The following is a 140,348-nucleotide window of genomic DNA, read 5'->3' on the forward strand; positions in this document are numbered from 1 at the left end:
TACAGAGAACACTTATGTTTTGCCAAACGGCAGGAATAATAAAGGAGGCGAGACCATCCTCATTTGCTGCCCTTCTGGCAAATTTCTGAATGAAAGCGATTCTTCCCTCGGGAGAGCAGCTAAGGAGCTCGGGGACACTTCCGTTCAAATGAGAGTAACCTCGGTGCTCAGGCGGCTCTGGGTCTGAACAACCCTGCTCCCGGGAAGGCACCCCCCGGTCCCCTCTGGGAGACACACCTGTGCCCACGAGGCCCTGCGCACTCGCTCTCACCTGCACCTGGCTTCGGAGCAGCTGGTCCACGCGGAACAGGTAGGAGTCATTGCTGTTGTTGTTGTACGTCTCCATGAAGAAGGCGAGGGTGGAGTTCACGTTCTTCGGGCTCGTGGACTCCTGGAAGCCGCTCCACTGTTGCAATTGACCCAGCCTGGCCACCAGGGCCAGGGCCGCCAGCAGCAGCAGAGGGTTCCCCCAGGGTCCAGCTCCCATCTCTGTGGCCTCGGAAGCCTCCTCTCCACCGGGCCTTCCAGGTAGAAAGGTGCCAGCCTCGTCCACTCACCCTCTCTCCCCACAGCCGTCACCCACGCAGGCTTCCCCAGGAGATGCCCGCCTGCCATAAAACAGAGACTGAGGCCCCAACCCCTTCCTTCGGGGCCTGCCCATGACTTGACCGGAGGACCCGCCGGGGAAGTCTTCCCGCGCGGCTGCCCAACCCGCCGTCAGCTCGTTCACCTTTCTTGCCCCTTGGGTCCTTCAGTGATTGAGGCAAGCGTGATTTCTAAACACCCACCAAGGCGGGCAAGACCCTCTCGTTACCTTCACACTCAGTGAGGACAAAAGCCCACAGAGCAGACCCCACAGGCAAGAAGAGCTGGTGTATCAGACAGGGAAGGGCCATTGGTGAGACTCGGGGAAGGCCATGGAGAAGGTAGTGTTTGAACTGGGATGCAAGGAATCAGGGACACAGAACAGGATACATTCCACATTACCTACAGTGGGTTCCAGCCGTCTAGCCCGGCCATCCACTACTCCGTGCTTCCTCTAGACACTGGATCTCTGCCACCCACTCACCACAGAGTTCGGCCTGCTGGATCCCACTGTGCCTGCACCCCAGCACTAGCTCTTACCATCTTGGTGTGACCCCAGCGGAGCTTTGTGAGGTAATCCCAGCCTTTCTGTGAGGGAGGAATGAGCTGTGGGCCTTATTCAGAAATTAACCCTGCAGACCCCTGAAGGTTAGGTGTTGCCCGTGTAGGGAAGGGAAATGTCCTCTCCCCTCTTTGGGTCTCTGGCTGAGCCTAAGAATTAAACTGACAGAAGGCAGATGAACAGGAGACAAGTATACAAACTTTACTGGCTTTGACATGTATGTGGGAGACTTCACAAGAGAATGAAGACCCAGAGAAGTGACCAGAACGGGGAGATTTCATGTTTTGTAGATAGGGACACAATAAATCTGTGAAGTTGCCAAGACAAAGGGGTTGGGCTCGGGGTGCCCAGTGGTGAAAGGGTAACAAGTTAGTTTAAGCAGCCTCCTTGGCCCTGCCTTCCCGTCTCTGGTTACCAGGACATCCTCTATCTTCATGTGCAGAGAGGGGACCTATCACTTGGGACATTGATCTCCTGTTTCAGGGAGGAAGGGCCAGTGGGAGGTCAGAGTGACCTTCCTGCTTCTGCCATTTTTTCAGACTCCCCCAGCTTAAGACAGTCCATAAGCCAAGGTGCCATATTTGGGGGTAACATGTCCTGAACCCCATCACCTGCACCCAGAAGCCTGTAAGAGCTCCCTATTTTTTTTTTTTAAAGTGCTTCTATAGCACCTTGTATTTTTTTTTTTTTAATTTATTTATGGCTGTGTTGGGTCTTCGTTTCTGTGCGAGGGCTTTCTCCAGTTGCGGCAAGCGGGGGCCACTCTTCATCGCGGTGCGCGGGCCTCTCACTATCGCGGCCTCTCTTGTTGCGGAGCACAGGCTCCAGTCGTGCAGGCTCAGTAGTTGTGGCTCACGGGCCTAGTTGCTCCGCGGCATGTGGGATCTTCCCAGACCAGGGCTCGAACCCGTGTCCCCTGCATTGGCAGGCAGATTCTCAACCACTGCGCCACCAGGAAAGCCCAAGCTCCCTATTTTTAAAACACTCATTAAGGTGGGATCCTGAATGGGGTTTTGCTCCAGAAAAAGAACATTAGTAGGACAATTGATGAAATGTGGATAAAGTCTGTAGATTAATAGCATAATACTGCTGATACAAATAATCAATAACCAATCTGTAATAGGAAGAGAAAAGAGTTTTATTTGAGCCAAACTGAGGACTATAGCCTGGGACTCAGCCTCTCAGATAACTCTGAAGAACTGCTTCGGAGAAGCATGGTCTTCAGCACAGTTTTGTATCTTGTCAGAACAAAGAACATCAACAAGTCAGGGATACATTCCTTCAAGGTTTCAAAATAAAAAAAAAAAAACAAAACTGGATCAGAATGCATACAGAGAGTCAGTACAGCCTTGGCACCTGGGAAGGGAGTCTTATCATCAAAGGAGTCCCAGCATTGACGTCCCAGGGAGGAAGGCATTTATCTCTATCTTCAGACATTCTTTACTTCTGGATAGCGTGCCTTTTTCTTTAATGATTAAAGCAGATATGCAATGTATGTTTGATGGACCACAAACAGGCTGTTTTAATTAGCAGAAAATTCAAGTCAACTCACATATAAGCCAGAATGACTACCTCTTACCTCAATATGTGAACATTTCTTCCATTAGTAAGAATGTTAACTCCCTGGTTTCCACCGTTGTCCTGGAGTTATGCAGGATGTTAGCATGAGGGGAAGTGGGGTACACGGTATATGAGTACACTATGCTATTCTTGTAATCTTTCTTGTAAGTCTGAAATTATTTCAAAATAAAGGTTAAAGTGTTCAAAAATAAATAAATAGGATCTTGGACTTTGAGAAGCAGCACGATATGGCAGGGGAGGCACAGGCCTTGCAATCTGGCTCTCCTGGGTTTTTGCTGGGTTCTGGGAGAGCTGGTTCGTCTCCCCAGCCTCAGTTTCCTCATCTGTAAGATGAGAACGGGGAAAACAACTAATCTTGGATTGGGGTGGAGACAATCAACGTAGGCGAGAAATCTGTTTCTCAAGCCAGGCAAGAACACCCTCCGTGTTATTCTGTTGTGACTCTGAACCCACACGCCGAAGCCCGTGGCCTGCCGGACCCCAAGTGTCCTGGAATCCAGACCACCCTCTGGCATGAAAGTCCTGCTAGGACCTGCCACGGTGTCCTCCTTGACCCCACGGCCTTGCAGGGCTTGTCCAGCTGGGGGAGGTGGCAGCTTTGGAATACCTGAGCCCGGGCGGCCGGAGTGCCATTATGAAACATATACGGAAGGAGTGAGAGGGATGTGCGGGATGCTTGGGCCTGGACCAGCTCAGCCCGCCCTGAACGTCTGGGTGGACAGCCACCCTGGACATGCCATCAGACTGTGGACCTGAGGAGGGGAAGGTGACGTCCGTGAGCTGTGTTAGAAAACCCGTGAACGCGGGGCAACACACACACCAAATAGATCTGCTTAAGAAATGTGGGCCTTGGCGACACCCATAAATTAAGAGAAAATGGGACTCCAGTGATTTCCATGGAATGAGAGGAAAATATAGACCCTGGCTATGTCCATAGAATAAAACTAAAAGAAGCCTTGTCGTGTCACTCCTGGAGTTCTTGGGCTCATGGCAGTGTCACTCCAATCCACGCCTCCATCTTCACATGGCTTCCCCTGCCTCCCTTGGTCTCAAATCTGTCTCATCTTTCTCCTATAAGAACATCAGTCTTGGGGCTTCCCTGGTGGCACAGTGGTTAAGAATCCGCCTGCCAATGCAGGGGACACGGGTTCGAGCCCTGGTCCGGGAAGATCCCACCTGCCACGGAGCAACCAAGCCCATGCGCCACAACTACTGAGCCTGCGTTCTAGAACCCGTGAGCCACAACGACTGAGCCTGCCTGCCACAACTACTGAAGCCCACGTGCCTGGAGCCTGTGCTCTGCAATAAGAGAAGCCACTGCAATGAGAAGCTCACGCACCGCAACGAAGAGTAACCCCCGCTCGCCACAACTAGAGAAAGCCCGCGCAGCAACGAAGACCCAATGCAGCCATAAATAAATAAATAAATTTCTAAGAAAAATAAAAAGAACATTGGTCTTATATAATCTCATCTTAACATCCTTCACTTCATTAGATCTGTAAAGACTCTGTATCCAAGTCAGTTCCCATTCACAGGTACTAGGGGTCAGGACATGGCCGTATATTTGGGGGGTAACACAGTTCTACCCACTGAAGCGCCTATGGTATAAGAAGAAAATTGACAGCACAGGGTCGTGTGTATTCGTTTCTGTGCCTACTATAACACAGCACCACCAAATTGATGCATTAAAACTATAGAAATGTATTCTCTTGCAGTTCTGGAGGCCAGAAGTCTGAAGTCATTTTCACTGGACCAGAATCAAGGTGCCGGCGGGGCCTGTCCTCCCCCAGAGGTTCCAGGGAAGAATCTGTTCCCTGGCTCCTCCAGCTTCTGGGGGCTGCCAACGTCCTTGGCTCGTGGCCTCATCACGCCAATCCCTGCCCCTGTGGTCACGTGGCCTCCCTGCTCCTCTCTGCCTCCCCCTTATGAGGATAGAGGGGCGACACTCAGAGCCAGACTGGAGAATCCAGGATGTCCGCCCACCTCAAGATCTGGAACTTCAACACTTCTGCAAAGTCCTACTTTACCATTTAAGATTATGTTCACAGGTTCCTGGGGTTAGGATGTGAATATCTTGCGGAGGGACGTTATTTAGCCTATCACACTATGACTAGGGGAAAATCGGAGGCTGATTATATCCATGGAACAAGGGGAGGACAGGGGCCCTGGTCACGCCCCAGGAAAGGGAGAAGGGGAATGAACACATCCGAGGAAACAGGAGGAAATGGGAGGAAATAGGAGGCCCCATCAGTTCCATACCTAAGGGAAAAGTAGGAGTCCCGGTCATGCCTGTGGAATGAGGAAAAAGCAGGGCTACGGTTCTCCCCAGGAGTAAGGATGCCGCAGGGCATGATCATGGACTAAGGGGAAAATGGCATCCTGGTCCCGTCCACGGAAAGGGAAGAAGAGGGGCCGGATGACATCCACGGGGCAAGATGAATCAGGCAGCAGGGCTCCATCCATGAATCAGAGGGAAAATACAGAGGACGGATTGTTTCCATAGTTGAGGGGGAAACTGGGGCCTTGGTCATGTCCACGGTAGAAGGGGAAACAGGGGCTTGGTTAAGATCATGGGATAAGGGAAAATAGCTGGAACACGCTGCGGGGGAAGGCAACAACTTAACGTCCATAAAATAAGGGGAAACTGTGGGCCTGTCACGTCCATGAAATATGGTGGGAATAGGGGCCTCTGTCCACAAATTAAGAGAAAAATATTGAGACTGATAAAATGCATAGAAAGGGAGAGTATGAGGCCTGATTGCTTCGTGGAGTCATGGGACAGTGGAGCCCTTGGTGTCCAGCAGTGAGAAGAAAAGAGAAGACGCGGCTATGTCCGGGAAATAAGGGGGAACCCACGGCCTGGGCAAGTCCATGAAGTCAGAGGAAGGGGCCTGATCACATCCATTAACAGGGCAAACAGGGAACCTGGGCATACCCATGGGATTAGGGAAAGGAGGGTCTCTGGACGTTTCTACGGGAAAGGGGAAAATCGGTATAAAGGAAAAGCTCAGCTTTCCACCTGTGTAGGAAAAACCCATTTCTCCCCGACTGTGTCTTTGTTTCCCATGAATCTCCTTTACTACTCCCACTAAACACACCTTCTGACACTTCTGGTTCCCAAATAGGTGGGTGTTTTCCCCACAACAAGCAACTCCCTGTGACACTGGCTGGACGTCCTACAATTCAACTCCATTCCGACACCATCTACCTGGAGACGGCATCAGACCCCACAGGGTAAGGGTTCAGGCCTGCAAGATGCCCCCCTCCCCACACTTCTAGGACAACCTCAAGTCCAGTTCGTCACCTGTGCTTCTGACCGACCGGCTGGAGATCGGAGGTCACCATGACCCCCTCCTCGGGTGTGATTAATTTGCTAGTGAGGCTTACAGAACTCAGGGAACCATTTACTTAGGTTTACCAGTTTATTATAAAAGGATATAAGGATAAAGGATACAGACAACCATCCAGATGCAAGAGACACGTAGGGCAGGTGTGTGCAGAGGGGCACGGAGCTTCCACGCCCCGCCCAGGCGCCACTCTCCCAGCACCTCCATGTGTGCACCAACCCCGATAGTCTCTGTATCCCATACTTTCGGGATTTTACGGCAGCTTCGTCAGGTAGGCATGATCGAACTCCATTTTCAGCCCTTCTCCCTTCTCAAAAGAAAGCAGAGGTAGGGCTAAAAATCCCAAGCTTCCAACCATGGCCTGGTCTTTCTGGTGACCAGCTTCCATCCAGAAGCCACCCAGAGTCACGTCATTAGAACAGAAGACACCCCCGTCACCCAGGAAGTTACGGGGTTCAAGGAGCCCTGTGCCAGGAACCAGGGGCAGACACCAGTATGTATATTTTCTATTATCTCACAATAGGGAACTTGGTTATGTCCATGAAATAACTAACAGGGAACTAGAGGCCCTGGCTCCGTATCTGGCCCAATCATGTCCACAGAACAAGGGGAAAATAGAGGACGTATTTATTTCCATGGAATAATAGGAAAATATGTTGCTTAGTTACAGCCAAGGGGTAAGAGGAAAATAGGGAGCCTGACTATTTCCATGGAATAAGGGTACACTTGTTGGTTATGTTCATGAAAAGTGAAAAATGGGAACCCCGTTCTTGTCAATAGAAGAAGGGCAAAATATGGCCTGGTTATAGCATGGAACCACAGCAAATATGGGGCCTGTGTATGTCCATGGAACAAGGGGTGGGAAGGAGGGAATGCACAGGGGCATGAGGAAACTTTGGGGGGTAGATGTGTTCATTTTTATGGATTGTACAGATGATCTCATGGGAGATTCGTATGTCAAAGCTCATCAAAGTGTGAGTTTAAATATGTGAGTTCATTGTATGTCAATTATACCTCAAAAGAGCAGTTTGGATGGATGGATGAATGGATGGATGGATGGATGGATGAATGGATGGATGGATGTATGGATGGATGGATGAGTGAGTGGGTGGGCAGGTGGATGGATGGATGGATGGATGAAGGGTGTGCAGGAATAAGCACAGGGCTTGCTGTGGAACAGACACTCAGACTGGAGTCCCCCTCCTGCCACCACCCCTTTTCCTGACTGGTACCCGGGCCACTGAGAGGGAAAGGGCTGCCCCTGCAGAGCCTTGCGGGGGCAAGGATGAGAAGAGTGAAGTCTGCACCTTGGCCCCTTCCACCTGCCTGGACCCAGGCTACCTTCTCGTCTGCTGCCACGCCACCCAGAGGAAGACAATAGTTGGTTCTTAAGAAAGAGGAAGCATCTTTCCCAAGAGTCCAACAAACCTGACCTCCTGACTCACAGGCTGAACCTGGTAGCAGAGCCATGGCTGCACCAGTCACGGTGGCAAGAGGATGGGATTTATCTCAGATGAGCCCTTGGCTGGCTGTGTGTGGGTCAGGTAGCAGGGATCCAAGGGGGGCCCCTCTGTGAGCTGCACAACTTCCTCATTTTGCTGTTGCCAACCAGGCTTGGGATTTCTTTATCAGCTGCTCCCAAGGGAAGATAAGCAGGAAATGAAACTGCCTTCGCACTCAGCAGAAGGGCTCTGCTTGTGAGGCTGGGGTCTGGAGACAGGAGTTTCCTGGCTGTGGCTTTTAACCCACTCCCTGGTCCTACCTTGGTCATTGCTGTGTCCCCCACCCCTGCTGCCCTCGTCCCATGAAGTTCTCAGGGCCGGCACAGACCACCCTGGTCAAAACCTCTGCTCGTCGTGTTACGCTCTGACTGGACATCTGAAGTGGGGTGCCATTGCTCCCCAAAGTTGGGGGGGGGACCTGGAGGTCATGTAGCAGGTGGGAACCCATGCCCTAGGGTGCCCGGCACGCTCCAAGACAGGTTGCCAGGTAGAGCATCCCCTGCCCAGCCAGGCTGGGTCCAGACATCCGGGCTGGTCAGTGGTCAGTCTGGTCTCACTGTGTGGCCTGGGCTGCTGTGAAGGGGGGCGCTGCCCAGCAGGGGCCGAGGTGGGGCAGCCTTGCCACTGTGGCTTGGCCATTGCTTTACCTCCTGAGTCTGTTTCCGGGCCTGTCAAATCGGTGTCATAGGAAGCTGACTGTGAAAGTTAAATGATAAAAGGTACAGAAGTGCCAGCATGGTGCCTGGGGCAGGGCTTCAGCTGTTTTAATAAGAAGGAGGAGGTGAGGTAGTTGGACTGGCCCTGGGCTTCTGGCCATTCCCTCCCTCCATCCCTCTGCCACTGCCGGCCTGGGCCTGGGACACGGGTCACAGTGTCACGCTCTCTTAGGGACCTGCATCTGTTCCCGAGCCTCTTCTCCTCTATCTGGGGGAACAAATGAGCCCTTGCAAACAGCAGGCTGGCTTCCTCTGGGTTCTTCTCTCCACCGTCTTTTTGTTTTGTTTTGTTCGTGTTTGTGTCTGATAAGCTCCTCCTTGTCGCCTAAATAGTCCTGATCTGGCCTGGCTGCTGACCTGGATGTAACCCAGGCAGGAAGCCAATCTATTTGAGGCTCACCCTGCCACCAGAAGCCCTTCAAAGAGAGCCCAGCAGGGAGCAGCCCCGGGATGGAGGGGTGGCTGTCCCGCACGCTCCCGGGGGAGGCTGCAGGGGACACTGCCAGCCGCCAGCGGCAGCCCTGATCCCTGGGCTGCAGCAGAAGGATGTGGCTGACCCCGGCTGGAGAGGCCTGCTGGCCCCAGGGAGCAGGCCAGCAGCAGAGAGCCAGCAGTGACGAGGCGGAGCTCCAGATGGCTTGGAGCTGGCACCACCTCAAAAGGCCCAGCGGACGTTTGCTTTTTCCAGACTAGGACACCTGAGAAACCATGGGACTCAGAAGGTCAGAGAGGTCACAGGGGCTGGCATTCTGTCTCCATGGGGCTTCCACCTGGGGACCGAGGGTGGCGGGTTTGTCATACGCTGTTGTCCTTTGTCACATTGCTTTTCTGCAGACGGTGTCCATAATCCTGCAATGTTGGTTTACCAATTCCTAAGCAGGCAACTCCACTTAAACAGCCATCAGGCCCCATCCTGAAAGCAAAGAAAAGGCACCCAGGCCCTGCAGGCCACTGGCTACTTCCCTGCTGTCTTTCTGGTTTTCTATGAACAAACTACTGTCCTCCTGAGGCAGTGAGCAGCAAAAGCTGAAGAGGACCCAGACTTTGTTGTAACCTTCAGTTCTTTAAGTCCTTTGCCCATGTTTTCTATTTGATTGCTGGTCTTCCATTGATTTGTAGAATTTCTTTACCCTTAATAATAATTATCTGAGGGCAAATGTGCTGCAAATATCTTTTTCTGGGTTGTGGTTTTGTCTTTCTGTCGGAGTCATGCAAAGTTGGTGAAAATAAATCTTTAATCTTAAGGGAGTGAATGTATCGATTTTTTCTCTTACGGTTTGCAGTTTTGATGTCTATTTAGGAAATCAAGGTCATAAAGCTTCTTTCCTGTATTTTCACTTAAAACTTTTTAAAGTTTTAAAGTTTAGCATTTCACATTTATGTCCATAACCATCAAGATTTTTTTGCACGGTGTGTTTGCTAATGTTTGTTTAAAATTTTTGAGTTCATGTTCCTAAGTGAGACTGGCCCCAAATTGTCCTTTCTCACACTGACCTTTTCTGGTCTGGGTTTCAAGGTTATACCGTCTTCAGACAAAGAGCTGGGGAGTGTGTCTGTCAGGGTCCCAGCAGTAAATAGGATACACTAGCAATAGGGGGGCTTATTTATGGGGTGATCTACAATGCTGCAAGGGCAAGGGAGCCCAGGGCATAAGGCCATCATTTGCTACGGAATGAGGGGAGCCTCAGCTGGCCACCTGGTCGGGGGATGTCCCTTACCTTCTGCCCTCCACCACAGGCTGGGTACCTTTTTGGCCAGACACAACAGGAAGTCAGAGGTCAGGGCCCCATTGATGGAGTCCGTACAGGTCAGCACCACAGGACAGACAGCACCTCACAGATGGGTGGTGAGTGGGGCTGGGGGCAATGTGATCTGACACAGGGAGATTTCTCTGTCTTAATTCTCAGGAAGAGTTGCTAGATTTTTACTTTATCCATTTCTTTTAGGGAGTGGGAAAGAGAGATTCCCTGATCTGACTTCATTTCATTGTCTTTACCAGATACCCTCCTATTGTAGTTGATTTTCATCATTCGAGGTAGTTCCGTTCTGTAAAGTCAGCACAAACCCTAAATTAACAAAGACCGAACCATCGCCATCCCAGAGTAACATAGGTTTGCTTCCCGTGAGTGTCTGGTCACCCATCAGTATGTCACCATCTTGTATATGAAATATATCGTTTTATTTGACATCTCGTTGACTCATTAACAGGGACTCACAGCCAACAGCCCTGTAACTCGTGCCTGAACGAAGCTTATCCAACAGACGTGTTTCCTCTGGAGGGCATGGCCCACCTTCTCCCCTGAGGACGCTAGATAGCACTTCAGCACCATGCTCAGGGGCCGGTTTAAATAGCGAAATCGCCAACAGAAAGTACAAAATGTGAAAAACGTGGCACTAAATAGACTACGAGAAGGACAGTCATTTACAACATGAGACCAGCGTGTGGACTCGTCCTCGTGTGCATCGAGCACGCCAATATCTCCTGCTCTGCACACGTCTGCAAATGACCGCAGAAGTGCCCTGGGTGTTGATTTTGGCTACAAATAAATGTTAGGGAACTGGCACAGTTGCAGGCACAGAATCCGTGGGCAACAAGCATCACCAGTGTTACCCGATCCCGTCACCAGTACAGAGGGGTGGAGTGTGAAGAGGGGCCGGCACCACACCCTAGAAAAGCTGAGTCCACGTGACCGCTGCTGGGAAAACCCTTCTTGCACTCTGGGACGGCCCTGAGTGTTTTGGTAATAGCCAAATGTGACAAAACCCAAATATGCCACAATGGGGAACGGATATGTTAAATTCAGTGCAGTGAACTATTACCCATGAACAATCAATTACAAAGACTTTTAGCAATGTAGAAAATGCTTCTTTCCTAAACAAAATACAAATATACACCCTAATAATTCCTGCATATTTGTAGGTTTAAAAGATATTTAAAATATTTATTTTATTTTATTTTATTTATTTTTTTAACTCTTTTATATTAGAGTATAGTTGATTAATAATGTCGTGATAGTTTCAGGTGTACAGCAAAGTGACTTAGTTATATATTTTCCCATTTAGGTTGTTACATAATATCAAACAGAGGTCCCTGTGCTATACGGTAGGTCCTTGTTGGTCATCCATTTTAAATATAGCAGTGTAAAAGATAAAGATTTGATAGGAAAACATATTTGTGAAAAAGAAAGTCTCAAGTAGGTAGAAATATGGGTGAAAATTTTTTTCCTAAAATTTCATTTAATGTGGCATTAAATAATAATGTGAAAGGAGGGACTTCCCTGGTGGTCCAGTGGTTAAGACTCTGCACACCCAATGCAGGGGTCACGGGTTCGATCCCTGGTCAGGGAACTAAGACTCAGTGCAGCCAAATAAATAAATATTAAAATAAACAAATTCCATTAAAAAATAATGTGAAAGGATATCAGAACAGTCCAGGAAATAAACTGTTTTTTCCCTTTAAGCCATTGTGCCTGTAGCTCAGAATCATAACTTTGAAAAGAATTATATTAAGCTGAGAGAGGAGAGGTCTTTGAACATATCATATGAATAAAAGTTGTGTCATCTTTGTTTTTATGCCTATTTGCCATATTTAAAAGCATCAAGCTAATTTCGAAACACGTTTTAGAGTTTCATATAGATTAATTAGAAGAATAACATTAACAACAATACTATTTTTTCATGAGTATTTATTATAACTTAAGATTTTCTATGTTTCCTATAACAGATATTGTGTATTAAATTAATTTTACCTTTTCTAATTCTTTGTTCTAAATTTTATAAAATAATTCCTTAAGGAAATGTTAAATAATATTAACAAAGCCACCTTTGGGAATATTTCTAGAAATTTTGACATGGTGTGAAATGTCTCAAACATACACATATCCAAATGTTGTTTTGAAAAGTAAAAACAATTGTAATAAAAAAACACAGATCCAATGATTCCTCTGAAGCTCCCCATTCAATTGCTCTTGCGTTTTGCAAGTCCTTGAGGAAAATGAAAAGAACCACTGGAAATAAAGTAATTAAATTCTATCCTTAATGCTGCAAAAAGTACAGAAGCCCAACCTCATCAACAAGAATGGAGAACATTCGTTGTCCTGAATTCGTTACTTTGATGCTTTTGGATGAAGGGCCTTCTGGAATGGCTTCCTTTTTCCATCTTTCTAAAGGGGAGCAGGGGATGGGGCCTGGCTTTGACTGGCTGCCTCTGAGCCACTCATGCTGCAGATGGAAGCAAGGCCGAGATGTCCTTGGAGGAGACAGCTGAAGACGGGGTAGAGCCTGTCAGGGCTCCAGGGCCCTTAGAGGCAAGGGCGGCTCCCAGCTTGGGGGCTCCCGCTTCCCAGCTTTGTCAGCACAACCAGAGTGGACCAGGTTGGGGGCTGGCTCCCTGGAACCTAACTGTGGAGGTTTTAACATGTCTGCAAAGCCTTTGAGACCCTCCCCTTGAACACGGATGAGTGATTTCCTTCCGGGAAACGGAAGTGATGCCTGGAAACTTTGGAGACTAGGTTAAAGGTGATGGGGCTGCTGCCTGGGTCCCAGCCCCCAGCACCTTTGGCTCTTTGGCCACCACGTGAGTCCAGAGAGAGACTGCGAGGGGCCACATGAGTCCTCCCACCCCCGGCACCAGGTGAGTGGGAAGAGTCAACCCCAGCTCCAGCTACACCCTCACTGAGAGACCCCGAGTGAGACGCCAGGCATCCCAGGCAGCGCCTCGACCACGGGGGATGACAGTGACAAATGGCTGTTGTGGTTTTATACCACGTTGGAAGTGGGAACCAGAGCCCTGCGTCTGCAGTGACCCACAGGTGAGAAGCTGGGCTGACGAACTTGCAATGAGCACGGGGGCTGGAACGCACCTACTGGTCCTCAGCACACACTCTCCCTGTCCAGACTGGTGTCCTCCCAGAAGCAGACCTCGAGACAAGGATTCTAGTGAGAGCAGTTTGTGGGGAGGTGACACCACTAGGCAGCGCCAGTAGGGGTGTGGGGACAGGGCGGGGAAGGAAGCCAATGCAGGGCACCAAACAAGCTACCTTCTCCTTTTGGCAACAGGGGCTCATTCCCACTGAGCGCCTCGGGGGAGGGTGTAGAACATTCCTCAGCTGTCCCACCAGAGGGGTATTTATCCTCCAACTTCTAACAGTCACTGATTGAGGGCTGCTCCCAGGAGGCAAAGGGGCGTGAATTCCCCTGTTCATGAGGTTAATTACCTCCCCCTTGCCTCCCGCAGCATCCAATCAGAGCAGGCTGGAAGGCCAGAGAGAACCGTCAGGAGAATTGCAGGTGCTGGCGGGTGGGAGCTGCAGGCACAGGAAGATTAAGTGCTAGTCACCGTCAGAAGTTTCCTACTGACTTTGGAACAGAGGGTGACACTAGGTGAGCCGTACCTGGCAGCTGCCGCCTGGCCGCTGAGCAGTCAGAGGCACCCTGATGCAGGCCGCAAGGGCGCCCGCTGCCCCCGCAGCTGCTGGCTCCACACGGGACCCCCACGCTGCAGCCCCTCTGCGAGCACATGCAGACACCACACCTAGATTCCCACGTGGGTCACGTCCTGACCCGCCTTTCCTAGAGCTGCAGCTGTCACAGGACCTGTGTCTGCCTTTGCAGACCACCTCTCAGGGGGTGGGTGGACATGACATTCCATCTACTCCTGTGTGTCCGTCACCTGACCTGCTCACAGGGATAGGCCTGCAGCTTCTGCCTGGTTCCGTCTCGTTCGGGGTGAAGCTCCTCTTTTCCAGCTCCATCTTCTCAGAAGCTCTGAAGCCGTCTTCCTCTTTTCTTCAAAGTGTGCAGAGCTGCCGAAAGGCAAGGTATGCACAGGCCAGTGTTGTCCACTAGAACTCTGTGCAGTGATAAAATGGCAGCCACTAGCTACATGTGGCTGTTCAGCAGTTGAAATGTGGCCTGACTGAGGGGTGAAATTTACATTTCATTTCATATCATCTGATCTAAATTTAAGTGGCCACCATCCTGGCTGGCACAGGTGCGGGCCACGGCTCCTTCGGATCTACTCCAGGGCCTCGCCGCCTCCTTGGTCCACTACAGCTCCTCCCTCCTGCTTTGAGGATCCCGCCTCCGTCCATCTGGTCAGTGCTCATTCTGAGACGTCTGTCCCTCTGCCCTGCTACCTCCCCTCACCCAACCGCCGGGAGAAGAAAACACGCACTTGACACAACAATGAAGGTTTGAAGTTTTTTCCCACAGGGGTGTGGTCTGGGGGGAAGGCTGGGAGTGCCCGTGAGAAAGAAGAGACTGAGCGAAATACCCAGAAACATCAAAACTGTCCAGATGTCCCCCTGCCACCCATCACGGCAAGTTCTGGTTTAGAGGAGGCAGTCCATCCTGCCTCCTTCTCCGCTGACTACAGATTTGAGAATCTAGAATTGCATGCTTCAGAATAGTGGTGTTCCTTCTTAAACGTACACTTCCTAGACTCCAGCTCCACGAGATGCCAATACAAAGAGCGAGGGGCTTAGGGGTCAGTATTTCTTGAACATCCTTTGGGAACTGCTTTAATCAACACACTCACGCCGCACTGGGAGTTTTCGAGTTGGACCCTCCACCAAATCCCCACAGACTGCTCTGCTTCTCGACTGCTCGTGTCCACTTTTTGCAGTTTTTCTCTTTACTCCTGCATTTACTTCCTCTAATTTCCTGCTTCCTTCTTCACCAATACTGCTCCAGATTAGCTTTTTGAAGTTAGAATAATGCATGTAGTAAAATAAACTCTGCCTGAGGATCTGAGGCTTCCTTCCGTCTCTAGAGTGGCTGCACTTCAGGGACTCTGTGACATACGCTTTAGTGGCCTTTCTTATTAGGAGTTTGGCCCTTCTTGCCTTGCTCTCCCAGTTCAGGCTTCATTTGCTTAGATGTATTTTGTGTGCCAGTGCCCACAGTGTATTTATTAATAGTTTGAAACTGTCTCAAGTTCTCATTTGGCAGCGATTTTCATATTTGCTTCACCACCTCTGCTTTAGCATTGCCAAATGTAAATGGTCTAGACTCTGCATTAAAAAATAACTCCCTCTGACCTTCCAGGACAGGCCTGGAAATCGTTGGCACAGGGTAGCATCTATCTACGGATACTTCTCCTAGGAGATTATAAATTCCTGACAGGCAGAACTGTGTCCCAGGAGACCCACTCCACACTATGGCCAGCATTATGTAAAGAATAAGAGAGCTCAATGGCTCACATCCATTGAAAAGAATTCAGTCAATAAAAACAGAGGATTATGCACATATCCCGTATATGCAAGTCTTCTTTAACCAAGGAAGAGGACCGACAGAAAGCTACAATATGCGGAGACTGAAAAACAACTCTGAATTTTTAAAAAAAATAAATTTATTTATTTATTTATTTTTGGCTGCGTTGGGTCTTCTTTGCTGCACGCAAGCTTTCTCTAGTTGCGTCTAGTGGGGGCTACTCTTCCTTGTGGTGCACGGGCTTCTTGTTGCGGTGGCTTCTCTTGTTGCGGAGCATGGGCTCTAGGCGCGCGGGCTCCAGTAGTTGTGGCTCGCGGGCTCTAGAGCGCAGGCTCAGTAGTTGTGGTCCACAGGCTTAGTTGCTCCACAGCATGTGGGATCTTCCCAGACCAGGGCTTAGTACCCGTGTCCCCTGCATTGGCTGGCAGATTCTTAACCACTGCACCACCAGAGAAGCCCCAACTCTGAATTTATATTGGGGCAAACGTTTCCTTCTTAAATGCCTTGCTCTGAAGATAAACGTGGTTCCGCCTGCTGCTGGAGCTGGAGGGTGGGTGGGCGGAGCATCGCAAGATTATTTCAGCTGCGTCCCTGGCCGCCTTACATCACGCTCGCGGAATTCGCGGGCAGTGAAGCTTTCCAGCCTGCCACCCGCCGTGTCCTCATCCACCCCGTTGTCCCCGCGTCCCTGTCCATCCCCTGGCCACGGTCGTGCTGGGCAGAGACTCCTGATCCAACGTGATGCTTGAGTTTGAGGCGGTCTTCTCTGGAAGCCACGGGCTCTTTTCCGTTCCCCACATCCTTAAAAGATTAACGTTCCCCTTCGCAGAGGGCCCTACAGAGGGTCAGGACCCCCACCTCCAGGCCCTCGACGCCCGCGGGCTCTGCGGCCTTCTGGGTATGGTAGTGGACGCCTCGCTCGCTCCCGCCGCCGGAGTGAGGCCTGGACTACAACTCCCGACAGGCTGCACGGCGCGCCTCCGCGCCCCGCCGCTGCGAGAGGACGTCCCGGGCGCGGCCTGGACTGCAACTCCCGACAGGCTGCGCGCCCCGCTGCTGCGAGAGGACCGGGAGGCGCGGGAGGCGCGTCCGACCCGGAGAGGAGGTTGTGGCGGCGGTCGCGGCTGGCGACATGGACAACGCGGGGAAGGAGCGAGAGGCGGTGCAACTGATGGCGGAGGCCGAGAAGCGAGTCAAGGCCTCCCACTCCTTTCTCCGAGGGCTCTTTGGGTGAGCGCCGGACCGCGCGTGCCCTGAGCGGGGGTCTCCGTCCCTGGCCGGCGGGCCCCCACTTCCCTCGGGGGCCCCCAGAACGCCCCAGGGACCCCCCACGCTCCAGGGACCTCCTAGGACCCCCGGAGTCCCCCACCTGCCCTCCAGGGATCTCCTGGAACCCCCGGAGCGCTCCCCACGCACCCCCTGGAACCCCACGGCGCTCCAGGGGCCCCCATGCGCCCTCCAGGGATCCCCTAGGACCCTCGGAGGCTCCCCCCACCCCGCGCGGGTGCGGGGTCCCACCGGCCGCGCGGGTGTGCGTGACCCTCCCCGCGGCGGCCACACCGGTTTGTTATTTCGCCACGAGTGAACCGACGTAGCTCGGGAGACCCGTGTGGGCGTGAGGCGCCGGGGAGCGGCGGGTTCCGGACCCCCAGCCCTAGCGCCTGGCCCGCGGTCTGTCGGGGGCGTCGGGCTGGCGGTGGGGCCGCGGCAGCCGCATTCCACCACCCGGTGCCCGTGCGCCTTGCGCCAAGTACAGGTTTAATAAATATCCGTGGGAGGAATGAGTACGTTTTCTCAAACTGGTGTCTTTCCTTCACTGGAGATTGATGTGATACGCAGGGCCTCCTGTTGGATTAGGGATAACGCAACTCCTCTAAGTCTGCGTCATTTGGGAATCCCGTTCATTTCCTATAATTCTTCTGTGCTCTCCTAGGGAAGGTCTTAAATTCGGACTTCCCAAAAAGCAGAGCCTGCATTGACAGTCCTTGGAAGAATTCTGGGCGGTTGAATATGTGAATGATTCAGCTGTTTAGGATGAGAGAGGCAGAAAGTTCGTGGTGGTTTACTCTTTTTCCTTTTGGAAGTGAAAGGTCCTCGGCCAACACCCAGAGCATGTTTTTATTCTGAGAAGGACCGGGGGTCCGTATTTAACTGTTGCATTATTAGACGCAGTTTTATTTCTGTACAAAATCCGTTTGGAATCTGCTAGTCTTGCCACCTTCGGTCTTTTGGTAATACTTTACCGTTGTTGATAATCTCCAGGAAATGCTCATATGCAGGTTTCATGCAGTGCACGTAGTGTAGGGTGCAAAGATGCAGAAAGGTAAGGGTTCCTGTCCTCAAAAATCTCTCGGGGCACTTATCCCAGCTGGTTTCTAAATTTCTCACGTGATGTGTGGTCTGCATTGTAGCAGTGAATTATAAATTTGTTCCCCTTTAAAAGTTATGGCAATACATAAGGAGCACTGCCTAATACTTGATGCTAACACCAAACAACAGCTCCTTTCTCTGGTTGTTCACAAAACAATTACAGTTTATTTATATAAAATGTAATGTCATAGCACCTCAAGCTGGGAGGTGATCGTAATGGCACAGCGTTTCAAGTCCAGATGTGCTTCCCTGGAAGAGAATCTGTAATTGGCAGAGGAAAAAGGCCGGAGAGCACTTGATGCTTCTCAAGGGCGTGCTCCTTTCTGTGAAGAGGTGTTGCGTTATTGTTTTCGTGAAAGCAGGCCAGGTCTTGAATCAGTAATCCTTAAGGGATTTTAAAAAGGCCTTTTGCCTTTCTTCTCCTTGGCTGTTGATCACCTGTTTCATTGGTAGGCTGTATAGGAAGACTTCATCCTCACCATTCACACTCAGTTTGCTTGAAAGTCATTGCATCCTAGGTCTGACGTGGATCCAGTAGGTCAGTTTATTATCCTCGCTTTGGGACCTCGGGCAAGTTCCTTAGCCCCTCTGTGCCTCAGTTTCCTCGGCTATGAAATGAGGGTAAGAGAAGTATATCTCATAGTGAGTGAGGGTTTTTTGAGTATATGCTTGTAAAACATTTAGAGTCATTGAAGATGGGGATTATGAAATATTAATTAGTATCTTCATCAAAATTTTCAGGCCCAGTTATTTATCAAGGAAGCAGCCAGACAGATCAAAGCAGGATTTCGGAGCCAAAGACCTTTTGGACTGTATCATTGGTCTTTTAATGAAATAAAGTATTTGAAAGAGCTTTGCACCATGTAACGGTTACTTATACTATGGAAGACTGTGTTTTTAGTAATACTTGGCTCCAGGAAAACTTGGGGAAGAGGGTACTCAGAGCTCTGTGAGGTTTAATAGCGTTACATAATTCTTTGAAGCCAAAAACCAGGCCTAGTTTCTCTCTCAGTGACAGTGGGAAGACAGATTCTGTATCAGTTTCAGTCGTTCAGAATCTGATGTTATATCTAGCATCACTTGCACCTGTCATCACCCTTCTAAGCCGGGATATATGTTACTCCACCCTGCCCCCACTCCCTTAGCCAGAGAATTTTCCCATCTACTTGTTTTCCTTTATTTAAACCACAGTGTAATCTATCTTCATGTCAGGCTCCTTAATTAACAAAACATACCTGCATGAGTATCACCAGTATCATCGAGCCCATCTGTTTAAGGGCTGACAGTGCTTTAAAGGGGGCAGGTGATGCTGTTTGGGGCTGTGGCAGCCATTACAAGGTGCTCAGTGTACTTTACTGCAGATGTGTCACACCATGGACTCATTATCCCAGCTGCAGGTTAAAACCTGTTAGAAGTGGGTCCCCTTCACTCAGTGTTGATCCACCACCCACGCTGGTTTTGTGGCAATGCTGTATTCTCACTATTCTGTAGCTCTTCCTTTTTTGTTGCTTTCAGTAAAATTAGATGAAAATATGCATTGTGTATTCCCGAGAAAAAGTCAGTCATGCATTCTTCTGTGTGTAAGGCACAAGTCTAGGCTTGTCTGCAAGATGTCAGTGTTCCTTCCCCGCGTCCCCCTGCAGGAAGGGAGCTGCTGAGGGATGCAGCCATCACAAGAAGCCACTGTCGTGGTGGTCTGTCTTTCTGTTTGACTGCCAGTTAAACAGTGATGTGTTTTTGTAGTTGTGGAATGAAATTAAAACTTCTTCTTTTGCTGACTGAGCTTAGTATAGCAAAATTACCACTGAAAGAGTTGTGTTTTGGTTTCATTTGTTTCCAGAGATGAGCTATTGAACTTTGTAGTTAATTTCAAATTTTAATTTAGCATCTTAACTACTGGTATGATGGTTAGCTGACCTGGGTCTGACAGCAAGATGGCTTTGCATTTCTCTTGTTATAGGAGACCACACTGGGTACACTGCCCAGCGCACATGGAGAGAGTGGCTTAAGGCTGACCGTGGGAAGATGTTCTGGATGGTTAATGCTTCCTTCTCGGGCTCTTGAATGTTCCCCAGTCTCAAAGCTTATAAGGAGCTGTAAATCTGGCAGTGTTGAAGTAGATTTAATGAAAGGCCCTGTAGAGTTATCTTGAAATAACTATAAGTTTATAATTTCTTAGCTAGTTGTGAAAATTGGGAATATTTCTTAAGCATTATAGGCCATTATCAGTATTCTTCACTCAGTTTTATTTTGGCAAAGATTGTGTTTACATTTTGCCAAAATACGGTGGGGGCATGTGAAGGTATTTATAAAGCATTTAGGTCTGCCTCAGTTACAGTAGATATTCAAATGCAGATTAAACTTTTAAAAAAAACATTAAGCTCAGATTTACTCAGAGACAGGTAGTATAGTATAAGAAATATATATGTATATTTACTCTTTATTTCCTATGTAATAAGAAATAGAGGACTTCCCTGGTGGCACAGTGGTGAAGAATCCTCCTGCCAATGCAGGGGACGCGGGTTCGAGCCCTGGTCCGGGAAGATCCCACACGCCGCGGAGCAACTAAGCCCATGTGCCACAACTACTGAGCCTGTGCTGTGCTCTAGGGCCCTCGAGCCACAACTACTGAGCCCTCACGCCACAACTACTGAAGCCCGCGCACCTAGAGCCCGTGCTCTGCAACAAGAGAAGCCACCACAATGAGAAGCCCACACACGCAACGAAGAGTAGCCCCCGCTCGCCGCAACTAGAGAAAGCCTGTGCGCAGCAACGACGACCCAATACAGCCCAAAAAAAAGAAAAAAAATAGAATAACCTATATATTGAATAATTATATATTATATAAGGTATATTATGTATGAGCCATAATAATATATACTATTATATGTAAGAAGACCAAATATAGATTCTAGTTTACTAGCTTGGGGATCCTGGCCAGGTAAATCATATTCAGAGCTTCTGTTTTTTCGGCTTTTGAATGGGCAGAGGGAAAGAATTTACTTGTCAGAGTTGTAAGGATTGAATGAGGTATCAGAATGCTTATTAAGCTGCACAGAGCTATATTACTGTTACTTATAATCATTTGGTTTCCTAATTTGAGTGTCAATGTCAAGTTACAGTTTGCATATCAAGTGATAAACTCTCACAAGATTGGCCTTTTTCTGTCTGCATTTTTGCAGTGTTCACCATATATTCTCTCATTCTTGTGAGCCCTGCGAGGTGCAGAGTCCTTTACAAGAAGTAGGGAGGACTGTGGTGGCCTGTGGCTCTAGGATGTAAGGTCCTGGGGCGTCTGCCTTAGTTGGTGGCTCTGGCCCAGCGCTTGCCGCAGCACGTGGCTATGGCAGGCGCGCGTGGACTATGGTGAATGCGGATACAGATGTTGATTTGTTTTCTTGTACTCTTTTGTGTAGTTTAAAGAGCAAAGGTAACAAAGAGCGGGGGAGTTCACGTCACTTTCTTCTGTTTTCTTGAATATGTGTTTGTAGTAAATCCATATATGGTAGGAAAATGCAAGGAGTACAGAAGGGTTTCAGTTGAAAAGTAAAATTTTCCCTGAGTCCTCACTCTCCTAAATCTTACTCAGCAGAGGTAACCATTTAACTTTCTTTTTGATTCTTTTGATGGTTATTGCCATAAGTCTAAGTACTTTTAGAATACTTCTACTACCAGATTTATTAATTTTAGATAATATTTGTCAATCCTGCCACATAGCTTATGTGGCAGTGCATTTTCTCCTTCACCTCTTGTTTTTAGTTAATTCTCAATCTCCAAATATTATCTTTTATATGTAAGTAACATTTAAATTTATAATTCTGCTTTAAAAATTTTTCAGGTATTTCCCTATTTCTGTGAGTTACAGAGTGGCCGTGAGTATCATGTCCAAACTGGGATATTTTTGAGTTGCCAAGAAAACGCGTATAACCTAGGAGTGTCCCCGCAACCAGGACGGAGGATCATCCTAGTTAAAGGCGACTCCGTAATCTATTTTTATGCTTTCACTTTACATTCATTTGATTAGATGATAAAATGGGTAAAACTTCCATACCTTAAGAATTTTCAGTTAGTGATGCTTGTGAGTGCACAGTAAGGAGACTTTGAAAGTAGAATCTCAGAGTGTTAATCACGTCTGTATTTGAATAGAGCTTATCGTAAGTAATGGTAATTTAATTAAAATGTAACAAAGTAATAGATCAGTTCTTTCTTGGGTTAAAATATGTTTTTCACAGTAAGGAAGTATCTTCCAATTCGGTTTTAATGGGTGTTTTCATTAGGGGTTGAATGAGGGCCTTTTCAATAACTGTCAGGTAAGCGTGACTTTTTTTCTTAGTTATTAGTATATTAACTAATGGATAGCCTCATACTGAACTCTGCTTGCATCCCTTAAATAACCCCTCTGGGTTATAATGTATTATTTTTACTATGGGATTTTGTTTTTAGATATTTTATTTCAAATTCTTTTATTTACAATTCTTTTGTGTATAGTCTTAGATTGAAGTATTGATGTCACAGGCACTCATGTCACAGGTACTCTCATAAAAATAATTTGTAAGTTTTTCTTTTTTCCCATGCTCTGGTCTTTGGATTTTTAAATAGAATCCTCTTACAGTGAAATCATCTTGGGCTTTTTGGTGGGTATTTCTTTGATAACTTTCTCTTTTTTCCCTCTGGAATTTATAATGTTTAAACTTTCTATCTCTGCTGAGCTCAGTTTTGGTAAATTGTATTTTACAAGGAAATTATTCATTTCATCCAAGTTTTAAAATTTATTTGCAGAGTTGTGCAAAGTAGTCTTTTATGACTTTTAAAATGTTATTGCAGCAGTTATTTCCCTCTTTTTACTTCTTACTTATGTGTTAGTGCGTGTCCCCTTTTTGTCTTGATTCTTTTTCTTTAAACAACTGATATTTTGACTTACGAGTTTTACTAGTTTCCTGTTTTCTACCTTATTAATTTCTCTCTTGCCTTTATTACTTTCTTTTGTTTTTTTCCCATGGCTTTTTTGGGGGGTGAGGGGTGGTATTTAATTCATTATTTCTATTTTATTTATGTGGATCCAAATATTCATGGATGAATTTTCCTTTAAAACTGTATTACTGTTTTAATTGCATCCCATAGATACTGATATATAGTGTTTTTATTTTAATTTGTTTCATCTTTGACCCGGGAGTTCTTTGAGGGTTTTGTTCCAGGTAGAAGGACCTTTTTTGTATATTATTAATTTCTAGCTTCATTTCATTATGATTAGAGAACGTACTGAGGTTTTCTTTGCCACCTAATGTGTGATTGGTGTTCATGACTGGTCCATGTGCCCTTAAGAAGAAGTGGGTTTTCTCTTTTCAGAGTGTATGACTTGCTAGAGATCCCTGAGATCTGGTTACTGATTATGTTGTCTAGGTCTTTCATATCTATATTTTTTGTCCACTTGACCTGTTTTGGACTAAAAGGGGTATATTAATATCTCCTTTTATGAGTGTATTTCTGTCTTCTTGGATCTATTATAATTTTTTTTCTTTTTTTATTGTAAAATACACATAACATTTACCATCTTAACCATTTTTAAGTGTAGAGTTCAGTAGTATTAAAGTACATTCATATTGTTGTGCAGCCATCACCACCATCCCATAACTCTTGTCATCTTGTAAAACTGAGACTCTATACCCATTAATAACTCTCCATTCTCTGCTCCCCCAGCCCCTGGAAACCACCATATGCTTTCTTCATGATTTCAGCTGTGCTGAGTACCTCATATAAGTGGAATCATACGGTATTTGTGTTTTTGTGATTGGCTTATTTCACCTAGCATAATGTCCTCAAGATTCATCCATATTGTAGCATATTTCAGAATTTCTTTCCTTTATAAGGCTGAATAATATTCTGTCGTATGTATATACCACATTTTGCTAATCCATTCATTCATTAATGGACACTAGGATTGCCTCCACGTTTTAGCTATTGTGAATAATGCTGCTATGAACATGATTGTACAAATATCTCTTCAAGACCCCGCTTTTCATTCTCTTGGGTATATACCCCAAAATGAAATTGCTGGATTATATGGTAATTCTACTTTTAATTTTTTGAGGAACTGCCATACTGTTTTTCCACAGTAGCTGTACCATTTTACATTCCCACCAACAGTGCACACAGGTTCTAATTTCTGAACATGCTTGCCAGCACTTGTTATTTTCTGTTTGTTGTTTTTTAAATTAATGGCCATTCTGACAGGTGTGAGATGATATCTCATTGTGGCTTTGATTCGCATTTCCCTAATGATTAGTGATGGTTGAGCATCTTTTCATATGCCTGTTGGCCATTCATATATCTTCTTTGGAGAAATGTCTATTCAAGTCCTTTGCCCATTTTTGAATTGGTTTGTTTTTTTGTTATTGTTGAGTTTTAGGAGTTCTCTTTATATTCTGGATATTAATCCTTTATCAGGTATGTGATTTGCACATATTTTCTCCCATTCTGTATGGTGCCTTTTTACTCTGTGAATAGTGTCTGTGATGCATAAAATTTTCTTAATTTTCATGAAATGCAATTTGTCTATTTTTCTTTTCTAACCTGTGCCTTTAGTGTCATATCCAAGATATCATTGACAAATCCAGTGTCATGAAGCTTTTGCTATTTTCTTCTAAGATTTTTTTGTTGTTTTTTAAGTATCACATTTAGGTCCTTGATCCATTTTGAGTTAATTTTTGTATAAGGTGATAGGTAAGGGTCCAACTTTATTCTTTTGTAAGTCAGTATCCGGTTTTCCCAGCACCGTTTGTTGTAAAGACTGTCTTTCCCCTGTTGAATGTTTTGGCACCCTTGTCAAAAATCATTTGCACATATATGCAAAGATTTATTCATGGGTTCTCTATTCTAGTCTGTTGGTCTATATGTCTTTTTTTATGCCTGTACCACATTGTTTTGAGTACTGTAGCTTTGTAGTAAGTTTTGAAATCAGGAAGTATGAGCCCTCCAGTTTTGTTCTTCCTTCTCAAGATTGTTTTGGCATTTAGGATTACTGTAATTTCTGCTGTAGAAAGGTGGCTGCCAGGTTTTGGTACATAGATATTCACAATTAATATAATTTCATTTGAATTGTATCTTTAGCATTATGAAGTGAATTTCTTTATTTCATTTGATACTTTTGAGCCCAAATTCTACCTTGTCTGATGCCAGCAATCCCTGCTTTCTTGTTACTTGCGTTTGCCTGTTTTAGAGCTGTGTTAGGTAAGAGGATTATACCTGATGCCTGTTGCCATGTGGCCTGTGCTGCCTCGCCCCAGGGAGAGGGCACCTCCCCTCCCCGTTGAGTCCAGGCGCCGTGGCCTGAGTCCAGGCAAGGTGGCCGGGACTGACTTTGAGGTAGGAAGTGAGAGCAGAAGCTGCAGGGGTCATCTGTGCTTCCGTCATGAGAGGAGTACACCCGATGGGGGCCGCATTCCAGAACAGAGAGAGAAGACCCACAGAGAAAGAGCCAGCAGAGTCACAACCAGCACAAGGTGGAGTGAGAGAGAGAGAAGCTTTGGGAAGACTTGGGGATATTTCTTGCTGCAACAAACCTATCAAACGCAGGTTGACATATTTGGCAAACTCCCGACCAGCTCTTTATCTTGAGGCTTTCAGAATAGCTTTATTTTAGTTGTGTCTGTCATATTGAGCACAGGGTTGGGCTTTGTTTGTTTAGATTTGTGAGCAAATCTAAAAATCTTCAGCACATTTACATTATTGGTATGACTGGCATATGGATGATTTTTAATTCTGTCATTTTGTTATATTTGTTATGGACAGCTGACCCTTGAACAACATGGGTTGGAACTGCATGGGTCCACTTATACGCAGGTTTTTTTCAGTAGTAGGTACTGCGGTGCTGCCCGATCTGTGGAATACGAGGGTGTGGGCGGGGGACTGCGTGTTTGGAGGGCTGGCTGCACCAGGGTCAGCGCACCAACCCCCCGCACTGTTCAAGGGTCAACCGTATTATGTTTTATTTGCAGTTTTTCTTCATGTGATCTCTTTTCTTTGCTTTTTATTTAGGAAATTTTGTAATTTTATTTTACTGGCTACCTTTATGCTATGAATCTTTTTTAATACCCTTCGCTCGGTTTCCTTACTTAGGCATCTAGTATTTTGTCTGCCCTGGAAAAAGCCATTACCTACCTATGTGCCACTCAGAGAGGGTGTTCTACTTACCCCTTTATCCAGGGTGTGTGTGTGTATCGGAGAGGTTCAGTTATTCTTCCTCCGCTTACAGTGGGGTTATGTCCTGATAAACCCCTCGTAAGTTGAAAATGTATTTAATACACCTAACCTACCGAACGTGATAGCTTAGCCTGGCCTTCCTTAAACATGCTCAGAACACTTCCATTAGCCTACAGTTGGGCAAAACAATCTAGCACAAAGCCTATTTTATAATAGTGTTGAATGTCTCTTGCTATTCATTGAATAGGTACTGCAAGTGAAAAGCAGAGTGGGCATCTGGGTCCAGAATGGTTGTGAGTGTGTCGGTGATCACATGGCTGACTGCGAGTGCAGCTGGTGTCCCTGCCAGACCCATCACAAGAGAGGGTCTACTGCATATCGCTAACTTGGGGAAGGATCAAAATTCGAAGTCTGGTTTCTCCTGAACGCTCCGCCTTCTATCAGTACGTTAGTGCGGCTTCTTTGATGACTAGGGTCATGGGGGTGGGTTGGGGCTTGCTGCCACTGCAGTTCTGCCTCCTCCCATTTCCTAAGACCCTGAGTTTATTTCCACCTCCGCTTTCTTTCCCTTCACTGCCAAGCCTCCTCTCCCCCTCCCTCCCGCAGAAGCAAATCATCTGGAATCTGCCGCCTCTAGCCAGGCCACCCTTCCAGCCCCCCAGGTGCTCCAGGTCTCATACCTGCCTCCTTGACCCCACTCTGCGGCCCCCCCTTGCCAGGGTCTTGTGGTCTGTGAGCTGCTGTTGCTGGGACCCTGCCGCACCCCCTCTTGAGTCCAGCCGTCCCCTCCTGATTTCTAGCAGGGGCTGTGTCCCTAGCTCTGCTAGTTCAGGGTCTTTATTTCCCCAGCTTTATTTAAATGAAGTCTTGTTGAATTCTGTCTGCTAGTTTTGCTGTGAGTGTATTACGGGTGGTTGTATCTGCTCCTTGTTGATCTGTGTGGTTCTGGAGGATGTGAGGACGTGCTTGTATTTAGGCAGCCATCATTGTCCTATGGGAATCACAAGTCTGAAAGATTAAATTCAGTTTAAAAATTGAATTTTTATAAAGATTGAAATTAAATATAAAAACTTCTCTTGGCAAGTCATGTTGTGTGTGTCGTTTCTGAGTTTATCCAGTAATTCCTATTTTTGCCTTCCTTGTAATATTTAAGTATCTTGGTTTGTTTTACTAAAAGGTCCAATCTATACACATCTCCCCTCTTCAAGAGAGGTGACTCCCCATATCAAGTCAAGGCATTGGGACTATTACCAAAGAAAGTCCAAGTAGCTTTCTTTGCTGTACCTGTTCTTGTAACTTTATTTTAGCAAGTTATGCTTAAATGCAGATACTTTTGTCAGACAGTCTTTAAATGTCTCAGATTGTTTCCTGTGTCTGAGAATCTGTGATTATTTTTTCTTACATAAATGGAAATAAAGTGAGATGTTCTCAGAAGATGGACTCCCAGGGTCCAGGGCAAAACACTGAGGCCACCTGTCAAGTTTGAGGCCCCTGCTTGTCTTCTGCCAGCTGCTCTGGGGGCGGTGCTCTGGGGCTTGGAGCTTGGTGCTCTGGGGCTTGGAGCTGTGTCTGCTCTTGGAGGGGGGAGGGAGGGAAGCTGATAGATGCCTGCGTTTGTTGGTAGGCAGTCCACTCCAAAGCCTGCGTGCTTGCCACTACTCCTACTGTTACTGGTTTGTGAAAAAGCAGAGGACTTCAGTCAAGCAGTTACAGGCGTTTGGTATAAGAATTCAAATGAGCTCTAAGAAAAGTATCTCCCTGGGGCCTCTGCATTCCACCTGCTGCAGGCACTCTGCTTCCTCATCACGTGGAGGAAGCTGGACTGTTTACAGACATATTAAACCCAGAACTAAAATAACCCTGAAAGGGTTAAGTTTATCTAGGAAAACTCCCAAGTTTTAGAATCTGTGGAGATAACAGATATGAAGTATCAGATGAAAGTAAATTGCTTGTTGGAGGGTAAAAAGTAGAATAAATAGTTGTATATGGCTGTGATGTTGTGATACATGAAATATATATTTGTTCTCCACCCTGGGTTCCTGGCACAGAGCTGGTAAAGGCTTGCAAGACCCTGAGTGGTGAGGGTGAGAGGGGCGTCTTGTTATTCATAATAAGCCCCTTTCAACCCTACCTGGGTTATGCTAACGAGGTGACTCAGGGTGGGTCCTTGATGGCTTCAGGATGGGGGCTGGTTGTCAGAGGAAGCAGCCAGTGATTAGAGGGCTGGAACTTTCAGTCCCACCCCCGAGGGGATTGAGTCAGTCACCAGGGTAGTCGGTCTCTCTGCCATGAGCCTTGTAAAAAACCCTACACAACAGGGCTCAGAGAGCTTCCGGGTTGGAGACACATGGAGGTGCTGCTCCCGGGGGGAGGGGGGCTCCCGGGGAGAGGGGGCTCCGGGCGCCCTCCGGACACGCCTGCCGTGTGTCTCTCTCCCGTTTTGCTGTTTCTCAGCTGTGTCCTTGATAAGAAACCAGCGATAGGAATGTGTTTCTCTGAGTTCTGTGAACCCTTCCAGCAAACTATCGAATTTGAGGAGGAGGTTGTGGGAACCCCTGATTGTAGCTGGTCGGTCAGAAGAACGGGGGGCCCAGCACTTGCAATGGGCATCTGAAGTGTGGGTGCTCAACCTGTGGGGTCTGTGCGGAACTGAATTGAATCGCAGGACGTCCCGCTGGTGGCCGCAGGGAATTGGAGAGTTGCTTGGCATAGAAAACCCACGTTTGGTGTCAGAAGTGTTGTGAATAGAGAAACTGTTTCTTTTAATGGTAGAGATATTTTAAACAGACTTTGAATTTTTCACTTCTTTTCGGGAGGCTTTCTGTATTTGCTTGTTGTTTTGAGGGACACGTGGGAAAACTTGCAAATCTGTGATGTGGGCTGTTTCTTCCATGCAGACGCTGGGTCTTCAGCCTCGTGATTGAGGCCTGTGAGCCAGGCCCTGTGCTGGACCCTGTCCCGGCATCGGCCTGATGGCTGGAGTGGTGTCACTAGTGAACGAGGAGGAGGAGCCTCTCCCAGGCCCGGGAAACTCAAAGTGATCCCTGTGTTCAGTCTTTCCACACAGTTTGACAGCCCTTCAGGGTGTTCTGGTGATGAAGCTGAATTTTGTCTCTAGTCCTGCTTTGGCATCATTACAGCTCTGTGATTGTCACGCGGTAGGACACTTCTGCTCCAGATCTCGTGGGTTAAGAGCAGCGTTCTTTCCGCCTCAGCAGTTGCCCCGCTTCTCTGGGGCATATCTCTTGGTGTGTGTCGTTGGTCCCCACGGCTCTTGATTTGGTGTCTCTGGCCCCCACCTGCGCACGTGCTCAGTTGCAGTTTCCTGCTGCCCCCAGGTAGCTCTCACTCACCATGAGGAAAATGCAAGACTTCGGATGAGTGGAGGATTAATAGGCTTGTCTGCGTGTAGATGTCATCTGAGCTCTTTGGAATAACGGGCTGTGATTTTTCCCAGGCTGATTTTTGTTCCTCCTAAACATTAAAACGGGAACAGGTGGGGGCCGGGGGGAGGTAGTGAGGAGAGGCAGGGGCTTGCAGGCAGGCTCGGGCCCAGCTCTGCTGCTCCTGGGGGCTGGGGGAGGCGTGTGACTCTCACCCCATCTCCTTGGAACCCGGGGTGGGGATGTTAGACACTCTCAGACTTCTCCAGCACTGAAGTTAAATACTCTTCTTGGCATTCTGACCTCCTCCTGGGTAAGGACTTTGTTTTCTTAGTGATTTCTGGCAGGTCAGTGCCATGTACTGTACTATACCACTTTATAATGTAGACTCCCTCAATGAAACTTGTTTCTGTTTTTGAGGATCTTCTACCTCACTTATAGGGGCTCTGGGTAATGATCAGTTGAATTATTTGAATGTGAATTCTGAATATTTGTCCTTAAAACTTATAAAAATCAACGTTCATGGGTGTAGAACACAGTAGGCATTTGGAGTGACTTAAAAGTATATTTTTTTCATGAATTCTTTAAGTTATGTCTGTTTATGACACATGAGTTCTCTGGTGCTTTTAACATGAGATTTTTTCTGGTGATTCTGTTTTAGGAGAGGTGAGGCAGGGTTCATTCATTATTTTTATAAACATCGCTGAACCTGTTATCAGGTGTCAGCTCCACCACTGACCTTGGCTGGATGACCTTGGGCAAGCCATTGACCTCCAGGTACAGTTTTCTCTTCTGTAACATGGAGATCTTTTGTGGTCGTTGCAATAATGAAGATGACGTAAGGCATGTGGAAATATACAGCATAAAACCTAGCATAATGTAGGTGTTCTATTATTCCTAGCTGAACCTGCTTCTGAAAATAATAGGATAAAGTACATTTTAATTAAGCTAGTTTTATTTGGAAACCTTTAATAAGAACGATTGCACTGGACTTCCCTGGTGGTGCAGTGGTTAAGAATCCGCCTGCCAGTGCAGGGGACACGGGTTTGAGCCCTGGTCCAGGAAGATCCCACGTGCTGGGGAGCAACTAAGCCCATGAGCCACAACTACTGAGCCTGCGCTCTAGAGCCTGTGAGCCACAACTACTGAGCCCACGTGCCACAACTACTGAGCCCACGTGCCACAACTACTGCAGCCCACGTGCCTAGAGCCCGTGCTCTGCAACAAGAGAAGCCACCGCAATGAGAAGCCCACGCACCGCAACGAAGAGTAGCCCCTGCTCGCCACAACTAGAGAAAGCCTGCGAGTAGCAACGAAGACCCAACACAGCCAAAAATAAATTAAAAAAAAAAAAAAAAAGAATGATTGCACTATAATTACAGTTCATGATTCCTGGTACCTGTTAGAAAAATAAGACACAGAAAGTGGCAAGCCTTTGTTAGCTCCAAGGAGCTGTGGCTAAGGTTGAAAGCTTTCTCAAGTTGGGAATTTTCCACTGGGATAATTAGCTTTTTTTTTTTTTTTTTTTTTTTTAATGTAGCTTTGAAGTAGAGAAAAAGGAACATGAAGGTGTGAGTGAGAGAAGGCTTTGCCTATTCTGACGCTTCATTTTTGGTGTGGTTTGTTGCCATTCTATCATTGGCTGTGTGACATAGCTTCCAAAGGGGTTTTTTTTAGAGGGGAGGGGAACAGCTTTATTGAGATATAATTCATATACTGTACAATTCACCTGTTTAAAGTGTCCAGTTGAGTAGTTTTAAGCATATTCACCAAGCTTTGCAACTATCACAACAAGCAGTTTTAGAACATTTTCATCACCCCAGAAAGAAACTGTGTACCCTCCCCCCTCATTTTTCTCTAGCACTTCCAGCTCTAGGCAACCACCAGTCTGCTTTCTGTCTTTGTAGACTGGCCTGTTGTAGGCCTTTCATGTGAATGGTGTGCTCCTCTGGGACTGGCTCTTCACTTCACATGATGTTTTTTGGAGGCTCGTCTACGTTGTAGTGTGATCAGTACTTCATTCCTTTTTATTGTCTGGTCTCCTCCATGGTGTGTGTACCTCCTTTATCATTTGATGGACGTTTGGGTTGTTTCCATTTTTGTCTATCATGAATAATGCTGCTGTGAACATTTGTGTACAAGTTTTTGCGTGGACTAATGTTTTCATTTCTCTTGGGTATGTACCTAGGAGTAGAATTTCTGGGTCATATAGTAACTATGTTTAACCTTTTGAGCAGCTGCCAAACTGTTATCCAAAGTGGCTTTTTATACAATTTGCCACTTGGACCGGCAGTATATGAGGGTTCCAGTTTCCGTACATCCTCCCTAACACTTGTTAGATCTGTCTTTTGATTCTAGCCAGCCTAGTGGGAGTGAAGTGATATCTCGTTTGTGGTTTGATTTGCATTTCTCTGATGGCTGATGATGTTGAGTATCATTCATTCATTCATTCATTTATTTATATTTTTGGCTGCGTTGAGTCTTCGTTGCCATGTGCTGGCTTTCTCTAGTTGTGGCAAGCGGGGGCTACTCTTTGTTGTGGCGCGCCGGTTTCTCATTGCGGTGGCTTCTCTTGTTGCAGAGCACGGGCTCTAGAGCCGCAGGCTCAGTAGTTGTGGTGCATGGGCTTAGTTGTTCTGCGGCATGTGGGATCTTCCCGGACCAGGGCTCCAGCCCGTGTCCCCTGCGTTGGCAGGCAGATTCTTAACCACTGGGCCACCAGGGAAGCCCTGGGTTTTCTTTTTACTTTTAAGTCTGAATAAACATAGTGCTGAACTCTTCGATGTTAAAAGTGTCAAGATGTCTTTATCCTAATTTCCTTTGAAAACTATACTTCTCATTTCTCAGAATGAGTAAAACTTCAGTTTTCATGCATGGAAAAGACTCTGGTTGAGGGTGTAAGCCCTGGGTCCTGCCACATCTGTATTTGAGTCTCAGTTCTGTGATATCCTTGCTGTGTGGCTACTTATGCCTCAGTTTCCTCATCTGGACAACAGAGATAATTAGAGTAACTCCTTTGAACAGCTGTTAAGGTTCTCTAATGCTGGTCTGGCACATAGTAAGTGCTCATTAAATGTTTATTATTTGAAGGAGGAGGGGAGGATTAGGGATGTAGATGGTTGTTATAGTAAAACTTAACCTCATTTTTAAATTTTTCTCAGAGGAAACACAAGAATAGAAGAAGCTTGTGAAATGTATACCAGAGCTGCAAATATGTTCAAGATGGCTAAGAATTGGAGTGGTATGTATAAAGTTTTTGTTTGTTCGCTTTTTAGGCAAATAACTTTAAAATCACTTTGAAGGGGGAAATGACTGTCTGCCTTCCCCTTAGAAAAACTGCTGGCTGTGGACCGGGAGAGGGGGGCCTTGATCCGAGGGAACAAAGTTTGAAATCCTGGCTGAAGTTTAAGCATAGAGGCCGTGTCTGTTTTAGTGTCTGTAAACCACTTCATACAGTGGGCATGTGGTGACTAAAAAGACTTAAAGTTACTTGGAGTTAAGAATAGTAATCTTTGCTTCTTTTAATGTGCTTAAATAAATTCAGTACCACAAGGAATGAAAGTTGTAGTAAAACTTATTGAAAACAAGTAGGATAAACAGGAGAGTCTGCTTTTGTTTACCTAAACCTTGGTGGAGAATTTCTAACCATTCTTTACTCTGATAACTGGTTGTGGTCCACTGAGAAATGCAGCAGTGGGAGGTGTTATTTCTATAAACCCTGACAGACTCATCAGTTTCTAACATAATGCTTTCTACCGGGGGAAATTACACAAAATAAAATCAGAATTCTTTTCGTTGTTCTGAGAGGGGATGGCTCTTTCTAACACTGATTTGAGAAACAAATTTATCCTCTACCCCTGGAGAAAGAAGTTCTGTGCTGGGGTTTTTCTGTAGTGCAGGTGGAGACAGCCTTTGACGGGGCAGGACGTGGGTCTCCAGCCCCCTCGCACCTGCGGATGACCTGAGGCGGGGCCTTGCCCTCTCTAAGTGTGTTTCCCTGTGTGCTTTCCCAGCTTGATCAAGATGTCAGTGACACATCGCATCATGTAAGCATGAGGTGTGCGGTGTGACGATTTTTCCCCCTTTCTTCTAAGGCTGACACTTTAAAATCATTTCAGTGAAGAAAATGCTGTTGAACTAGATGACCCTAAAAGGTCCTTTTCTGGCTGTAAAATTCTTTTTATAGGTTTAGTTGTAGGTTAAAAAGGTATGTTCTGTTTCCAAAGTGCGTTTATACCTGAATTATAATGTATTTTAAAATGGAGGAGAAAAGAGTATTAGTATTCACATCTTTTGTTTGGTTCAGGTCCTGTAATCATACGTAAAAAGTGATCTTATCTAAAAAGACCCTTTATTTATATTATCTGGTGACCAGGTGTTCTAAACTTTGGAAATTCCTTTCAGAGGGGCATTACCGGTTATGTAACCGAGGGGGACGTGTGTGCACTCCCCACCCCGACCCATTGATCTCTTGCCTGGACTGTTACCTCCCTGCTTCTTTACTTTCCTAGTGTGTTTCAATGAAGAAAACAAAGTAATCCCGTTAAATCTTAAGTCAGGTCATGTTATTTCACATCAGAGCTACAGTCCTTCGTGGTGCCCTTCAGGATCTACCCGATCTCCCATCCCCTCCCGACTCTGGACGCTTCTCCTGCCCACCCCCTCCTTCCCCGGCTCTTTCCTCTGAGCCTCTGCCTGTGCTGTGCCCTCCCTCTGGCACCCTCTTCCCTACAGTAGGGCGTGGCCAGTCCCTGTTTTTTCCAGGTCCTTCTACAAATGTCATCGTCATCTTAGTGAGGTCTTCCCTGGCCGTCGCTTTTAAAGATAGCAGTCCTCTCTTCGGGGAAGCCCTGTTCCCTTTTCTCCGATGCCCTTACCACCATCTAGCAAAAATAAATGAAGTACATTTGTTCAGTTGTATTGTCTGTGCTTTGATTATGTTCTAGTGAGCTGTCCCTCACTAGAACATAAACCTTAGAAAGCCAGGGTGTTTCTGGGCTTTATCTCTGCTCTACCTACAGGCCCTGGACCAGTGTGTGCAACACGATAGATACTCAGCATATTTGTGTAGTGAATTAATAAGTATTAGGTTCTTTGAATTTGGGATTAACAGATACACACCACTATACATAAAATAGATAAACAACAAGGACCTATTGTATAGCACAGGAAACTATACTCAATCTTTTGTAATAACCTATATTGGAAAAGAATCTGAAAATGAATAGATATATATATATAACTGAAACACTTCGCTGTACACCTGAAACTAACACAGCATTGTAAATCAACTCTACTTCAATTTAAAAAATGGTTAAAAAATGAAATAAGAAACTGAAAAAGAATCAGGTTCTTTGAAATTACTTCCATGTCCTAGTGGTGGTGATCGTGACACCACTGCATTTGTTTATAGTTTTAGAAGTTCTTTTATAAACTAATTCATCTGCTACTCCAGTTTTGAGAGGTCATCCTGGCAGGTATTAGATGTTTACAGTTGAGGAAATTGGGCCTGAGAAAGTGTGTAACTTTGTCTTTAAAGGAGCATGTATTAAACCACTTCCAAGTTTGGAGAGATGGAGCTGGCGTTTGTTAGCGGTGGTTGGAGTGAGTGCTCAGCCTGAAAAAGTGAGCCAGCACCTAGTTTTGGAAGGTGGGAGCGTGAAATTGTAAAATCAAAGCTCTTAATATTGTCTGGGGAGGACTTCCCTGGTGACACAGTGGTTAAGAATCCGCCTGCCAGTGCAGGGGACACGGGTTCGAGCCCTGGTCCGGGAAGATCCCACGTACCGCAGAGCAACTAAGCCTGTGCGCCACAACTCCTGAGCCTGCGTGCCACAACTACTGAAGCTCGCACGCCTAGAGCCCATGCTCCGCAACAAAGAGAAGCCACCACAATGAGAAGCCCGCACACCGCAACGAAGAGTAGCCCCTGCTCACCGCAACTAGAGAAAAGCCCGCGCGCAGCAACAAAGACCCAACGCAGCCAAAAAAATCAATCAATCAATCAATCAGTACATTTATTAAAAGAAAAAAAAATCATCCGGGGAAGTGGAGCCAACACGGCAGAGCCTGGATGCCGTGCTGTTACCCTCAGCCTGGGAAGGATGGACCACGATTGGTTCTGGGACGGCCAGCACAAATAAACTGTCAAAAATTAAATTATTGGTGGGAGAGGGAGGATTCGGTTGTAAAAGAAGCAATGACATTTAAACACAGCAAAGCACAGGTGTTCTCTAAGGACAGATTTACGTGTGATAATGACAGTGGCCAACATGCGTGCATGTGCCTGTGGCCAGGCCATTCTGAGCGTTTTGCCTAGAAGGTCCGAGTGATGGCTACACGCTTCTGAGGCCGAGCCCATCAGAGCCACTCTTTGGCCGCTACGTTCCTGAACTGCCACCGGGAAGTTCACAGCTGTCCGGAGGACCTGGGTGCCTGCCCACCACCCTGGCAGTGGCTTGGCCCCTCCTCTGGGCCTCTGGGTTTGCGGTCCACCAAGGTAGGGGTTAAGGCCTGGTGGGCAGGCTTCTGCAGTCCCAGCTCCAGCCGCAGGCCAGTGTCTGCTTGGACTGGCAGGGCCCAGGCCATGCTGGTGGGTAAATATTTTCAGAAGTGCCTGGGCGCTCTTTTGTCTTGCACAGAGCAAGACTTGAATCTGGGCAGCCTGGCTCAGGGGTTGTGCTGCCTCTTCTCCCTTGGGTGAAGGTCCAGAAACCCCAGTGGGAATTATGTAGTTTCCTTTGGGAGTGTGGTTGGGACACGGAGAGCCACTGAAGCTTCAGTGGAATTGACTGTTCTGTTTCTGAAAAGAAATTTAAAGTAAATTTGCTGTCCCCCTGGGTCCCCCTTGTTGCTGTCCCCCTGGGTCCTGGGCGTCTTTGTGGCCACCCGAGGTGCACTGGGTCACAGGCCCGTGTGCTGCTGTCAGGGATGGGGCCTTCCCCAGGCAGGCGTGGGCCCGGGTCCTGGAGCAGGGCCGCTCTGCAGGGTGCTTGCTCCTCTGTGTTAACTTAGTCATTTGTCTTCTTCAGCTGCAGGAAATGCGTTTTGTCAGGCAGCCAAGCTCCATATGCAGCTGCAGAGCAAACACGACTCCGCCACCAGCTTTGTGGATGCTGGGAACGCCTACAAGAAGGCAGACCCCCAAGGTGAGCCGCGCTCTGTCCCGTGCCCGCCGGACCTCCCGCAGGTTGTGCTGCTAGAGCGAGATGCTCGCGCTTCAGGACGGTGGAGATTTGGGGATTTTTAACTGCAATCATCTGAAGCTTTTATGAGGAGAAAATCTGTTAAATTTATCCAGCTTAGTGCTCAACACCATTTTCTTGAACTCCATTGTGGAGTTGCATTGTGGACAGTTTTTTGGAAATTATCGTTAATTTTATCTAAGTCTTATCTTAATTGTGTGAGTGTGTACATCGCTCACGAAAGGAAACGAGTGTTCCCTCGCTCCCGAATAGTGTGTGTGGAGATCCAGTTAATGGGAGGTCGTAAAATCCTGTAGTTGAAAACAGCTTATTCACACGGCATTCATGTGACTTCTTTAAAAGGTGTTTTTCAGACACTTCAGGTTTTGAGGAAAGAATGATCTTGGGTATTCGAAGAGGTGAAGTTTTGCAGACGTTCTTTCGTTTTCAGTTAGAGGAGTGCACACTTAGCGCCTGAAGGCCTCATCTCCTCCCTCCACACGTGCACTGGTGGCTGTGGAACCTCCCTCCTTGTTTCAGCAGCCCGTTTAACACAGAAATCCCAGCTCTTGTGAATATATCACACTGAAATAAGCTACTTCAAGGGCTGTGGAACCTCCCTCCTTGTTTCAGCAGCCCGTTTAACACAGAAATCCCAGCTCTTGTGAATATATCACACTGAAATAAGCTATTTCAAGGGCTGTGGTATAAGGATTAGCCACAGTTTATTTTCCAAAGGGGAAAAACTGGGCACAGCCTAAGTGCACAGTAGAATCACCTCACATCAGTATTTCAGAGTGTGCTGCAGGCACTGAACCCCTGGCTTCAGGGCGTCTCACGGACCTGGGAAATGTTCTCACGGCAGCTGAGGAACCATGGAGAGCTGAAATCTGAAATTCACAATACGTCAGTGCTCATAGAAATGCATCCAGAAAACACAGGGAGGAAAAGTGCATCAAATTCCTAGCGGGGGGTTTGAGTGGGTTTTGTGGGTAGCTTTTCTATTTTTCTGTATTTTTAAAGGCATAACAATCCACATTTCTTATGCAGCTTAGGGGGAAATTGCTTTTATTTTCACTCATCTACTTATCTTTCTGATCCTTCGGTCAGGCCTTTTTGCTCTGCTGCCTCTTTAGAGCAAAAGCAGTAAACTTGGAGCCGCCAACCGCTTGCCAGCGTTGTAAATGCCACCATGTGGTGGGGAGCTGTCAGCTCACTGTTTCAGAAAATGAGTGTCATTAGCACTGTCATTTATTAGATTATTTTCTTCCTATTGGTATTTGTTAGTACACCGAAAGTTAGCGTCTTTTAACACTGTACAAAAAGTACTGTCTTTCAAAATTAATACGTACACGTGGTGCCAGCGAGGAGTGCGCTGCACTTAGGCTTTAGTGGATAGATTGACAGGTGGCGATGACACTCCGTGGACAGGCTCCCCGAGGGGCTGGACGTGTGTCTGCTTCTCGCCAACCACCCTGCCCCGCCCCACCCCGCCCCAGCGGGGCCCCTTAGCCGTGTAGAAGCAGCCAGGAAGACAGGCTCAGCGAACCCTCTGACTGAATGGATTTTTCATTGTTTTTCTTGAATGCCTTCGCTTCAGAGGCTATCAACTGCTTAAATGCAGCCATCGACATTTACACAGACATGGTAAGACATGCCTTGCTTGAGCGGCCGTGGGGTGGCACCCTCGAGATAGCTCACAGTTAACCGGGATGTGACTGCTTTGTGTCCTCCCCAGGGAAGGTTCACGATCGCGGCCAAGCACCACATCACCATCGCGGAGATCTACGAGACGGAGCTGGTGGACATCGAGAAGGTGTGCGGACGGGGGAAGGCGGCAGGCAGGGACCGCAGGCGCCCCTGCAGTGGGCTCGTGAGGGCAGAGGGGTGTGCACGCAGACAGGGTCACGTGGAGACCTTGGGCTGGGGTGGGAGGGAAAGCCCTGCCAGCTCCCCAGGCTGCCTCCCTCCAGCTGGGGACGGCGTTTATGTAAAACCGAGCACCGTGGGAAGCAGGCGTGAGTCGGGGAGGAACGGCTTGCACTGTCTGGGGCGGACGCTGAGCTCTCAGAGGTCACCCGTCACCCCATGCCTGCTGCTCGCGCTGGACCGTTGTCACTCGTCTCTCTTCCTCTCCTGTTTCACCTCTTCCCTCGGCCTCTGGAGCACGGCCCCTGCTTGGTTCTCTGCCCCCTACCCTTGGCTGGTTCCTCCTCTCTCCCCTTGGGGCTGGGCCCTCGTCCACTCTCACTGTGCTCGCTCCCGTGGTCCTGTCTGTGCTCACGCAGCATCGCAGCTTGAGGTGTCCTGTGTACGCTGGCAACTCGCCATCCTCGTTCGCAGGAGATCAGATTGTTTCTCCGCTGCTTCCAACCTTGCAGGTGGCCTCCTGCGCCCCACGGATTGGCCCCTCACCCAGCGCCTTTCAGGCTCCCCTCCTCCTCCTCCCGCCTTGCTCTCCTGCTCCCCCTGCAGCAGCCACCCTGACCTCTGCTGACCTCTGCTGACCCTCGCACAGGTGTGCTCCGCCTCAGGGTCTTGGCGCTGCTTGTCTCTTTGCTCGGAGCTCTTCTCCCGCACGTCAGTTGTCCTTCAGAGCTTTGCTCATTTGTAACTGGGATGAGAACTATCACAGCCACCTAGTTAACACTGGGACCTCAGCCCTCACGGGGACACACCCGGACGCCTCCCCCACCTCGGTGGCCCCCTTACAGGCGCTGCGATGGCCTGCTCACCGTCCCTGTGTTGCCGTCTCCCTCCACTGGAGTGGGTGCCCTTCGTCAGCCCGAACCTTCCTGTGGTTTACCGGTGTGTCCTAGAGCCCAGGCTCTGATGAGTGAGCAGAGGATGCCCTCACTGTCAGGCTGCACCTGCCAGAGCAGCCGGAGTCTCGGGTGGGGAGGCCCTCTCAGTGCTGCAGTCAGACAGGCCTTGTTAACGTCGCCCTTTGACTTCATGCTGATGCCCCTCGTGGTCACGCAGCTCAGAACTCTCTGGCTCGTTTCATGGACTTCGCTTGGAGCCATTTTTGTCCTACTGTGCCATGCTCTTCTGAGGCTGCCCTTAGACCTTGACTACGTCAGGGCCATATGCCCCGTCTCTGGGGGGAGGTTTTCCGCAGACCCAGGAGGAGGTGATGAGCCCCAGACCTGCGCCCTCCTTTGTTCCCTGGTGCAGAGTCGATGGCAGAGCAGGAGGAGCCGAGTCTGGGTGGCTGGGGTGGGCTCCACGTCTTTACTGAGCTGAACGCCTTGGGGGGATGAGCGCTGGGGGGGCAGAGCGTTTCTCCAGCCGAGGCCGCTGCGTCCGCTCCTGCCCTCAGTGGTCAGTCCTCTGTCTTCCGGGGTGGTCTTGGGCAGCCTCTTTACTACATGCGTCTCCAGAAGATTCAGGGCGGATAAACGACCTGTGGTGAACTCTTGTTTTCCTTCTTCTTGAACAAAGTTGACAGCTTGTCACGGGAGCTTCTGCAGCCTGTCGCCCATGGTGTTCCTGCCGTTCTGCAGGTTGCCCATGGGCAGCACCTCCTGTCGCTTACGTGGGGCATGTCACGGTGCGTCGTAAGGACCACACCACTCAGCGCACGCGTGGGGTCAGCTCGTCTTGTTCCCTCATGTTTGGGCTCCTGTGTCTAGAAACGTCCTCACCCTCGCCTCCCTGGTGGGACTCTCCAGGTTGTGTTGGTGGCGCATGATGTTTGTTTGAAAAATCAGTTACACTGAGGCATCTTACATCTGATTCATTATGTTTCTTCCCTGTTAATGTGGCCACGATGTGTTCCCTGGTTTACTCAGATTTTAGCTGGTGAACAAGGAAATGTGAAGTTCCATAAACTCACGTTGCTCCTTTGACTTCCAAGTAAAACATTAATATAATAATAATCAGTAATAATCAGTGACCCAGAGGAGCTCTGGCTCGTGCCCGTCTCAGCCCCTGGAGAACGTGATTTCGTGTTGTCTGTTACAGTGTGGGGTAGGTGTCTATGGCAGGTTCTCAGGGTGTAGGTTCTGAAAGAATGATCCCATCTGAAGGCTGTTGAAGGCTGTTTAAGCCTGTTTCACCTACAAAGTGGACTCTTGAGCTTGACCCTTAGCTGTTGCGTTTGCCTTAAGACTCTGGTGGTGACCGCAGTCCTAGAGCCCAGTCTCTGCCTTCAGGGCCCAGTGTTCTCCAGCACCGTGACGCTTACCAGACTCCCCAAGGAGGAGTATTGTGATTCCTTTGGCATGCTACCCAAATTACAGGATAACAACTGATTTTTGTGTCTGGATTTATTGTTATGTGTGTTGTTGTTATTGGCGGCTGTGTTCTACTTTTGACATATATTATCATCCTTGAAATTGTAAGATACTCTGGGCTGATTTCTAACGTGTAAGGGTCGACTTGTGCCTGATTAATGTCACTACATGTTAAAATTCCACACTAGTGTGAACATCCAAAGATAACCCGTGCCCAACCTCTTTTCTCTGAAACTTCTCTGTTAAGCTCTAAGTAAGTTTTTTTTCAACTAGTTTCTGTCAAAACTTGGGAATACCATGAAATTTGATTAGTGGTTTAATTAGCATTATTAATTATTAGAAACCAAACAGAATTTTTCTTTTACTATGATAAATCTAGCTGTAGTTTAGAGCTATAACGTCTTGATGAACCAGTGTCATTATTTACTAAGTGTCAGGTTAAACCATGTCATCCGCACTTGGCCTTTTTTTTTTACCCTCCAAAACAGCAGTTCCACATGGTTCAGCCCAGCACTGTTCCCTGAGTTCTGGGCGGTAAGAGCCAGGAAGGTGAGTAGTACGTACGCTCCCTCCCTGGGAAGAGGTTATACAGCCTGATACTCTTTACACAGTGATTTGGTATTGTTTCCCATACTTACCCCATTATTACGATGGGAAAGGGTGCAAAGTACTTCAGAGAATGAGGACAGTTCAGAGATAATGTTTGATTAATCAGAAATTCATGGGAAACCTTTCTTTGGTAGGCATTCCCATCAGTCATGATGGTGCTGGTAGTGTAATCCGGACCGCCTGTGAAATGCAGCTGCCCACGTCCCCTCAGCACCTGTTTGCTGAGCACCCGCTGTGTGACAGGCGTCGCGCTGGGCTTGGGAGCAAAGCCGCGTGGGCCTGCCTGCCCTCAGAGCTAATGGTGTAGTGGGAGAGTAGAGCATGCGCGCGTGTGTGTGCGTGTGTGTGTGTGAGAGAGAGAGAGAGGGCTCTGACTGTGCTCCAGAAGGGTGGATTCCAGGTGTTTCCTCCACGTGTCTGTATTTGTATATACTCTTTTCTGACTGTTTTTATTTACCATTTCATAAAGAACTTTCGTACTGATACTTTGTATCATTATTTTTCATCTTAGCCGGGTAGCCCATTATGTTTAACCACGGGGTCACTGCTCCAGCAGGCACGGTTCTGCTTTCTGAGCTGTCAGGTGCTTGATTTTACTAAGTCTTTTTTTTTTTTTTTTTCCTAAATACTTTAGAATGTGATTTTTTTTAAAAATTAATTAATTAATTAATTTTTATTTCTGGCTGTGTTGGGTCTTCATTTCTGTGCGAGGGCTTTCTCTAGTTGTGGCGAGCGGGGGCCACTCTTCATCGCGGTGCGCGGGCCTCTCACTGTCGCAGCCTCTCCTGCTGCGGAGCACAGGCTCCAGACGCGCAGGCTCAGCAGTTGTGGCTCACGGGCCTAGCTGTTCCGCGGCATGTGGGATCCTCCCAGACCAGGGCTCAAACCCGTATCCCCTGCATTGGCAGGCAGATTCGCAACCACTGCGCCACCAGGGAAGCTCGATTTTACTAAGTCTTAAGCCGCAGCATGACCAGGGCTTCTAGCTTTCCAGGCTGCAGCCTGTTTCCTCTCCACTTGATTGTTCACAGCTCCCCCCATCTTAGGTGGAAGGCAACCCGTTTATTCTGGATGACCCTTAGGTATCCGTGAGGAACGTCTGTGCTGCTGCAGCAAGCCATAGATCTGAATGGAATAGGGCCTCACACGTCTCTGAAATAACAGTCCACTGTCACTGCTTGGGGTTTGGCGGTGGTGGGGACATCACTTGGGAACCAGGCTGACAGAAGGGCTGCCATGTTCAGTTTGCGGCTTCCAGCATCACTAGACGTGGCCCTTGCCTTTCCAGCTCACGGGAAGGGGACAGGCCTGGAGAAGGCTGCAGAGTCAGATGTGTGGGCCACGTCTGGAGGTGGCCCACAGCGTGTCTGCTTACATCCCATTGGGAAGGACAGGTCACCTGGCTGCCCCTAACTGCAGCAGGCCTGGGGAGACGGGGTGGCAGGGCGTTTGTCGGGTGGGAGGTAGGGAAGAAGAGATTTTGATGGACAGCAAGCCATCTGCTGGGAAGCGCATGCTTTCTCGTGTTCCCAAAATAGAGCAGGCCGGGTTGTGAAAGATTTGTTGCTGGAAAAGGTTTATTTATAGGAAAAATATCTGTGCAAATGTAGTTTTTAAATGCAACTCTTCAAACAAATAGTTTGAATAAAACGTGTGTGTGTTTGCAGGCTATCGCCCATTACGAACAATCAGCTGATTATTACAAAGGGGAAGAATCCAATAGGCAAGTATTATTTTTCTTGATATAATTCAGTGGGTTTTGTTACATGTAATAAACGGCAGACCTTCACTCTGCTCTGGGAGCCCCTTGCGTCATACCACGTGAAGGTGCACTGAGACGTCTTGTCATTTCTCTTCGGGAGTGTTTTCTCTCTGCTCTGGTTCTCGGTTTCAGCTCGGCTAACAAATGTCTGCTGAAAGTGGCCGCGTACGCCGCCCAGCTGGAGCAGTACCAGAAGGCCATCGAGATCTTCGAGCAGGTGAGGCTGCAGTCTGCGCAGCTTCCGGCAGCTTCCGGCAGAAGGCATTGTGCATCTTCTTTTTAAATTCAAATTTCTATTTAGTAATGATTTTTATTGATATATAATTCACGTATCATGTAATTCAGCCTCTTAAAGAGTACGCATTAGTGAGTTTGCACTGTATATATTCACAAAGTTGTGTAGTCAGCACCACTGCCTGGTTCTAGAATACTTCCGTCATCGCACAGAAAAATCCCATCCTCCCCTCCTCCCAGTCCCGTGGTGTGTGAGTCCGTGGACGTGGAACCTCGGATACGGGGGGCCGACTGTGGGATTTGAGCATCCGTGGACACTGGTATCTCAGTGGTCCTGGAACCAGTCCCCCTTGGATACCGAGGGGGGACAGTAATACTCCACAGTTTGGAGGGATCACTCCAAACTGGATACCGAGGGGTGACTGTAATACTCCATAGTTTGTTTAACCATTTGTCAATTAATGGACCTCTGGGCTGTTTGCATTTGGGGGTATTATGAATAATGCAGCTAAGAATATTTGTGTTCAGGTTTGGGGGGCATGTTTGCAGTTCTCTAGTTTATATACCTAGAATTGGGATTGTTGGGTCATGCGGCAAGTCCCTTTTTAACTATCTGAGGAACTGCCAAATTGCACCATTTTACATTCCCTCTGTCAGTGTGCACATGTTCCAGCTCTCCACGCTTCACAAACACTTGTTTTCTGTTTTAACAATAGCTACCCTAATGTGTGAAGTGATATCCCATTGTGTTTTCGATATCCATTTCCCTAGTGATTAGTGATGTTGGGAATCTTTTCATGTGCTTATTGGTCATTTGTATACCTTCATTGTAGAAGTATTTGTTGAGTTTCTTTGTCCTTTTTTTTAAAATTAATTAATTAATTTATTTATTTTTGGCTGCATTGGATCTTCATTGCTGCACTCAGGCTTTCTCTAGCTGCGGCGAGCGGGGGCTGCTCTTCGTTGTGGTGCATGGGCTTTTCTCATTGCGGGGGCTTCTCTTGTAGCAGAGCACGGGCTCTAGGCACGCGGGCTTCAGTAGTCGTGACGCACGGGCTCAGCTGCTCCGCGGCATGTGGGATCTTCCCGGACCAGGGCTCGTCCCCTGCATTGGCAGACGGATTCTTAACCACTGTGCCACCAGGGAAGTCCCTCTTTGTCCCTTTTTGAATTGGGGTTTTTTTTCTGTTGAGTTTTAGAAGTTCTTCATATATTCTGGATATTAATTTCTTATTTAGATATGTGATTTGCAAATTCTTTCTCCCATTCTGTGGGTTGCCTTTTTACTCTGTTATTAATGTCCCTTGATGCATAAAGTTTTAAGTCCTGATGAAGTCCAATTTGTCTGCTTTTTCTTTTGTTGCCTGTGTTTTTCATGTCAGATCCAAGAAATCATTACCAAATCCAATGTCCTGAAGCGTTTCCCCATGTTTCATTTTAAGAGTTTTATAGTTTTAGTTCTTAGGTTTATGTTTTTCATCCATTTTGAGTTAATTTTTGTATGTGGTGAAGGTAAAAGGTCCAACTTCATTCTTTTGCGTGTGCACGTCCAGTTTTCCCAGCACTGTTTGTTGAATACACTGTCCTTTTGCCATTGAAGGGTCTTGGCACCCTTGTTGAAAGTCATGTGGCCATATAAATGAGGGTTTATTTCTGTGCTCTCTATTCTATTCTACTGGTTTTCTGTCTTTATGCCAGTACCACACTGTTTTGATTACTGTGGCTTTGTGTGGTAGGTTTTAAAATCAGGAGATGTGAGTCCTCAACTTGGTCCTTCTTTTTCAAGATTGTTTTGGCTATCTGGGGTCCCTTGCATTTCCACATGAATTTTGGGATCAGCTTGTCAATCTCTGCTAAAAAGTCAGCTGGGATTTTGATGAAAGTATTGTCATTTTAACATTAAGTCTTAGAATCTGTGAACTCAGGGTACTTTTGCATTTATTTAGATCAGCTTTAATTTTGTTCAACAATGTTTTAGAGTTTTGTAGTGTGCAAGTCTGGCATATCTTTGGTTAAATGTGCTCCTCTAAGTATTTTATTCTTTTTGATGCTATGTAAATGAAATTGTTTTCTCAATTTTCTTTTCTGATTTTAATTGCTAATTTTATTTACTGCAACTTTGCTGAACTTGTTTACTAGCTCTAATGAGTTTTTATGGATTCCTTAAATTTTCTTTATACAAAATCATGTCCTCTGCAAGTAGTGATAGTTTCACTTCTCTGATCTGCGTGCCTTTTACTTCATTTTCCTGTCATTTGCTCTGGCTTGATCCTCCAGAACGATGATCAGCAGAAGTAGTAAGAGCAGACATCCTTGTTTTGTTCCTGTCTTAGAAGGAATGCATTCAGTCTTCCACCATTGAGTGTATGTCAGCTGTGGGTTTTTGCAGATGCCTTTTATCAGTTTGAGGAAGTTTCCTTCTCCTCCCAGTTTGTTTTTATCATCAAAGCACATTGGTTTTTGTCAGGTGCTTTTTCTGCATCTTTTGAGATGATCATGTGGTTTTTGTCCTTTATTCTGTTAACATGGTGTCTTTCATTGCTTGATTTTTATCTGTTGGCCCAACCTTCCATCCCTGGGATAGATCCTCCTTGGTTGTTGAAAAGTTTCAGGGTCTCCAAGAGCACCTTCAGGTTTGATAATTCTCTGGAAGGACTCACAGAACGCAATGAAAGCTGCTATATCACAGTTATGGTTTATTATAGCAGAAGGATGCTGACCCAAATCAGCCAAAGGAAGAGGTGCAGAGAGGAGGTCAGGAGAGCCCTGAGTGTGAGCTTCCTGTTGTCCTGCCCAGACTGGGACTGTGGAACTGTGCAGACAGCACTGACTTCTCCCAACAGCGATGTGTGAAAGCATGTGTAGGGTGTTGCCACCGGGGAAGAAACTCACCTGAACATGGTTAGCCTTATTCTGCAGTCCCTCCATAGGTTGAGCTAAACTACATGGTCTAAGACCCCTGGGTAAACAAAAACACTCTTTCAGGCAGGACATTCCAGAGGCTTAGGGATTATCTACCAGGAATCATGGGCAAAGGCACTTTGGACAAAATTAATCCTTTACTACATGGTTATGGTGTGTAATCCTTTTTGTAAGTTGCTGGAATTAGTTTGCTAGTGTTTTGTTCAGGATTTTGCATCTGTATTCGTAAGGGATATTGACCTTTAATTTTCTCTTGTAATGTCTGTCTGGCTTTGGTAGCCAGGTAATACTGGCCTCAGAATGAGTTAGAAAGTGTTCCTTCCTATTGCTTTTCTGGAAGAGTTTGTAAAGGATTGGTGTTAATTCTTTAGACATTTGGTAGAATTCAGTGATTTTGCTCTATCGTTCTGTTTTCAGTTTCATTGATTCCTATTGTTATCCTGATTTCTATCCTATTTTCTTCAGATTTATTTTGCTCTTCTTTTTTAGGGCACTGAGGGTAGAAGCTTAGCTAATTGATTTTCCTCTTTGTTGTGTGGGCAGTTTTAGTGCTCTCAATTTCCCTCTAAGTGCTGCTTTGACTATGTCTCACAGTTCTGTTACATTGTTTTATTTTTATTTATTTTATTTATTGATTTCCATGGATTATTTATCAGTGTTTTGTTTAATTCCCAAGTGTTTGGAGGTGTTCCTGTTATCTTTCTGTTGTTAATTTCTAGTTTGATTCTGTTGTGGCTGGAAAATACACTCTGTGTGATTTCAATTCTTAGAAGTTTGTTTTATGGCCCAGAATATGGTCTTGGCGTATATTCTGTGGTTCTGCTGTTGCTGGGTGATATGTTCTATAAATGTTGATTAGCTCCTCTTGGTTGATGGCCTTGTTGAGTTCTTCTGTATACTTGCTGATTTTCTGTCTATTTCTGTTGTTGAGAGTGGAGTGTTACAGTCTCTGACTATCACTGTGGATTTGTTTATCTCTCATTTCTGTCAATCTTTGCTTCACAATATTTTGCAGCTCTGTTTGGTGCATACATATTTAGGATTGCTGTGTCTTCTTGTTGGGCTGACCCTTTTATCATTATATAGTGTCCCCCTCTGTCTCTGGTTACTTTCTTTGCTCTGAAGTCTATCTGATACTGATATAGCCTCTCCAGCTTTCTTTTGATTGATGTTTACACGATATATCTTTATACATCCTTTTTCTTTCAGCCTGCCTATATTGTTATAATTGAAGTGCGTTTGTTGTAAACAGCATAGAGTTAGGTCATAGTTTTAATCTACTCTGCCAGTTTCTGTCTTTTAATTGGTATGTTTAGACCATTCACATTTAATGTGATTATTGATGTATTAGAACTGAAGTCTGCCATTTTACTTTTTTGTTTTCTGTTTATCCTCTGTTTTTTGTTTTTCTGTTTCCTTTTTCCTACCTTCCAGGGGGTTTTTGATTACCTATAGTGTTTTTGGGTGTATCTCTTTAAATAGCTTTTGTAGTGATTGCTATAGGTATTATATTTACATAAAGTATCACAGGCTAATGATGTCATCATTTTTTCAGTTCCAGTGAAATACAGAAATCTTACCTTACTTTCTGTTCCTTTATCCTCCCCCATCCAATATATAATTGTCTTTAATATTTCCTCTACACACTTTTAGAAACACACATCAGTCACTGTTACAATTTTTACTTCAATCATCCAACTTAATTTAGAAAACTCAGGAGGAGGAGACAAGCCCATTGTATTTTCCCATATTTTGCTTAATGTGTTCTTTCTTCCTGATGTTCCAGGATTCCTTCCTGTATTTTGTTCTACTTAGAGAACAACCTTTTGCTATTCTTTTAGGGTAGGTCTGCTGGCGAAACATTCTCTTGGTGTTCCTTCATCTGGGAATGTTTTGATTTCCCCTTCATTCCTAAAGCATATCTTCCCTGGGTATACAATTCTGGGTTGACAGCTCTTTTCTTTCAGTGCTTGAAAAATGTGCCCTTACGACCAGCGTGGTTTCTAATGAGAAGTTTGCTGTCATTCAGGCTGTTTTCCCTGTAGGTGAGGTGGTGTTTCTTTCTGCTACTTTCAAAAAGTTTTTCCTTTGTCTTCAGTTTTCAGAAGTTTATGTGGCTTAGCATGGGTATCTTTGTTTTTATGCTGTTTGGATTTCAGTAAAATTCTAGAATCTGTAGGTTTATGTTTGTTTCTTGCCAAATTTAGGAAATTTTCAGCCGTTATTTCTTCAAGTGCTTTTTTAGCCACTCCCTCTTTCTCTCCCCTTCTGTGGCTCAGACAGCCCAGATGTTACGCCTTGTTTTATCATCCTATATGTCCCGATGCTCTGCTCCTCTTTTCTGGGTCTGTCTGCTCTCTGTTGTTCAGACTGAGTAATTTCTAATGTTCTACCATCAGCTCACTGAGTCCTTCCTCTGTTCCATGGGATCTGCTGTTGAACCCATCCACTTTTTATGTCAGTTATTGTGTACTTCACTTCTGAAGTGTCCACTCATTTCTTCTTTGTATCTTCTGGGGTTTCTTGCTGAGAAATTTTCTTCGTTGATGCTTTGGTTTTCCTCTGGTCTCAAGCAATTTTCTAATGGCTTGTGGAAGCATTTTAGGAAGGCCCCTTTAAAATCTGTTAGGTAAGTGTCACATCTCTGCTCTGTGAGAGCTGTCGTTTATTAGTTGTCTTTTTTTTTTTTTTTTGAATTTAATTTAATTTAATTTTTTTATACAGCAGGTCCTTATTAGTCATCCATTTTATACACATCAGTGTATACATGTCAATCCCAATCGCCCAATTCAGCACACCACCACCCCCCGCCGCTTTCCCCCCTTAGTGTCCATACGTTTGTTCTCTACATCTGTGTCTCAATTTCTGCCCTGCAAACCAGTTCATCTGTACCATTTTTCTAGGTTCCACATATATGCATTAATATACGATATTTGTTTTTCTCTTTCTGACTTACTTCACTCTGATTAGTTGTCTTCTTTTCATTCAACTTGAGATGTTCCCTTTTCTCGGTATTGCAAGTGAGTTTTAGTTAAAAACTGGATATTCTTACATTGTGTTATAAGACAGGGTCTTGTCTAAACCTCCTCTCTCAGCTGGTTTTCTTTGGCACTGAAGGGGTGTGGCCTCGCTCCTGCCAGGTGGAGGTTGGGTTCAAGCTCCCCACCCGACCGCCTGGTTACCAGCAGGTAAAGGTGAATCCATGCCCGCTGGGAGATGAGGGGGCCTCTTTCCCACTGGGAGGAGGTGACACAGGCCCCACGTGGTCTCTAGTGCCTCTGTGATGGGGGCGCAGGCTGGCTCCTGCTCTGGCCTCCTTGGCAGGAGAGTGGAGCTCTCCCAGGAGGATGGGCGTCTTGTCTTCCTCTTTGGTTTTTGCTGCTGTGAGTGGGGTGGATCAGAGCAGGTGTCATCTAAACATTTTCTGTCTTGCTAGCTGCCCCTCTTCTGGTCCTCTGGCTGGAGAAAGCAGGCTTTCATCTATTCTCTCTCTTTCTTTCGCTGCACCCACCGGCATTTATGGGTTGCTGGCTTTTTCTGTTCCAAGTCAGGGATTCATGCAAGAAAAAGAAAAACCAGGGAACTCCCTGCCGTGTTTGCCCTGTGTCCCTGGCTGGTCTGCTCTTCTCTCCACCTTTCAGTCTCCCTACGTTAGTTTCATATGAAAGATCCAGGGCTTTTAGTTGTACTTAGCAGGAGGGACAGAGGACAGCACGTCTGTTCCATCCTCCTGGATGTGGAATTCTGCTGAGTCTTTTTTAACAGGTCAGCACTTTATGTCTTAAATATTGGTTTTTTGTCTAGTAACATTTCTGATACATGGCTTTGGGTTAAAAGAATGGATTTCATAGCTTAACTAACGTAAGATGCAGAGTACTTGCTAAAGAGTAGATGAGGGTCAGCATGCCTAGTGCAGGAGGGCAAACCTTTTCACTCTGACCCCACTTTCTGTGCCTAGGTTGGGGCCAACACCATGGATAACCCTTTGTTGAAGTACAGTGCAAAGGATTACTTCTTTAAAGCTGCCCTCTGTCACTTCATAGTGGATGAGCTGAATGCCAAGGTGAGGGCCCCTGCGGCGTGGGTTCTGATGTGCTTCACCCCTAAGCACAGGTGCTCAGCCGTTGTCCGTGATACCCGCTCGGAGCAAGACTGTGCTGCGTACATGAAAAGCCACATGGAGGGTGATACTCTGACCTGTCCTGGCTGTAGTACCGCAGCTGGAGTGACAGCTGCTGAGGCTCTTCTCTTAAGTGAACGCCCCCTGGGGGCCACACTTCCTTCAGTAGTTTTGGTTTAAAGAAATTAGGGGCTGAGGGGAGACAGTAAAAGCAGAATCGTGTCTTTCTTTAAACTCAGAAATGGAGTTGGGGTGAGGGTTGGGAGAAAAGCAAAGAGAGAGCTGGAGGTGGAGGCAGGGACAGGGCAGCCTTGGTGTCCTCGGGGTCGGGGTTAGGGCCCCGGGCTCCGGGCAGAGCCTCCTCCAGCGCGTGAAAACAGACGCCTGCTCTGGGAGGTCCGAACGTTGGATCTGGCTCACGTGGTCTTCCCCACTGCAACCTCATTTGGAAAAACTGGTTTAGAAGTTTATTCTTAACTGAAATTGAAATTCACAATAAACAGGTTTGATCAACACAGGTTGATTTTGATGTTGAGTCTGATAATTAAGTAGGGTGTAAATAAATCGTACTGAAGTTAGTAGAATGTCAAAGCTTCGTTTCCTGGTTCAGTGACTCAGATGTTAACGAGTGGTTTTCTTTCCCAGCTTGCTCTGGAGAAATACGAGGAAATGTTTCCGGCGTTCACTGATTCAAGAGAATGCAAGTTATTGAAAGTAAGTAGGTGGGGCTGGGATACAGTGACGTTTTCATCCTGTGAATCTGCTCACTGAGCAGCCCCGTGCCTTCCTGCTCTTGCACACTAGGCCTCAGGTGCCGTTAGGGTCAGGCGCGCACTGCTCTTAACCTGGCAGGTCAGGCACGTGAGCACAAGGCTGGATCCCTGACTCGGGGTAGCTCTTGACTTGTATTTGAAAATTTCCCCATTTTTGTAAGTCATTTGGCAACATCAGTTAGTGTGGTACGAAGGCTATTTCGTATTTAAAGTATCCATTCATAGATGGAACTTTCTAGCCTACCAAACTAATTTTTCTGTATTTATGTTCCCAGAAACTTCTAGAAGCTCACGAAGAGCAGAACAGTGAAGCTTACACGGAAGCAGTACGTTCGGTTTTGGGATTTAGCATGTTCTCTGAAAGTTTACGTTACAGAAACAACTTCTCCTTTTCATCGTGTAAATGCTGAACATTTATTTGGACATTATTGCACTACACCTACGTTGTGTTTTCCAAAAGGCATGTTTTTAGATCCCACCAGCCTTCACAATTAGACAGTTCTATGAGCTGTGCTGAATTTAGCTGTGAGGCAAATACATATCACATAATGTTATGACTTGTTGTTTGGATGTTTTCTATGGAAAATAATCTGATCCATAAATAAGTGTCAAGTAAAATCAGTGAAATCTAATCACTTAAATTTAAAACATAAAAACAAAGCAGTGAGAGTTTGTTATATTCTTGGCATAAAGTAAATGGGAAAATTATTTTTACATTCATCAATTTCCTGTTTTCCCATCTTTTTCCATCTTACGTTTATAATCAAGCGCATGTCTTAGTGTCCTTCATTAATTCATTCATCCTGGCTTTGAAGCAATAGTGGGAAGGCGAGGTTTCCCCTTTAACTTTTGCTGCCAAACCCTTTTCATCCTATGAAAGTCCATTCTTCGATAACTTGTGGAAATGAGTTAAAGGAATTCTGCTTCCACATGTTCCCTCGCTGCAAATACGTTTGTTTGTGTTCAGTGGATACTGGAGCCACATTAATTTTCCATGTCCCCTTGTTCTTATGCAGGGTCTCGTGTCCTTTGTCACGCTAAACGTGCTCTTCGTCCAGTTATAAAGGCTGTTACGGAGTTTTGCCATTGCCTGTTAGCATAAGAGCAATATAAAAAAAGTTTCTAATGAAGAAAGTTGTAAACTGGAATGAATGATTTTAAATGAAGAAAGTTAGTGGATCTGTAAATGTTTAAGCAGTGTGGGGCAGTGTAGTTCTGTGTTTGATTGTATTTCCATGGAATGATTCCTGTTCCTCTTTCCTTAAACCAGGTGAAGGAATTTGACTCGATATCCCGCCTGGACCAGTGGCTCACCACCATGCTGCTGCGCATCAAGAAGTCCATCCAGGGGGACGGGGAAGGAGACGGAGACCTCAAGTGAAGCGCTGTGTCTCTGTGGCATGCCGCTGAGTCCTCTTTAGTTTTGTGTTAGGGCCAGTGATCATCATGGGATGCCCATTCAGTGGCTTCATTTTGTTGCACATGAGCCTGATGATGTGTGTGTGTTTAAGCCACCACCATGTGTGTCACCGTGCAGCGGACGGGTGGGCGGCTCCTGTGTGTATTGCGAGCGTGACAGGCTGTTTCCCGCTTGTCAGTCCCCAGAGTTTTCCGAGAACTGCTTCCGAGTCTTACTCCTGTTATTTTGATACATGCAGAGCTCCTGTTTAATTTTGCCACATATTTTTATGTCCTTTTTCCTGGACTTGAGTACCCAACCCAGTTCTAACAGATGCTTTGCATGTTCTCCGTGAACTTGCACCCGGATGGATTCTCTAAATGTGTGTGTTTAGTGTAGGATCGTTGTTAGGAATGCGTTTATGACTTTCCTTGTGAGAAATTATTTATCCTTTTTGTTATCTTGTGATTCTTTTGATGGTGCTAGTGACCAGTTTCTTTGCTTTTTATATCGTTCTGTAGCTAATATGCATGTGAGAATTCAGATCAGCCGGGCCTGCCAGCCGCTTACAGTGGGAAAAGAGGGAGCTTCCCGGCACTGCCTAGTAATGTGTGTGGACGCGTGTGGAGGTGGGCCTGATCTCACGTACAAGTGCACACACATACAAGATCTGGAAGACTTGGGCGTTTTCCTTTCCTGGAGATGGTGTCCACTTTTAGTTGGGCAGGACCCTTGCTTCATCTTCATAGAAAGGTGTTTGAACTGGCACATCCCTTTACTTCCGTGTTCACACACTTTTCCACGTTGAGAGGGCACCTCGTGTGCCCTCTCATGTACATGCTTATCAGGGCTGGGAGGTTATCTCAGTCGAAGCTTGTGTGTCATTAATTTTAATTTTTAATTGTGTGTCATATTCATTTTATCCATTAATTGGATGTGATGGGCTTGGTAGGCTGAGTACGGTACAGAGGTTTACTGTGCTCAGTCGGGAAAAGAACCCCAACTAGCTTCTGAGGGGACCTGCGCTTAGCTGATGGAGTTGTTTTAGCTTGTGTGTTTGAATTCTGTCCTATTATTTTGGCTTATATATGTGCTCTTTTGACTTGTGAACTTGATCCCTGCGCATAACGTTATGTGCCGACATCGTACTTTAGACGTGGTCTTGTTTCCTGAATCTCCTGTGTGCATATTTTTAGGCACAAATGATTTATGTTTGATGTGTGTTAATTGCCAGGTAATGACAGTGTTGACAGGTAAGTGGAATTTCCTGTGTCCTGTCAGTGTTAGCTGGTATTTGAATGGTGTTTGCATTTTTGGACGGTCCTCGACTGGGATTGGTAGCTGCTGTTGGGCAGAAATAGAGGGTGTGCCCAGGCTGAGGGCTGAGCGGGGAGGAAGGCTTGGGGATGGGGAACAGGTCCGTCTGGGATGAAGCAGAAAGTGGCAGGAAAGGAGGCTGAGAAGGGCCGGCTGGGACCCGGTCACGGAGCAGCCCTGTGGGCGGCCGTGAGGATTCGGTGGCCGTAGTTGCGGGGTCACTTGTGCAGGCTGTGCTGGTGGAGAGGCAGGGCAGTGATGTCACAGTGTTGGCTGAGGGCAGCGGGAACGGACCAGGAGACGCGGGCGCTCTGACCTTGGGCCCTGGCATCCGATGAGGATTCCTTCCTTCCTTCAGAGGTCTGGGATTCTTAAAAGGAAGCTGGCTGTCAGTTTCGGGACATTTTGGGATGGAGCCGCTTGGTACTTCTTCACTTCCTGTTGGAACTATGAAAAAACGCTTAGAGAGAAAAGTGGGGTTTTGTTGCTCTACCTAATCCAGTGCCAACCGGCCAGAAGCACTTGGGTGAGATGAGCGTGGGGCCTGTGTCCTCCAGCTGCAGGTCTGTCCCACCTGAGGGGCTGTAAACCTCGCCGCCAGCGTGTGCGCTCTGTCGTTAGTCTGGAAGGTTTGTTCCCACTTGTTAAAGGAACCTGGTCTGACCACGTAAAGTAAAAAGCAAATGATGTCTTTTAAGGCAGTTTGTTTATTAGCTTTTCTTTCATACTGCACCCCTGACAGAAGACCTGTGGTTTTGAGAAATAGTATTGGCAGTGTTTTGTCACATCAGAGTTGTTTGTGTTGAAATGAACACTGGGATCAGTGCCTGGGTTAAGATGTTTTTGTTTTTAATATTTCACGTTGAAAAGAGTAAACTGTAATTGTAATGGCTAGAGCAGACCTGCCAGAACGTAACAGGAAAAGGAGCAGAAGAAAGTCCCATTAACAGTATCCAGACTTTCTCCCTTGAAATGTTCCATCAGTGTGGGCAGTGCTGTGACTCAGAGCCCGGGTCAGGTTTCCAGGATTTATAGATCGTTATTTATGAACAAAGTATAATGACTATTTATGTTACAGTCCTTGTGTTTTAGCAGATGGTGTTTAGTTCATTGTCAGAATGAGTTAAAATTTCTTACAGGAAAGCTTTGCTTTTTGTGGCAGCGTTTTTATAGCTTATGTGAATTCCTTTTTTATTTAATGATTTGAAAGCAGTATTCTTGCAGTCGTGACCATGTGTGATGATGTCCCTGTAAACATTTATTGTTTCCTCTGATACCGTGCATTTAAGATGCCCAGAGGCAACCCCCATGGCTTTCTCGGGGCCTGTGGCACGCAGCCTGCCTCCCGGGGCCCCGGCCTGGCACGGCCCCTCCTCCCCCGCGCTGTTGGGGAGGGTGTATTATGAGAACTCATCCTGTGATGATAAATCCACCTTCGCAAAGAGTCCGTGTGTTTCATGTGAACCTGTACAGTAAATAAAGTCGAAGTTGTGAATGGTATGGTGAGTTTCCTGGTTGGTTTGCACAGGTCGGGAGTGGCTTCCTGTCCTGGAAGGTGGCCCCCGGGGTTCAGGGCAGTGGGCAGCAGCCGTCCGGGCTCTGCAGGCTCCCCGTTCCCATCCCTCCTGCTGCCTGGTCAGGGATCTCACTGGCAGGCTTGAAGGAGGAACGGCCCCTAGGAGACCTCGGAGGGGGAGGCCGGGGGCCCGAAGCCCCGTCTCCCTTGGTGGAGCCACGTTGACTTGGCGCTGTCAGAGGGCCTTGTTCAGGTCCCTCAAAGATCTCATTTGAGGCAAATTCAAAATGAATGGTCGAACAGGCCGTCCCATCCAGGAATTCTGCCAAGTTGTTGATATTCAAGGTTACTTTCTCATTCAAATGTCTCTTCTGTTTCCTAACAGAAGCTCCCGTGGTGGGTTTTGGTGGGTTTTGCCAGCCTCGGTGAGGGTCCCAGAGGCCCGTGCAAACTGGTGGAGGGAAGTGGGCAGTTCCTGGGGCTCAGCTGGGGGGTGACGGATGTGCCAGGCGGCCCTGTGCCCGCAATCATCTGCCCGTCTTGGTGCCTGTGGACAAATGGACTTTCGCCTGAAATAATGTTACTTAGAGTGACAGGAACACCATCAAGTTCAGTTAAGGGGACAGACACTTGCTTGGTCTCAAAAAATGTCCCTGCTGTGGCAAGATATACAACAGGTTAGAATTAAATGATAACTTACACTCAAATTGGTCAGTTTAGATGATCACCTTTGGCAAAACCACGTTTCTGTGAAGATCACCTTTAATAAAGGTTTTACCCCACCACCTGGCCAATTTTGTTTTCAAACTCTGTACAACAAATTTTGGTTAAAAGCAGAGGCAAGGGAGCTTTGGAGTCTGGGCTGAGAGCGTCTCCCACACAATGGTTGGAAGGCGCGAAATCGCCGCCTTGGCGGCCTGACCTGAGCGTCTGGGGCTGACAGTCACGTGGCAGCACAGCACCTGGATGGGGAGAAACGGAGACGCCCCACAAACCCCCGAGATGAGATGCATCTTCGGCAGGGTTTGGGGCGGCAGCCCTCCTGTCCCGTCCCGGGAAGCAGGGAAGTGACCGTAGATGGAGGAGCCTCTGAGGCGCAGTCACCATGGCCGCGATGAGGCTGGGCCCCTCCGCGCCGCCTGGCACCAGCTACCGAGGCCGAGCGCGTGCGGGGCCAGGCCTGTCACGTGTCAGGAACACACGTGCGGTGCACGGAGGTGGCGAGACTCCAAGGACCAGGGAATTAAGGAAGCTGCCTGTATGAATCAGGAATCTTATTTCTGTAGAACCTAAATTCTAATAATGGAAATAAACTTAGACTTGCAAAACTATTTTTACAAAACATTTATTAACACATTAAAGTTTTCTGTAGAATTTCTAAAGAAACAAATTCAAGACAAAAATTATTCCGAGAGGTAACAAAATAATCTATCATTTAAATTTCTTCTCATCATTAAGATGACTTTACCCCAAGAAACAGTTCATTAGCCGGGCAGGTTCGTTCTCCTTTCGAGAGTAAAATGTGTGTGAGAGTCACTGTTTTGCTCTGTGAACACAAGTGGGCGACGCTGTCACAGCTGGAGGTGGATTCGGTACTGCCGCCTGCAGCCTGTGTCAGCACCTGGGACGCCTTCGGCACCTTCAGTGTTGACGTCACCGTCTCACGGGGAAGAAAGCATCCTCGGTCTTTTTCTGGCATCTCGTGCAGCTGTGTCTTCATCCCGGACTTGCATAAAGTACCCTTCCTCTTAGAAAATGACTGTTTTCACAGCAAGTGTAATAAATTAAATGTAAGAAAAAGAGCAACTAGTGACAATTCCCTTTCTCTTTTTACCTGGGTCACACGTGAGTCAAAGCACTGTGCACATGGCGACCTGCCCTCACCACTGGATCAAGAGCCAGGCTGGGTAAGGACAGCGGAATTACCAAAGGCCAGCATGAGACAGAGGTGCATTTAAGACAAGGTTGGCGGTTCCATGGTCCACTCTTGAGGCTAATCGGAGGAGCGTACAGAGGCTTTTGGTCCCTTTTGCCGAATTCGCTCATGCTCCCAGGGGAACGTGCGTGCCAGTGACTTGCCTGTGTCAGCGTCTAGACATGTTAATGAGAAATGCTGGGTTTCTGAAAATCACAGAAATTGTCAAAAAAACCTAGCAAAACTACCAGTACTCTGTGTTCTTAGATTGCCTACCACCACCTCACTGCTACTTGTGGATAAAGTAACTACACTATGTTTCAAGCGATCTCAAGCCCCTGGCTTAATTTTTCACACCTCTTTGCAAAGACTACTACGCTGTTTTCTGCTAGTCTTTGGTAGGACAGCTTTTTTAAATTGGATTTTTAGAAATGAAACCTGTAGCCACATCTCAGGTCATTTTATGACAAACTTCCTAGCTGCATGTGTGCTGTGAGCAGCTACTTTACAAGTGTTCAGTTTAGTGCCTACGAACGGGGGGGGGGGGGGGGGGGGGGGGCAGACGGGGACAAGTGCAGTCATCTGTCTCTTTAGCCCCATTCCAGGGTCCCAGAGCACCTCTGACTGGCTTCAGTTCAACAGCAAAGAAACAGCTGAAAATAAATACATGGTCCCAGTTTTATTTCAGCTTGGCAGAAAAATAGCTTTAAAGTATCAGAAATAAACTTCCATGAGGAAGCTGAGCAGTAACCCCAGCCTCAGGAGCCTCAGGAATGTCAAGGTCATCAAGCATTAGGATGATTCCACCAGAATTAAGTGAGGTTATGTTAACTGCCTTGTTTGCTGATGAAGCGTGGCTGAGACCATGCGGATCAGGATTTCTAAGGGAAAGCATGAGAAATGGTTTGACAGAGACGTGCAAGTTAGCAGAAATTCAAGAAACTGCGGAAGCCATCCTTGCCCACTTCTTCGCCCACAGTTCTTGACCCCTGACGAACGCTCGCGTCCAGCCCTCACGCACGCAGGCGCAGGTGCAAGGCTGGGACCGCGGGGCAGGTGACCCCGCGCTCTAGTCTGTGTGAGTCAGAGAGTGGAGCTGTGTGGGCCCGGGTCCGTCTGCGGCGTCAGCTCGCTCAGCTCGTTGATGGTGGTGGCCAGCAGCGTGTCCTGGGACCCCACAGGGCCGTCCGACTTACAGGCCGGGTCCGCAGGACTGTCATCGTGCACGGCAGGCGTGCTGCCCTGCACGGTGGCCAGGTTGTGAAAATGGCCATTTTCTGCGAAAGACAGCAATTTATCAGAGAGTTTGGATGGCGTGTACTCTTCATCGGGCTGCTCAGTCTTGTGCCCATCGCCGTTCTTGGGAGAGCCGTCCACGATGACGAGGAAAGACTTCCATGGAGTTGTCTTATCATGGATCTGCGGACCAAACGCAGAACAGAGAGATCACCCACTATGTCCCTAACCAGGATCTGCAGAGCCCCCAATTCGCAGCCACTCGTTACCAGGTACAACAGCCTTCTCCAACCGTCAGACACGTGTCTGCCACTGCGGTCCCTGCCAGAAAGGACTCAGCGCGCCCCGGGCCCTGCTTCACCCCGCTTGGCTACCCTTGCTGCAGGGGAGGGAGAGCCCCGCCTTCCCCTGGGACCCCCTTCCGGATCGAGGGCCTCAGGGAAGGGAGGGTGGGCGGCTCTGCCGTCCAGCGACCGTCCCTGGGGGCCACCCTGGCCGCTCACCGAGGTGTGCCGCCGCAGCGTGGACTTGTCGGTGAACGTCCGCCCGCACGCGTTGCACATGAACGGCTTCTCCCCCGTGTGGATCCGGTGGTGGCGCTGGAGCGCGTTGAGCTGCGTGAACTGCTTGCCACACTGGTCGCAACAGTAGGGCCGCTCCCCTGGGAGGGAAGGGACGGAGGACACGAGAGCTACCGGCTGCTCTGGGCCGCCCCGCGTCCCGAGCCGCCACGGGGAGGGCGACACGGGCACGAGCAGCTGACCGTGCAGGAGCCCCAGGGGTCCGTGACCTCACCCACAGCTTTCCAGTCGTAAGTGACCCTGCGCGGGTGGGGGTGTTCACTAGCATGTGCAGATCATCACCCCTAATTCTAATCTCAAGGTGTTCAAAGGTTCACACGTCCACATCCAGGTTCACACATTCATACTTTTCCAGTTTGTCAGAGCCAGAAACTAGACACTCAAAAATGTTTAAATGCTATTAGGACGCACGACTTAAAGCTAAATTCCAAATAATTTTCCAGAAAATCTAAAACCTTCGGGATATTTTCTTGCCACACTGACCTCCCTTCTCTGGCGACATTCCGGCCATACCTGTGTGGACTTTGATATGCTGGTAAAGCGAATTCCGCTGAGCAAAAGTCCTGAAACAAACTTCACACTTAAAGGGTTTGGACCCAGTGTGGATCCTGTTGTGATGTTTTAAATACTCCTTGGAAGCGAAACTCTTGCCACACGTTTCACACATGAAAGGCCTCTCACCTACACGGAGACATGAGACACGAAGTTAGAAGTGACACGGGCGCTAGAACACGCAGAGGATGGGGTCCACCCTCTCAAGTGCCCTGGCAGGCAGCGCGTTCTTTTCTAGTTAAAACTGTCATAAAATCTCTCTTTGTGTCCAGTGCTCGCTACCTGCTGAAAGTTGGTGTAAAATGTCCCTGGAAATCCCAAGAAAGATTCCAGTAGATTAGAATTAAAGAGCATATTCAGCCAGCTCACGTTTTGGAAATTCAGTCATCCCAAACAAGAAAAACAGTTTGACAACGGGTTTGGTGGAACAGCTGGACTTGTTCACAGGGCTTCTGTGGGTCTCTATCAGAACAGAAGCCCCTCGTGAAGGGAGAGGATTGTGCGGTGGACACGTGGGGCGGTCCTGGAGCAGCTCCCAGCCGCCCGGGGTGGGGTCAGGGCAAGGCGGGCGTCCACCCTTCACGCTGCGCAGTTGGGGCCCTCAGGGCCCACAAACCAGACTCCTCTGTCAGGCGTGCCCCGATTTCTCAAACATCAAAACAAAACTACTGGCTTTAATAAAATCCAAATATATTAGCATGTTCATCAAATGACCGATTCTAACTTAATCCTTTGGTGTGGTCTGACCTCCCCCGACCCCAGTCTTCCATCAGACACCAATTCTGCTCATTTTAGTCTATTAATTCACGTTATTAAGTGGTTCATCTATCTCACCATTTGAACTTGAGGCTCATAGGACAGTCAAAGAAGTAAAAATTTTTAAATGGGAGTAGGAAAGAACTGGGTTAGCGTGATAAGCCCAGTACCCGACAGCTAGACTCCACGCGCCCCAGGGCTCTGAACCCCAGGAGCACTGCACAGAATCAGAATAAAGAGCTTAAATGTTCTCCCTCACCTGATGAATCGTACCACAGAAATTCTGAAAACCCCATAATTCCACCACCTTAACACATCATGTAACTACTTTACATTTCTGCAGGTTTTCAATAAAGCTGGGATTCACTGTATGCTCACTTGTGCATTTTCCAAGTCGACAGCCAAACAGGCGTTTTTCCTAATATTCAGAGACCTTAGTCAGAAGGGCCTGGGACGGGACAGGGTGGATGTACCCATTTACTGAACCACTTCCCTGGGGTTGGACAGTCAGGTTTTTTCTAACGCTCTGTTCTTAGAAATGGCAGGAAGCGGGATAATAGCATATAGCTTTTCCCATATTCTGAGCAATTTCTTTCAGAGGTCATGGCCACAAGCACACAGCACTGGAGGCAGCGGGCGTATTTTATGCATTTACTTATGCTCACTTACGAGACGGAAGAGCGTATCGGGGCTTTAACCTAAACCACTTGGCAGATGCCAACTTCTAAATTAAGAAAACTGCAGTTTTCCTCCTACAGCCAGGAAAGACATTCAATCATGACGGAGTATTTACCTGTGTGACACCTTTTATGATAAATCAGCATGTGGTTCTGAGTGAATCTTGCACCACATTCATCACAGACGAAAGGTTTTTCCCCCGTGTGAATTCTGAAAGCACAACATTCAGAGGGTAACTCAGGATGTGTCAAAGCTCACTCTGCATTACCATCTCCTCCCTCACCTGGGGAGACACTTCGCTCCAGGAGCCCGAATGCGAAGGACTGAAAGGTGGCGAGGCCCAGGACTCTCACCCCCAAGTCAGTCTCTGCCCGAGTCAAGACCGCCACATCCCCGCCAGACGCCGAGTCCCCCCACGTGCTGCCCCCAGGTGCAGGCACAGGCTGTGCCTCTGCAGGCTGTTTACGACACCAAACAGCACCGTGTGGTATTTATAAAGCTCCCTCATTGAAAATAGTCACCCACAGACACCTTAGGAACCATGGCTGACGAAAGTACCACGCGATCAAAATGTTTACCATCTTTTCCTAGTTTGACGTAACAGTCTAGGAAGAACTGTTATCAACACATGAAGCCAGCCGGTCCCTGGGGCGCATGCGTAAGCACTGCATTTCAGGGCAAGGATGGAGTGGCTGTCACCATGTTTACTGAGCCCTTCCCGAGCCAGGCTATAAATGACAGTAAAAGGACAAGGAACACGCAGCTCCCACCCCTAGACTGGCCCAGGATGACGGCAGATCTGGGGAGAGTAGAAAACTGCTTTGTCTGGATTTCAAGCATAAGTACTGAGCACTGGAAGGGAATTTATTTAAAAACTGAATGTCACCCACCTACATTTCAAAAATCAGTAACTGGAATCCCTGTCCGTCCTAATCCTGGAGCTTAGACTGACTGGTGGCAGGCACTCTCCAAGCCCAGAGAAGTGTCGCCCTGCTGAGGTCTTCAGTGGGACTCGCCACCCAGCCGGTCACAGGACTGAGTCCCAAATGAAGGGTCAGGAAGGGGGATGGGGTCGTTGGCCCCATTCGGCAAGGGTGGTGGGAGGCCTCAGCACCAGGAGTGGGAGAGGCCCCTGCGCCTGAACGGGAGGCGTGGGTCCCCATCAGCCGGGCCCGCGCCCAGGGAGCGCCATGCCCGCATCTCTGCCTCGAGAGAGAATCCAGAGGCTCAAAGCAGCCCCCGACTTTGCGAGGGAGCGAACTGAAGTGACCCATCCTGCGAGGCAGCCACACCGGCCGCCTCCTGGCACGCCCCCCACGTCTCCACGTGCGCTCTGGGGTTCGAGGCGGCCCGTGCCTACCTCAGGTGGGTCTTGAGGGCCGAGGGCTGCGAGAAGGTGGCCGGGCACTCGGTGCAGCCGTAGGGCTTGTGGCCCGTGTGCGTGCGCTCGTGCAGCCGCAGCGCCGTTTTGGAGCTCAGGCCCTTGCCGCACTGCTGGCACTGGTGCCGCTCGCCGCCGCCCTCGTGCACCTGCACCACGTGCCGCTTCACGTCCTTCTTCCTCTTGAACTTCTTGCCGCACAACTCGCATGGGAAGTGGCGCTCGCTGCTGTGCACGTGGCGCTGGTGGCCCTTCAGGTTGCAGCGGTTGGCAAAAGTCTGGCCGCAGGTGTCGCAGCGGTGGACCACCTCGGTGGCCACGCCGTGGTGGTGCCGGACGTGCTTCAGGAAGCTCTTCTCGTACAGAAAGGCCTTCTCGCAGCGCGTGCACTGGAAGTTGCTCCTCCGCCTCCCCGCCCCCTCCTCCCCCTCCTCCTCCTCGTCCTCGTCCTCCTCCTCCTCCTCCCCCTGCCCCGCCTTCGGCAGCACTGCCTCCGCCTCGGCCCCAGCCCCGCCGTCCTCCTCGTCTTTTGCGACTGTGACCAGCTCCTTCACCGTTCCCCCGGCGTCTGGGCTGGGCTCCCGGGGGCCCCCGCGGTCCCCGGTGTCCTGCTCGGCACTCTTCTGCTGCTCTCGGAGTCGTCGAGTGTACTTCTTTTTAGGGATTTCCACGAACACCTTCCGCCCAGCCAGCCTCCCGCTAGCCCTTCTGAGCTTGGAGTAGGGGGACTTAGCGATCTCTTTTCTCTTGTCTGGCTTCTCCCTGGACTTCCTCGAGGGCAGATCTGGCAACAGGCTGTTGCCGATTCTTGCCGCTGGGGGATCCAAGGAACCCGCGACGCCGTTGGCCAGAGGGCTGTCTGCGGCCACACCTGCCCGAGCATCAGGGGTGACAGCAGCAGCGACCTGGGAGCCGCTGCTCCCTTCTGCCTCCTGAGACTCCGAGAAATTCTGCAACTCCAAAAGTACCGACTCTAACATCTGTTTCTTCAACTGAAAACAGGTTTCAGATAAGTCCAAACATTTCAGCTTTTCTGCCATTTCCAGCATTCGCTGCACCCGATCTTCCTCCACCTGGACCTTTGCAGTGTAGACGAACTCAAGAAAAGAAGCGAAGTCAGCCACCTGCACTTCGTCTAAGTAGACGTTAGTCCTCGTGCCGTCCGCAGTCTTCTCGTTAAGAAACACTTCCTTAAAAAACTTGCTGGTGGCTGCCAGCACCGCCTTGTGGGCCATGAATTCCTCCCGGACGCCCTGGTACTCCACGCTGACAGTCACGTCGCACAGGTGACCCAGCAGGCGGAGCTGGTGCATTTCATGCAGAAGGTTAAGCGGGGAGGACTTGGATTCCAGCAGAACTGCACCACTCTCCATGTTTCTTCTTCCCAGGAACAGCTTTGAAAACAAACCAAGAATTATTCATGCATGAACCTCTGAAGTAGAAGGATTAAAAATTATGAGGATTATATCCGTTCTTTAGAGGAAATAAACTGATTAATGACCTAAACCTAACTTTTTTCACGTACAGATTCAAGTCACGCGCCACTTCTTAGCATTTTTCTGAAGCCCTCATGCACCTTCATGAGATATTTGCATGAAAACAGACTAAGACTGCCCTAAAGATAAAGTGATGATTAATGAAACACATTAAAGCAGTAATTGGCTTCTCTAGGTCATTTTGTAATTTACTTACAGACCCAGACCCCCCAAACTAACAGAATTTATAGCAACGATAAATAATGTCTACTACTTTGATCAGGAAACCAAATAAAACAAAATATAATACATGGCGGCCACGGTCTGAGAGCAAACCTTGTCTACGTTTGAAAACAACCAACTAAACTACTTTATATGAAGAAAATTGCATGGAAAGTAGCCCACAATTCACAGTCATTCTCCAACCTCGTTAAGTCCCTCCTAGTGGAGTCACCGTCACTGCACAGAAGCGATGCGGGGCACTGCGCCGGGGGCACAGCTGCGCTACCCCGAGCAGGGCCCTCAACCCCTCCGAGCCGCAGTGGCTCCCGTGCTGAAGACTGACAGGCCGTCGTGAGGGCTGCAGCCGCGCCGGCCGTCCCGGCGACCCTCGAGCAGGCGTCACGGGGGAGGCCCTGACAAGGTCACAGGGCGGCCGGGGCGGACTCGGGCCTCCCGGCGCACCACCTTCCCGCCGCCAGGCCCGGACCGCCCGGGGATCCGTCCTCCCGGACCCGGCGCGGACGCTCCCCCCGGCGCACCCGCCTTTAGCTCCCGCATCTGCCGCCCGCCTCCAGGCTCGTCCGGGTCCCTGAGGCCGGCCTCACCTGCCCGGTCCAGCTCCTCAGCGCCCGCCGGTCGGCGGGGCAATGGCCGCAGGTGGCCGCCTCTGCCCTCGTCCGCCGACAGCCAGGCCAGCCCCGACTCCCCGGCGGCCTCCCGGCCCGCGCCTGGCCCCCGAGCCCGACTCGGAGCCCAGGCCTAGTGCCCTCCGCCCCGCAGGCCGCGCACGTACCGACCGGCCGCCGCCGACGAGCTTCCGAGGACTAGGCCCCGGGACCAGCAGACTGCCCGACGGACGGGGGGGCGGGGCGCGGCGCCGGCGAGGGCGACGCCGATTGGCCGTGGTGGGCCTGGCCCCGTCCCTCGCGGGTAGAGGAGGACCTGCGCATGCACTTCCCACTGCGGAGCCCATTCGGGGAAGTTACGTGATTCGACTCACGCTGCCGCCGTACGCCGGGCCGGCTTCGCAGGATTGCGTCACCCGCCGCGAACCACGGTCTGCGCCTGCGCAGAACACTGTGCCGGCGGCTCTGCGCTTCTCGCTACGCGGCGGGGGCAGGGCCGGCCCACCCCGAAAGTCACGTGACCTGCGGGGCACGCACGCCGTCTCGCGTGGGTCCCTCCCCGGCTCCAGCCCATGGGCAGTACAGCAGGTAGGCGGGTCGCCGGATTGGGTGGAGCCCCTGGAGGAGCGGGGCGGAGAGAGAGGGCAGGGAGGTGGAGGGGCGGGGCGCTGGAGGAGGCAGGAGGGGGCGGGGCGGCGGGAGGAGGTTGCAGGAGTGGGCGCGGCTTGGGGAGAGGGCGCGGCGCCTCCACGTGCCGCAAGAAGCGGTTGTTGGATCCCCAGCGGAGCCTTGCAGAGTGGGCGGCTGAGTTCGTTCTGGGCACGCGGCAGGCGGGCGGGCAGTCAGGAGCTGAACCGGAGGCCGTCTGTGCTCCGAGAGCCTCCGAGCCTCGGGCTCCGGCCGCCACTCCCGGGTGTGTGCACGCCGTCGGCCGTTCGCCGGCGACCCCAGGGTACCGGCCCTCGCGTCCCAGAGGCTTCACGTCGCTACTCCGAGCCTCCGTTTGTCCTCATTTTTCCCAAACGCCCAGCGAACCCTGGGCCGATCTCTCATCCGGTGTCTTCCGGTTCAGTTTATGCAGTGTAGACAACGTCCAGAAATGAGACAGATCCTCTGCGCAGTCATCATCTGGAACAGCGGTCCCCAACCCTTTTGGCACCAGGGACCGGTTTCGTGGAAGACAGTTTTTTTTGGTGGTGGTGGGGTGACGGTTCAGGCAGTAATGTGAGCGATGGGGAGCTGCATATGAAGCTTTGCCCGCCGCTCACCTGCTGTGCGGCCAGGTTCCTAACAGGCCAGGCCGTGGACCGGTAGTGGTCCACGGCCCGGGGGTTAGGGACCCCTGATCTAGAACAACCCCTCTCTTACTGTCTCTGTCATAGCCTGTAAAGCATCTGCCTGAAGCGGCTGGAATGCAGTGTGGACACGGGGAGCAGGGCCGGGGTGAGAGGGTCCAGGCAAGGAGGTCTCGGACAGCAGCCTCTTTTCCATGCTGTCAGGGGGGAAGGAAAGGGAGCATTTGAAAATAACTGTACTTACCATCCTTCAGCGTCTGTGTTTAGGGCTATAAGCGCTTCCACAGAGTGGGAGGCCTTGCCCTGATGGACCCAGTGTCACTGGTAGAAGGAGCCCGGGGCCAGGAAGCCTGGAGGCCGTGTGGCAGAGGATGGTGCTCAGCTTGCCTGGGCCTGGCTCCTCCTCCACGCAGGTCACATGCCACCCGCCCTCCCTGCCACCTACGGTGACACCTGGCACTGTGCCCACCTGACCTCCCTGGGTGTAGTCAGCGCACAAGCCAGACCTTGGGGAAGTGGGTCGGCCGCTGTTCACAGTGGAGCCCAAACAGGACAAAGCAGTTCTACCATCTTTCCCGCCCTACTTTCTAGCTTCTGATTTGTACAAACCCATACAATCTCTACTTTCTGCTGCAGCTAAAAAACACGGCAGAACTCTGCTGGTTCCAGAACAGCCCTGCCCTCCTCACACACCTATGGGCTCTTCCTACCTCCAGGTGCACCCAGAAGTGGATCCTGCTGTCGCTCCCCATCTCAGGAGGATTTCCAGAAGCCATCCCAGTTCCTGGAGGCCGGGCTCAGCTCCAGGTGCACACGCTGAGTTTAGTCTTTCTCCAGCCTAGGACTCTCCTGCCCTCCCTCACTTGGGGCCCCAACTTCCTCCTGCAAATGGATCTCCTCCCTGCAACTTCCCCCAAACTGGTCCCAAGTCTCAGGATAATAAGAACAGAATGTGCTTGATGGTTACAGAAGGTGGGTCACTACTACCCACCCCCAGTTACTGGTATTAGTCACTTCTCACAAAACTCTGTGAGGGGGGGTTAGTATTATTACCCCCATTATACAGATGAGGAGACTGAGGCACAGGGATGTTAGCCAACTTACCCAAGATCACACAGAGAGCAAGACAGAGCCAGGGTACAACCTCCACAGCTCAGCTCTGCGCAGACCACATGCCTCTCCAGCTACAGCAAAACAGAGCTGTCTCCTGTCAGATCAGGTAAACGTCAGAAGGGAACTAGAGAGGGTGTGATTAAATAGCATCCTAGAAATTCCACGTCTGGTTTGCATGAGTCCAAAAGTGAACACTGAGAAGTTGTGGTTTCTAAGATGCTGGGGGCACATGGGAGGACTTCTCACAAAAGCCCAGGGATCTAGGCCTACTGCCTGCCTGGCCGCATCACTTCCATCTCTCACCTCCGAGCTCTCCGGGGCCCAGGCCTGGGCGTGGGTCTGCCAGTGGCCGCTATGAATATTGGTGTACAAGTATCTGAGTCCCTGCTTTCATTTCTTTTGGATATGTATCTAGAAGTAAAATTGCTGGATCATATGGTAATTCTGTGTTTACCATATCTGTTTTCCATGGCAGCTGCACCATTTTCCATTCCCACCAGCAGTGCACAAGGGTTCCAACTTCTCCACGTTCTCACAGATGGACTGAAACAATTTTAAGCAAGGGATTTTTACACATACACAGTGTCTTCAGCATGATATTCTATTTATTAAAACCCTAAATAGTTTAAAAAAATAGTCCTCAGTCTTCAGGATGTGAGCCCAAATAAAATGTCTCCTCTAAGAAAAGCCTATATGATAATTCATGATAGGAGATGGGAAACATATGAACAAATAGCACCTTATTTTTGGAAAGAGTTCAGATTCCACTAAAACATATATGTTTTAAAAATACATATATCCTCTTATCATGAGCATCACATTTGGATAAACTTCATCTGGCCACAAATGCTTTGAAATCAACTTTGCTTCAACACAGAATGTCAAAATAGGTGATGCACCGCTTTTTATAGGACAATTGCATATAAAACATAACACCACTGCAGTCTTAACTTTGTCACTAACAAGGATCCTGTCTAAGTGTTTAAAAGAGCACATGAAGTATTTAGAATGTGTTAGAAGTCCAAGTAGACGTAGAAGCAGCATATGTGGAAAAGAGCAACCAGGATTCTGTGTTCTGCCCAAGTTAGTTAGCGTTCAGTGCTGAAAGGACTTCTTTATTTAGGGTCATAATAGCTTTAGTGATTGACCAAGTGAAGGAACTGGATATGATTATTATAAGTTTTATCTTCAGTTCCCTTTAGAAATGCTACCTGATCAGGTTCCAAGGTAGGAAGTACATCAGGCTATTCAAAGAAGCTTTGGAAAACCAGGAAAAAAACACCAACAGCCCAATGCAAAATTAACAAAGAACAAAGACAACCATGGCAGACACAAGGGAATACTATAAAAAGCAATGATAAACCAATGAATACAACAAATTGACCGGAAGTTAAACATAACCTGTGATGTCACAGAAGTTTGCACGGGAAATGCAATCTCAGGGGCAGTTGGAATAGATGTTTATCTCCAAGTAACGCCCTGTAGCTATCCTGAGGAAGTGGAGTGAACAACTTTCAGGTAATTATGTTAGTGAAAATTTGGAAACCATCTACTCGCCCAAAAGGAGACAACTGAATAATTTATAATATATCCATGCACATTTTAAAAAATGTTTAATGGAACTTGTGGTAATCATTCCACAATGTATATGTTTATCAAATCATCATGTACACTTTAAAGATAATTTGTCAATTATACTTAAAGCTGGACAAATGTTGAATTGTTTGATGCAATGCTCACTATGTTATAATGAATAAAGAAGGTACGCTATTTTACCCAGGAAATGATCTGATTTAAAAGCAAATCTATAGAACCAGACCGGAAGGAACTCGCCACATCAAATTCTAAACTGCCCAGGGAGGGGCGGAGAAGCTGTGCGGCCGCCCACACGACGCTGAGGAGGGGCGGGGCTGGGGCCTCAGATTCCGAGGCACTCACCACCCACTGGCTGTCATAATCTCAGATTGTCACAGTCAATCTTCCGATTGGTCCTGGGCCGTCGCCTGATGATGATGTCGGCCGCCTTGCGTGTGCCCGGAAGCGTGCCTTGGTGGCCGGCGGACGCGCGGAGGCAGCTCCTGCGTCCAGGCCTCGGGCTGGTGGTCGCGCGATTTGGGTAGGTCAGCCCGGGCTTCCCTCCAACCCTCTGGGCGGCGTCGCGGCGGCAGGTCGGGCGAGGTTTTCTTGCGCGGTCTCGGCTGTGCGGTCCACTGCGAGGTCAGGTTCCGGTGGGTCAGGCCAAGCGTATTAGGGCAGCTGGGGCTCCATCAAGAGTCTGAGTTTGGGCACGTCTTCACCTGCCTTCAATTTGGGCAAATATCCGGACTTTACACTAACTTCTCACAGGCCTAGGTGGGGATTTTTAAATGTTTAAAACATCCATTTTTGCGAGAATTCAGGATGTTTCAAAGCAGCATCTACTTGGAGACTTCACTGGTCAGGTCAGGCACAGGTCGGCCGCTCTGTGGGGGAAAAGGCCACTCCTCGAGGTGCCCGCAACTTGAATACCCCTTACTTCTGGCTGCGGAAACAGAGTCCTGATTCTTAAGTGAGCTTTTAATTTAAAAAACAAGATGGGCGCACTGTATAAAAAATGAAGTCCAAGGACATTCGGCAGCAAATGCCTTGTCTCCACATTAAAACCCTAGAACCCAATCCTTAAGGACAGCTGTCCTTACGTTTTTGCCAATCCTTCCAGAAGGTCCGTGCAAACAGAGCAAGCCTATATGGAATCTTTTTTTTTTTTTTTTTTTTTAAACACAAAGCAGTTTCCTCATCTGTAAAATGAGATTGAAAATGGTGCGAAGTACCTTGAGCAGTTCTTGGGATGTTGTTTTCGCTGCCTGTGACAACTGTTGTCAATATTCCACAAAGTGTTTGAACTTCGTTTTCTGACTACCAAAGAAACTCAAAGATTGTTTCATATTCGTATCACGGACAGGTTTGCCTCTTCTTTTCAAGCCCCCTTCTGAGGGGCTGCGAGCCCCCGCTGTGTTGAAGTGCAGGCCTGAATGCTAGCTTTTAACAATCTTTTTCTTTGCCCTATAGAAGGCCCTGGTTCTGAAATTCTGAATAAAGCCACAACAGGCTTGTGTGTTTGGGGTTGGCTCGGGGAGTGTTTGAGGGAGGGGACACCTGGTGGGAGGGGAGGGCCGAGTTGCCTTGGCTGGGCCTGCAGGAGAGGAGAGCAAGAAGAGCTGCAGCAGGCGTGCACACACACATACGTGCACACCATTCCTTAGAGAGACCGTGAAATAGCTCATCTTCAGGTTAAAGCAGGAGATTCAGGTTAAAGCCTTGTCCTTTCCCCTCCCACCTGGCCTTAGTTAGAAGGCAATGTTCACACTTCATACAAGTCACGGTAAATAAGCCGACTGACCCATCCCCTGTCACACCTGCCTCTCCAAACCGGGAGGCGACAACTCAACAGTAATTGCGAGGCCGCAAGCAGGACGGCGGCAGAGGACAGGCAGAGAGTGTCTTCATGTCTGGATCCAAGTTGCATCTATATTTACTTCAGGGTGGTTTTCCCGGAGAAGTTTCAAGCCCATCTTGTGCCTCGTTTCAAGGAGGAAGCAGGTGAGATCCTGATGTAAGCAGCTTTTGGCAGGAAAGAGCTCTCCGAAGGGGCACCCTTTTTGTCTTGTCACTTTAGCAAAGCTATATTGTCACTAACCTTAAACTAGGCGCCCCCATGCTCTACTCATCTCCTGCTCTAGCACACCTATCGAATTTTGATCACACAGTACCTTGCCTAACCTGTTGGTTCTTTCCGTAGATCAAAGAAATAAAAATGAAGAAGAATTAACAGGTGTACAGATCTATTCCCTAACTTCCCCTCAGTAATGGCACAAATAAAGTGTGAACAAGACAACATCTAAAGAAAAGATCACATTGGGAATTCCCTGGTGGTCCAGTGGTTAGGACTTGGCACTTTCACTGCCGGGGCCTGGGTTACATCCCTGGTCGAGGAGCTAAGATCCTGCCAGCTGCATGGTGTGGCCAAAAAAATTTTTTTAAATAAAAAATAAAGATCATGAGGAGTTGACAAGCCTGCACACTGTGGGAGATGGCTACGAGTCTGATACCCTAGCTCCATGATTAACTGACATTACTTCCCCTTTTCCCTTTAAAACTTTCATGGCAGGGAATTCCCTGGTGGTGCAGTGGTTAAGAATCCGCCTGCCAGTGCAGGGGAAAACGGGTTTGATCCCTGGTCCAGGAAGATCCCACATGCTGCAGAGCAGCTAAGCCCGTGTGCCACAACTACTGAGCCTGCACTCTAGAGCCGGCGTGATACAACTGCTGAGCCCACGTGCCACAACTACTGAAGCCCGTGCACGTAGAGCCCGTGCTCCACAACAAGAGAAGCCACCGTGATGAGAAGCCCGTGCACCGCAACGAAGAGTAGCCCCCGCTCGCTGCAACTAGAGAAAGCCCACGCACAGCAACGAAGACCCAACGCAGCCAACAAAATAAGTAAATAAAAAATAAATTAATTTTAAAAAAAGAATTAAAAAACAAAAACCTTTCATGGCGCAGCCGCATCTTTAGAGGTGGATTTCAAGGACACGAGTCTGCCTTCTCCCAAGATTGCCGTCTTTCTGATCAAAACGACATTTTCCAGTTCTCCCAACACTTCCCTCTCGAGTATTGATTTTCAAGCATTGAGCATCTGGAGCTGAGTTCAGTAACACTGATGTGCTTGGGAAGTCAAGGAACAAGGTCTTTCTGGCCTCGCCTCCTAATGGGCAGGGCAAAATTCTCTCCTTAGGAGACGGCAGCGGGGATCTGTGCTTCATGTCAGCCTGGTCAGTTCTGAGGCCTGTTCCAGCTAAGAAGGGGCACATATCCCCTCTGGCGCCTGGGCCTGCGCCTAGGCCCCGGCCACACTCATTTCCGGGTTCTCAGCCACCTGTCTCCGGACCAGCATTCCTCTTTATCTCTGCACCAGTACAGTAGGGACCAAGCACCATGGCTATTCAAGTTGAAATTAACTAGAATAAAGTATAAACCCAGTGCCCCAGTCACACGAGCCACATTTCGAGTGGCTGGGGGACATGTCCGCTCACCAGGCCCAGTGGGACAGCCTGATGCCCTCCTGCTCCCAGCACTAATGGGCCCACCCCACTCCACTCCTCGCCTATTTCTAGAGGCCACCGTACTGTTTATAGAGTTTACTAGTCTGTGGCAGAAATTGGGTTGAGGGTAGGGTAACCAACTAGTTCCAGTTTTCCTGGGACTTTCCTGATCATAGCATTGACAGCCTCATCTGGGAAGCCCCAGTCCTGGGCAAACCAGGGTGCTCAGTCCACCCACAGAGCAAGTGATGTCTGACTGAGCTCTCAGTGGGATGGGGTCAGAGGGCAGTTCGTGCCCTTCGGTGGGGACACCCTGATGACACGTGGTGCTCACCTGTAGATAAGACAGTCCTGCATTCACCTAAATCCCCCCGAGGCCTCAAGTGTTAGAAGGCTGTATGCCTGCACCCCCTCAGCCGGGCTGGAGCCCCTCTGGCCCCCTGTGCCCACCTCTATCACCCCTGAGTTTCTCAGTCATGAGCCTTTGGAGGGGAGCATTCTGTAAGAGGAGTTGGCTGTCTCTGAACCTGGGATCTCTTCTCTCCTGGGGCACTTGAGTGGGTTTTCTGAGGCCCCCAACACTGCCGAGATCTGGCCTTGGAGAACGGACCTCCTGCTCTGGGGGGCTTTTGCTCCCCTAGCAACTCTATGAACCCTGAGGACCATGTCCGCCTTCCTCTTGGCCTCTCCCAGGAGCCCAATCACCCAGCGCCCGAGACAATCCCCAGGCAGGGCTCCGGGCTCAGGCCTGCATCTCAGCCAGGGAAACTGACCAGGGCTTGCCCTTAAGTACAAGCTGCCCCCCGTACAGCAGCCTCTGTCCTGCCTCCTGCCCTGTTCCTGTCCCACCAGCTCTCCGTCCAATCCCCAGGGTCAGGCCCCTTTGCTCTATCAGAGGGGAGTGAGATCCTTCCCGACACAGCAGCAATGCCCACCTTGCCCAGCCATCCCCAGTGGACGCCACAGCCCCAGGCTAGAGGTCCCTGCTATCTGTGCAGCCTACACATCAAATTCCCCCTTTCCTAATCCTAACCCACACCCCTAGCCCAACCTTTTGTCACAGATTTACCTGGGGAAGCCACGTGTCCACAAGATCTCATCTATTAATCAGAGGATGATGGAAACTTCTAGTTTTCTTCTCTTTCTTTACTTTGGAGAAATGCAGTTAGAGTTGGTCCTCAGGGTCAATAAAACCAGCATCCAATTCTGATGCCCCCCAGCCCCACCTCAGTACTTCTTCCTCTTAAAAGCAGTTCTCCTCCTTCTCTTCGTAAGGGAGTAGTCAACGTAGCTGCTTCATTTACAAGCAATTATTAGCTAACTCCAGGTATCTCACCTGTTCTCATCCATGTAACTCCCAGCGCAGGTGCTAAGGGAGGGCCCAGCACCTCGTTAGGGGATTCTGATGTGCTCTAAAGTGTCTTAATGGACAGCTAGGTTGTTTTTGTAAAATGCCAATGCCAGCCCCACCCTCAGATATTCAGAAGTAGTTGGTCCGGGATGTGCAGCCTGGTGAGTTTTCAAAGTGTCCCAACGGATTCCTGTGTGTGCAGGCTGTGAGCCCGGCTCCCGTACACCTGTGTGCACACCTGTGCCTGGGGCAGGTGCTCGGCCCTGGACCTCAGCCCCTGCAGTGCCTTCTGCTGAGCTTGTTGCCTTTAACCCTCCTTCTCTTGCTCCCTCTCTCCAAAACCTACCAAACACATCAGGTGAGGGAAAAGAAGCAACATTCATATTATCATTTTATTCATCAGAATTTCCAGAGACAGGGTCTCTACTGGGCAAGTAGAAAAATAGAGAATTTTACTACTTTGAAAAGGCAGCTATGACAAGTGTACGCCGAGAAAAGGGCCCCTGGGACTCGAGGGAGCAGAGTTCAGTCTGGGGGTGTCTCCCCACGCCACTAGCAGGCCCAGTCCTGGAAGCGGAAGCAGTCGCTGGCAATCTTCCACACCGTGTTGCTGGGCGAGGCCTGGGCTGTCAGGATGAAGTTCTGGTTGAAGTCCCGCTGTTTGTTGCCCTCAAACTTCACCGTCCCACAGATCACCACGAGGACTGTGGTCTGGCTCGGGGTGGCTTCATCGTGAACAGGCTGGCAGTCTACCACGTTGATTTGGAACTCACTAGAAGGCAGCATCTCAAAAAACTCACTCAAGGACTCTTGTCCCGAAACGGCGTTGCCGTTCCACACCAAGGTGGCCGTGCCCATGTACAGGCGGGACAGCAGCCGCCGCCTCTTGTCCATGGTGGTGTAGTACACGTTCACGAACTCCTCAGCGGCGCGGCAGGCCTGGTCCACGTAGGTCTTGAAGTCCACGGACGCCATCTCTGGCCCCGCTGAGGAAGGCCTCCACCCAGGTGCTTCCTGTACCTGGGGGAGCTGGGCTGTGGGGCGGCAAGGTGGAAGAGACCCTGTGTGAATGCCATTGTCCATCCTGCCGGACAAATGAATACTCCTCCTCCTCTGTTGGTGGCAGAACGACTACACATGGTGGAGATGATTCTAGGCGCACACTGTTGCTAACGCCTGGTCTGACTAGGCCTCAGTTCGCTCACTTTAAACGGGACCATCCCCAGCTGTGCATAACTGCAATGTTGGATGAAAAGAAGCCGTGTACACCACGTGCTTAGTAAAAAGCCTGAGACCCACATGGTCTGCAATGGTAGCTATTACTATGAATTTTAACGGTTTCGTTTCATAAGCTGTAGTACATCTGATAGTGGGAGGCCACTTTTTCCTGGAAGCATGGAACAGCTGTGACTGCCCTAGAGAAGCGGGTAAAGGGACCTTCCTGGCGGTCCAGTGGTTAGGGCTCCAAGCTTCCACTGCAGGGGGGCACGGGTTCAATCCCCGGTCGGGGAACTAAAATCCCACATGCCTCGCGGTACGGCCAAAAAAAAAAAATTAGAGAAGCGGGTAAAGACGCTGCACCCTGGGGAAGGGAACAGTGGCCCAACAAAGGCCAATCAGTCTATCCTCAGCTCACCTACAGGGTCTGGGAGGGAGAAGGCAGGTTTCCTAAGAGGGTAAGAGAACAAATGCCAATGAGGACAGGACGGGACCAACATGGTGGCCACAGTCCTCATGACGGGCTCTAAGAAGCTAAGCTGGTGCTGACTGGAATTGAGAAGCTAAGCTGGTGCCAAGCTCCTGGGAGCACAGGGGAGCCCCGTGAGCCAAGGAAAGACAGGCCAGATGGAAGAATTTCTATGGGGTGCAGGATTGTGGCAGCAAGGAAGAATTTCAAATGGAGCCGAAATGTCACATTTCCTTAAAAAAAGGTCCAAAAGCACAAAGAAAAATTATTATTATCTTTTTTCAGGGTATGGTACAACTATTATAGCTGTATTCTTTTTTGCACGATTAAAATATTTCACTAAACAAAAATCCAACAGAGGACAACATTACTAAAATAGTGGATAGGTTTAGATTTACAAACTTAAATACTGAATATTTTTTTAAATTTCAACAACCTTAAAAAAAAAAAATTATCTTATGAAAGAGATAAAAAATCCCAGGCAGGGTTGGGAAGGAGTCAGGCACTCTTCAGGGCGGAGGAAGGTGTAGGCCTGAGCCTCCAGGAGAGAACTAGCCAGGCTGGGCGGGAGCTCCCACCTAGAAAGCAGCGCTGGGTACCGAGCGCTGATGCGGGGTCCTGGACCCCCTCGGGGACCTCAAGTCCAGCCTCGCAAACACTCACTCCAAGCTATTTCCTAGCGCTTTACATTCGTACACCACGTCCTTTAACGGTCACCGAGACCAAATGAGGGTGTTACTGTACCAACTTCGCTAATGAGAAAAGAAAACTCACGTGTGGACGGAGGTCACACCCCTGATCTGTCACTACAAGAACTTGTTGCCGGGACGACGCGATCCTCTCACTGGCTCCTGCCCTTCTGGGGTCCAGTCTGGGGCTCAAGGTTCCGGGACAGCCAGTTTGTCATTTCCCCCTGCGGGCCTGTCTCCCTCGCTGGACTCCCCATCAACCGGCGTCCACGCGATTCCCCAGCACCTCGGGCCTCCGCCTCGCGAGCGCAGCTCACCCAGCTGCCCGCCCGGGCGTCTGCAGGGAGGGAGGTCGTTCCTGCGGGGCTGCGACCGGCCCAAGACCCGCTGCGGGACCAGCCGGCATCCCCACCACGCGGGGGCCACCTACCTGAGCTGAGGGGTACCGACCTACGCGGGGGTCACCTACTTGAGCAGGGGGCACTTACCTGCACGGGGTCACCTACCTGCGCAGAGATCACCTACCTGCGCTGGGAGGGGATCACTTAACTGAGTCGGGGGCACCGACCTGCGGGGGTCACCTACCTACGCGGGGGTCATCCATCTGCGCGGGGGTCACCTACTTGAGCAGGAGGTACTCACCTGCACGGGATTACCTACCTGCCCAGAGGGCACCTACCTGCGCTGGGTGGGGGGCACCTACCTGAGTGGGGGGCACCGACCTGCGTGGGGCACCTACCTGCGCGGGAGTGACAGCGGGGTGGCAGCCCTAGTCAGCGCCGGACAGCGTGGGCCTCAGTCAGCCGGGTAGGCGTGGGCGAAACGAGCCGGGTCGGCGCAGGCCGGCGTGGGCGGCTCCGGTCACGCAGGCCGCGGCACAACGGACTTTTGGGCCGGGTCCGCCGAGGCTCCGCGCTCCTCCGCTGCTCGCCCGAGGCGGCGCAGGAAGAGCCGCCTCCAACGAACCCCTTCCTCCCAGGACCCGCCTGGTCCGGTCGGCGCCTCCGCGGGTTCCCGCGCGCGGCCCGCCAGCTCCGCGCAGACGCGAGTCCCCGGCCTCCGCCCCCGCCCCGTGACGGGCAGCTGTGCCAGCCAGTGGGACGGCGGACCGCAGGCTAGCCCCGCCCAGGTGTGGCAGAGGCGAGGGGGGGGGCTTCCGGGAGAGACGCTTTCCCAGAAGACCACGGCAAATCCGCGCTCGAGTCTTCATTGGTCAATCTGGGTCACAGACTCCGGCCCGACTTTAGATGGGGCCTCTGATTGGACGAAGCTCCGCAAGTCCCGTCCCCGACTCTCGGGGCGGGGCTGTCTCGCGGCTGCGCGACAGCCGCCGGGCATGAGAAGATTATTGATGCCGCTGCGTTTTCAGAGTGTGTGCGTTCCCCCCACCTTGGCTACGCTAGGGCGCACCTTTGCCTGCTTTCCTAAGGGGAAGCTTGCTCTCAGTGTTCAGGACAAGTTTAGAAACTGGGTGGGCTCTTCCATATAGGCGACCCCTCCGCCCCCAATGAAAAGTGTGGATTATAAACAAATAAGTTGCAGGCTAAGTAGAAAGGTGAATTGAACTCGCATCTTTGGAGCCGTATTCACACTTTACAAAGCCCGAGCCAGTGAAATTGGAGTTTAATGTACAAAACTCCGAATCCCTAGAACGAAAATGAGAGTTGACCTGCATGTCCACTGGGTTGGATGTCGCACTGCTTTTAAGTTTCCTTATGTTTCCCATGTAAGCCCTTGTCATTTCATTCTCATAGCTTCGGGGGAGGTATCATTATTCCTGATTTTATAGACGAGGAGGCCGAGAGACAGAAATTAAATGACAGCCTGGAGTCACAGAGCCACTTCAGTCCTAGAAAAGCTGGTCAGGAGGACATTAATCCAGCGCTAAGTTCTGGTGAAAACACAAGGCTTTAAGCCTGAGAGGCAGCAGAGCCAGCAGCGGGAGGATGGGAGGGCAGGCAGCTTTCAGATTTGTGTCTCCAGCATCTAAATTGTGCCTGACCCACAGCAAGGGCGCGATAAATACTCTTTGAATGAACAGACAGGGCTGGGTTCGATTCGTTGCTCCACAACATTCTAGTTGTGATGACTCCTCTCTAACATTTAATCCGTTGCTCTTGGAAGCAAGCCTGTTTTTTACTCCCCCTGTGGTCCTTGAGTTTGGGCGGTTAGAGACACCGCTGGCTCCAAGGGCACAATTCTGGAGTGGTGGGATGCCTGGTTAGGGCCACTGAGCCTAGAGAAGGAGTTTGCCAGGGGATTTTGGAAAAGATGATGTTTGTCTTTCTCCTTCTGGACATGTGATGTGTGCTGCTGCAGCCATCTTGCTACGCTGAGGGGGGGGCGCCCTTGTTTCATGAGGCAGACCGGAGAGATGGGGAGAAATCAAGAGTTTGATGACTGTTGGGAACCAAAGCAACTCTGAAGTTTAGACTTTCTAATGTCAAGAGCCAGTAAATTCCCTTTATTTTTTAATACTATTAAAAATTGGGCATTAACAAACGTATTTGTAAGTTAATTAGTGTACTAGCAGAGTGATTGTGCAAGTGAGTTAACCTACCTGAGGCTCAGTGCCTCACCTGTAGAAGAGGGACAGTAATGCCATCATTTCCTCGGGTTGATGTGAGGAGCTAATGGAGGAGGCTGTGGTCAGCGCTTAGCCCAGGGCCGAGCACAAAGCAAGCATCCAGGAAACGTTGGTGTATTTTGACATTTTGCATCGGCAGCAACTTCCTTATTTGCCAGCAATCCTTCCAACAACTGGCTTTTAAACTTGGGACAAGTGTACTGACAAATTGGTAGGATTTGTCACCAAATCACATGGGCGCCTTCTGGAAGATGAGCCTGGCTTGAGCAGCCGTGGAACCAATGGCCCATTTGCCTCGTGGAGTCTGTCCAGGGAGGAAGGACACAGCTGGTTAGACACGCTGAGGTGCTGGCAGCTCTGAAGACAGGATGGGATCTTTGGGTCTGTAAACACAGGGCTGAGCTTTCCGAGTTGTCAGTGTAGTTCTCTGCTGCAGGATCTGATGACGTTTGTTTGCTGCGAGAGGCTGCGTGACTTGGAGCTGATCTCCGGGGGTCTACGGTGATGGCTGGGCAGTTGTCCCTCCAACACGTTGCCTCCAAAACAATCGTGTGTTGTTTTTTCCTCTGCCTTAGAGGAATCATCTGAGCTGCTGCTGGACCAGGGTGAGCTGGGGCTGCATTTCTGGAAGGTCACTTGGGATGAGACTTTTAGGGAGATTCTGGGAAGGCAGGGAGAATGGAGGCTCGTTAGCTTAGGAGCTGAGCTGTGGCCGGAGCCCAGAGGGGAGATGTGAGCAAGAGAGAGGGAGGGACGGAGAAGGGCAGCTGGAGTGAGGTACGTGTGCACACACCTACACACTCACACACACACACTCACACATGCACTTACACACACCCCAGAGGGGAAGCAGCTGAGCTTCCCCAGTAGCCAGCAGTGGGGGAGGGGCTGCCTTGGAAATAGACCCTCCAGTCCTGGTCGGGCTGCCCGTGCTGGTGTGGCTCAGGGCAGAAATGAGCCTCCCTGCCAAGCCCTGCCCCGATGGATCTCAGATTCCCGAGCAAATAAATGGTCGTTACCTGGTTATGCACCGAGGCTCGTGTGGTCTGTTGTGCAGCACCCTCGGAGCCCCGCTGAGGCCCTGTCCTAAGGCCCCAGGAGAGCCTCCAGCCCAGCACCTCCCTTTTTAACTTACACCTGTATGACCTGGGTGGGCCACTTGCTGTTAAAGGGACCCTGAAGACCCCACCAGGTCTTCCATGGCGACACGGCCTCGAGGAACTGCCCACAGTCCGAGGCCGGCTCCCTCCTCATCTCTAAAATCAAGCCCTGAGAGGGAGGTTTGTTCATCTGCAGCCAGAACTAGCATCCCAGGGACTGGAGCACCCCTCCCCCCTTTGAGACTAGCACGTTCTCCGTGTGAGCAGGGTAGGTGGGAGCCACAGTAATGTGGATGGTGTGGGTGGGGTGCGCCGGCTCTGGAGCAGTGACCAGAACAAGGAGAGGCAGTGGATGATATGATCCCAGGGGTCTGCGTTCCTAGCAGGGAAAGTGTCACCAGGGGGACCAGACAGAGTCCCGTGAGCACAGCTCCTTCCAGCAGCACCACCCACATTTGCCCTGTGAGCTTCCCACCCTGCTTCAGTGTTTCCCACTTGGCTGATAGATCATAGCCGGGCTGGCCCAAGCCTCGTTTCTCTTCAGGATGACGTGGCCCCTGTCTGCTCCAGTCAGTGTCTCGCTGACTGAACTCTCAGGGCCGTCTGATTTCTCTGCTTCTCGGCAGCACCCCTGAATGTTGCGTATGAATTGCTGTTGTGTGGCAGATCCAGAGCAGGGATTCAATGCAGACTGTAGGTTTGGGAGGTGTGGGAGCACTGCTGGGGAAGAGGGGCATTGAGACAGGGCGGGTATGATACTGTGATTTACAATAAAAGGTACAGATTTGCTCTTCATCCCCTTCCTGGCATAGAACTCCGAAAACCCTTGGAATTTCCTAAGTGATAAGAGCAATGAAGTTGTCTTTTGTTGTGTTAATGAGGTGACTTTGGGGACCACACCTAAGGGTGGAGCTGGTTTGCAGAAGAACCAACCGGGTGATGAGAGGATTAAAGGTAGAACTTTCAGACTCATGCCTGGATCTCTGAGGAAGCGAGGGGCTTGGAGGTTGAGTTCAATCACCAATGACCAAAGATTAACCAACTGTGCCTGTGTAATGAAGCCTCCATAAAAACCCAAAAGGTAACGCATGTATGTGGAACCTAGAAGAATGGTACAGATGAACCGGTTTGCAAGGCAGAAATGGAGACACAGATGTAGAGAACAAACGTATGGACACCAAGGGGGGATATGGGGGGTGGTGGTGGTGGGATGACTTGAGAGATTGGGATTGACATATATACACTAATATGTATAAAACAGATAACTAATAAGAACCCACTGTGTAAAAATAAATTAATTAAATTAAAAAAAAAAACAAAACAACCCAAAAGGACGGGGTTCTGAGAGCTTCTGGGTTGAAGAACACCCAGAAGGAGGAGGCTGGGAGGGTGGTGAGCCTGGAGGGGGCATGGAAACTCCACGCCCTTTCTCCACACCCTGCCCTGTGCATCTCTTCCATCTGACTGTTCCTGAGTTACAACCTTTTATAACAAACCAGTGATCTAGTAAGTAAAGTGCTTCCCTGAGTTCTATGAGCCGTTCCAGTGAATCAAACCTGAGGAGGGGGTCGTGGGAACCTCTGATCTACAACCAGTTGGCCAGGAGCCCAGGTGACGACCTGGACTTGTGACTGGCATCTGAAGTGGGGGAATCTTGTGGGACTGAGCCCTCAGCCTGGGGGATCCGACACCATCTCCAGGTAGATAGAATTGTGTTGAACTGTCGGACGCCAGTTGTGAAGACTCCCATTTCAGTGAACCTCAGGGATGATAATGTTGACCTTTTCTGACCCTTGTGACTTCAATCAACTAAAGCTTGGAGTCTGTCCACCTTTGCCCTAATTCTATGCTGAGGTCTCCTGCCCAAGCCCCTTCATGAACATGCATATACCCTTAGCTTAACACTTCCTCAGTCTTGCTGCTGGGGAGACACTCCTTTGGGAAAGATCCTCCATGTTCTCTTTACTTCCTGCAAGTAATACATCCCCCTTTCTCCCGCTCTTTGGCTTGGTTGTGTCTTTTGGCCTGATACCCACCAAGTGGCGGACCCAGTTTTTCAGGTAACAATCCCACCTGGAGGCCAGAGAGGGGGATAGAGCTGAGGTGTCTGCACCCAACTCCTGAGGGTCAAGGGCTGCGGGGAGGGCGTCATTTCCTGGTACCACGGTCTAAGGCAGGCGTTGTAAGGGGTGGGGACCCCCATGCTCAGTGTCCTTCACAGGCCACCCCTTGCGGGCACGGGGTGGACCTGTGAGGTGACTGGTGCCAGTGTTATCGCCCCCAGACGCCCAGCCGAGTGCGCTGTGTCCCTCCTTAAGCCACGACTGCTCCGAGCTGACCACCCTGGGAAGAGCAGAGCGTTTCCTGGTCCCTGCCTTCAGTGAGCTGACCGTCAGCGTGAGGTCCTCAGGGAGAGGTGGCCTCGTAAAACTGCCTGTCCCCTGGGGCCCCACTTCACACCCGCACCCACAGCATGGCCCAGAGTCCACGGAGACGTGTGTCTAGAGAGGCAGCGCTCCACCTCGAGAGGCCGAGGTGTCCAGGGAAGACGGGACCAATGCCGAGGAAGTGAATAAGGAACCAGAGTCTTAGAACTTTCCTTCCCCCTGGCAACCTGGGGAAGCTACATAGAGCCGACAGTAGGGGTCTCCACGCTCTCCTTCCTGGATGAGGGTCCTCTGGCCACAGACCCCGGCCTCACCCAGGGCGAAGCAGGACACCCCGGGGGTCAACACCCCAGAGCTGCCCTCAACAGTGACAGATGGGGGCTGGAGGATAGATAGCCCAGCTCCTGAGCCCCGGGAGGGGCGTCTCTGAGGATGCCCGCACCGTCCCCAGTCGCCCTTGGAGCCGGCCTGCCCTCAACCTTCCCACGCCCAGCACGCGCGTCCTGAGGCCACCTCCGCATTGCCCCACTCGCATGGGAATGATTGTTGGGGTCACTGCTGGGGGAACCCAGCCTCAGCAGTGAGAGAGAAGGCAAGACTGTCTCAACATCAGATGTCCTGGGGAGTCTCCAGGGGGTCCTCCTGGCACCTTGCAGGGTCAGTACCTTGGCTACCAGGTATGTTGCAGCAACAGCAATAAACAGAAATAAACCCAAACATACCTAACAGACCACAAGCATCAGGACCCTCTGGAGGGCTTGTTAACTCACAGAGGCTGGAGCCTTTGCCTCGGTTTCTGCCTCAGGAGGACGGAGTGAGGCCTGGGGTTGCATTTCTAGGGGTTGCATTTCTAACTAAGTCCCAGGGCTTGCTGGAGCCGCCAGTGCTGGTCCAGGACCACAGGGAGAACCACAGCCCTGACCAGAGGACAGTGCCTGGGGATGGGCTCTGAGGGGCTGCAGGGTGAGGGCTGGGAGAAAAGCCCCTTGAAGTGGAGGCTTCCTAGATTCTGCTGATGGAAGTAACCCTGCAGCCCACACCTGGGATTCTTGTGATTTTAGCATCTTAAATTGGGCATTACTTTCCACTCGCCTGGCAGTTAGTTCAGACCTGACTACGTGCGTGGTTTCCCCACCTTTGACGCTGTCTGGACTTTCCTTCCCTTGGATTCTGAGCTGCTATTCAAGCAATGGCCACAAGAGTGTGGTCCAGACTTTGGAAAGAGCTTCTGCACGCACGTCTGCTCAGCTCAGCTGCTCCAGGGCTGCGAGGACAAAGCAGCTCTGTTTTTCCCAGATCAAACCCGGGAAAATGTGGCAAAGCCCAAGACTATCTCTTGTGGCTTGGCAGTGGGTGTGCCGAGGGGCTCTGGGTTTTTCTTTACGGGGAGGAAGTGTTGGGAGCCTTTGGGAAAGCGGATGCCCTGTGCCCAGCTGGAGCTGCAGAGCTGGCCCCATGAGGTGAGATCAAGCAAATGGTCCACCAGGGCTGGGGTCTGCTGCCTCCCGGAGAAAGAGGAAAAGGTGTCCCCAAGGGAGAGGGCCTGATGGTAGACAGTGGCCGGCACACTGGGCCACAGCTTATTGTCACCGGCACAAGCCCTGCGCCAGAGATCTTCCCACAGCCCGGGATTCTCTCTGTTCTCGTCAGTTTTTCTTGAAACCTGTGCTCGTTGCTTAGGAACGAACCTTGCAATTTGGAAGTCAGATCAGATGATGCTTTACTTTAAAGAGCTGCGCAGAAGGATTGCAAACTTATCGTCACTGACTGCTCCCAAATTGCAGAGATTTTGTGCGGGGTCAGGGGGTGGGTGGTGGGAGGGGTAGAGGGGGGAGGCAAACGGAATACCGAAAACTGTTTTTTAAGATTCTGAGTGAGAAGCTGTTTTTACTGTCCCAAAGAATAACTACTTCCATCTGGCTTTATCCAGAAAGCTCCGCAATAGTTCTGTGAGGGAGGTTTCATGATTATTTCCATTTTATAGAGGAGGAAACGCAGGCTGGGAGGGTGAGGTACCAGTCAGCTTGGCCACTGTAACAAAGTACCATGGGCTGGATGGACTTAAACAACAGAAATCTATTTCTCCCAGTTGTGGAGGGATGGCTGAGACCACTTAAGAGCTACTCTCTTAGCAACTTTCCAGTGCACAACACAGTATTAACTACAGTCGCCACGCTGTACATTAGATCCCAAGAACTTATCCAACTTACAACTGGAAATTGGTGCCCTAGGCCAGCGTCTCCCCATCCCTGCCCCACGTCCAACCTCTGGTTCATCATCATTCACTCTCTGTTTCCGTGAGTTTGGCTTTTTATTTATTTATCTATTTTTCTTTAAAAAGTCTTTGAATTCTTTTATTTTATTTATTTTTAAATTAATTTTTATTGGAGTAGAGTTGCTTTACAATGTTGTGTTAGCTTCTGCTGTACAGCAAAGTGAATCAGTTATCCATATCCATATATCTGCTCTTTCTAAGATTCTATTCCCATAGAGGTGAGTTTGGCTTTTTGAAATTCCATATATAAGTGGCATTATACGGTATTGGTCTTTGCCTGACAGCGTAATGCTCTCAGGGTTCAGCCATGTTGTGGAAAATGGCAGGATGTCCTTCTTTTTTTACGGTTGAATAATATATGAATATTATTTACATTTAAATAAATGTATAATTTATATAAAATATAAAGCATCTTCTTTGGTTCCATCCTCCCCCTCGTTGTTAGCTTGCGAGTCGTGCATTTAGAGGAATGGGGCAGACGAAGGAGAGGAGAGGATGGGAGTGGAGTGAGTTCAGATACAAGCAGTTTGCAGAACAAGCCCACTGTGAGTGGCCCCTGCCACGCGCCCGTGTGCTGGGCTTTCGCGGCTTCCCAGGGAGGCTCGGGCAGGTGATGTGAGCGGGTTTTCACGCTGGGCTCGGAACACAAGCAGAAACACTGTAGGGCTGTCACAGGCCGTCCAGAGACACCGTTCAGGTCGGGTGCAGGGACAGACGTGCGGGTTTGCTTTAGGTCCTCATCTGCAGGCAGGGCCTGGCCCCCGAGAGCCTGGTCTGCTCCAGACCTGCCCAAGGCCTGTCCGGCATCCAGCGAGCACAGCGAGGTCTGGGGAACCCGGGGACACTCGCAAAGTATTTTCGGACGGTCAGTCGAGAGGGTGGGGCCCGAGCTCCCGGCAAGGCTAGGAGAGGAGGGTGCCTCCAGCTTCGTTATATGATAAGCATGGAACATTTTCCTTGGGGAAAACAACGCCCGCAATGCGGCTTTGCATTGGGAAGAGTGGAAACGCAGAAGGAGCCGGAAAAGCCCAGCCCCAGTTCTGATTCTTTATCTCTTGACTCCTCCCTCCCTCCCTCCTTCAACTGTCAATTCTACTTCCTGAGCACTTTTGAGGGGTGAGTGGAAGAAAGCAGGCAGGTGCACAGACAGGTAGGGCCTTGGTTTCCCCATCTGGGTGGCACCCGACGCTGCCCGGGTGGCCTCTTCGCTGCCAGTGGACGCCCATCCAGGTGCTGGGGCTACGGTCAGCTTCCTGGTGTGTGACCTGGGCCGTCACACAGGGCCCTGTACTCAGAAGGGCCCCGAGCTTGGTTCCATGCTTTGCGGTTGTGTCTTAGAATCTTAACAACTTCTGAGCAGGGGACCCCGGGTTTTCAGCCTGCACTGGACCCAGCAGATCATGTAACCATTCTGCCTGGGGCTTTGGTTTTCCTACCAGTGGAGGAAGAAGGGATTGGATTGGGCTTGGGGCCCAGAGAGAGAAGGGCATGGCATCTGAACTCAGCGCCGTGGACGGGCTTGAGCAAAGCCAGAGGCCAGGGATGCTCTTCAAGAGAGGAACCTGTACGGACTGTGGGCAAAGGCCCAGCTGCTTCGGGGGCCAAGTGACCGCGTGTGGGATATGGTTGGAGAGAGGGGCCCCTCACAGCACGGGCGCCCAGGGCTGCTCCGGCATCCAAATAGTGCGGGAGGCCTGGAGTGGACCGTGGGGTGCTGGCCAGGGCTCTTCCCGAGTGGCGGGTGGTTTGTGAACAGCAGAAAGAGACCAGGAATAGCCACAGAGGGGACGAGGGTCATAGTGGGCAGATACCGTGCCCCACGGCCTGTGGGCCACATGGGGCTGTCTAGTGTGTGTGTGTGTGTGTGTGTGTGTTGTGGGGTATTTGAGCCCTTCTACTGGCACATTGGTACGTTGGTACCCTGAGAGCTTCGAAGCCCAGAGACTTTGGGGACAGGTTAATGGGAGTCCGGGGCTGCTGGCTCATGATCGCTGGGGGACTCAGAGCCTCAGTGTTGAGATCATTAGGCAGGAGCAGGGCCTTGTAAATGCTCAGGAAACAGGAGCTGCCATGACGACTGCTCTGCAAAACCTGGCCGTGATCCTACAAAGCTGACATCAGAGCTCGGAGAGCCTGGATTCTCTGCAGCCAAATAGGACGTAAGACAGGACCTTCAGAGTCGTCAGGAAGAGTTGCTCCCTTACATGGAGGGAACTGGGGCCCAGAGCTACGTGGTGTCATTCCCAGGCATCCCGGACAAAAATCCCCACCTCCTGGCCCCAAAGGGAGCTCTTCCCCGCACCCCCCGTCCACCCTCCCCCCCAATGAGAGCAAACTAGGCCACCGAAGTCACTTTTAGGCCTGCAGGCTGGTTTTCTCTTGTTACAAAGTCCAGTTTCGGGGCGCTAGTGGGCAGGGCTAGTGGGCAGGCCACTCGGGTTCATCCTCAGGTCTCGGTTCTGGGATCATTAACTGGGAAGCTTCCCTGAGCCTCTCAGCCGCCAGGTGGTCCTGAGAGTAGCACGTGAGACCGCCGTTCTCCGCTTCCCATCTGTTCCTTGAGCTCTGGTAGCCTTCCACGAAATCTCCCCTTTCGCCTAATTTGTCTGGCTTCAGATTCTGTTGCTTGCAAACCAGACCCCTGACTGTTTCCAGTGGCAGGGAGGGCCAGGGATGGGGCGGGGGTGCGCGGGCTCAGCTGGTGTGGGACCCGGGGCTGGCGGCGCGGAGGTCCGGCCGGGGAACCGCGGTGAATGAGGAGTCCGTCTGTGACTCGCAGGGTGCTGAGGGCTTTGGCGAGCCTCCCTGGGAAGCGGGGCGAGGTCCCCGATCCCGTAGAACTGTCTGGCTGGGGCTCAGAGGTGGCGATGGGTGCTGCGTCTCACTGCCTCACCAGGTGGCACGAGTGGTCAGGAGGGGCGAGTCTGTGCTGGTCAGACCTCTGGCTCTTCTGCAAGTTTGCTCAAGAGTCTTGAGCAATTTCTCCAGTGGACCGAGCCTGGAACCAGAGCGTGAAAACGCTCACTCTAGAGAACAATCTGCAGAGGTAGGAGTTTTTGGTGCGCCAAGAACAGCGTGTTTGAGTGGATCAGCCAGGGTCCGCAGGAGCCTGGGGCGGCCCCGTTCTCCCCCCAAATAGCAGGGAATGATCTGACCTTCACCCCAGAACCAGGCCAGGAAAGCACGCTTTCTCATAGACCCGTTCACTGGGCAGGGGGCTGACACCCCCTGGCTGGGCCAAGTCTCTTGGACCAGTGCGTTTGCAAGCGCACTTCTGAGCTATGGAGTCTTGGGTGAAGCCACGGGAGGTGCCCCTCTGGCCCTTTGCTCAGGAGTTTGAAGGAGCCGCTAACACGCCTGTGAGACGTGGGGCAAAGGTGTGGCTTTGACATTGGGCCAGGCTCCCCTCCAAGGTGTAGCAGCCCATCCCCTGGGCACTGGAACCCTCTCTGGGGACATCTGCCTTCCTATAAACCTCCAGCAGAGCGCCACACGTGCTCTGTGCTCTGCTTGACACGAGAGAGGTGGTTACGATGAGGGCCCAGTCAATCTCGGTGAGTTGCCGCCTTGCGTCCACGCCCCTTTGGGATGTGGCACTGCTCCTCCTCCCCTCAAGGTAGGGCCCTGTTTCTCTGTCCCCTCAATCTGGGTCGCTGTGATCTGCTTGGACCAGTCGAACGTGGAGGACGTGACACTGGGTAAGTTCTGGAGCCTCAAGGACCCTGACAGCTCTGGCTGTTGCTCTCCTGGAGCCCTGAGGCCTCCAGGGTGGGAGGACGCCTGGTCCAGAGAGGCCGTGTCGAGGAGGCTGAGTTGCCCCGGCCGACGGCCAGCACCATGTGCCGACCAGTCAAGTGTCAGCTGGATGGAGCCTCGCAGGTGAGCCCACGCGTTGGGAGAAATAGCAAAGCACTGTTATTTTAAGCCACAAAGTACTGGCTTGGTTTGTTACACAGCAGAAAAAGATACACACTTGACTGTCTTTCTGGAGAGAGGCTGGAAGGTTCCATGTGGTCATTTTTTGTACTTTGAATGTGGCATCAATTGTTGTATATTGATCACAGGTGAATAAACCACAGTCTACCTTTAAACAGAATTACCCAACTTGTGAAATTCACTCTCCATATCAACACTCGATAGTTTTTAGTTTTTTTAAACTTAAAAGTTTTGGACCAAAACTCCAGTTCTTTTCACATGTTCTTTCTGAACCAAGGATGACAATGAAGAACTTATTTTTACCGGAATCAGTTGTTGACATGTCTTCATGCCAAGTATTTGGGGGTGACATATCATGACATCTGGGCGTTGCTTTATACATTTAGCAATTATTCAAGAAAAGACTCCACTGCATATTCTACAGTTATCACAATCATTAAAATCGTTTTTCAAGAGTTTGTGAACATCTGCTAAACGTGATGATGATGAGAAGGTTATTGTGATTTGGGGGCTACACTCCCCGAATGTCCTCTCCATCTCCTGGGAGTGTGTGCCCTGTGAAGGTGCCGTAGGCTGGAGTTTAGGAGGAAGGACAAAGGTGGAAGAGAAACTCACCCGACAACCGCTCTGGCGTTCCCGCTAAACTCTGCGTGAAGGAGGCCTTAGCCTCCAGGGCGGCTCGGTTCTTGGACCTGCGAGGTGGCGGCATCCTCACCTTCGTGCCCTCACACCTGCCCTGGGTCCCGGCTGGGTTTCTCCTCACAGACGCTTGGGGGGCCGTGCTGGAGGAAAGTGCTCCCCAGGTTCTTGTGAAGAGGGGACATAACAACAAATAAGACTGAGTCTCCGCTGAGTGCTCTGCAGAGAGAAGGTGAGAGACCCTGACAGAGGCGAGGGTTCCTGCAGATGTCAGTCTTGGTGCCGAGAGGCTGGGTGGTCCGCTCAACCCTATTCCCCGTCTGCCCAACCCTGACGTCACGAACCTCCACCCCAGATGGAGTTTTCTGAAGCCCTCCCCTCCGCCTCCACCCTCGTTGCCCTCGCCAACCCTGCGGGCAATGCCAAATCCACGTACAGGCAAGTTCTTGGAGAGCAGCGGTGTGTCTTGGTCACTCCTGTTTCTCAGGCTGGAGCTCGATGCTTGACCCAAGGCAGGTGACCCAACTTGGAGACGTTTGAAGTAGCTGAGGAAAGAGGTCACAGTGTCTGGGGGAGGCCGTGGCAGTGAAAACAGGGACAAGGGGCCATGGGTGAGGTGCATTTGGGGATCAGGACTTCCTGATGGGCCAGGATAGGGAGGACTCCGGTTCTCTGCTTTGGAGGAAGTGGGAGCCCCATCTGAGCCCGTTTGGGGCGTGAGGTCCACGGGGTGCCCACGTGGGTGGTCCCGAGGCAGTCAGACAATGAAAACTGGAGGTTGGGGGAGAAATCGGCCCTGAGTTCTCATGGTTAACAGGGTTATTCCCATTCACAGAAGTAGACTAGCTTGTCTGTAGTGGGAATTTCAAGGGGTAAGAAAGAGTGTTCGGGGCGAGGAGGGTGAAGGACGGCTGGCGTCTGGCTGAAGCTCCAACTGATGGAGCAAATAAGCTGGAGGAGAGCGGTGGCCGTCCAGGCTGGGGGACCCGAATTAGACTCAGATGCGGTTGAAGTTGTGGCATGGAGAGCATCCCAGGGGGAGACTTCTTTCTAGAAGTCACTTCCTTGTCATCATAATTAGCCCCGGGGAGATGGGTGCAGAGGCAGAGGCCCCCTCAGGCCTCCCCTCCGAGATGTTGTCTCTGATTGGGATGCTGGACCACATCCGGCTGTGGGACCACGGCTGCAGGGATGCCGAGTCTGGAAACGACATAACCAGCTGCAGACGGACGTGCAGTCTGAGGGGGACAGCGCTGGGCCTGGGAAGCGGGGCCTTCTGGCAGAGAGGGCAGGGAAGGGTGGGGCAGTGAGGGGGCACGGGGAGGAGGCTGGAGGGGCAGTGGGTGGGAGGGGTTGGAGCTCGGAGATGCTTGCTGACCGTCTGCCCTCTGCCCCGGAAGTTGTCCATTGCCACATAACACATCCCCCCAAACCTGGGCTTTGAAACAGCAATGACCCTTTACCATCTGCCACGGTGTCCCCGAGTCAGGAATTCAGACTCGACACAGCAGGACGGCTTATGTTTGCTCCAGGACGAGACCTCAGCTGGGAGATGTGAGGGCCAGAGACTGGAGTCACCTGAAGTCACCCACCCACAAGCCCCCAGGGGCTGCTGGGTCTCAGCAGGGGCCCCATGGTGCCTCCATGTGGCCTGGGCTTCCTCACCGCATGGCCGGCCATTCCCATGGGTGAGCTTGTGGGTGGGGAGAGAGATTGAGAGGGAGAGAAAGAGAGACAGAAAGAGGTAGAGAGACAGAGACACAGAAAGAGTGAGAGCGAGAACGAGAGAGAGAGAGAGAGAGAGAGCATGCATCACTGCAGGGTCCATGGGAGTTTCGGGTATGTGTTGCCTGGGGTGGGGACACTTGGATTTTCACTCACTGGTCCTCGGCTCCTGGAAAACCCATGTCACTCTCAGGGTGGGGTTAGATGGCTGATTTGGAGTGTTCTTTCCTTCTGTAGCAAATGCGTGTCTGGAAAAGGCCTGTCAGAGGATACCACTAAAAAGCAAAGCCTTTTGTCATTTTTCAATACTTTCTGTAATCTTGTGGTTATACGGTTTTCAGAATAAAAAGCTTGCCGTACTTTTAAGCCCAGATTCTCCCGTGTAAGAGTCACACAGTCTGGGGTGCCGTGCTGATAAAGGGGGTCCCTTTTTCTACCCTGTAGCACAGCTCCTTGGCTTTTATGTGACAGAGCTAGGGCACCGTGTTTGGATCAGTGTGCATCAGAGAAGCTGCTACTGCCGATAAAAATCCAGGCCTGATGGGTCACGTGGCTACCCTGCATAAAATACAATAGTGAAGCAACCGACTCCCTTGGGATTTGTTGAGTAAATTTAGATCTTTGTATGTTTCAGATATTTTGCATATTTTTAATATATTTTGCAGTGGTGGTGAAATTTCCTTGGACTCTGGCTCTGGTTTCAAGGCATTGAGTGGATATGCAGTGATCGCCAGGGATCTGGAGGCTTGGCGTGGGGAGGGCCACGGTCAGCTGGAAAACTAGTTTTAACCGCAAACAGTCGGTGGAATGAGGCGGGCTCGGGTGGTCCCTGACTTCTGGAATCAGCAGCTGTCAACAAGAGTCCACAGGGTTCTGTGGTTTGGTAAACATTTTCAGGCGGCCAAGGGTTTCCACTCAAGATAAAGTGTGTGTGTAGGGACATGAGTTCAGGGTCCCCGTTGGTGCCACACCCTCCGTCTGGCTTCAGCCGATGGCATGAGGGGCCCCGGTGAGGAGTGTTAGGTGGAGACCCCTGTGCTCCATCACGAGACCTGGAGCGTGAACCCAGAGCCGGCGGGGAAAGTGTGATAGTGAGTATTAGGCTGAAACGTGAGAGGAGCTATTGGGGGAATCATGGGTCGGATACAGAATGAGAACAGCAGCAAGGGAGACGCCAGGGAACCCACAAGTGGGCACCAAGGAAGGGACGTGGCAGTTTGGTGCTTGGATGCTGCTCTCTGCTCGCCCCTGCTGTCCATCCCCGTCCTGCCCAGTGCCCAGCAGACTGCAGCCCATGCCCCCTCCCTGCCTGGTACCACGCTGCATAGTGGCTGCACCCTTGTGGCTCCAGTCCCATGGGGCTGCAGGACCACAGTCCCCCCTTCAGGCTTAGGGCGTAAAGAGCTTCAGGTTGGTTGGGGGAGCATCAGGTGCCTCATCGGCCCTAGTTTGTTTCCTCACCCCTACATGCGTCTCCCTCCACTAAAGGTTCCATCTGAACCGTCCATGTGGACGTCTGCTTTCTGCCAGCACTGCAATCAGACGATAAGAAAGCTCTTTTCATCACGTCAAAGCGGAGCAGTCTTCCTTGTGAGCTTCTGCAGTTAGAGATGCTCAAGGTGAACATGGGTCGTGCGTCAGCTCAGGAAGCAGATGCCAAGATTGGGGAGCAACTTGTCTGTAGAGGAGACGGGACTGAGGGGGCCTGTGCAACGTGGCTCTGACGCCCATGAAAGGCGGGAGGCTTGGGGACATGGACCCCTTTCCTTGCCTCGCCTTGAGGTCCTCGCAGTTCTGCAAACCTGCTTCTCAGCAGAGCCGTAAACACGGCTTCTCCTCACCCTGTTGGACTGCAGACGTGGCCCCTGGGAGACGGTCTCTGCAGGGACCCTGAGGTCTTAGCTGCCACTTCCTGTTGGGAAAACTCTCCTCCTTCCTTCTCCCTTCAAACTCTCCATCATCCGCCACATGATTTGTGCTATTTTGTTCTTTTAAGGTAAAATCTGTAGGTTAAGGAATCAGAGGTCCTCCAGGTATTTTGTCCAAACGTGGTGCTGCTGCCCGGGTGGGTCAGCTCCCTGGAGCGTGCTGACTCCCCAGCCCTAATCTTGGGAGGAAGGGCCTTAACATCTGTTGGAAGATGAGCCCCAGGGTCATGGTGGTCTTTGCTCGCCGGGAAGGCTCTGGCCAGCTGATTGTCACACCAACACCTTGGCTCTGAGACAGGCAGGACCCAGCGTGGCAGTCCTGCCCACACGAGGGTGGGCCGGTTCAGGCAGAGCAGGTGGGTGAGCGCCCACCTCGCTGTTGTCTTTCACGAAGGCAAGAGTGTGCAAAACACACGGACTGAGCAAGGCACCGGAATCCCTGGACACGCCTGGAGGTGGTGCAGTTCTTGTTAGTGAGAGTTCCTGGATGCGGCCAGACTGTAGGGGTTTCTGGCTCTTCCACCACTTCTGTGGTCCATTCCTGTTTAACAGTGTTTCCATGAGGCTACATCTTAGCTCATCAAGTTTCTTCAAGCGTAGTTCATGTCCCTGGACATTTCCCTTAAAATAGCTGTCCCTCTGTGCCCCTGGGGGCCGGCCCCTTTTAGGTCCCGAGCGTGGAGAGCCTGTCCTCGTGGTGGGAGTGGATTCCTCCCGTCTCCTCTGACCTCGCTGTCTTTCTGTCGTTTTCTGCCAACAGCAACACTTACGACACAGCACAGACGCACAGAACATGCAAAGCTCGTGTGGCTGATTAGAGACGGCTGGACACTCTGCTGCTCTTTCCAGTGAGAAGTGGGGTCTGGTCCCCCTCCCTGGACTCTGGGCTGCTGGACCCACAGACGGCAGCATGCATTTAAGTACGTTTTAGGCATGCTTTAGGTACATTATGCACATTTTGCATGATTAGAATGAGAGGCAGTTGACATCCAAGACAGGCCTCTTGCTATGGAAACGTGTCAGAGAAAGTGACAGAAACCACTTGAAATCATAATCGGGCAGGTATTTTTGATTCAGAGAAATAGGGTTTACACAGCTTCCCTCAAAGTAAAGCACAATGGAGGGCTCCTTCCCCCACCCTCCCAGTGGTCCCCAGGGACTCAGACGTCATTTGGTGGGGCGCATTGGACAGACACTGGGGTCCTTTTCCAGGGAAGAGAGTGGAACTCTGGAAAGTTCCTGTTCAGATGCTACCTGCCAGGGGAAGCTCCGTGACTCCCGGGGCATGAGTGGTCCAGAGGTCACGCCCTCCACATCTGACTGGGGGCTCATTGCAGGTCTGCGTTAGCTTAAACACACCTCATCTTTCAGGGACTTAAAAAGTGGGTTTCATCACAGATTTTTTTTTTTTTTTTCCAGTATATGCTTCCAAAAGCTACCTGCTTCTGAAGGAAGAAATCATTATTTCCTCGGAGCCTGGCTGGCCTCCGAGCCCCGTCACCACCATGTCCGTCTCCACCAAGAGAACTCCCTCTGCGCCGGCGCCCCGACACCTGGATCCTCTCTGCACGGCTCAGGGGCCCCCCTTCCTTCTGTCTCCACTGCCCTGCAGCCCAGGGTGGAAGGGCCGGGCTGAGGCCTGTGTGTGGGCAGCCCGGCTCCAGCTCTCCCAGAACAAAGAGCCTTTCCTCTGGCTGCCATCACTCCCAGCTTCCTCGTCCACCAGGCCAACAGCTGCCCCAGGCTTGCCCCCTCTGATTCTTTGCTGGGGAGTTTCTCTGAGGGGTGGTGGGAAGGGAGCGGGTAGAACCTTGGTGACCCCGCATGGAGGCCAATCTGACTCAGGGGCAGAGCTGCTGGAGGATTCAAGCCAAGCGTCCCAGGACAGCCTCAGGGATGGGCACCCAGGTTGGGGCCCGTCTCCTGGCTGCATGACCCATCCGAAAAGATGTGCAGGGGCCAGAAACCGGACCGCTCCCGGCCCCTCCTTGCTGTTCCTCCTCTGGGGCTCTGACAACCCCCTGTGGCTGCCCTGACTTCTCCAGTTGGGCCCTGATCGAGGGGGCCTCCCCATCCCGGTGGGGCCCTTCCTGCCCAGGGCAGCCCCTTAGCGGCACACGGAGACCAGGCCTGGCCTCTCCTCACCTGGTCCGGCTCCTTTCATCGTGTGGGTGAATCGTTGCCCAAAGCTCCAGCTCCAACGATGGAGGCAACGCCCCAAGTCTGCCAGTTTGCTGGCAGGGAGGTTCTGGGAGAAGGATTGAAAGCGACAGAGAGAGAGAGAGAGAGAGAGTTCTTGTTTTGTAGAGTGGCTTCTGGGGCGCTGTCCTGGGCGCAGAGCGCCAGTGGGGAAGCTGTTCTACTGCTCTCGCTGCTATAGGGCTGGGCCGGGCTGGGTTAGGGTCCAAGGCGGAAGGCAGCGCCCAGCAGGAGCAGGGGGCTGGTGGGATTCGGGGCTGGATGGATGTACAATCAGGAAGGGAAGCTGGCTGACAGCAGGCCCAGCCCTAACCTGTCCCGGAAACAGGGAACCTTGCCTTGTCCTCCGGGGTCCCCTGGGAAGGGGACTTGGGCTCTCAGATCCTGTTTCACCAGGTTCCTCTGAGGAGTGAGGGTGACACGTGACACGGTGATACGTGACACGGTGGCCATGATGGGTCCTCGTGGTTGGCAGCAGAGTCCCTGTAGGGGAGAATGTTCTTTGTGGAGGAAATGCTTGAATCAAGGCTGAAACCACCTCTGTCCCTGTGATACTGTGATTTATCATAAGAAATACACGTTTGCTCTTCATCCCCCTCCTGGCCCAGAGCTCCTAAACTCCTGGAATTTCCTAAGAGATGAGAGAGAAACAGGTGTCTCGCCATGTTAATGAGGTGACTTTTGGAAATACCTAAGGATGGGGACCCAACCACGTGATTGGGTCCTGACCTCTGACCTCAGGGAGGGAAGAGGGGCTGGAGGTTGAATCCATCACTGATGCCCAGTGACTTAACCAATCATGACTACATAATGAATCCTCCATAAAAACCCAGAAGGACGGGCTCAGAGAGTTTCCGGGTTGGTGAACACGTGGAGATTTGGGGAGGTTGTTGAGCCTGGAGGGGGCACGGGGGCTCGGCACCCCTTCCCAACACCCGGCCCTGTGCATCTTGTCCACCGGCTGTTCCTGAGTTACACCCTTTTATAATAAATTGGTCACCTAGTAGGTGAAATGCTTCCCGGACTTCTGTGAGCCACTCTAACAAATTAATCGAACACAGGAGGGGGTTGTGGGAACCTGTGATCTATAGCTGGTTGGTGAGAAGCACAGGTGAGGAGCTGAAGTAGAAGCAGGGGCGGACATTGGGGAGTGGGGAGCGTCCTCGGGGACTGACCTAACTCTGTGGGATCTGATGCCATCTCGAGGTAGATGGCATCAGAATGGAGTTGAATTGTAGGACACCCGGCTGACATCAGAGAATCGCTGGGATGTGTTGGGAAGAAACCCGCACGCTGGAATTGGGTGCAGGATATTAGTCCCCTTCCCCAAGGCCTGGAGGTCTGCTGGTTCTAAGACTTCTCAGCAAGGGAAAGCAGTCTGGGAGGGTGGGATGAGGGGGTAAAGGGAGCGCCAGGTGGGAGGGCCTGGGAGACAACCCCTGGGTGCGAGCGCTTAGGCCCCAAACCTTTTCAGAGTCCTCTAAAATTTTGTCCAAAGACTACAGAAGTGGTCCACAAGCACGTGAAGAGGTGCTTGCTTTCCTCAGACCTTGGGGAAATGCAGTTAAACCACAATGAAGTTCCTCCACATGCCCGCTGAGACAGCTCCAGCTCACAGGCCAGGCCACGGCACCACCGCAGTGGGGCCTCCTCCCACTTTGCACCCTCGGCCCAGCCTGACTCTGATGATCAGTAGCACCCCACCCTCCACACTTTCCCAGCTGGGAAAAGCTCCTCAGAGAAGAACGGTGGCCGTGGTGCCCCAGGACCAGGAGACATGGCCACAGTGCAGATGAGGGTTGGCCAGGTCCATGTTTTGGGCCTAGCGTGAGCCACCTGTTTTTTTTTTTTTTTTTTTCTTTGTTTGTTTTTTTAAAGGGAACTTTACTTTTATTTATTTAGTTATTTATTTTTGGCTGCATTGGGTCTTCGTTGCTGCGTGGGCTTTCTCTATTGTGGCGAGCGGGTGCTGCTCTTCGTTGCGGTGCGCGGGCTTCTCATTGCGGTGGCTTCTCTTGTTGCGGAGCACGGGCTCTAGGCATGCGGGTTTCAGTAGTTGTGGCACACGGGCTCAGTAGTTGTGGCTTCCAGGCTCTAGAGCGCAGGCTCAGCAGTTGTGGCGCACGGGCTTAGTTGCTCTGCGGCATGTGGGATCTTCCCGGACAGGGGCTCGAACCCGTGTCCCCTGCATTGGCAGGCGGATTCTTAACCACTGTGCCAGCGGGGAAGCCCGAGCCACCTGGTTTTCCTGTGACCCCGGAGTGGCCGGTGAGCCTAGTACCATTGAAGGGGACTTTGTGCCTGGCTAAGGGAGGTGGGGGCTGGAGTCAGACTTATAAATATTTGAGAAAATAAAGCCTCTGTATTAGTTTGTAGCTGCGTAGAAATACCTCGGAGGACAGACAGGAAACAGGTCGTCTCCAAGGAAAGGAAGTGGGTGTTGGGGAGCTGGAGAGGGAATTTTCACTGTGTAGCTTTTTGAATGTTCTGCCATATAAATGCATCACCTATGAAAAGATCAATGTAATTAAAGTTAAAACGAAAATAAAGAAATATGACTTTTTTTCACGTGCACGTTTCTGGGCGTAAGATGTGAACCAACCACACGAAGTCTGGGCCTTTCAAATGCCTGCTGGAAGCAGCTACCAGAGCACCTTTGGGAAGTCCTTTCCTTTCCTTTTTTGTGTTTGCAGCACATGACACTGTGCCTTACACACAAAATGGGCAACATTCAATCATAGTTATGGGGTGTACATAAAATCCAAGTGTCTCTCAGCTCCTCGGGGGCAGAATCCCTTAGCAGGGGGGGCTCCTGCAGGAACCCGGGAGGAAACGTCTTGTTGAATGACTCTCCACACTGGTCCCCGGCCCCCGTCTGCCGGTGTGGAGCTGGGTGCTAACATCTGAGTGCAGGCGGGGAGGAGGGACAGACAACAAAGAGGGACGTAGGCGAGGCGTGTGTGAGCCACTCAGAGACACAGACACCGAGGGGCAGGTAGAAGCTGTGCAGAGCTCACCGGGCAGATGGGGCATGGGGGAGCTGTCCAGGGCGGGAGGGCGGACAAAGAGGCCTGGAGCCTGAGCCTGGGCCGTGATGCAGGGAGGGTGAGAGGGCGGTGGGCACACAGCCACGGCGAGGGCTCTGGGAGGGGCAGGTGGGCCATGGGCTTCAGGAGGAGGCCCGCATGCCCACTCAGCTTGTCCACCTTTGGGTTGTTCGGAGCTGAAGGGAAGTAGAAGAACTCCACGAGGGCTGCTGGGCCATGTGAGTTGTCTGGCTGGGGCCAGAATGGCCCCTCCTCACCACTTCCTAGGAAAGGCTGGGATTCTGCCCAGGATGAGGCCTTTCCAGGACTTGTCAGCTTCCTCTTCTTGGGAAAGTCAAGTCATTTGTTGGTGGTTTGGAGAACATCCTGCTGCCTTCCATCCGCTCAGCCCTGGAGGCCCCAGCCTCCTGGCTGAGGTCCTGGAGACCATCGGACATTAGAAATCTCACGGGAGCAAGGATGCCACCTCTGGGTGGGAGCAGCTCTGTAGGGGGACGGGGACCTTGGTGGCGTCTGGGATGAGGCTGGGGAGGCCAGGGCAGAAGGAGCTTGTTTGCTTCCAACACAGCATTATGTGTCCACGGGGCGGAGGGGACGCTTGGGCACACTGCCCAGGCCGCGTCCCTCTGGGACACATGAGTGTCCCTCCCACCCCACGCTCCCTAGACATTTGCCAAAGAACAGGCTTCTTCTTCTTCTTCTTTTTTTTTTTTTTTTTGTGGGTCACAGCTAACCCTGTGGGTTGGGAAGTGTTCTATGGGGTGCGGAGCAGGGTGGGGAGAAATGTGCAGAAGACGCAATGTGGCTTCATGACAAGCCTTCCCCTCCCACAGTCGGGAGACAGGAGGTCGAGCGGCTGGCTGGACCTGGGGTTGGGCGGGTGGGTGTTTGCAGCCATCCTGACACCGGGGGCGGCCGTGTCTCACTTTCATGTCAGCACTTGTTGGCCAGAGTCAGGAACAGAGAGTTTCCTCAGCTCAACACTAGCTTGCAGCAGTGTTTAGCACGCGGCACCGTCTCTCGCCAAGGACTTTCTGGAAGTGAGTGACCTGTAAGGCCAAGGGTCCCTGGTCTCCCTGCCGGCCTGGTGGTGTTCCCTCTCGTCACGGTCCGTCCCCACCTCCCCTAAGTTCCCACAGCGCTCCTTCGGCCCGGGAGGAGCCTGAGGGGACACAGACCTGACAGGTCTCAGTCCGTGGAGCTACCTCAGCAAAGAACCTTCTGGCCGGGGGGTGACCAGGTCTCATTGATGGGGGGACCCCGTGGCTGGTTTCAGGGTCTCCCTTGAGAGGAGGCCAGGAGGACCCATGCTGCCTTCCTCACCCAAGGTGCAGCCCATCCTGGAGTCTCACGGAGCCTATAACAGGACCCAAAGGAGTTACGCTGCCTATTAGTAAAAACCGAGACTAAGTCGAAGCCACTCGATTTCAAAAACCAGAAATTCGAAGAAGAGAAAGAATATCTGTCCAGCCCCTGACTCAGAGTCCTGCCTGCTGCAGGTGCCACGAAATGCCAGCGCCCCCTCTTTGTCAGTTACCAAAACGCTGCCAGAAACAAAATTCTCCCAAAGTTAGAAGCGGAGTCCACCCAGGATCTCACACTTTCTAACAGCGATCATCCATAATTGAATTATTCTCGTATTTGATAATTGACTTATCAGGGAAGTGTACTTTGAAACATTTTTTTATTTTATATATGTTTTTTGTTGAAGTATAGTTGATTTACAGTGTTGTGTTAGTTTCCGGCGTAGAGCACGGTGATTCAGTTATACACACACGCACATTATTTTTCAGATTCTGAGAAATGTACTTTTGAATTACTGGGGCAGTTCTAACAAATCTTACCCAGATTTTCTAGAGTTTTCGGTTAACTAGGTTGAATTTGTCGCAGCCTCGTGGATGGCGGATAGATGAAGTTTTGTTATGTTCCCCCAAGCAGCACAGCCCACTCATCCACTGTCTAACTCTAGAGCAGGTCAGCTGTTTCTTAAAAAGCTGGAAGTCAGTATTTTCGGCTTTGCAGGCTGCTGGTCTCATCACAAGGACTCAGCTCCGCTCTGGGTGATGCATCTTCGGACCTGCAGCAAGTGCGAGGCCAGGGCTGTGGTCCAGCAAGGGGCTTCTGGTCGTGGCTGTATTGCTGTCTCCTGCTCCTAGGGAGGTGCTATTCAGTAGGAAGATAATACGAGTCACCCATGTAATGGTACCCTTTCCAGTAGGCACTTTAAAAGCAAAAAGAAAGAAGTGGAATTAATTCTAATAATGTATTTTACTTAACCCAGTACATCTCGAGTATTATCATTTCAACACGTAGTCACTGAAAATGAGATATTTCACACCCTTCTCCAGCACAGTCCTCAAAACCTGGCGTGTGCTTTACAGGAAGGCACATCTCATGCTGGAGTAGTGTCTACGGGTAGAATGTGTGTCCAGGGGACCATGCTGGACAGCACAGCCCAGCCTTGGAGAGGACACATCACAATGATGTGAGGTTCATCTCTGCTGGCCGAGTCTCCCATCAGCTTTCTGCTTCTTTCCTGGTTGGAAACACATTGCTAGGGGCTTCTCCACGTGGAGGGCCAAGGGGATGTGCTGGGGTGGGGTTCTGTGTGTGTGTATGTGCGTGTGCGTATATGTGGGTACATGCATGTGTATGTGGGCGTGTGCATGCACCTGTGTATGTATGTGCGTGTACATATATATAATATGTGCATGTGTGTGAATATTTAGCACCCATCTCCGTAGGAGGCAGGATTATGAGGACAAATCCCTGAGCCCAGGGAGTTACCAGAATACAAAGCGGGGTGGAAGGAATGCTCATAAAACACAACCTGAGGCGCGGGGCCTAACGGGAAGGGTGGGCAGGGCCGCGGGGCTACAGAAGTGAGAGGGAGCCCCGGATCCAGCAGCAGCTGTGTGTGCAGGTTGAGGCTGGTGCTGGGAGACCACGCTGGAGGCTCCTGGGCAACCCAGCCAGCCCAGGTCTCGAGACCTCGGGGAGGAGGGGGCAGGACAGGTCTGATCAAGGGGCAGGCGCAGAGCAGGTGGGCCGGGAGGGGCAGGGCAGGGTTGGAGAGACAGGTGCATGGGGGACGCGGTGCTTTTCCTGGAAGCAGACCATTGAGAGGGCGGGGGTGGGTCTCGATTTGGCTCCGTGGAGGGTGACCCAGTCGGCACAGATGCGTGGCTTCCTCCAGACACGCACCACGTCCTTAGCTGGAGGAGGGACGGAGGCAGAGGGAAGACGTCAGTTAGGCCCCATCAGCAAAGGAGAGGGCGGGCGCCGTGGGTGGGAGGGAACTTCGCCTGAACTTCTCCTCAGTGGTGCGACTTCGATTTAATTTAAAGGTCACGTTAGATTCCTATTAATGAATGGAGATTAATTCCTGTCTCTTTACTTAACATCCTGGCCTTTGCTATCAGGCACCTTCCTCTGACATTTTCTAAGGTCAGATGAATTTCTAAACTTTCTCGGGTAGTGCAAAGTCTTCTCCAGATGTGGGTGTATTGCAATATTCCCTTTCCTCACCTGCATCACGGTTTAAATAGGATTGTGCAATTACATTGGGTAGGATTTTGTTCGAAGTCCATGATGGGGGCGACTTCATCCACTGTGTTGTCCTTTAAGAAGTGCTGTCGGTCAGTCTGGTCAGTCCGAGAGCAAGAAGTCTCTGGGATGGTTCCCCGCCGGTGACAAGCTGTGTGTTGGCCAGGAACCCCTGGTTTTGCTGGTCTTTTCTGAATGTGCCAAACGGGGGTGGGATGTAGACCCTGTCACCGGGTTGCCCCGTCTGCTCCATGGACAGAAGGCTGAGGCTGGTCCTTCATGGAGGGGGTGGGCTCTCAAGAGGCCTCTCCCCCTTCCCCCTTAAAACAGAAAAGCACCCAGTTTTGGGTTCTATGTAAAGGTTAATTTGGGGGAAAGCAAATGCTTCATCGTTTGACAGCCAGTTCTCCTTTTCTTCCTGGTAACAGCATGTGGGTGTAGAGGCAAGTCATCCCAGGTTGTTGAATCCTGCCCCACCCTCCCATCTTTTTTTTTTTTTTTTTTTTTTAATTTGTTGACAGTGCCGCGTGGCATGCAGGATCTTAGTTCCCTGATCAGGGATCAAACCCGCACCCCCCGCAGTGGAAGCATGGAGTCTTAACCACTGGACCGCCAGGGAAGTCCCCACCCTCCCATCTTTTGCTGCAGCCATGGCAACCACGGGGCAGGCTGTGGATAGCAGGGCCACAGAAACACTCCCCTGAGTCGTCGGGTCACTGCTGGAGGACAGCCACCCGCAAGGCTGTGGGAGGAGCAGCTGGAGGTACGTGCCCTCGGTGTGAGGCCCTGGGGTCTGGGGCATTTGTCTCTGCCTCATGGCTTAAACTTGTCCTCCTCTAACACTGATGGAAACCACCCTACTGGGGCCAGCGTCCCTCCCAGCTCCACAGGCCCCTGCCATTCAACTTCCTTTTCCACAGACAGCATTGCTGTTCTTTGGTTGCAAGTTGAGAGACAGCCCAGGGCTGTGAAGGCAACAAAATGGTCCTGATCAGAGGCAGCAGAAGCAAGAAAGCAGAGGGCTGTCAAGGCCTGCTGGATAATCCGAATCAGTCCTCGCTGAGGAGGGTCGGGGATGAAGAGGCCAGAGGGCCTGGGAGCGGGGAGAGGGCAGAGGTCTGGGTCTGGTAGGGAGGCAGTGGCAGGGGGTCTGGGCCTGGGGACCAGTTTGCAGCAGGTTGTGCTGGGATCCGGAGAAGAATGGGGGAAGGCAGGTGGGGCTCCACCCATCAGTGACTGGTACCAGGCCTGGCCTGCGGGGCTTTCTCTCCCAGGACAGGGGAGTGATGGTAAGGACTAGAATTCATAATGGTGTTTCCTGTGGGCTAGGTGCTTTCCCTGTGCCATCTCCTGTAGTCACACATCCCTGTGAAGTAGGGAAATTATCTATTTTGCTCATAAGAGAAAGGCCACTTGGCGGGGAGAATAATTAATGTGGGTCCCTTTCTTCCATGCCAAGCTGCCTTTCCAGGGAGGGACCCCCGAGACAGGGCGGGGTGCAGGCATGTCGGCAGCAAGATGGGTTCAAGGGTGAGTCGGAGGCGTCCTGCCAGGGGTCTCAGCTCTGGGACACCAGGTGGGACTCTTGTCGGTCCTGGCTTCTCTGGCTGGGGCTTTGGGGCTGAGCCTGGCTGGGGGGTCACCGTCTCCTATTGACCTGGGGCTTGGGTGCAGTGGTGGGGAGCCGGCCCCATTCACCATCTTTTCATGGAGTCGAAATTCCTCCTTTGGAACAAGGGTTCAAACTAAGAGGCTGTGAGCAGCGCTGGGATCCCTGGAGGGCTCCCCCTCCCCTCCCCTCCCTCAGGCCGGGCTCCCCCTCCCCTCCCCCAGCCGGGGCTCCCCCTGCCCCGATGTTCAGAACCTCCGCCTGCAGGTTCACTCTGTTCCCTGGCTCCCAGCCCTCCCGCTGCCTCCGGTGCGGTGCCGTTGCCGAGTGCTCGGAACTCTGAGAGAGGTCCCCTGCGGGTCAGCTGAAGCGGGACCACGCCCAGTGTGCGGGGCTCCTCCCACTTCTGTCCTGTCCGCCCTCCCTAAGGTGCTCACGCTACTCCCCTCTGGAGGGTTCACCTCCATAGGAGTTTGGGCATCTTACTCAGACTCTCTAAGATCTTGGACTCTGGATCAGTCATGCCAGAAGAGTCCGTCGAAAATCCCAGCAGGCCCTCAGAGGGGACCGCATGTGTGAACGCCCGCTCTCTGCTAGTGGTGAGGATGGGGAGTGGAGATTTCCAGATCCTCCTCCAGCTTCAATGAAACGTCTCATCTTTTTTTTTTCTTCATTTTAGCGGGAAACGTGCAAGCACGTTTGGATGGGATGAAGATGTTGAAAAGTTCCTCTCACAGCTCAGCACGAGCCCTGCAACTGCCCAGCGCAGGTCTGAGACATTACTCTGCTCACCACCCTGTGACCTTGGACCACCTGTGACCTTGGGGACTTTCTAACCTCTGTAAGCCTTGGGTCCCTCACGTGGGGTCCGGGAGGCTCGTTGTCCACACTCCGCTGTTGGGTTCATGAGACCAGGTACCCGCCAGCTGCTCCCTGCCCTTGCTGACATCCCGACATCCCGATACCCTGCCCGGGTAACTCTCCTTGGAAGTAAATGTATCAGTGTGTGTCTGCTGGGGCTGTGGAAACAAAAGACTGCAGACTGGCACTCAAACAACAGAAAGGTATTGTCTCTCAGTTCTGATAAAAATTAGAGTAGAGAGAAATGAAGCAAAGCAAAGAAAAACAATGGAGAAAATCAACAAAACCAAGAGCTGGTTCTTTGAAAAGATCAACAAAATTGACAAACATTTACCTGGACTGATTAAGAAAAAGACAAGACTCAAATTACTAAAATCGAAGTTAATGTGGGGACATTACTACTGATTCTACGGCATGAAAAGGATTATAAGAGAGTATTATGAACATTTGAACATCAACAAATTGGATAATCTAGATGAGATGGACAAACTCTGGAAAAACAAACCTACCAGGCATGAACCCAAGACACAGAACATTTGAATAGACCTATAAATAGTAAGATGATTGAATCTGTAATCAAACATCTTCCGCAAAGAAAAGCTCTGCCGCATTAGGCTTTACTGCTGACACTTCATGTATTAAAAACTGAGTTGGTAGCCGGGGAGAGAGATTCGGGATAGGAATTAAGTGATGAGACATCTGTGAAGGGAGGAAACAGGTCGAAAGAAGCAGAAAGCCTGAATCCCAGTGTGTAGGCCCGTATCCTGTTGAATCCATCTCTCCGTCCGGGATAGGTTGGTCCAGTGAGACAGTTGTGTCTCATCTTGGTGGCCTGCTCCGCACCCTTCCTGATGCTCCCATGGTGACGACGCCACGTTGGGCAGAGCTGACAGCTGGGCACCACCATCAGTGACTTCGAGTGGCTGCCGGGCCTGGAAGAACGTCCCAGGGCACCAGGGGGGGCGGGGGGTCACCCAGCACCTCACGCCTCTGGAATGAAGACATGATGTCACCCGACCCTGCTGTTGTTGCAGAAATGTTTTCCTGCTGATAAAGGTGCTCAGTCCTGATATCAGGGAAGCACGTGATGCTTCAAAGCAAACCCGAGAATGAACCCCTGGGTGCCCACTCTCTCCAGGGCCCCTTCTCCAAGCGGTGCCACACTGCGTGGGAAACATCTGGGAACAGGGTTAGGCTTCAGGACGGAGCCCCGGGGCCCCTGCTGTGTATCCCAGGCTTCCAGGTTGGTGTGTTTTGTTTCCCTAAATCTCTTGACAGTATTGGCAGAAGGTCTGCAGCCTGGAAACGGCACAGAATACACGGTGTCCCTCCTTCCCACCCTCTCTCAACCCCACAGTTACCACTCAGCTGGAGAGTGGGGAGAGGTTTTCTCAATCCGCCTCAGGAGGAAGAGAAAAGCAAGGGCGGAAAACACACATGGCTTTCTTACTCCAAACACAGCCTCTGAGGGGCCCCAAGGCAGGCTGGTTAGCGCCACACAAGGCCTGCCCTCCCCCTGCTCGAGGCCCATTACCTGGTCTCCTCCCCGATGGTCCCTCGACCCCTCCCCCCATCCCAGAGCTTCAGGCACCTCTGCCCCTGACACTGGGCCCCGTCCCAGCCCCTCCCGGAGGATTACTTTCCTAATCACTTTCCCCTGATTTTATTTTCACACACACCATTTTCTTAGCAGGCCTCCGCCTCTTTCTCTTACAAACATTTAAGAACAGATTTTAAGTAAAATGGATTTGGGATGTAACCGCGCTGTGGTCCCTTAATGGGTGTTCTGCCCCTTGTTCATGGTGTCAGGCGTGCGGGCTGCTGACCGGTGCTTGGGGACCCCGTCGGGGACAGATCAGGAGTCCCCCCCGCCCCAGTGCCTGCGCGTATGCTACAGGGGGCTGGGCCGGGGGCGCCTGAGCGCTTCCAGAGCGCTCAGGGTTTGCGGTGCTTAGATAGTGAGCACCCAAGGGGCAGCTCACCCAGCCCAGCCCGGGCCAGCGTCCTCATCGCCTCACCCGTCCCACTGAGCAGGGTACCCTGCCCTCCAGGCCATCACGTCGTCCCTTGCCCTGGACGGCACGACCTCAGCTCAGGCACGTCTCAGGCCCAGCTTTTCGAGAAGCCGCAGTCCTGCTCAGGGACAGCTCAGGGCTGCTCTGCAAGAGGCCTGCTGGTGTGACTTGTCCCCTCTGCCAAAGGTCAGCGAGGTCAGAGCCGAGACCGTGGACGACGTGAGGCTGGACACTCACTGACACCTGGGTGGAACCAGCCAGGCCGCGACAGGTGCACAGCTGCTCCTGCTGGGCAGTCCTGCCGTGGAGTACTGAAGACACCAGCCTCCTCCACGCGTCACTTGTGCCGGTCTGGGTCCCGGCTGCAAAGTGACTGCAAATCTCTGAGGACCACTTGGTCCCCTGGCCATGGTTGCTGCCCAGGGAAGCAGGAGGTGAGCCCAGAGGGGCGGGCTGCTCCCTGGGTGGGGGCCGGCCTGGCTCCGGGACCCCTGGACGTCCAGATGCCGTCTACACAGGCAGGACACCTCCCTTCTGTCCCGGAGTCGGTGGCCTTGAAAGGGTTCGGGCGGCCGGAGCCTGTGGGTAGGAACTCTTCCCCAAACGTGGGCGACTGGCCACTTGAGGTAGGAGGGGGGCTGGGGGAGAGGAAGCGGGCCTGATTGGAGCCCCTCAGCCGGCGGTGGTCGTGGGTGAGTTCTCGCACTTTCAGGGCAGATGCAGCGGCTACGCTCACTATACCCCTGGGGGTGTTCCTGACGCCGGTCCTGCCGTCGGGTGCGGCCACCAAGCCCCTGTCTGCAGGGAGCGCCTGCCATCGTGGCTGTGTCAGGCCTGTCTCGCTCACACACCCTCACCTCCGAGGTTCGGGGGGCTGCCGGGGAGGAGAGCCTTCCAGAACAGCCTGGCGCTGGGCGGTGGTTAACCCATGAGCAGGCACGCGTGTTGTGTGAAGAGATAAACCCTGGAGACACAGACAGGAATAGAACAAAGCTCAGTCCAAGCCCACTGAAACCCAGGAAACGAAAAAGTAGAATTTCCTTCCTATAAACAGAGTCCGAAGGAATGTGTCGGGTTTTAGAAAGTAGGGTGTCTCTGATTTCACCAACAGGATGAAATGGTGGCGGGGTAAGGGTGGGGTGGGCAGGGAAACCTTTGACAAGTGTGAGTGCGATGCTACAGGATCAAAGGTCAGAAGGGCAGAGTTTACCTCTGGGCCTCATCACTCCCAGGTTGGGGGACTGGCGAGTCACTTACCATCTTAAAATGTAGGCGGGGCTTCTTGCCCTACCAGCCACCTGCTTTGTCTACTACCTGCCCTACCTGCAACCTCCCCTACCTGTAACCTGCCCTACCTGCAACCTCCCCTACCTGTAACCTGCCCTACCTGCAATCCATCTTACCTCCTACCTGCCGTATCAGCTACCTGTCCTATTATCTGCTCTACCCGCTACTTGTCCTACCTACCACCTGCCATATCTATTACCCTCTGTTTACTACGTGCCCTACCTGCTACCTGTCTTAACTGCTTGTTCTACCTACCACCTGCCCTAAAAATCCTCTGCTCTCTGCTGTTCATCCCTCCCTCCCTCCCTCTTAACCCCTGGCAACCACCAATCTCTTTTCTGTCTCCGTGAGTCTGCCTCATTCAGAGTGCCATAGAGTCGCAATCACAGTAGCCTTTTCAGACTGGCTTCTTTCAGTTAGAAATCTGCATTTAAGGTCCCTCCATGAATTTCGTGGCTTGATAGCTCATTTCTTTTTGTCACTGAATAATGTTCCATTGTCCAAATGCATCCCAGATTACCTATCCATTTTAGATGCTAAAATCTTCCCCCCAGCCCCCCAACCCAGACTGAGGTCTGGATCTGGTGCAAAGCTCCACCCAGCACCTTCATCTGACATTTCTCCTGGGACACCCACCCCGTGTTGGACTTTCTGCTTCTTGGATTCCAGGCTCCATTTCTTTGATTCCATGCTGTGAAGCACAAACTTCAATAGCTTTTGGGAAAGAGAGAATGGAAGGAAATTACTGAGGTTGTGCACATTTGAAAATGTCTGTACTCTACCCTCATCCTTAAGCAATTGGCTAGGTATAGAATTCTCAGTTGGAAACTATTTACTTTCAGAATTGAGAAGCTGTTGATTTCCGCTCCAGCTTCTGGAGTGGTGGTGGAGCAGTGGATGCCACGTGACCCTGGTTGTGGTGTAAACCTTTATGGTTTCTCCCCAGGATGTGCAGGGGCTTTTGGCGTGGGTCCGCGTCCGTCCTCCTCGTCAGTCTCTCAGATGGAGCGAGCGCTCCCTGGGTCTGGGAGTCCCTGTCCTGTGGCCGTGTCTGAGCCAGACCAGCAGCGCTTGTTCCGCGAGTATGTGCCTGTGATGCAGCTGGCCGCTGCCCCGCTCCTGGCTGATTGAGTTGTCACCTTTGCGCGGTGACCGCCTGGGTCCTTGAGGAAGTTGAGTCACTTCCCGGTGCAAATCACAAACTGTCAAAAATGCTGTGCTTGCAACTGAACTTTCCACGTATTTATAGTAATAATGGCTTCACGGGAGCCAAGACAACACCCAGGCTCCGATGACACTCAATTGTGCTGACAGAGGAGCTGCTGAAAGACGGGCAGGCTGGTGGGGATCTACTCCGGGCTGGCCCAGCTCCATCCTCGCAGCCTAAGCGAGGGCTCCGGACTGAGCAGTGGAGTCAGGAACAGGCTGGCTGGATGGGATTCTGTCAGCTGGCATCTTGGATTCATCAGTCATCAGGCACTGCGGCTTCTCACAGATGGAGAGTTGCCTTGAATTCAGGCCAACCTTTGTCTCATCAAGGATGTGGTCTTTTCTGCTCTGAAGAAAGGCTTTTGGTGTTTGATGGGTAATAAGGCTGCTGCTTACCGAGAGGAATGGCGTGGGGCCGCAGCAGTGTTGTACTTTCCCCCCTGCACCAGGATGCTGGACACTACCTGCCCCTCCACCCCAGCTAAGATGAACAGAGCCACATCACCGCAACCCAGCAGAGATCAGACTCATGTCCAGGTCTTTTTCGATCCAATCCCCCATCTCTCACCACTGGGCCACACTGCCCCTGATCCTCAGATGCAAATATATGTGCTGACATATGAGAAAAGCTATGGGAACCTGTGAGGTGATCCTTGTGAGGGGAGCATGCTGGTGGGACATTTCTGCAGGGAAGAAGGGCCATGTCCACTTCAGACCAAACCCCGCAGCATAGAAACTGCTCCTTAGGTGGCATGGGCCACTTGAAGGGGTGCCGAGCCCGGATGAAGGGCTGGATCTGAGTCCAGGCTCCGGCACTTAGTGGGGCCTCCCTGGTCAGCTGCTCCGAGCCTCAGATTTTCCATCTGTAGGTCAGGGGTGAAAATGTGGCCTATTTAGGGTCACGGAGCTCTGTGAGAACCAAGGGGGAGTATGGTGTCTGCTAAGCATTTTAGAAACTGTGAAGCAACCCTTGCTGGTGGCCACGTGGACACGAGGATGGCTGTCCCCATGGGAAGGCTGTTCACTTAGGTAGCCAGGTGCGTTTTCTGCCCACGTAAGTGACAGGACTTTTCACTTTTGCTGTTGGGAGGAAGTGCCCAGCATTTCCTGGGACTGACACTGGGACCCTTGCCTTGTGGGGAAGGGAGAAAGGCATGTCTTGGAGCCCAGTGTGGAAACGAGCTTCTTCCCCCGGGAGTGGGTGTGGTGTGCACTTTGCTCTGGCCAGGAGGGAGGGCCAGGTCTGGAGGAAAGAGGAGGGGCTGGGCCCATGTCCTCTTCCATCGCTGCCCCGTTTCACTGGTGGCAGAGACCTCTGTTTCTGTATCCATGAAGTCTGTGCCCCCAGTGTCAGCAATGCCTTCCCGGTACCATCAGCGATGAGTGACAATGGGAGACCGGCGCGGGGGCGTGCGGACAGAGAACGGTTTGAAGGAGTAGGCTGGAAATGTCTGGAATAAGCCTTCCAGGCTTAAACTCTCAAATTCGTTTTCCCAAGTTGCTGTTACTAATGGCAAATGCAGAATGACCTGCACAAGGTACAGGTTCCTGGGAATTTTCTGCAAAACCCTTCCCCGTGCTGGGCCTGGAGAGGACAGTCCGTCACCAGGGATCGAGCACTTACCGTGCTCACCGTTTTCTATGCATGACGAATGGCGTCTTCATTTCAAGGTGAGGAAACCAAGGTTTAGAGGGATTGAAGGGGAGTTGACAAAGTCAGACAGTAGTTGCCAAGTGGCCGGACTGAGGTTGGAAGCTGGGGGTCGGACCCAGGGTCCTCACTGTTTCACTTTGAGCAGAGACTTCTCGGTCACCTCCCACTGAGAGCCATGGCTCCTTTTGTGACCTTGTGTGACCTCGTGTGCTGCTTTCACATCGGACTGAGTTCCAGGCTCTCCTGGGCTGACAGCATCCCTCCCGATTCATGTCCCCACCCTCCCTCCCGCCCCTGGAACCTCGGAACCTCTGTGACTGTGACTAAAAAAGAAGGTCACATCTCAGAGTCACTGCCCTGTAATTAGATAAGAGGGTGCCATCCCGGGGTAGGGCTGACCCTGAATCCAGTATGGCTGGTGTCTTCATAAGAAGAGACACAGAGAGAGACGTGCAGAGAGGAGACCGTGGGATGATGGGGCAGAGGTTGGAGAGATGATGCCACCAGCCCAAGACCACTGGGGTAGAAGCTGGAAGAGACAGGAAGGACCCTCCCTGGAGCCTCGGAGGGGGCGTGGGAGGGAGCGTGGCCTTGGCTTGGACTTGTGGCCTCAGGACTCTGAGAGAATGATTTCTGTTGTTTTAGGCCCTATCTATCAATACATTCGTGGTGATTTCTCACAGCAGCCCTGGGACACGAACCCATACACTCAGCACTCTCTGGAGATGACCTGTCAGACCGCCTGCCTGTGGGGTCACATCGGATGGACTCTTTCCTTCCAGCGACACCTGCCTTTGGCTCTGGTTGCTGCCTGGCTGCCTTTCCTGCGAGGCTGGGAGGGTGAGGCCTTCCGCCCCTTCCTCGGAAGGGAGGGAGCTTCCTGGACCCGGTGTCAGAGGCTCTGAGTGTCATCCCGGGGGGCCTGTGTGCGGCCTTAGAGGGGCAGAGCTGGGACCAGCCCCGCAGCCGCTTCTCCCGAGGGTGCCACCTTCTTCAGACAGGTGGCGGGGGGAGGTCTGTGAGCCTGTTATCTGAGGGACTCCAGGTCCCGGGATCCCACTCAACCCACCCCAGGCCGGGTGGGAGCCAGGTCACCAGCATCTGTGATTTAATATCTGAGGGCAGCCCGTGCCAGCTCCAGACCCCAAGTCCATTCTGAACTCCGTAGAATGCCCCAATCTGGCTTCTCTGATGTCTCCTCCTGACTACTTGCTGGGGGGAACTCCACAGAGGTTTAGTGCCTTCTCATCAGAGAACTTGGGGTCACGTGACACCCCCTGACTGTGTTGGTGGAGGTGGCATCTGCCAGGTTCCTACTGTCAAGTGACCAGGCTTCCCTTTCCATACTGAGTCCAGCTCAGCCTCAACAGGGAGAAGGGGGTCCTCACCGCCCCCAACCCCCCAGGGAAATATCTGCATGTATTATCCTGTCCTCCTACTTTAAATTGCACCACCCCACTCCCCTCCCCTTTCCTGTTTGCTTATTTTACCCCAAGGGCTTAGCATTCACAGATGGCTGCTGAGTTGAGGTTCCCTATGTCTCCCCACTGGAATCAGCTCCGGGGGTGGGGCTGGGAGGGGGAGCTGGGTGTGTGACCTGGGCAGCCTGTGAAGTGTTTCTGGGGTCACATTGAAGAACTGGGGTGATGAGACTGTGCTTTTAGGGGTTTGTGAAGGATGAATGAGAAAGTAAGGAACGGGTTTCGAACCAGTGGGTGTTGGAGCATTTCTTCAAAGGTCCTTTTTCTTTAGGGCAAAGCTGATTTAGTCTTATGTCTCATAATATACTGATTCCCCTCAAAGGAGGTATTTCCTTCCCTCCCTTTCTCCCTCCCTCTCTCCCTCCCTCCCTCATTCCCCGGTGTCTCTTTCTTCCATCCATTCCACGCTCCCTGCCAGCCCACCGGTCTCCGTGCAGGGTCTGGGCAGCGTGCAGATCGGACGCTGTCCTCCTGCACCTTTGTCCTGCCACCTGCTCTCAGATCCCAGCCTTCCTTTCAGTTTTCTCTCGTCGCCCACATGAAATTAAAGTTACCTTCTTGGCATAAGGTTATTTTCAGACCCTCCCTTCATGAGGCCTTGTCGCCCCTGGGGACAGATGCTAAAGCTCCCAGAGACCATTCAGAGAAAGGGCTGCCCCCAACCCGCCCCCTCCTTGCATTTTCTCTTCTCCAAGGTACACTTCCTGCTGCTTCAAGCCCTCCCCCATCCACTGCTAAGTTCCTGTTAAATACTGTCAAGTTGCTTTGGCCCATCTTTTTAGTCTGTTGAGACTTAACGTGGTACTGATTCTGTTCACAGACCTATTACCTTTTATTCCCAGTTACAGGTGAACCACCTCATCCAAACACCATATACATGTTTTATGGGATGAGACCTTCAAAGAGCAACCTTTCTTGGGACATTCAGAATAGAATTTATTTAGCAAAATGTTAGACATCTATTTATGGTAAAAAGCAAGGCTCCGTTGCCGACACAGTGTCTGTTTTTGCAGAGAATGGAATTTATCAAGAAACAAATAGATCAGCTAAAAAATATCCCCCCTGACTACCAATTCAGGATGCAATCGTAAAGAGCAATGCCTCAGTGAGGATTTTTATTATCTCAGATTATGTTTCTCTCACTTTGAGTTGTCGAAACACATCACGTACTGGATCCATTCTCTACACATCCTCACAAAGTTGCACCTCGATCGCATAGCTCTTCCCCAGTAAATACATGTCCCTTCCCTTTGATCAGTAGCTATTCCCATGGGCACGCTCTACTAGCAAATATAGAAGTTGTCAGAAATTCAAATACAACATTGGTGATGAGAAATTGATGGCTCTGCAATGTCCTTAAGATGCCCCCAAGGCGATGTCATTCACTGAACAAGTGCCTGAGGTGTGACCAGGACAAGCCAGACATGGCACCCTAGGCCCTTCTGAAAGTTTTTAGTGGGCTAGAAGGATGTCCCAGGTGACAAAAATAAGCCCTCTAGGCCCAAGAAGTCAGAAGGAACCACCTGAGTTTAGTGCTCCCTTGTCTGGCCCACTGTGACCCTCAGAAGCTTCATACCTCCTCAAAGCAGCTGGGAAGGGTTCTCAGATACACAGATGACAAGTCAGAGCCACAGAAGACAGCCATTGCACTCAACAAATGGAAATGACACTCGAGAAAACACAGCAAACAGAATGTGATTTCAGCACAGGTGCAAAGTGGTACCAGTGATAACCCCGTATGAGGAAGCAGCTTTCCAATTATGAGGGGAATTTTGGTATATTCAATAATGATACTTGGATTCAATTATGATACTTGGATATAACTTTGGAACAAAATTAGATCCCTTTCTAATATCATTAGTATTTGTAGAATGTATTTTTGAGAAAGAAGTAAATATAAAAACCAATCTGTAGTTGGTATGCATATAACATTCATGTAATACGGCAAAATCTACAAAATTATTATAAAAAATTGAAAGTTTGGATTACATAAAAATAATTTTCAAAATCTTCTCTACGATAAAAGGCATCATAAGCAAAGTTTTAAGGCACAGGAAAAACCTGGGAGAAAAACATCATACATATTATATATGTATCATATATACATATAAAGATTTAATACCAGACCACAGAAAGAAGTTCTAAAATCATTTTAAAAGGCTAACAACGTGGAGGCCAGGATATGACCAGGTTATTCAGAGGAAGCTCACCAGCCAATGTAAACATCACCACTGTTCAGGGAAATCCAAACTAAAACAACCATGAGATAATACTTTTCACCTATCAGACTGGCAAACATTAAGATGTGTGTGATGATTTCAAATGTTAGCAGAGGTGGGAAAACAGCTGTTCTGATTTGGGGAGAGCAAATCCGTACAGCTATTTTGAGAACAATTTGATGTATTTATTAAAATAAAGAATAAGCACGGATTTTGACTCAGTGATTCCGCTGCTCCGTGTCACTCTAGAGAAACAAGTGCACGTTGGCAGTGGAGGAAGATGATCAGGGCGGTGTTGTCACCAGACAGGAGCTCAGGTCGCAGGGGCTGAATGGGGGGGCTGGTTCACGGGGAGGGGACTCACGAGGAGGGACTCTCTGTATTTTCACATTGCTTGACTCTTCTGTAATGTATTCAGGTACTGATTTAAAACAATAAATTGCTAGGTGAGAAGAATAGATTACAGAATAAACTTGTTTTTGAACAAGTTTATTCTGTAATCTATTTTTCTCACCTAGCAATTTATTGAACAAAAATTTGAACAAAAATTATGCGTGGACATATGTATAATACATACAGGAAAGAAAACGTCAAAACATCAGCGGTGCACAGTGGGATCGCACATAATCTGAGACACTTTTTGGTTTCATTTCTCTTCATTTCCTGATTTTTCTACAAAGGCATAGATTTTCTCTGTAATATATTTTTAAAGGAGGCCGCTGCCCGGGAGCCACCAGCACCCTGGGCTGATTTCCGAGCACCGTGAGCCTTGGGAGTGGCTGCGTTCTAGGCAGACCTCAAGCTGGCCCATTGGGAGGGGCCGGGGCCAGGCAAGAGGGGGAGTGTCACGGGCTATGGGGACCTGTGGGATGTCCAGACCCCACATCCCTGACCGGAGGTGCCCTGTCTCCCCTGAGGTCAGGGCACCCCTCTCACCCCCTCGCCATGAGCCTAGGGGCTGGGGGGGGACCACGTGCCTGTGCGTCACCCAGACCCCCTGCAGATTCTGCCGTCTGCTTGGACTCTCCAAGTGGTTTGAGCAGGTCTTAAATAGAGCAAGCCAGACGCATTACTCCAGGGTGGACCGTCCTGAGGTTGACAGGACCCAGGTGGACGTGGCAGTGCACAGGGTACCACGACCACCCCTGCTGCCCCCTGTGGACAGTTTGAACCAGGAGGTCATCACCCCCTCACTCATTGCCCCGCCTCCTGGGGTCATTGCAGGGGACCTGGAGGTTCTGTGTGCGGAAGCCTCAGACGGGGATGGGACAAAGCAGAGTTGGACGGTCGTGTTTAAAAGGCACTCAATGACCCACAGGCTGCAGTGAGAAGGAACAGTTTCCAAGACCAGTAGGTCCCTTGCTGGGAGTCTGGACAAAGCTGTATGAGGAGCTTTAGCCACTCCAAGGGGACTCGGGGCCTGAGTCCAGAGTGAGGGCCCTGGACTCGGCTGTGGTTCCAAGCGGCATCCACTTTCTCGAAATCTGAACCTTCCCTGGGCATCCATAGCCCGCCAGGCCGGGGTCACAGTCACGCCCTCTGAGGAGGAACTGGCCCAGGAATCTGCTCTTGCTTAACCGGCCGGCACTGGAGGAAACACAGGTCTCCAGACTCCAGGTTTCCCAGGGATCAGATCCACCACTAAAGCCCTGATAAAAGGACACGTCGCTTTGGGGCCTTGGCTAAATTATAAGTATTATGCTTGAGACCCCCAAGTCCTGTAGGGTCTCCATGCAGGCGGGCTGTGTTAGAAATATTGGTGGTGGGCTTCCCTGGTGGCACAGTGGTTGAGAGTCTGCCTGCCAATGCAGGGGACACAGGTTCGAGCCCTGGTCTGGGAAGATCCCACATGCCGCGGAGCAACTAGGCCCGTGAGCCACAACTACTGAGCCTGCGCGTCTGGAGCCTGTGCTCCGCAACAAGAGAGGCCGCTACAGTGAGAGGCCCGCGCACCGCGATGAAGAGTGGCCCCCACTCGCTGCAACTGGAGAAAGCCCTCGCACAGAAACGAAGACCCAACACTGCCAAGAATAATAAATAAATAAATAATAAAAATCAACAGTGTTAAAAAAAAAAAAAAAAGAAATATTGGTGGTAGGACAGGATTTCTGCTTTTGTTTCCAGGCTCAAGGAGATTTATTGAAAACCAGAACCTCGCTCTAGGTGTCTGGTCGGGACACGAGGTTCATGTCACTGTGCATCCTTCTGCATCACGAGAAGCGTGACCATCACTGAGAATCCAGTGGTTCCAGCGACTGAGGAAACAAAACCCTTTGCAACGCAAACTGTAGAGAGAAAATGTTTCTCATAAGCATTGGAGCAAACTGGGGAAAAGGGTGTACATGCGTCGCGGTGAACGTGACGGATTGCACCAAGTGTCGCTGGTGCAGCGGCCGCTGTCAGCGGGAGAGGGCCATCGCAGAGTCAGCAGATCCTTCTCAAAACATGGAGGTAGAACGTCCTGCGGGTGGAACAAAAGCCACCTCCGTAGTCCTCTTCCAAAAGGTGGAGCCCAAATTCCAGACCGAGCTGAAGGTCCTGACCCTGGGACTGATTTTGCAAACAACAGCCAAACTGACTCAGGGTGAATGCGGGGCAGCAGGCAGGGGAGCGAGGTTGAAGGGTCCTGGCGGAGCTCCAGCGTGAGTGATGGTTCAAAGGACCCGCCCTGCCTAGACGCCTCGGGGAAAGTCGTCTGGCCCCTCAAGCCACGAGGCAGCCACAAGAGTGCCCCCACTGCTCGCGCCCCGGCCACTGGGCCACGTACCAAGTCCCGCCCCCTCCCCCAGGGCTCTGGATAACTGGTGATTCTGTAACGCGGGAGCCCCTGCCGTGGGTCCTCCGCCACCGTCCACTCTCCTCGGAGTGTGGGAACATTCCTCATTCTCATATTCATCTTTTCGAAAAGATTCTTTTCCTCCAATTCTTCGTGAGCGGTGACCCCCAAAACGAATAGCATAACAGCATGGTGCCGGGGTCACGGTCAAGGACCTCTGTCTCTGGACTGTAAAGCAGCGGCCCATCTCTCAGACGTGCTACTGTTAATATCACTTATTTTAGAAGTTCTCCTTATATACATTGTTGGACAAATTCCACTGTCTTTCATTTGATTAATTCAAAGCCCGTTAGGATTTGGGGAGGACGCTGGGTCTCCATAAAGACAAGGCGGCGTGGCCGACTGGTGGTCTGCTGCAGTCTGGTTCTGCCACTTGTGACCTGGGCAGGGGCTGGACAGGGGGCAGTGGGCACACATCGAGGGCAGGATGGAGAATGGGGACTGTGGGCGTCTCCCCAGGACCTAAGGCTGACCACTGAGGGGGCAGTGGGCAAGGGGGATGCCCCACCAACTCACACCAGCAGTGACCACAGGCATTCAGAGAAATCAGTTGCCACCCTCCCTCCCACGGGGCCATCTCGGTGCCCGTCCCTGAGCTGGACACCACGGGCAGGTGTGGGGTCTGGTCTCGGGGGGGGTGTGCTGCCTGGGAGCTTGGAGGGAGATTCTGCAGAAGTCTGGCAAGACAGTGGCTCGGGCTGGGACTGAGGGAAAGGGAATGTGAGCGGGTCGGGGACATATTTAGGCTGAGAATTGAGGCCTCGGGGCTGATTGAGGGGGGAGGTGGCAGCGATGGGGAAGTGGGTGACTATCTTTGTGAAGAGACGGCTCAGCCCCCCTCCCTTCCTGGCCCCCCAGACGTGGGCGGTTTATGCCTCCGGGTCACTTGGCTATTGCTTCACTCCAAACAATTCCATGGAGCATAAAACTCTTATTTTTTGAAAGCTGTAAACAATGACACATAGTCTAAATGGTCAATGCCAAGTTCAACAAAATAAAGACTCAAATACATCAGAATTCCAACTTCCATGGAGGTGCCTTCTAAGAGAAAGATGCATTCTGGCCATTCTCTTTGATCCTCAAGTGAGAGCCCGTGTCCTGTGTTTATTGTCACTGTTGGTACAGACTGGCCTGGTTCTACATAAATTTAACTTAATGGTCTCTTGGTCATGAGGCTCGTCTTCCACCTGTAGCTCTGTGGCTGAGAGCACCGTGCTTTGTTTTCACAGAAGCATTGCAGTGCGACAGGGGGAAATGAGGCCAAGCTGTGCCCCGGAGGGCTTCCTTGGTGCCACAGGGAGGGAAACCCTGTGTTCCCATGTCAGTTGTCATAAGGACAAGGGCAGAAGTGATGTGTGAGGGGAGGGCAGGGATGAGAGGGAGGCGCCATGTGGACACCTGGGGGGAGCACTCAGGCTTGGGGGAATGGCAGGTGCAAAGGCCCTGGGGCAGGGAGAACAGCTGATGGGGCCTCTGGGTTGGGGGTAGAGGCACAATGCAAATTAAAACAATGAGATACAAGTTCACTGCTGGCAAAGCGACAAAAGTTAAAAGTCCAAGAATCCAAGCCTTGGGGACCAGGTGGGGAACTGGGAATTCTCAGACTCCACCGATGGGAATAGAAATGGGCTCGGCTGGAAGGCAGGGGTGATCGCAGGTGAGAACCGGGGCCGCAGCTGCCGAGGTGGTGAATGGGGCATTCCAGGGTCTGCACCACGGCCCCGCCCTCTATCCCATGGCTGCCCCAGCCAGGCCCCTAATCCCCCCATCCATCCATCCTACTCATCTCCCAGATGGAGCTCAACCCAGCCTGAAGGGGACCAGGGGACAGGGATGTAGGCGCACGTGGTCACTCGGACAGCAGGCCACAGCCGTGGTTTTCAGTCCCGTACAGCCTGGGCATGGATTCCAAGTGCTTCACTGGGTCTGTGGATGTGGAGAAGGGGGTGGAGGAGTGCAGAACTTAGAAGAGCAGAAACAGGACAGACCTCGGGACCCTGGGTGGAGGAGGGGGCACTGACACATTCTGAACGAGAACCCCGGATGTGGGACCAATGGGCACCAAGGCTGAGACCAGATGCCCAGGCCCGACACTGAGCCCACCCCGCTGTCCGTGTGGTCCTGGGCAGCTTCCTTCTGGCGTCCATGCCCCAGTTTTCTCCTCCAAACGATGGGATAACAGCAGCGGCTTCAGTTGTGGGGACCAGTGAGGCGCCCCCACACAGGAGCCAGGAGAGGCATTGCTGTTGGAGCTGATGCTTCAGCTTCAGCCGCTGTAACCGAGTGGACAGCGAATGACCAGCCTGACCACAGAGGGGTGGGCGGTGTCTATGGGGAGAGTCTGCACCTTCTCCCTCTCTTCCTTCTCTTCCTCCTACAGGGCTGGTCCTCTCATACTCACAGCCCTCGTGGAGGCATCTCGTGATGTCAGCTCCAAGAACCTTTCTGGGCATTTAGAACAGGGGTCAGCAGCCTATGACCTTTGGCACAAATGTGGTTCCACCTGGTCGTGCACAGCCAGGGGTTTCGTTACTGGCCAGACCCGAAACCGAACTCAGGCTGTTCGTCGCTCAAAAGTCAATGTTCTAGAGACAAGGGCTGGTAGAAAGAGAAGGATGTTTTATCCAGGAAGCCGGAAACCTGGGGGGATGGCGGACTAGCATCCCGCAAACCGTCTCCCCTTTGTCAGTTAGAGGGAAAGGGGTTTTATAGGGAAAAACCGGGACATTTCAGGGGTGTATGGCGGGGGCTACGTGCAAAACAGCACGCCAAACTCTGCAATCATCTTGATTGTCATCTTGGTCGTGTGGTGTTCTGGTCAGTGTCATCTTGATTGTTTTCAGCACAGTTAATCTTCAGTTCCATGGTCGGTTTTTTCCCGTTTCCTTGAGACCACTTCTCGGAATTATGCAGGTCACAAACTCAGGGCTGCACGGGGTGGGGCAGCTGGTGTCATGGCTGCAGTCTGGTCATCATGAAGTTAGCTTTTTCCTCTGGTGGCGGTTATAGTATCTGCAAAACAGTTTAGGAATGTGTCTCAGATACTGTTATCTGTGTCCTTCAGGGAGGAACTAGCAGTCCTGTGATTCTATCGTCCTGATTATTAACTGCTTGAGGCTGCTCTTTTGTGACTCAGGGGGGGCCTGGGAGACTTCAGCTTTTCTACAAATGAGAGGCAGGCAGAAGATATGGGAGCGGGAGCTGTCCCGGGGAAGGTCCCACAGGGTCCTGCTTGGTTACAGTTTTTACATTTTTAGCTTTTTTTTTTTTTTTTTTGGCCATGTCATGCAGCTTGTGGGATCTTAGTTCCCTGGCCAGAGATTGTACTTGACCCCCGGCAGTGGAAGCGCGGAGTCCTAACTACTGGACTGCCAGGGAACTCCCAGTTTTTACATTTTTACGTGGTTGGGAAAAAAAACAAGAGGATATTAATATTGCATGCATGACATGGGAAAATTCAAAGTCCTGTGCCCACAAACCCCGTTTACTTGGTATACTGAGATGCCCACCTGCTTGTGTTTGCTTCCGTCTGTGTTCACGCCTCGGCTGCTGGTGACCAGTGTGACAGAGACTGAATGGCTCTCGAAGGCTGACCACTTATGTCTGCTCCTTGCAGAAGGCGACCGTGGCCGACAGGACTGCCTGGCAAGGAAGCCAGGTCAGCCCGAGTGTCAGCAAGGGTGCGGCCACCCTCTGTGCCTGTTTCACCAGCAGGGACCTCCTGACGTAACTTGGCCTTTCCTTTCCACTGCCATGATAGCCGGTCTGGAAGCCAAGGGTGGACAGCACTCAAGAGAAGCTTGGGGATGCGGGGGACAAGGTGCCTGGAGTGACGTGGGCAGCTCGTGGTCAGAGATCCCAGGTCTGGTGGCCCAACAGCAGTGGCAATGCCTCCCTGCCATCCCAGCCTCTGGGAATGTTCACCCACAGCTCCCGGGACCCTTTGGGAAAATCTTAACTCAGGGAGGTCTTTCCAACAAGCGGGTTGGCCATGTGCATCTTGAGTTCATCACGGGTCCAATTTTAGGCATTTTTCTCATTACTTTCACACAAACCTCAGAGTCAAGAAAAATCATGCGGTCCTACGGTGGTCAGTGAGCTGAATGGGTGACCGAGTGGCCCTGAATTGCGTGAGCCTGGGCCGTGGACAGGTGTCTGGTGTCCTCCGATTGGCCAGGCACAGGAGCGTCAGGCATGGGGGCTCCAGTCTCCCCAATCCACCCTCATGCTCCCTTCGGACACCGGGTCAACCCAACATTCTGCCTCTGAGCCGTGACCCATGGACCCAACTCATGTGATCCACTTCCTACCAGGTTGGTGGAAAGAGCCAGGGGTGGGGCGCTAATGCACATGAACATGAACGCTGAAACATCCCCATGTGCTTTAGAAGATGCTTGTTTACCTAAAAGATCTTTGTAGGGTGAAGTGGGGTCAGCAGTGTTATTTTTATGCTCATTTCTATTTGTTTATTTATGTACTTATTTGTTATGAAGTATTTCAAACATACAGAAAAGTACCTCAAATTATTTACAAGTGACGATTTGTGTTTTTTTCATTGTGGTAAAATATACAGAACATACCATTTAGCCATTTCAGCCACTTTTAAGAGTGCCGTTCTCTGGCATTAAGCACGTTCACGTTGTCGTGCAACCATCTCCACCATCCATCCCCAGACCTGTTTCATCTTCCCCAAAACTCTGTCCCCATCAAACAATAACTCCACATTCTCTCCTCAGCACCATTTGACTTTAAAGATTTAACATCGTTGAAAATACACAGCTAACACATTGACTTTAACCACTGTCTAGTGGACCACTGTATGAATATATCGCAGTTTATCTATTTTGAAACTGGTGGATATTTAGGTCATTTTAGTTTTTACTTGTTGCAAACAGTGTTTTAAAAAATACAGGAATGATCACATTATCATCTGTACAGATGCTTGGAGATCCTAGGTGAGACATTAAAATAGGAAAACAACGAGAGAGAGGATAAGGACGGGAAGGTAGGTCAGTCACAATGAACTTAAATATAAGATGGCATCCTTCCAGCAGCTCTGAGCGTGGGCTGTGCTGGCCCAGGTTGCTGGCCCCCTGGCCAAGGCTGACCACAGAATTAGGTGCATTAAGGCTTGATGTGCCAGCACAGTAGCTCCTGGTTTCACCCACATGGACTATTTCTACACAATAAACACCCCCGGTTTAGGGGATAAATAAGGTTTGTTCTTAGAAGAAGATGAATTGAAGTAGAACTTGGCTTTTGCCCAAAGCGACCTGAGGCAAGAACTTGACTCCTCACAAGTTGTGCTAATGTCCTCTGAGTCACCTTGGACAATGGCTTCCCCAGAGGGGAGCAGAGATCTGAAGGAAACACTTTCAGGACTAGTTATTGGCTCCTGGCAGAATTTATCCTGAGGATCACTTAACTGACCCACATTTATTTGGAAAAATGAAGGGGGTGAATTTTCTTCCTGGTTCCAGGCAGTGTTTCAGGTGGGGAGCATGTACGTTCCTGGGGGGGAGCACATAAGGTATGGGGGAGGCAGGATGGCATAATGAGAGGATGATTTCATAGGCAGACAGCGATGGGTGATTGGTGATGGGTTGGAATTCTGGAATCGTCACAGCTGTGTGTCTGTAAGTGGGGAACCCATGTTCCCGAAGCTGTAGTTTCTGCATTGGTTGAGCTGGGTATCAATAGGACACACCCAAAGAATTTGTCTTAAGGAATAAATGAGATGACATTTTGAGAAGAAAAGGAACCAACAGGCAGCATGGAGCACATGTCGCATACATAGTCATGGTCATTATAATAATAGTAAGACTAGTAACAGCGAAGATGGTGGAGAGCTCGTCGTTTCCTTCCCAGTGTGTGGATGGGAATCTTAGGTCTCGTCCACGCTCTTTCTTCCTCGGGGAGGGCAGGGATCCTCTCGGTGGGCCACAGCCTGGCAGCCACCCCTTGGACGTTGTGTGTGGGCTGCTCCCCAGGGATCCGGCTGGCAGGGCTTTAGCAGCTTTACAAGGTGGCCATCTTTTGCTCAGCGTCCTGAAGAAACCTTCTGAGGTCAGCCTTATGGGCACGTGTAGAGGACGCTGGGGGAGGCAGCACTGCCCCACGAGCTCAGAAGCACCACATCCTGCTCTGCGTCCACACTGACCCCGTTGGCAAAGGCTGGCTCACCTGCCGTTCCAGCCCACGGAGCTCTCTAACTGGCTCAGGGACCCTGGACTGACCAGGCTAACAGAGAACACGGGAGACCCGCTGATGAGCAGGGTGGGCAGTTCCAACTCCCTCCAAATACCAGTTTTGAACCCACCTCCTGCAGGGAACTCTCTCTGATAACTGTTGGTGGTGCTGTCTTTTCATTTCCCTAACTTTTCATGTACTTTTCTACTTGACACATCATTAGCAACTTAGTGTCTGTGCTGGGATTTAATTGCACTTCGTGACTTAATGGTGCATCGGGTCACATGTGGTAATGTCACTGTGACAGAGTCTGTTGCTGCTGTGCCCAAATCACCTCACCATTAACTTGTCAGGGCACACCGTCTCCAGCTGCCTGTCTGGACATTTCTTTGTCTGAGGACTTTCTCTGGTCACTTTCTCTGGTCTCCGGTCACCTGATGCAGCTTTGTTGCCCATGGCAGGCTGGAAGTGCCAGGGAATTAAAAGCCCAGGAGGGCTCCCGACCCAGGGCTGGAGGGAGGGGTGGGTGTGTTAATACCCCAGCTCTCTCGTCTCAGGGCCGTTGCAGGGCGTGCTCTACACTGTCTCCCCACAAAGGCTGCACTGCAGTTGCCCACATGGTATCTTGCTTGATGGGACACTTTTATTTGCTGCCTTCCCTTCTTTGAATCAATTTCTCAGTCCCCTACCTGAGTTCCTGGGCTCACCTTCCAAATAAACTCGCACTTGGATCCTTAATCTAGAATCAGCTTCTGGAAGATCTCACCTAAGATGCCTTCTGAATTCTTCCATGATCAGCGGGATAATTGACAGAATGTCATGACCAGGTATCAGCACCATCCTGGCCAAACATGACCCTACCCACTCATCCCCTTTTTTGTTCTGAGCAATGACTTCATATCATAAGGCAAATGGTAAGATTTGGACTGGGTGGGAAGCCGGCTCTCCAGCCCCCGAGGCGTCCTGGAAACACAGCCCGGCAGCCGTCACCCCCGTCTCTGCTTTCTCTCCATTGTGGTGCATACTCAGTTCTATTTGTTCAGGCCCCATAGTCCCCACTACCTGGTATAGTTTATCTGGAACAGTGTCTCTCATAAGTTTACCTGGAATCCTCCTCCGCCTGGGACACCCTCGGGGGCGGGGGGTGGGGGGTATTTCAGGCTTGCAGAAGGGTTTAACACCGAAAAAATGGTTCACAGTCTTTCTCCGTGTGACTTACCTGCAGGTCAGTCACCTGCCATTATCCCTGGCCTTATCCATATCACACGGCAAGGTCTCTGCTACCTGAGCTGCTAAGTGAAAAGTGTGGACGAGTTTGACTGGTTAGTCAACTGCGTTTAACATTCTCTTAACTGAATTTATGTATTTAGTCATTAAGGATTTTAAAAAGTCGACTGGAGATAATATTGCTCTAAAGGGTATTATAGGGACCATTGATGGAATTTAAATATGGACTATGCTTTAGGTAATAGAATTGCATCAATGTAAAATTTTCTGCTTTTGATAGTAACTTTATAGGTATGTAAGAAATTGTCCTTGTTTTTAGGAACTACGCACTGAAATTAACAGTAAATTAGAAGACAGTTTCTCCTAATAACTCTCAAACAGCTCAGAAAAAAATATAAATTCATATATATATACCTATATGTATCAGAGAGAGAGAATGATTAAGGAAATGGGGCAATATATAATTAACTCATGAATCTGGGTAAAAGGTGAAGAGGAGTTCCTTGTACTATTCTTGAAACTTTTTTTTTAAGTTTGAAATTATTTCAAAGTAAAAATTACAAAAAAGAAGTGTGCTGTGGACAAAGGCTATAACCAGAGGACCGGCTGCAGCACATGGGGAGCAAGGAGGGTCCTGCCACTTATCTTTCAATCACGACCTGCTTCTTGTCCTGTTTGCCTTAATGCCTTAAAGGCAGGAAGGCCTTAGAGACAAGTGGGGGAGGGACAGAGTTCCTTCCTCCCCACCCCCGGGGCCAAGGCCTGCACCTGCCTGGACCGCGCTGCCCTTCCCCTCCTGCCACACGGTGGTGCTGTTGCAGACAGCTCGTCCACCTGCAGTTGTGCGGAGTGGGCCCCGAGCTGCCTGACACCTGCTGGGCTCCTTGGACTTGGAGGGAAGGCTGACCTGTGACTATGAGGTGTCGTGGGGGTGGCTGATGTCCCCGGGGACGTGACAGGACTTCATGATGTTGGCATAGCTCTGGCCTCAATGGGGGCTGGGTTTGGTTGGGAGGAAGGACTGGGGAGGGCAGGCAGGTGGGCGCGCCTGGGTGGGCAGGGGTGTGGGTGTGCAATGCACTCGGAGCACGTGATAGTTAGGAGCAGAGAGTTCTCACGGAGTGTTTGACAGTTTGGGACCAGGGTGGTGCTGCCTGCCTGTGTGTGAGCAGAGCCCACGGTAGGTGCTTGATGAGTACACAGGGAATTACAGATTCCGCAGTGGTTAGACATTTACTGCTGCAGAAAGGGCTGAAGCCCTGCATCCGTCCTGTATCCAGACCTCTGCAATTTGACTTTGCAGTTCACTTGTTTCCTCTTGAAGCTGAACTGACTTGCTTTGGCCGATAGAACAGGCAGAAGTGATGCTGGAGCGGTTCTGAGACGAGGCCCCCAGAGGCCTCACATGCTCCCGCCCTCCCTGTCTGAATGCTGACCAGCCACGTAAACAGGTCCATCCTGGCCTTCTGGAGGGTGAGAGGCCATTATGGCAGAGGTGAACTGTCCAGTCTCAGGCCGTCCGGGCCAGCCAGCCCCTAGCTGAGCCGGCGGCTCACCCAGACAGGGGGGAGCCCAGCTGGGATCAGATAACTGCCCAGGTGAGCTTGGCCAACTGGTGAGAAGAGCACAACCTGTTGTTCTGAGCCACTGTGGTCTCTGAATCATGTACCCCCCCTACCCGCCAAAAAAAGATGTCCACGTCCTAATCCCTGGAACCTGTGAATACGTTACCTTCCACAAAGGGAGAAGGATCTTGAGATGGGAGATTAGGCTGGATCCTCCAGGTGAACATGATGTAATCAGAAGGGCCCTTTTAAGAGGGATACAGGAAGGTCAGACAGAGAGGAGGAGGTGTGATAACAATGACAACAGACATGGAGATTGGAGGGATGCAGCCACAGCAAGGAATGTCAGGCACTTCTAGAATCTGGAAGAGGTGAGGAATGCATTGTCCCCGGAGCCTCCAGAAGGAACCAGCCCCAGGCTGGATGTTAGCCCCATGACAACTCATCTTGGACTTCTGACTTCCAGAACTGAAAGAGAATAAATTTGTGATATTTTAACCATTAAATCTCTGGTCATTTGTTACAGCAGCAATAGGGAGCTTATACAGCCTCCAAACTTTGGGGCAGTTTGTTATGCGGCAAAAGCTAACAGATACATGTACATTCCCGTACTCTTCTGGATGCTTTACAATGAGAAAGAGAGGAAAGGGATGGTACTGACCTGTGTGGGAAGGGGGTGCACGGAGAGGCACTAAAAAGTAATGTTTCCCAGACATTCTGATGGAAATGTTTTACAAGACACTTTTTTTTTTCTAAATTACCTAAATCACCATCTTGAAGCCATTCATTTACTTGTGAATTGATTAATTAACAAGCACTTATACACCATGTCCTGGGGTGGGAAGTGAGACATTCTCTGTGCCCTCATGGAAATCGCTGTTGCCCTGACCAGGGCAACTCCTGCAAGAGCTGCCCGGCTTGACCATGTGCAGGGCTTTCCATGTAAGGGCTTCAGCCAAGTTTCCCGAGGGACCTGGCCTCGCCACGCCCCCATCCACCCCTCTGCACAATTCCAGGTGCCCACCCCACCAACCACCCTGGCCGTCTGGCTGGCAAATTTCTCTCTCATTTACTTCTGACAAACAAGCCAGTCTCAAGTTTACAGCCACGTCTTCCTCCCAGCTGGGCCTCCATCTTTCCCCTTTGGCTAGGCATATGTGTGGATAACTGCTGGGAAAGCGACCCTCTCAAAGGCCTCCAGGACCCCCAGTCTGCCCTTGCTTCCTCAGGGAAGGCTTGGGAGTCTATGTTAGGCTTGGGCCCAGAATCCTTCATGCTATCTGGGGAATTCTCTACTTGCATCAGGAGCAAAGTACTATGAGAACAAGGGTGGGGGCCCTTCCGCAGCCTGTCGGGTCACTGTTTTAGGAGGCATGGGCAGATTGGGCGCTGGCACAAAGGGGGGTGGGGGGACCAGGGAGAGGCCTTGGCATGGAGTGTGAGGGAGGGTGCGGAGGAGGGGGCTCCGGGGAAGCTCTGGTGGAGATTCTGGAGTTAGAATCTGCAGACACAGACCGACTCATGGCCTTGTCGCAAGTCATGGAGAGCGAGGTGGGAAAGGACAGCAGAGGGGGGACGGGGACGGAGTCCGCAGGATGACAACCGAGGCCTCCTTTCGATTCTGCACAAGGGCGAAGGTGACCAATGGGGAGTGGGGGCCGTGGAGGGTGTCTGGGCTGTGGACCGAACAAACCCAGGGGGTCCAGGCTCCGAACATGCTGATGCCCGGGGCTCGGGAATCTTAGAGCACACCCACCTGGCCTCCTCCCTCTGGGGTGGACCGGTCAGAGGTAGTTCACAGGATTGGAGAGTGGCTCTGTGCCAGCAGCTGGCAACGAACCCTGGTACCAAGACCACAGGCCTGGATGGAAAACATGGCAGGTGCCCGGCTCAGGAAGCTCATCTGTCGGACAAGGTGGACCATTTCCTGCCGTGGCCAGACCAGTCTTCCGCCCAGCACATTCTGGAGCTGGTGGCATGGAGGCAACCCTGGTCCCCCAGCACTGGCGCACACGCTCCCAGGAGATGCAGAGCCAGTGACCGTGAAGCCACAGGTAACGTGATTTTTGATTTTCTGAACAATGAGAAATGCACATGTCGTTCAGACCACACTGCAGGTGCCACGGGGCGGGAGGCCGTGCCCGCTGGACGGATGCCCTGTGTCTAATCTGGTCCCTGAAAGCAGAGCCATGGCAGGCCATGGGGGCAGGGGGTGTACCTGGGGGTCCCAGGAAGCAGGAAGTGGGGAAGTGAGAGGGGCTGGGGGAGGGGTGTTCATGAGCCAGGCCCGCTGGGGCTGGTGGGGCTGGCAGAGCAGTCTGCTCCCCGTCACCTGTTCCCTGGATTATCATTCGTTGGTCTGAACCACCTGCCTGCCGGGGCCTGGCTCTGGGGGTACGCCTGCGTTTCAGTTTTATTTTATTTTATTCATCCAAGAAGTATTTATCCTCTTCTCGCTGCCCCTGATGTCTAAAAGCGTTCTTCCCTCCATTTGGAGTCTAAACTTTCAGGTTTCAAGTTTTTTTTCTTGCTTTTCTTCTATGACTTGGTCAACCCATTGCCAATTCTCTGGGCAATTAAAACTATTATGAAGAGTATCTGCTCATCAGAGGCCAACAGACTTGGTAAGTGTTGCATGCGTGTGCGTGTGTGCACGGGTGTGCACGTGCACCTGTGGCATGCACGTGGAATGTCTATCCCAGCCAGGAGAGCGTATGGGGGAGACAGAGGGGAGGCGACAGCAGGGCGTGCTTTCTCCGCAGACATGCAGAGCAGTCACGCTTCCAGGCCACATTTCTAGGGACGGGCACTAGTTTGCTTTGGCTCATATCCAAGGATCTCACTTGGATGCCGTTTCTACATTGGCCAAGAAACAGGCTCTGAGTGTTTTGGGGCCGGGCAGGAGCAGACAAGGAACAGAAAGTCCAGCTCTCAGGTGAGGTGAAGGCTGGTGGGCAGAAGTGGGCTTCGTCGGGCTTTGGGCTGGGGCTGGTATCACCCGGCTCTGTGGGGTCTCTACTCAGTGGGACCATCTGGACCAGGGCGATCCCCCCAAATCTAAAAACTCATCCCCAAAATACTAACACATCACGTGTGTATATGTGCACACACACATATTCTATACCCATGACACTGAAGTGGTATATTATCTGGATAATAGACTATCCATCAAAATAAAAAGATAATAGAACAAAAAACGAAATAAACAACATTTAAAATAATTTGTATTATTTTTTATTGTGGACACAATCTCTCTCTCTCTTTTTTTTTTTTTTAACTAAATTGTATTGGAAACATTAATATGATTGAATGATTGAACATACACTATTAGTTTTATAAATCCTGACCACACTTTCTGAAGCAGTGATTCAAGCTTCTGGGTTTAGGGCACTTTGGGACCTGGTTCTACAGAACCCTGCCCTGGCTGTTCTGGCTGAAGACACAGGCACCAGATTATGTTTGCAAGTTTTCTCAGTGTACAGATATGACGGTTTTTATAAGCAATGTGTTTATACTTTCTAGTAACAAAATCGCATGAGGATGGAAAACATTCTACATTTTTCAATCTCTCCGTGGGATGAGTGTCTGTGGAAAGCAGTCCCTTTTTTCTCCTCTGCGAAAACGCCACTTTTTCCTTGAAAAGACAGCTTCAGTGGGTTTATTTTTTCAGAAACTTTGCCAGGCTGTTCTCAGTGACTAGCTTTTGTCCACAGAGGACAGTGCAGCTAAAGAAGTGTCCACCTTTTTGTAAAAGAGATTTGCCCACCTGGTCTTTAGAATTGCTTGTCCGAGTGCACAGATCCACACCAGCCGAGGGGCGTAAAACTTTACAAGGTCGCCCCCGTCTCATGTCAAAGTACTGCCAAGTTCCTCCCGTGTCTGTATCCACACACCAAGACACATGAAAACCACCACATCGGGCAGAGGCCGCAGGCCAGCCTCTCCCCACTGAGGCTGCCCAGGCTTCCCAATGGCTAGTGGACGTTTGTGATGGTAGCACTTGTCCACAAGCATCAGTCCTTACACTAAGTACTGGGAGGTGCTTTTGCTTACATTCTGGTGACATTAATGTAAAGAAAGCCCTGGTGTCCTTTCCAGGTCTCGCTGGACTGTCTCGCACACTCTTAGGGTCACGCGGTCCACACTGGGGAACCCTGATCTAGGCTTAGTGCTGATGGGAAAGGACTTCAGTTTCTATTGCCTGAGCCAGCGCCTGCACAGGTGTCCTCTGGAAAATGGCCCCAAACCTTCCTGGCACACTGGTCAGGGCAGATCCTCCCACCAGACTCTGCTGTGCTGTCTGCTGATGGGTCACCAGGTACGTGCTGGGAACCGTAGATATGTGTTTCTGATGCGTGTTTCTGAATTTGTTAGGTGGGTGCATTTATTCCCATCTTAGAGATGGTAGGACTGAGACCACAGGGCGGAGAACGGCAGGGTGGCCCCGCCCCACGCCCCGTCCACTAGTCCCCGGCCTCCATCTCACCTCCTCCCGTCAGCTGCCTGGCTCCTCTTCCCTTTGGCAGTGGGAGGGACACCTCTACCAAGGCAGAGTTTTCTAACTCTTTCTGCAACGAAACATTGCCCTACCTGCCGGAGCTGGTTCCAAGATGCCCTGTCCCTTCCCTCTCAAGGCCGGGGGAGGACGACGGGCATTTGGGGCCAAAGCCTTTTGGGGCTGTGGGTCAGAGCTGATTTTTCACAAGGCCTGGCCCTTCCTCGCCCTCCCCTGGGAACTGCCATGCTCGTCAGCTCTGGGCTTCTCCACCAGGCCCCGGGGGCCTATGCAGCTCCTCTGGTTTGAGAGCTCCTCTGACCCATCGTGGACCCTAATCCCAAACCAACGAAACCCGTAGAGTTTATTATGTTCATATACTCCGCCAGCAAGGACTTCCTGTTTTTAAGTTCAGGAGATTTCTTTAAAAACACAAACAAATGAAAGATGTTTTGGACCTTGAGTAAATATTCCCTAAGAGCATTTTGTGTGAAACATGAATAAGCAACATATGGGCTATGTTTCCTTCAAAACACACATGTTTCAAGGAAAGGGAACTAGATAAACACATCCTAGATTTCTGCTGAGAGGAAGAAGATCGGGAAAAATTACAAATATTTTTTTCCAGTGGTTAATTGATTAATTATAGCGGCTAAATACAATTTCTGGGGCTGGTATTAGAGGGAGGTCCATGCTGCAAGATCTCTGCCCCATCATCCCCCATCTCTGGCCCCCCTGCCCCGGCCCCTGTCCTCCATCCCCCATAGGGTCTGTGTCCACTGCTGGCAGAACTTGGCATCAGCCCCAGAACCCAGGCCCGCTAGAGCTGGTGGGAGGGCAGGGCCACTTCCTGATTTCCCAAGTGAAGACTGGTTGCCCGGAGACGGTCTCCAAACTTGTTCGGGGTGTAGAAGCTTCTGCTGGAACCACCACCAGGGTCTCTGCTGCACGTCAGCCATTGGGCACAGAGAGGGAAGCACCTAAACACACAAGAGCATCTGGCAGCTTGCCTCAGACCCCTTTCTCTCCTGCAGGCAGAGGAGACCGGCTTGAGTCGGTTGAAATGGAAAGGAGATTTCCTGGGAAGAGGCTGGGGTTTCTCCAGGCAGCGTGGAGTGGGCAGGTCTGGGGACTCCCCTCTGCCAACCATCACTGACAGGGTTCCGCTCTCAAGGCCGAGTCACCTTCCGGGTCCGGTGCGGTGCCCTTCCCCCACCCCAGGGCAACCTCCCCACTCCTCTTGCTGCCCCCTTGGCAGGTGCCGTGGCCCCAAACACCCCTCACCAGACTCTCATGATGGTTTGGTGTCCACAGCTTTATTTATACGCCTCCGAAGTACACCCCCCCCCCCCCCGCCGCCCTTCTTTCTTTGGAGAAACGTGTATTTCAAACAACAGCAGTTAATCCAGCAGCAACTCATCATTGATTTCAACCCCGGCACTGGTCAAAGGACTTACTGTGCATTATCTCGGTTAACTTGCACAAACTCTCAGGGGTCCTGCTATTGTGTTCTGTTGTCATCACCACTGCAATAGGAAACTAACTCACAAAGCGTTGCAGCCAGAAGGGCGCTCGGCGCATCACTTCAGCCGCACCTCCCCCGGGCCATGGTCACGGGGCGTCTGGCTTGCACCCCGCACACGCAGCACAGAGCCTGGGGCGGCCTGCTCCCTGCAGGGCCTGGCCCGGGAGGGAAAGGTGGGGTTTGGTGAGACTGAGTAGGTTCAGAACAAGCCATTATGTGCTACGTTCAGCAGCCTCACGATCAGGACAGATGACCCCTTCCAGCAAGTCCTGAGCCCCCCTCCCTACCACGTCCTTTTTTCCGGGGAAGCTCAGCCTGTGGCTCGAATGTAACCTCCCACCTACTGTAGGGTCTTTGCCTTGTAGAGAAGTGCCGAGCAGGGACCTGCTTGCACAAGAGTGTGCTGTCAGGAAATCCGTCTCACGGTGGCCCTGATGACGGGTTAGCTCAACAGGCACTTCAGGCAAGTGGGTCATTTCACCTTCCTGCCGGGACCAGGGACAAGAACACAAGAGCAGAGCGGCCGGCAGGAGGGCGCAGGGAAAGGGGACGTGCATGGGCCACCCTAACCCTGCATCCCTGCATCCTTCCATCATGTTTCCTGAACTTGAGAGGGAGTGGTGGGGGTGGAGGGGAGGAAGGGGGCTATCCTCTTCCCTCCTTGTCTTTTCCTCCCCTCCCCTCCCTTTCCTTCCTCCTTCCATCCCCCCCATCCTCTCTGCCCCTCTCGCCCTCTTTCCCTCCTCGTCTCTCTCTTTGTTCCACAGAGGATTCTGAGACAGCTGAAGTAAGTCTCTACAATCTATTCTTTGGGTGCCAGGCCCCTGGGTTCATGAAGACACGCTGCTTTGTTCTGAGTCAGCAGGACAGTGGGCCAAGCGTGTGGCCGTCACTTACCCTGGAAGCCCCTGCGATGCTGCCGGGGGCCTCTGCAGACTGACCAGGATGCTCTGAGATGGCCCGCCTTCCCGAGTTGGTCCTCAGGCACCCCTTGCATTCCTCTCCAGAAATGTGGGAATTTATGGGTTGTATCTGACCAGCCTTGTGGCCCTGGCCTGAGGCTGGCCCCAGGGTCTTTGTGGTCAGGCGATGCCCTGAAGCTGGGGTGGTCTGCTGCTCACAGGGCTTGGAAGGAGCAAGGCAGCTGCCCTCCTGCTCCAGGCGTCACCCTCAGCCTGGACGGTGGCCTGGAGAGGCAGGCGGCCGCTGACCTGGCTCCCTCCACCCCCAGTGGCCGGCATGGAGGTGACATCACGCCCTCTCGATGATGGTCCGGAGCTCTGAGTCACGCACTCTGCTTCTTCCAAGTGGCACCTGTTCTCCCCTTTTCCTGGGGCTAAAAAGACCCACTACAGGTGAGAGACCCCTGCTCACCTGTAGCGGACATAAGTGAGTCTGTACGTTATTGTGACGGTACCACACAAAGGTGTGGCCCAGTTTCTACCTGAACAGAGAGCTACTGTGAGGAGGGACCCCAACAGTGGTGGAGGTGGAAGGAAGTCCCCCCGGCCCAGGGCAGCCTCTGCTCCCTGACCCCTGACTCTTGTGTCCACCAATCCAAGCTGCTTGAATGCCTTGGAGATGTGCGCACATGTTGGGTAACAAGATTCTGGAGAAAACCACTGAATATTAGAAATGCCTGGTCCCCTTCAGGGTCAGGCGCATGGCTAGCAGTGTGGACAGCGGGCGGCCCTAGATCTGGGTCCTGAGGAGAGGCAGGTAGGGTAGGACAAATAGGCTGTGAGGGAGACTCAGGCTCGGCCCTTCCTCTTCACAGGGTCAGAGTGGGGTTGAATCAAAACAGATCCCGATGTAGGCGAGGAGGGCATTCTGCTCAGTAAGGGAGGGGCCGTTGCAGCAGGGAGATGGTCAGACCATGAGGTCTGCAAGGGGCCCTGAGGGCAGGCTTGGGGGGGGGGCATCTTCTTTGAAAGGGTGGGTCAGAGAGGCCAGCAAGGACCTATGAGTGGGGAGGGGCGGGGGGCTGACAGGGAGGTATCCTGACAGCACAGTTCTCAGGAGGGGGCTTAAAGGGGGGTGTTGGGGAAGGGTGTCCACATTCCGATGAGCTCAGGCTGCATTGGGCCAAAGTCCAGGGGCCTGGTGGGGGATGAGGAGAAGCTACAGTAAAGTTTGGGTAGTTCAGGTGAGCCAGGTGAGCGGGTGTTTGTCCAAGTTGGTCCAGAGGCAACAGGCAACTCAGCTAATCATTTACGAGGCCACGCCTGGGCATCTGGGTGGTGTATGTGGCCCTGTCATAGGTGAGCAGGGAGGTCATCTGTGCGTCTCATCTAAGTTCCTTGGGGGGTGGTTCTTTGCAGCGAGCCCCTGCCAGGAACAGAGGGAGGGCAAGTTCTTAAAAGAGTTGCCAGGCTCAGGGGAGCTCGACACAGTCAACACCCAGGACACCATCACCTTGGTAATTTGTCCTTCCCGTCAAGGTCCAGTCTTAAAAGAGTTAAAAATGAGACTCACCCAAATGCAGAAGGAATACAAGCCCAGTATTGCATTTAGCTCATCAGTGAGGGAGTCAGTAAGGTGGAGGAGCTAATTCAGAACGGAGTAGGGGATCAGGGTTCCAGCCTCCCGCCTCCCAAACACCATCCTGAGATAAGTTCACTGCCTCAGGACCAACAATGGCTGGTTAATGCCCTACAGGGCAATAAAACTGTAATATTTGGGATTATTTTCCTACAGGGCAGAAATTATATGCATCTGTTCTAGATTTGGTCTCTAATGTACTGTGTAATTTCACAGTGTCTAACCTCAAATCATAGGAAATGGCAGGTCAAGTACGGCTCCGTTCCCCCAGATAATTGAAGAATCCTTGGGTGGTCTTGTTAAACATCACCCAGTGTGGTCATAGAAGGTCGTGCCACCCACTTTTTGGCCCTTTTAACACATTTTAAATACTTTTCCTAACATCTCCAAGAATTTATAGAGGGCCTGCTCAGGAGCTGACCGGTCCAAAGCATGTCCACACCATGACCTTGTTCCAGGCAAGCTTTTCAACACAGAGAACAGAGTTTTGGGGACCAATCTTTTTATGCCCACAGATGGCAGGGAGGTGATAAAGTTATTTTCTTCTTTGGTGCCATTGTATTTTCCACAAGGACCATTTGGGGAAACTTTGAAGTGTTAAGGGGGGGGGAAAGAGCCTGTTTCTATTAAGATTACCCCCCAGAGACAAAGCAGGTTAGAAATCTTCAAAACAAAAATATTCTCCTGAGGGCAGAACAATACAAGGTCTCAGTAGCCCAATGTGATGAGAAGGGCTGCCATGCTATTCTTAGTTCTTCCATGAGCCAGGAGGCCTTGTTTGCACACCTAGATGAGCCCACGTTTCCTAACATCATCACAGCTCACTCTAATTAGTCTGTGAATAGAAACTCACTGTGAACCTGGCTACTCCTTGTGTCCAATTTTTGCCTCCAATCTCTGTTAATTCACTTGAACATCACGTAGCAGGAGGAATCCAGCGATTTTGTTAACAAAAATAAGCTGACTTATCAGGTTTTAACAATCAGATTGGAAAACAAGAATCATTTGGTAACTTTCCAGTTAACATGTGGACAATATGATGTTTGTTCTCGGCAAACCCTTAGGTTTTCTAAACAGTTAAATTGCCCAAGTTATTTATAGAGAAGGTGATTTTTTGGGAAATTAACGGGAGACAAGAGTGCTCCCCTGAGTAGCTGAGCTCAACGCTCTACCAGGTATGGAAAGACATGCGTGTAGGCTCATTATCTCCAGGGGAAACAAAGGCAGCAAAGGAGAAGTGAGGACACAAGCTTTGCGTCATAATCCACAGAGAGGAAGGAGGAGGGGGAGGGGAGGGAGGAAGAAGGATGGCTTTGAGCTTCATCTCTTACTCAGCCTCACACTGGTTTTTCTTCGTGGCAATTATCTCCATGGGACCTTCAATACATTCTGCTTTGTTTGTTTGTTTGTTATCTGTTTCTCCTCACCTCCTTTGCTCCAAGTGGAATTGAAGCCCCATGAGGGCAGATGTTCTTTATTGCAGTGGTCCCCAACCTTTTTGGCACCAGGGACCAGTTTCGTGGAAGACAGTTTTTCCACGGACCGGGGTGGGTGGGTGATGGTTTCGGGATGATTCAAGTGCATTACTTTTATTGTGCACTTTATTTCTATTATTATTACATTGTAATATATAATGAAATAATTATACAACTCACCATAATGCAGAATCAGTGGGAGCCCTGAGCTTGTTTTCCTAAACTAGACGGTCCCATCTGGGGGTGATGGGAGACAGTGACACCCAAAGTATGTTGTTTATGTCCAGTCTCCTCCGTAATCTTGCTTTGGTTGCTGTCACTGCAGAAAACCCTGCTTCACAAAGATAGGATGTTGGAAATGAGAGCAGGCTTTTCAGTGCTTTTGTGGCCATCTCAGGATATTCTGGCTTGACTTTAATCCAGAACGTATGGCGATTTGCAGTTGTCTCAAACACACTTTTAAGGGCACCGTCATTTGCAATCTCAAGCACTTGATCGTCTTCTAGCACAGACAAAGTCGATTCACCTGGCTTATTCACAAGTGGGTCACAGATCCATTCCTTCCCAGTTTGGGGGCCTTTTGTGGTTGGGAAGTAATGCTCAAACTCTTTTGAAAGCTGAGATAGGTGAGCATGCACCAGCTGGGAGAAAGAAGGCCCTGGCTCAGTCTCTTTCAAAATCTCTGCTAATGTTTGAAACAGGTCAAAAATCCCAATATTCACTTGTCGCCCCCAAAAGTCCAGTTTGTCTTTGAATGCAGCCACTTTATCTGCCGACTTGAATACAGTTGTCGTTCTCCCCTGAAGTGACAGATTGAGTTTGTTGAGCAGGTTGCATGTGTCACACAAGTAAGCAAGTTTTGCAACCCATTCTGTGTCACTGAAATGTGCTGCCAGTGGTGACTGTTTTTCTAAAAGAAATCTCTGGAGCGGCTCTCGTAACTCAGAAACTCTGGCCAGTGATCTACCTTTAGAAAGCCATCTCACTTCCGTGTATGAGAGAAGACGTGTGTGCTCTGTGTCCATCTTCTCACAGAGCTGAGCGAACAGATGTGAGTTAAGGGCATGTACTTTAATGTGGCTGATAATTTTAATCACATCCTGCAAAACACTGTTAAATTCAGGCGACATTTTTTGGCTAGCCAGCATTTCTCTATGGATGACACAGTGCGTAGACTCATTCAGAAGCGACTCTTTGACTCAAGTAGTGAAACCAGAAAGCCGTCCAGTCATGGCAGCCGCTCCGTCCATGCATATACCGACACAAAGTGACCAATTCAGGTTTCCTGATATGTAATCATTCAAAGACTTGAATAGTTCTGCAGTTGTGTTGTTGGTTGGCAACAAAATTGCACATAACATATCCTCATGCACATCCTCCTGAAAAATACATCGCACAAAAACAAGCATTGTTGCCTCATTGTCAACATCGGTAGACTCGTCAACCTGGATTGCGTACCACAGTGACTCATTAATACTCTCTAACAATTGTGCCTCAATATCCTCTGCTATTTCGTCAATTTGTCTAGTTATGGTGTTAGCCGAAAGAGGAACACGTGCCACCTTTTGAACTGCAGCCTCTCCTAAAAGTTCACGACAGATGTCCTTAGCGGCAGGCAGGATCAACTCTTCACCCATAGTAAAGGGCTTCTCAGCTTTAGCAATGCGGTTAGCCACTACGAATGATGTTCTCAGTGCAGACACATTTGATGAAGTGGTGGCCTTCTCAGTAATTGCTTCTGTTCTTCGTGTTTATGTTTTTTTTTCTTTTGGAAAATGCTGAAAACTTGTCTTTTAATGCAGGGTGCTTGGTCTCCACGTGGCCAAGCAGTTTTGAAGGTTTCATGGCTTCGTTGGATAGCTGGTCGCCACATATTACACAAAGCAGGCTTGGAGAATGTGAATCACCTGTTGCATTGAACCTGTAATTTAAGTAGGACTCTTGGTATTTTCTTTTAAATGCAGCTTTCTTTTTGTTGGCAGTCTTAGAGTCTTCTGCTATCTCATCATTGGGTCATTTCCCTTTTTCAAAGAAGCTCTCCAGCAACGTTTGTTTTTTATTCATTTTGTCTAGGGTTAGCCTGTGGGCTTACCAAAACTGTGACTGAGACAAGTGCGCAGTGCGGGAAAGCGGCGCAAACGGAAGTGGTAAATAAAATAATGGACCGGCTACTCGCGGACTAAAATAAGTGCTGGATTCTGACTTAACGCCTGCCACCAGATGCAGCTGTACAGTTGAAGTACATCAACTCACTTGCCACTATAAAACCTGCCAACAGATGCAGCTTGTCACTTGCCACTCACTGATAGGGTTTTGATATGAGTCTGCAAGCAATTGATTTCTTATGGTTTCTGTGCAGTCAAACCTCTCTGCTAATGATTATCTGTATTTGCAGCCGCTCCCCAGCGCTAGCCTTACCACCTCAGATCATCAGGCATTAGATTCTCATAAGGAGCACACAACCTAGATCCCTCTCATGCGCAGTTCACGGTAGGGTTCACGCTCCTGAGAGAATCTAATGTCACCGCTGAACTGACAGGAGGCAGAGCTCAGATGGTAATGTGAGCGATGCAGAGCAGCTGCAAATACAGATGAAGCTTCGCTTGCTTGCCCACCACTCACCTCCTGCTATGTTGCCCAGTTCCTAACAGGCCACAGACTGGTACCATCCGTGGCCTGGGGGTTGGGGACCCCTGCTTTATTGTTTCATTGTTGCTGCTTGAACTGTGCCTGGTACACAGCAGGCATTCTGTATACATAATCATAGATTTGGGGAATAGGCAGAAATCTTGGGGAGCTTGTGGAACTGGGGGCTGGAGCTGATATCTTGGCTATACATCAAACAAGTCACTTCTCTTAAGAAGGAAAAATCATGGTTTATAATCTTGAGGTGCCGCTGGGCCTTCTGGAGCCAGCACCCCCGGTGTGGCTTTCCCTGGCATGGCTCTCCCCGGCGTGGCTCTCCCCCCAGCATGGCTGGAGGCTGGGAGCTCTTCCTCTCCTCCCTCACCTCCTCCTCGGGCAGTGGGAGTGCCCTGAGCTCCACGTTGTTTCCTTCCCCTGGACCTTCCCACCCCCTCTACCTCCTCTGCCATCATCATTCCCTCCTCTCCTGCTTTGCTTGAACTCCCGTTCAGCCTTCAAAGCCTGGCCATGAATGGCTCTTGTGACCCCACCCGAGTGGCTAACACATCCCTCTTGGTGCCGTGCCCTCATCTGAATCTTTGTCTATAAAACTGCTCTGAGTGATATAATTTCACCACAACTAAGGGGGCAAGTCACATGTTAAGTCGAGTTTCTGGTCTGGGAGGCTTTGAAGAAGAGGAAGGGCCTGGGGAGGGGACACGGGCCAGCGGACGTGTGAGGGCGGGTAGAGGGTCATGGAGCATACTTGCTCACGTCCTCCTTCAGCCAGGCTGGACTCCTTTCAGGAGTCCAGTGACCAGGAAACCCTCCCAGCAGCAGAGAGCGTCCTTTCTCCTGGTGGCACAGATGAGCTGGATCTCGACAAGCAGCGAGTGTGCGGGCATATGCTGGAGACACAGACCCCCTGCAAGACGCCCTCCCGGCTTCAGGACGGCGATGGAGCTTGACTGAAAAGGGATGTGCTATGTAGGTTCTGAGCGTGAGCTCAGCATGGTAAGCAGGGGCTGCTGTGAAGGATACTTACCCTATAAGTGATAACAATGCTACCAGCAACGGCAGTTAGCCATGAAGCATCTCTTGGTACCCAGCACAATAGGCGAGTTCCTTAAATGTCCCAGTGTGCGGAGGGGCCACACCAAGTCACCACGAGCCACCCCAGACTCACAGGCATGGTCAGAACAGCTGTCAGGGCAGCCTCATGAGTAGGCAGCTCGAGGGACATTTCGAGCAGGAGGGGAGGCGAGCCGTCCTGCAAACCTGGCTTCTGAAACGCGAGGGGGTTTAACCCTCCTCCTGAGCTGGGCCCTGGTGACCGACCACAGGTGGAATCCCATTTTCTTTCTCTTTCCTTTTTCCTTTAACACATGCGTGGGGGACAGCTCACGGGGCCTGTTTGGTCTGGGGAAGCTCTCCACACCATCAGCTGTTTGCAGCTGCTGCATCCTCCTCCTCTGGGAATGAGGGGTTGTCCTCCGTCACCCTCAGGATAGGCTCTGCAAACAGTGGCCTCTCCCGTCCAGAAAAGGCGAAGGGGCTGCCCCAGCTCCCGGGGGCCTGATGGCTCTCCGGGTCCGGGGCAGGGCCTGGTCTGGGTCTCCTGGGCGGCTGACCTTCAGGATGGCACTTGGCAGGACTGTCCCCCAACCTCCAAGGCAACAATGAAGCCGCTGCACTCAGTGTGTGGTCCAGGCCTGGAGAGAGACACCGAGGAAGGGGCCGGGCGGGGAGGAGACGGCCGCTCCCCGAGTCCCACACACCATCCTCCCACAGCTGCTGTGGTCCTATTCCTGTCTTCTGACCCTCACAGTAACCTGGCCACTCCCTTGGAAAGGTTTGTCCAGGCAGCTGCCAACATCCAGGACAGAGACTCTGGGGACCCCACCTCTAGAGCAGCCCAAGTGCAGTTTTATCTGGAAAGGAAAGGATAAAATGGGAAAAACGGAGCCGATCCCCTGTTGTTGGCTTGTGACAGTTCC

At 50.7% G+C, this 140,348-nt stretch overlaps 4 protein-coding genes and 1 long non-coding RNA gene across 10 annotated transcripts in view; 2 read left to right on the plus strand and 3 right to left on the minus strand.

Moving 5' to 3' along the window:
• Positions 1-487, minus strand: part of CSTL1 (cystatin like 1) — a 3,266-nt gene extending 2,779 nt beyond the window's left edge. Inside the window, exon 1 of the mRNA XM_068525221.1 lies at positions 272-487. Within this exon, the coding sequence (XP_068381322.1) occupies positions 272-487 (216 nt within the window). The remainder of the gene's footprint in view (positions 1-271) is intronic.
• A 16,093-nt stretch (positions 488-16,580) lies between these two features.
• Positions 16,581-55,515, plus strand: NAPB (NSF attachment protein beta). Of its 3 annotated transcripts, XM_068565748.1 has the most exons (11): positions 16,581-16,735; positions 32,619-32,698; positions 36,489-36,605; positions 38,242-38,288; positions 38,380-38,457; positions 43,156-43,211; positions 43,383-43,467; positions 50,365-50,469; positions 51,172-51,240; positions 51,575-51,625; positions 52,570-55,515. In XM_068565748.1, exons 1-11 carry the CDS (start codon positions 16,638-16,640, stop codon positions 52,678-52,680), a joined length of 897 nt encoding a protein of 298 aa, XP_068421849.1. In that variant the 5' UTR covers positions 16,581-16,637; the 3' UTR covers positions 52,681-55,515. The 3 variants fall into 3 exon arrangements, with proteins under 3 accessions (XP_068421849.1, XP_068421847.1, XP_068421848.1); XM_068565746.1 differs by lacking the exon at positions 38,242-38,288 and having other exon boundaries at positions 16,714-16,735; XM_068565747.1 differs by lacking the exons at positions 16,581-16,735; positions 32,619-32,698; positions 38,242-38,288 and having other exon boundaries at positions 36,454-36,605.
• Positions 55,516-56,860: 1,345 nt separating this feature from the next.
• GZF1 (GDNF inducible zinc finger protein 1) lies at positions 56,861-65,157 on the minus strand. Of its 2 annotated transcripts, none has more exons than XM_068524370.1 (6): positions 65,121-65,157; positions 62,610-64,024; positions 61,365-61,459; positions 59,777-59,944; positions 59,186-59,343; positions 56,861-58,865 (listed from the first exon to the last, which is right to left on the minus strand). In XM_068524370.1, exons 2-6 carry the CDS (start codon positions 64,001-64,003, stop codon positions 58,530-58,532), a joined length of 2,151 nt encoding a protein of 716 aa, XP_068380471.1. In that variant the 5' UTR covers positions 64,004-64,024; positions 65,121-65,157; the 3' UTR covers positions 56,861-58,529. The 2 variants fall into 2 exon arrangements, with proteins under 2 accessions (XP_068380471.1, XP_068380470.1); XM_068524369.1 differs by lacking the exon at positions 65,121-65,157 and adding an exon at positions 64,933-65,114.
• A 4,211-nt stretch (positions 65,158-69,368) lies between these two features.
• Positions 69,369-75,091, plus strand: LOC137750062 (uncharacterized). Of its 2 annotated transcripts, XR_011070358.1 has the most exons (3): positions 69,369-69,477; positions 70,882-70,940; positions 71,140-75,091. It is a non-coding gene; the product is annotated as an uncharacterized lncRNA (long non-coding RNA). The 2 variants fall into 2 exon arrangements; XR_011070357.1 differs by lacking the exon at positions 69,369-69,477 and having other exon boundaries at positions 70,517-70,940.
• On the minus strand, positions 74,172-77,201 carry NXT1 (nuclear transport factor 2 like export factor 1). Of its 2 annotated transcripts, XM_068524386.1 has the most exons (3): positions 76,909-77,201; positions 76,255-76,506; positions 74,172-74,827 (listed from the first exon to the last, which is right to left on the minus strand). In XM_068524386.1, the coding sequence occupies exon 3, from the start codon at positions 74,766-74,768 to the stop codon at positions 74,346-74,348; it is 423 nt and encodes a 140-aa protein (XP_068380487.1). In that variant the 5' UTR covers positions 74,769-74,827; positions 76,255-76,506; positions 76,909-77,201; the 3' UTR covers positions 74,172-74,345. The 2 variants fall into 2 exon arrangements, with proteins under 2 accessions (XP_068380487.1, XP_068380486.1); XM_068524385.1 differs by lacking the exon at positions 76,255-76,506.
• Positions 77,202-140,348: the final 63,147 nt, after the last annotated feature.

This window comes from Eschrichtius robustus, chromosome 16 (assembly GCF_028021215.1).
Source record: "Eschrichtius robustus isolate mEscRob2 chromosome 16, mEscRob2.pri, whole genome shotgun sequence".
Taxonomy (NCBI): Eukaryota; Metazoa; Chordata; class Mammalia; order Artiodactyla; family Eschrichtiidae; genus Eschrichtius; species Eschrichtius robustus.

Coding starts and splice junctions, on each gene's coding strand:
- GZF1 (XM_068524370.1), bottom strand. CDS start 64,003: ATGGAGAGTGGTGCAGTTCTGCTGGAATCCAAGTCCTCCCCGCTTAAC. Junction 59,344..59,776: donor GCATATCAAAGTCCACACAG/GTATGGCCGGAA, acceptor CTTCCCTCCCAG/GGGAGCGGCCCTACTGTTGC. Junction 58,866..59,185: donor CGCTGCGGCGGCACACCTCG/GTGAGCGGCCAG, acceptor TTTGGTCCGCAG/ATCCATGATAAGACAACTCC.
- NAPB (XM_068565748.1), top strand. CDS start 16,638: ATGGACAACGCGGGGAAGGAGCGAGAGGCGGTGCAACTGATGGCGGAG. Junction 36,606..38,241: donor CAAGAAGGCAGACCCCCAAG/GTGAGCCGCGCT, acceptor CCTTCGCTTCAG/AGGCTATCAACTGCTTAAAT. Junction 51,626..52,569: donor GTGAAGCTTACACGGAAGCA/GTACGTTCGGTT, acceptor TCCTTAAACCAG/GTGAAGGAATTTGACTCGAT.
- NXT1 (XM_068524385.1), bottom strand. CDS start 74,768: ATGGCGTCCGTGGACTTCAAGACCTACGTGGACCAGGCCTGCCGCGCC.